General features: G+C 36.0%; 1 protein-coding gene across 1 annotated transcript; it reads right to left on the bottom strand.

Moving 5' to 3' along the window:
• Positions 1-24,640: 24,640 nt before the first annotated feature.
• LOC145665148 (uncharacterized) lies at positions 24,641-81,669 on the bottom strand. Its single transcript, XM_081732428.1, has 7 exons — positions 81,546-81,669; positions 78,425-78,607; positions 71,099-71,254; positions 67,755-67,969; positions 55,276-55,366; positions 38,288-38,524; positions 24,641-24,860 (listed from the first exon to the last, which is right to left on the bottom strand). The coding sequence occupies exons 1-7, from the start codon at positions 81,667-81,669 to the stop codon at positions 24,787-24,789; spliced, it is 1,080 nt and encodes a 359-aa protein (XP_081588554.1). The 3' UTR covers positions 24,641-24,786.
• Positions 81,670-111,259: the final 29,590 nt, after the last annotated feature.

The raw sequence follows: 111,259 nt of genomic DNA, 5'->3' as shown, positions 1-111,259 counted from the left end.
ATTTATTTTTTATTTCTTTCCTTCCATATCTAACGAATAATTAATACTTTTCTGACCAGAGTATACTGTAATTAAAATTAAAATAAGTCGAAACATTTTCAATAACTTTTGGTATTGAATGAGACTGAAGAATGTTATGAGAATATTTCTTCTAGTTAACGTCTGATGAAAACAACGTTAAGTTATTGAAACTGTTACGAGTTATTTTAATAAATAAGTATATACTCTGGTCAGAAAAGTATGGTACGTGACAATATTTTTCATTATTTCTTAAAGTAACATGTTTTCCGTACCCTCAGTGGGATTTCTGTGTTTCAACCTTATAAAAATCTTCATACATTGCTTATGTTAAACATGCTAGTATTTTCTTTTTCTCCAATTTTCTGAGGTTCCTTCATATTCAATCTTTTTTTTTTTTTTTTTTTTTTTTTTTTTTTTTTTTTCGCGTACCCCAAACGATACTTTTCCATTCAATCATATATTCCCAACTTTAAGTTATTGTCAATTCAATCTATAAAGCTATAAGTAACTATATCAAAAATGTATATATATACCTAGGTATGTAATTCATTACTTGTTAACTATATAACTCGGTTTTACTATAAGCAGAACAATCATGCTATAAATTTAATAAAGCTGTGTTATAGTTTGCATGAAATAAATATTACAATATAAACTAAAATGTTCGACCTGTTAATGAAGTGGCTGAGCTTATTTTCTGCACACCCACTAATATATATGATTGACCAGGCAAACCATTGACCACCCGCTGTCCTTTGAACAAGGTTGTTGGATTGATGTAAGAGGCACGGGGTACAGCACGTACACCCACTAGACGGTGTCAGGGATCTTTCTCGATCAGTCACCATGATGCTTTTGTGTAAAATGGGGAAGACTGGCGATATATCAGTTAAATAGGGGCCAGATTTTGATGACTAGACAGCTGAGAAAGAGCATCTGGGAAAACAGAGCGACTTGTCGAGAGTTTGCAAGCTGCTGTGGTTAGCATCTTCCAAAGTTGGTCAAAGGACAGTGGAACCAACACCTCACCACATGACATGGAACAACCACCCCCCTTATTAAAGAAGTCGGTCATCGTAGACTGTCGAATTTGGTACAATAAGGTACGGCGTAAACTGTGGCGCAATTAACAGCAGATTTTAACGGTGAAGAAAACACAAATGTCTGAGCACACAGTTCATCGCACAATGTTAGATATGGAACTCCGCAGCCAACGCCCCACACATGTATCAATGTAAACCACACGGTATCCACGGTATACTGGAATGGGCAGTACACATCGTCGTTGGACTGGAGAGCATTGGCACAAGTTGCATAGTCTGACGAATCACAATACTGCCTTCATAACATGGATGGCCGGGTCAGAATCCGTCGTCGTCCAGGGAAACAGCTGCTCGAGACATGCACAGTAAGATGATCATCATTTGAAATTCATAATAGACTTTTGTCTAGCTAAGTTACCGCATTGCTTAAAAGTAGGATGATTCAAAGCAACCTTATAGACACACTAATTGTAGAGCGATAAGGTTTGGGCGACACTTTCTTGTATGACATTACGTATTATTTCTACATAGACTTCGATGAATATGTTGTATTTGTTTATTGTACTTGGATGAATCTTTGATATAGATAAATTTCTTATAGACCTTAATGAAAAAAGGACACTCAATAAACTGGTATAGTTTTATAACACACATCGATTGTCTTGTTTGTGTGTGTGTCTTTATTCACGCTATGAGGGAAAAGGAGAAAAGCCAGTAAGCCAAAGCTATTTCAGCTTTTCAAAATAACCAGATTTTTATGTATTTAATCTTATTCTAATTTTCATTTTACATTGCCTTTTAACATTTAACAGAAACCTGGATTAGAGGCATTATCACTTGATTTTTTTTTTATTTTTTTTTAATGACTGAACTTCTTTAAGAAATGTTGATCTTTCATTAAGTCCGTACAAGAAGTATGTTTAGAATACTTTGTAATTATACCACGTAACCACGAGCCAAAAAACAGGCAGTTTTTTTAACTGGGACATTTTCGTTCCGTTTGCATTCTTCTTGAAATACAGGACAATTTTCTGTGAAGGGAGAGAGTCGCGTTGAAAACAGGACGTCCCCGTATTTTAGAGATATTTTAGAATAATTGTATTAAGTGTATGTAATTGAACTAAGGCTACTAATTTTATATATATATATCTTATGTCATTCTCAATAGAGATATGTTTTATTCCGTAACCAAATTAAATTAATTAAGATTTGTTTAGTTACAAATGAAAAGGTGTCATGAAACAAAAAATATGTCTGTAAATACTCCTTTAACTTTGGATATATCAACTTCATATAAATATATCATTAGGAAGATCATAGAACGTGTAATAATACTGCGAAAGCAGAAGCCATGAAATAGTGAAAGCAGAAGCCATTTAAAAAACAATTACGTGACTTTGAAGTCCATTTTTTTGTTCATTTGGTCCTGGTAATGGGTTTGAAAATCGTATATCAAAAACTAATTTACTTTACATAGTTGGAAACTATTGTAAACTTTAGGATTAAAATGTGCATCGCAAATTCTGTATATTTTACAGATAATTCTCTTGAAATTCTGTAAAACAAGATAATTGGATTAAGGTTGTCCTTAGTCAATGAGATTAGTTGCCAAGTCAATATAAAATATACGATTCTTTGAGAGCCAAGAAGATAATGATATGTTGGGTGAATTTTCTTTTGAAAAAGTAATATTGTACTGTTTCTGGAAATAATCACCTCTAAAACTTTGCAGTGAGAGACAGCGTTCGTTCTAGAGTAAAATAGAGAACCTGCTAGCCTTCTGTTTAAGAAGCCTTTCACCATTCGAAGAGGGGAAAGTCTCAGGCGGCAGCCCCCTTGAGTTGTATATTTCTGATAACTAAATGAATACAGGTTACTATTCTATTAGCAAATCAAAATTGTCATACCTTTCTTGTAATCACGATAAAGCAGGTAAAATTGAAGGTTAATAATAGTGCGGGCAGGTGTTGTGTATGTAAGGAAAAAAGTCGTAACAAATATATCCGAAGGTTGATTTTGAGATCCCAATTTCTTCTCACTGGTGTCTGCATTATTTAATGTTAAGTATTATTGTAATTTCCCCATTTCGATAAACAGAGATACTGGAGACAACGTAAGCAATATGCTTGTTTCTTGTTTGAATGAACAGTTTGATCTTCCAGTTTCAAACCTTAGATTTTTCTTTCTTTAAGCTGTAGTCTGCAGTCACGTTAATTATAAAACGATACCATAAGGCAAGATTATAAAACAGAAATATCGACAAATATAAGTTATAATCATTGATTTTAACCAAGGATAAGCATTAAAATATCATGTACAGATATACAAAAACAACAAACTCATTAATATCAATTTGTTATTGAGGTTTATATCACTAACTCTATTGCATAAGTTAGAATTACAGAGACAAATTGTTACACCGTGTTTATTTGTAAGGCAGCCAACACTGCGTTGTTTGTTTAATTGATCTTCCTTGCCCGTGCAGCCTCGCTCAGTCGATGTAGCCGAACCTACAGATGTCACTCTCTTCAAGCAAAAGTCCGACCTTGATTTTGGGCAGGAAGTCTGTAGTTGTTGCTTTTCCTTTTCGGTAAGTCCTTTCCAAAACTCATTGTCACATGTAGGATGTCTGTCGGTAGTCACTGACATACACTGATAACAGACTAAACGTTTTGCATAGCTGCTTGGGAAAATACAGTATATCACCAGCGCTATCATGATATAAGAAGGCAAGTATACTGTGTATATCAAGAATAGATACCAAAAAATCATTGTGTATCTTTATCCAAATTAATTTCTACAACTCCTACTAATTATAGTTGAACTCATTGGTTTATTATTATATCACAAAATACTTTCTTCTTCAGCACTCGTATGATGTTGAGAGAAGTATTTCCTACTTCAGTTTAGAGATAGCTATTTCTTACTGCAATAAAACAGAAAGAAAAAATGCAAGAAAGTTTAATTAGCCAAATATTCTGTACTAAGTGAAAATAAATCATCTTTATTATCTTGGAATGCCACATACAACTAGAAACAATGTGATATAAAGCAGTTTATGAAAAACGTTCCTGCACGTTTTTTCCATTGTCATTTTAAAATATATTTATTTAATCCTAATTTAATATGCTTTTCCGCACCATTTCTTATCAACCGTATTAATTGCAAGACATCGTCCGATCAACCAGTTACGATGATTACGCACAAGGAACATAACACTACCAGCATTTTAAAAATAATATAATGGGTTGATGCCTTTTTTTATCTCGATTCTTTAGAGTTTGATGGTGGACAAATACCGTGTCCGTGGGTTTTCGCGGAGTTTTCCCATTTCCTTCCACTTTATTTATTCCACCATTGCATTCATTTATCATCACCGTCTCCTTTAGCCTGGCCGGCATAACAGTGGGAAGAGTGTAAGGATCCGATTTAAATACAAGATGTATTAGATCCAATTTTTTCGCTGCTTTAATCGAGCAGTTCTCTGGCCTTTTACAGTCCTTAATTCAGCTTTGCCCCACGAATGAAAATTTTATTTCCGCTGTAAGGTCCATTCAATATTTATCTTACACAGTGGCATACGCAGAATTTCATCAAGGGGATTCGAGCACTCAATCTCGAATTCTTTCAGGTCAAGCTTGATTTTTGTGTGTATATCTTAATGTAGTAAATTGGCTGTTTAAACCTTAACTCCCTTAGTATGCCGCTGGTCTTGCAACATGGACCATGGCTTAATACAGAAGTCGATTAATTTTGAGTTAGATTATTACAGTGGTTTCGAATCAACAAATTAACCTTAAATGTTGATAAAACTAAGTGCATATTCTTTAGGAACAGACATAAAATGAAAATCATTATTGATTATCCTATTACAATAAGCTCTCAAAAAGTAACAGTTGCTGAAAACATAAAATACCTACTTGTTTGGTTTCATGAACATTTCACATGGGAAAAGCATTGGTCTGAAACCAGAAAAAAGTTTCGCTACACACTGCGTTAATGTTTATAATATCAAACATGTTTCTACAATTAATCAGAAGAATACATTACTATGATTCATCTACTCATACCTTTCATCCCCGCCAAGTGAACTTTGTGGTGGACAAACAGCGTGTTCGTGGGTTTCCTCGGGGTTCTCCCGTTTCCTCCTACTTTATTCATTCCACCATTTCATTCATTACTCATCATCACCGTCTCCTTTAGCCTAACCGGCATAACCGTGGGACGTAAAACTCAAAGATTTCATTTCATTTCATACCTTTCATATGGAATCGAAACCTGGTATGGAAACTTGTTCCTATTTCTTCAGAAGAATGTAATAAGAAAAATAAAAAAAATGAACATTTCCTTGCGCATACAGAACCGCTATTCCACGAATTGAACATACTAAAATTAGATAGACTGTATTTTTATAGGATAAATTGCCTAATGTACAGGATCTTCAAGAAAGATCCAGTTATATTTTCACCACAATTTGTTAAAGTAAGGCACTCAGTTACTACACGTGCAAAGACAAACAAACAAGTTGAAAGACCAAGATTACGATTAAATTATGGCATCAAAAATATCAGTTACCAATGTATTAAGGTCTGGAGTGCCATACCACTAAGTATTAGAGAATGCAAACTTCTAGCAAATTCGAAAAACAGCCGAAAGAGTGTTAGAAAATTGAGACACTACCATATTAGTGTGTCATTATTATTATTATTATTTATAACCTCATGTAATTTTGCCTTAGCTACATGTATTAAGCATTTACCCGCCATCCTATAATATATAAAAAAATCTGAAAGGGAGAACCACAAATAGCAGAAGCTCAGCCTCTCCCTGAATCGTTCATAAAGATTGTTAAATAATTGTTTTGGAATCATTATATACTAATAAATTCTATTCTATTCATGGAAAATCTAGGTCATTCGCCTCTGATGATCATTACCAGGAGTTGTCCACACTTACGACCATGTGAATTATTACCTTAGCTAATTTACAAACTAGTTAACTAATTCCATACGAGGAATTAGCAATAATCGATTAGGAAATCCAATATTATGTCATCAATTTATCCGTCAATAAAAAATTTTATACATATAAAATAACTATGTTATCTTATTGTACATGTATAAACGCTCCTTCAGTTTCAATATAGATTTCCAAACAGCGGAAATCGTAATAAATATAAATATAAATATATATATAAAAGAGAACTTGTTTCATCGATATTGAATTCTGCGTCCAAAGGATAAGTTAGTTGGTTGCTTGATTTGTAATTTAGCATCCCTTTTCATGTCACCTACTGTTTAACATGAGATCCGAACCACATGGGCTGCCACTGGAAATCGAACCTAGGTCTTCCGCACCAAAGGCTTGTATTCCCACGGACAAATTTCATTTCTGCCTTTATCCCTCTGTCGCCAGGTTTCTCAATCTGTGTGTCACGAGAGGAATACATGAGGATCGCGAAGAGAGGTGAAAAAGTAAGTGTACAAGTAATTAGAATCTGGCAGCGGAAAATATGTCTTTTAAGGGTTATTTTGAATCTCTTATTGTGATAAACATTTTTTTTTCATAAACCAACATTGGAGAAGTCATTTCGTTGACATTTAGCAAGCAATTGATTTCGTTTGGGATTCTTTGTTATTCCTTGCGGAGTTGTATATGTGTGTTAGGCTTACACACACATACAACTATAACCATGTATATGTATTACTATCCACAATATGTTTTCATTACTGCTGGAATGGTGAATCATTTCTACATTCAATAACTATACTGTGTAATTTATGTCGTTCTTTATTAAGCGTAATCAGATTAGGTTACTGATAACATTTAAACTGTAACTTCGAAAAAGCGTTGGATACCGTGCAGCAGTGGCATTCTCCTGTTCTACTCTGCTCGCTCAATAACTGAGGTAAACAACACTAGCATCCCCAGCCAAAATCAGCACTGCTATCCTAGTCAGGTAATAAAAGGGATTAGCATTTTAAGCTTCAATTTCGTCCGGTAAAACTCAGTTCCTAAAGGATGTTTGTTGTCATATAAGGACGAGAGTGTAACTAATAGTAGAAAATGGGATAGCTACCGTTACCCGTTAAGGTATTAACGGATTAACTCCATTAACGAACTCGGCCGAGATAAACGCTCTAGCTATCTATTGCAGTAAACAGAATTCGAAAGTGTGAAGTAACGGGCGTACTGATATAATGAGTCCCACTTGTGTGATTCTAATAGAAAATATTGGGTAACAAATTATTATTATCGAAATCACTAAAATTCAGAATATTTGTTGAGTACTTCGAAATGAGTTTTAAAAGACTATGTTTCGCATATGCTGAATTTTTAAAGATAAAATTTCCTTCCTGGTACCATTACAAATGAAGAAAACATCAAACAAATTACCACGCTTTTATTAAATATTTAAAAGTCTGTTTTATCCACTTTATTTTATTTATTTTTTTTTCATTCGTTTGTGGCTGCATCGATCGTTGATGTCTATACCAGCTCCTGTGATGTGGTATGTATGACATGTGGTGTTCGTAACCTAGACCCAATTCAACAACGTGGAAAAAGGGGATGAATGGTTCACATGTTCACGACGGTATAGAAAGCCTGGCGTTGCACAGTGGTTCAATTGCCACATCTAGCCGGACAAAATGTAAAAAAGTGAGTTCTGAGAAATAGTGAGAAAACGATGGGAATTCCTGGGGCAAGGTCCCAAGTGGTGGGAAAAGACCAGTAAGGTGCCCAATTACACATGGGGAAGTATGTCGGGTCCGACGAACAAGATGAATTGTATGCAATGTAGAATCAGCTGATCGACAGTTTCCGTGCTAGACCTTACGTCTGCAGCATATAACACAGACATCTGTTGATCAATGCCAGGAATATAGTATGGCAACTATAGATGAAGGAGTGACGTGCATGTGACATGAATGAGGAGTGCTGTGGATTTATGGGTGAGCTATGGCGGGATGGGAAACACTAGCGAATAAGAACGTACAATGTACTTAGGAGTAGATATAGTGAATTGACGCGTAGAAACAATTCTCCACCAGTCTCCAGCTTCTAATGACTATAGATGTGTAGAGTAATAATTGTAGTGTGTGCATAATTACTATGACGTGCATATGTTTGCATAATTGTTGCTTTTTGTACTTTCAAAAATGGAGGGTACGCTGACACAACGAGTCTTCTTCGACGCATTTAGATGTGAACCCAATAGCAGCAAGAGAACCAATACTGTTTACACCTGTGTAATAGACAAATTAAGGTTACAGAACTGTGATGAGGATGCAGCAGAGTGCGTCAGAAAGGTTTCCAGCTAGTTTTTGTATACATCTCAAAGAGAAATGGCAAAAATGTCGTTGTGCAATGAGTAGACACTAACTTTGTAACCAAATATGGTAAGTGGCTCGACAGTATAGTGGAGTTTCCTGCAAACATATGGAATGCTGCGGCATTACGACGATCAGGATTATTTTGTATAGGTGTGACACCGAGAACACCTATAGGGCGTCCAAGAAAACTGTTTGAAGAAGCAAGTGAGAAAACAAAGAGAAGACGGTTACAGTCGTTAGTACAACATCAACGGCTGCAGAGTTGGTGTATGCAGCACACATGGGTTTACGTGCAAAAGGAAAACGTGATGCTTCTTATATTGTGAAAGAGATTGATGTGTCACCCAGGAGGGGGTCGCGAATCAAAAAGGCGTAGAAGAGTCCAGAGACAAGAGTACCAATTAAGATTACAAACGATGAGGCATTAGCATCATATGTTGACGCGAATTTGACAAAGAAACAATACCAGTTATTTCATAACCAGGCAAAAGTTCACAATGCAAATATCTATCCGTCATACCATAAACTGTTAGAGGCAAACAAAGCGTGTTACCCAGCCGATATTATTACAGACGTATACGCGGAAGTGCAGGTGCAAGCGTTACTTGATCATACTATCGAGCGGTTGATCACCAGCAACAGTACTATACTGGGAGAGATCAATCAGGGAGTAGAAATGACCATGTTCTTCAAATGGGGTTTGTGATGGCACGTCAGGTCAGAGCGCATACAAACAATGGTATAGTTCAGATACAGAAGAAGATATACATGATGATACATATTTGTTTGTTATTTCGTTAGTGTGTCTAAAACTACAATATGGTTAAGAGACGCTCTGACGTAATCCACGGCCATTGCCAATACGCTATTGTCGGCCAATCTAGCTACTGTTCATGAAAGAAACAGCAGCATTAATACGTTCAGAATTTACAAAGATACAGCAGCAAATACAAGTTCTCTCACCAACAACTATCACTTATAATGATCAGCAAATAGTAGTGAAACACAGATTAATGCTGACAATGGTAGATAGGAAGGTCTGTAGTGATATCACAAAACAATCATATCGACAATGTTACATCTGTGGTGCATCTTCAAAGCAAATGAACGATCTAGACAAAACTACAGCTCTACCACCTGACACAACAACATTTGAATTCTGGTTGACAAGTTTGCATTCCTGGATAAGATGCTTTAAGTGTCTGTTGCACATTGCATATAGACTGGACATCAAAACCTGGCAAGTGAGAAAGAGGGATCATCCAAATGTTTATCAACGAAAGAAATTGTTTCAGAAGAGTTTTCGTGAGGTAATAGGTCTCCTGGTGGATGTGCCGAAACCAGGCTACGGAACAAGCAATGAGGTAATACTGCCCGCAAGTTTTTCTTGAATCCGTCATTATCAGCGTCCATTACTATCATCAATGAAGAGTTGATTAAACGATTTGAAGTTCTCTTACGTACCATTGCTAGTTGTTATGCAATTAACTATGACGCACTTGGTATGTATTCTCTGTAAACTGCACGATTATATGTGGACCTTTATAACTGGTATTACATGCCGTCATCTGGGCATATATTATTGAACGAAGGACATCGTAGAATCTGCGCTGGTTCCTATTGGACAGCTTTCCTAGGAGGCAGAAGAAGCTTGGAATAAAGATTGTCGTAGGTTCCGCGAACATCATGCCATGAAAAGTTCTCGTCACAACAACATAGAAGGTTTAAGGCACATGTTGTTAATCACGTCGGATCCCTGCATAACAAACCTTAGCAAATTGACACTCAAACACAGTGAACATCTTCCCGAAGAAATACGTCTATTGTTACAATTTCCTCCCACTTGTCAAGCATACATTTCAGCTGATCATACTACTGAACACAATAATAGTTCTTCCAGTGAGGATATGTGACTCCTTATCGCTTCTTGTCGCTCTGTGCATGGTTTTGTACGTGCTCGGCCGTGTTTTCTTTGGTTATGAATTTTGTCCAGCTAGATGTGGCAATTGAACCACTGTGCGCTGTAGATAAGCAATTAGGTGCAAATATAGGGAAAGGCCTTTAGGCCACACATCTATCTTCTTAAGCAAAACAAAACAACATGGTTATTCGCAAAAAGCGATAAGAAAGAGATTATTGGCAACCGGTTTTTTCAGTTAAAGTTGCTTTTTTCAGTGAAACTTGCGATCACTGAAAGGCCAGACGAAGGGAATGGACACAGCAGAATATAACACAATCTCAACCGTGTAGGATAGGGTGGCCAGATTTAGAATATAATAACAATAATAATAAAAAAACATTACATCGGCAACACTGACTGCTATTATATCCTTTTTGTCCATTAAACGGGTGATGGGTGGATTTTGAAATTTTGTAAAATAGTTTCATATTTTCGGACAGATGGCTCCGTAGTAATTTATCAAATTAAAGATGGTTGGGCAAAAAAAAAATCAGTGAAATATTTATAGTTTATAAAAACGTGCATTGCAGTGATAAAAGTTGTTTGAAAACATTAAATTATTAATCAGACACAAGGACATCGTTCAAATGAAGGTAATCATCCAATCAATTTTTTTTCCAACTATAACTTTCCGCCAACGATCTTAGACTACAAGTCGTGACTGCGAATTCTGAGGCTTGAAGTGTGAATTGTTTCATATTAAGTTAAAGGTACTACAGTCTTACTAATTACCAGTAAAACTACCAGGTTTCAGATTTAAAATGAATGATATTGTCAACATTTTTTACATGAATCGGGGTATCTGTACCACATTTAAATTCATAACAACATATAAGCTCTACTTTTGAAGACAAGAAATATGCAGATGTGGTGAATTCATATTTTTTCTTTTAAAATAATTGTTCCTATTAAACATTTAAATGAATGTTAAATCATTAATAAATTCAAATTTTACTAATTTGATTACTACATTTTCAGAAGCCTTACCTTAGTCATGGACCCAGACCATGATGAAGTTGATGTACATATTATAAAGCATCATCTAAGACGATTTCAACGTAGAAAAAAGTGTCTTCTAAATAATATCGAACAGATATACTTTCAAATTTTGGGAGAATATACACTTAATTTTCAGATACGCTTCTAAATTCAAACATTCATACAAGACGTTTAAGTTGTAGAAAAGTACTTTCAATTTCTTTCTTTCTACCAAATAAGATTCCAAAATTTTGAAAGGAAATCTTGGACCTGGTATGTGTGAATGACCAAAACATCAATGAATTTGATAGGTTTATTTACAAAACAACATTAATATGATTTTAATCACGAAAGGTGCCTTAATTTTTTTACACAATGGTAGAACACACTTGGTACAATCCGCGGCAAAAAACCTGCAACATGAGGATGTAAGTTTATTGTGAAACTACGCCTAACAGCACAGGGAATGAACATAACGTCTAAGTGGAACGAATCACGCCAGGATAAACCTCGGCCCCCTCCCGTGCACACTTACTTTGGAGCAAAAGACTTCGTCATTTCACAATAAACTTATATGCTCATGTTGCAGGTTTTTTTGCCGCGGATTGTACATATTGATGATGATATATATACAAGCTCCACAACTTTTGGTTCCTCTTCTTTTTAGAAGTTAAGCCTTATCGAGGTATATGTTGTACACTTTGAAATACACCTAAGGACCTATATATTAACATAATCAAAATCACATTTTTTTGTTACGCGTGGTTAAACGTACCATGTATGTACTATGGAAATGTTAAGTCGTAAGATGGTTTCAAAATCATCCTATTTCTAATATGGTTCTTAAATTTCAGGAGAGGTACCTTACGCCAATTGACACCTACTTTTCAAATATATTCTGGAACTTAACATTCAAGCTATGTCAACTTATTATTTTACGTTTAAATAAACCCCTAAAGTTATATCTCCTTAATTTGGTTCCGAAAATTTAGAAGGGATACCTTGTACCACGGGAATACTTTAATCTTTCAAACAAATCCAGAACCTATCTGTATCTTAACAATATTCAATGTATCATAAGCTATAGTATAATTCAGATTAATCATTACGTATCCCTTCCAAAATATTGTTTTTGGTAATTTTATAGATCCAGATGGACTACCCAAATTTACATCATAAACTATCTTCCAGGAACCTAGTATTCAATGTACTATAAGCTGTGATAAAATTCAAAATTAATGAATAAATCATAATATACATCTTCAAATGCAGTTCCCAAATTAAGAAATGAATTTATAACGCCTCCCTTTCAAGATATTTGGCAATTTTTAAGGCTATTCAAATATACCCCTAGTCCTATATTCCGGGAATCCAACATTCAATACTACTATAAGCTATAATGAAGTTCCAGATTAAAGAGTGAATCTTGTCACACCCCTAACAAAAATATTTTTGGCAATTCTGTACCTATCGAAGGGAACAAGAGGAACTACCCAAATTTACAGGGGTATGTACCCAGGTCCTATATAACATTTACCAATTTTTACTTTTCGCAGTTCCCAAATTTAAGAAGTGACCAATGTCCCTCTGCCTAAACTTTGAGAGGGGTGAATCATGCTACTTGTCTCATGAAAAAGAGTGAACCTTTGTAACCTCCATACAACCATATGATGTAATACAGCCTCACCTTAGAGGATAAATTGAGATTACCGACATGGTAAAATTGTTTAGGTATATTTTTGATCATTTCCTAATCATAGAAGAAGACAAAGTGGACCACCTAAATTTACAGAGGTATAGACTTTAGTTTTGTAGAACAATTATCGATTTTCCGTATTTAAAGGGTGATCCAATGTACGCCATCCTAAATTTTAAAGAATAAATAAGAACAAAAACCTCCAAAATTTGAATATATTTGCCATTTTTTTTCCTATAAAAGGGATCGAGATGGACCACTCGTACTTTTAAAGGTACACTCATGTTCAAAATTATTGTCGCATGTCTATAAATATGTTGTTGTAGGAATATAAATTTATAACGAATTCGCCCAGTATTTCTTATTATGCTAATATGTGTATAATCGACAGACATGTATGTGACAAATTTTATGTCAAAAGAGCAGTAAATAAGAACAATGAAACGAAAATAAAACTTTCTTGTCCATTTAGCAACATTTTGTTTTACTCATTCTAATTTTCGTATTTATAATTCTTTTCCAATGAAATTTACCACTAATATACATTTCCTGATTATACACATAGCATCAATATTAAAAGTACCCTGCAAAATCATTATCAAATTACAGTATATTGTTACAAGAAGACAGTTATAGATATGCGATAATAATTTTGGATATAAGTGTACATACGATGGTCCTATACTAGCCTATCACATTTTTTGTTTTGGCAATTTCCAAAATTTAAGAAATGGTTCTATGCACCCCTCCCCATGCCAAAATTTAAAGAGTGATTCTACGTACTCCAGGGATCCAGCGCAACAAAAGCGTTCTCAGGTGACGCCAACACTACTGTGTGGAATATATGGATAATTGGGGACTTGCTGATACTACTTTCCAGTTAGAGACGACGAGTACTGCATTTGGGATTCTTCACAACTGTCGTTGCAGTTCCTCATTCCTGCGGAAATCACCCTGAGAGACTAGTACCCACACGCACCTTGAAATAACGTTCATGTAGGACTTTTAAAAATGAATGTTGCCATGTGGTCACCAAGACACCATTCATATAGATCTTTTAGAGTTCAGTAACGCCAATTTGCGACAAGTGTTTTACAAATCCAAAAATAAAGCAATAAAGTGCTGACAATAGAAGAAATTTTCTTGAATCTAGTTTTTGAGGTTAGCAGATTGTTTGTAGTGGATCGAAAGGAGCGAAAGCCATACTGAACTTACCCAACAGAGAATTTGGTTCTACAGAAATGGCTTAACGAAAAGCTTGTTCAACGCTCAAAAAGATTACAAACACAGCTCGTAAGAACAAGGAATTTGCAATTCGTGGCTTTTTTTTCGCTTTTCTCTGGTTTGAAGATTGGAAGCACCAGTCTCATTCCGTCGAGGTAGAAACACTGCGATTAAACAGCTGCATGCTGTGAATCGATTGAGATATTGTACAACGTCTATCTTTCTAGCTGAAATCCCTGTTCATCACACCGAGAAGACAGATTTATGGGAATATTTTAACCCCTGTACCTTTAGGACATGCATTTCAATAAAAATGTAATGATAAAAATCCCTCATCACACTTTCTTCCCCATCCTTCACCACCACAACGATGGGAATGAATTTGGACGTAAACGGCATCGTGAGTGTCACTATTAATCTCAGCGATCCCGAAAACTTGATTGAACACTAATATCGCTCGTTTTCGATTATTTTTACATGTCGATCCCATTTTCACCCCTTCTCCCATGTCAGAAATGGAATAAAAACTTACGTTAGACCAGCTTAACACCAAAAATAATCAACATAGGTCTAGCAGTCTGGAGGGTGTATGCAGATTAACATCATTACCCTCATCTTTATTTATATAGATCGGTGTAGATAGAAAATGCCCCCATTCCTCCTTAAAATGGAAATTTTCAAAAACACTAGGGCATGTTTCCCCTTATTTTTAATCAATAGATTATATATCGAATTTCACCTTTCTAACTTGACGGGCTCGTGAGATGCTGAATATTTAGCGTAAATTTCGAACACCCTCTACTCTAGGGAGGATACGCCTTTTAGTTAAAATAACGTGATAAAAACTAAGCTAGGCCTGGGTCAATTCATGAACCAAGAATAATGAAACTCGATCCAGTGGTCTAGGAGGAGTTCGCGGATAAATATCATTATACTTATTGGTTCGTATATTTTTTTGTGTGTGCTCAGGAGAGTGAGACATACCTGAGAACAAATCAAACGTTTGTAATTGCACGTAAATACTGAGAAGTCTGACTAAAGACATTTATATCATGTAGGTCACCATCTGTTGGCCGTCACAAGTCTAGGTTTTTGTGGACAGGAGTTTTCAATACGAGGTGATTACCGTGAACAGCTAGCAGACTGCACAGTGTGTACTATTAATGATACCTTCAACCAGCGTCTGTGGTAAAACATCCCACTCTTGCACAAGCACCCTGCGCAGTTCAATAATTGACCGTGTTGAGGTCACAAGGGTGCAATCCGTCGGCAGTGGGCATCCCATACATGCTAAATGGAATTGAGTTCCGGTGACAGACAGTATGTAGCACGGAACAGTCGAACATACTGTGCAAGGTTGACGTTGCTGTAGATCTCAATTGTTTCCGCCTACTGCTAGAACTAGAGATGCAAAAAAGCCGGCTTTTTTGAATCGATAGTTTTTTTCACATAAAAAGCCGGCTTTTTTGGAAAAAAACCGAGAATTTTGGAAATTTTGGCTTTTTTCATTTTCATGATTTTTCTATCCAAATTGGTTGGGACATTGCCTAAGAAGAGATTGTATCATGAGGGACGTCCTAGAGGGTATGGTGGCGGGAAAGAGAGGGAGGGGGCGAAAGAGACTACAATTAATGGATGATATTAAAACAGAAAGATCATACGCGAAGACGAAAAGGTTAGCGGAGGATCGTGGAGCATGGAAGCTTCTTAGCTGCGGCAAGTGACCTGCCAATAAAGGCAGAATACCTATGATGATGATGATGACTATCCAAATAGCTTTCTTATAGTATATTCTATAGTTAGATAAGATTTCCACGACCTGAATGCCATATTTAGCTCTGTAATTCACCATCAAAATGGATGGAGCACATATTTTACGAATTAAAGCTAACATGTAGTATTTGAGGGCAATTTTACAGGCTATTTAACTTTATTTTAACTTTTGAGTCATCGACATTTTTTCCTTCTCTAGGTCATTTTAGTTTGTCATCTGTGTTTCATTTCTAAGAGCTTAGTACTCCAGCTTCTAGCACGAAAGTTAAACTTACGTTTTTCTATATATCCGTCAAAGCATACATTTTTCAATATGTCCGTCAAACCGTATTTCCACATTTCTGTTATACTGTAGTTGTGCAATGATTTAGCAATAATTTTTCAGATACAACCTTGAATACCAATTTATACAAATAATCAATAGCGGATTTAGAAAAGTACTTTGGGAGGGGTTTCTCTCATTGTTTCGTTTTCTAAAACGTCCTAATTTTATTTGGGAGGTGCTCGAAGTTTATGAGTACAGGCATAACTAATATTTCGTTTCGTTTATATGTTTAGCAATAATCTTCCGGATACAACCTTGAAGATCATTTTATACTGAGAATCAGTGGCGAATAAAAGTGTTTTGGGAGGGGTTTTCTTACTACTAATGTTTAGTTTTTCTAAAAATTCGTAATTTTTATTTGACGGGAGCTTAAAGTTTATGAGTAAAGGCATAACTAATAGATATTTCGTTCGTTTTAGACATTCCACAACTTTGGAGAACAGCCTTCAGTTCGAAAGACCGATCCTCTAACCTTCGCAAAACCGTCACTGCTGGTAATTAGTAATAATAACGATTTTAAAAAAATAAGAAAGGAAGTCGGCCAACTCCTACACTCCTTGTCGGCCAGTACACGCACTATTTCTACATTCTCAGATGGAATGAAGGAAGGCTTTGTCAGAATGGTCGAATGCTGGGTTGAATCCCGGACTTCCCGATAGAAGCGCAAAAGCCAACCACTCAGTCACGTTTGTTGTGCAGTTGTATTTAGCTTAACTTAAATATATTCCGTAGTCTTTTTTTTTTTGAAGTTCCGTAATGATATGTTGAATCCCTCTTGTTAAAAATCCAGAAAACTTGAGGACTGGGTAAACCGTGATGGTGGTCAAGGGCGCCCATGTTGTGGTTTCCAAGGAGGGGCAAGTATAAGCGACGTTTCAAAAATAGTTTCAAATTTTGCTGTAACTAATGTAAAAATCCTATTGGATTTTCAATATTCTGAAGTACATTTTCCTCTAGGGGGGGGGCAAGCGCCCTCTTAACCCCCCTGATGGGCGCCCTTGATGGTAGTTATAAAAAACTTGACTGTAGAATTTCAAGAATATACAGAACCAAAAGTTCCAGATGTGCAGCCTTTAATTGTATCATATAAATCTAAGTATTTCTCTTATGTTTAATTTTATTTTGTTTCAAAAAGAGGGTATGGAATATTTTGAAGTAAAAATACTACATACAATTTTGCTAGTTATTTGTTTATTTTTTAAGAAGTTTTTACTCTTAGGGTTGGCTTGTTTACACCAGCTGTTTTTTTTAATAACTGGTTTAAACTAAAAAAAATTAAAAGAACAAAAATGCGAATCGTGTGAACTTCATGGTGACGTTTCACATGTCAAACCATCTGCATTAGTCTTATTTCCTTTTCACCTTTTAATCAAGATGTCCCATGTTCAATTCTTGGTCGAACCACAACCCTTCTTTCATGTGTAAACCAAGTACTCTTTCGGATGTCACTTTAAGCGAAAGAATTCTCCTTGATAACCTCGGTATTACGTAAGGATGTTAAGCCTAAACATACGAAACGAAACCAAATTATATATTTCTGCATGCCTGTTGTTTTATAAAGAAGCGAAGATTGCTTAAATATATTGATTAAAATTGGTAAAATTTATCGATTGCCTACTTAGCTTCCAACATTAGCTTGGATTGGACTTTCAATGATATCTACTTACTAAATTTGTAATTTAATACCTCAGTTTTAGCGTACTGATTATAATACGTTGACCTTTAAATTTTACATGCAAATTAAATTTTACAGGATTTTCCCGGTATTGTTTTACATTTAAAAGAATGACGGGATTTTCCCGATGCCTAGGGCGGGAGTTTCTCAATTTAAGAAATTTACTGACCGGACTTCTTTAAGCTTATGGGACCTCTTCCAGCATAACCCCGTTGTTGAATAATAACACCAAGGCGAAACAAACTTATTTCTGTGAATATGTAATATAAATACATAATTCAAAATATCTAAATCAAAAAACCTGGTTTAAACCCCCAAAAAGCCTGGTTTAAACTGCCCCCCAAAAACGGGTTTTTGGCACTTTCAGAAACAACCATGGTTCTTGCCAACTCTGCTTACTTTTGTATATAGGAGGTTAAAATGTGTTTATTATATACATTGGTTAATCCTTTGGAATTCATAATGTAAAAATGTTGAAGTAAAATTGTTTAAAATATCTTTTCGAAATTCATGGTTTACTTTCGAGGTTTTATATTATTATCGGCATCAACCACTAATTAAATGACTTTCTGGGTTATAGAGAAACGAAACAAAGTCTGCTTTATCGATTTAAAGCAGAATTTTGAAAAAAGCCCAAAATTTCCCAAGCAAAAAAGCGAAGCAGAAAAAACCGAGTTTTTTTTTCAAAAAAGCCGTTTTTTTTCCGAGCCCTTGCATCTCTAGCTAGAACACATGAAGTGGTTTACGGACCTTTTAACATGATGCCGCCCTATACCATCTCTCCAAGACTTCCATATATGTCTCTTTCAACATTATTCTGGTAGTTTGCTCGGTGTCCTTCCAACAAATACTGTGAGAATTGCTCTTCAAACTGAATCGTGACACGTCACTGAGGAGTACACTACTTCGTTGTTCTGAGGTCCACTCACTGTAGGCCATACATCACTGTATGTGTGGCTGGCGCTGCTGTTGTATAAGGGGAATGCACCTGGACGGTCGGTGTACATTCGTGTAACCATCGGTATGCACTTTGATGCAATACTTGGGCACCACAGTGGGAGCTGTAAGACCTCGAGCTCGACATGCTGTGCTTGTTAGTCTTATTCGGATATTTAAGATCAGATAAGGATCCTCACGCCGAGTTTTTGTACGTTGACGACTTCCATATTACCTTTCAACGTTTTCACCAGCCAGGCAGCCAGGAACAGATGGCAGTCGTGTTATAACACTATGAGGAACATTCAAGCCCCTAACTACACCCTAACTTTGTTCCATTTCTATTCTATCCATAATCTGACTGTTTCCACGTGCTATCTGGCTCATCGTGCTCCTAGGATATCGTTCATTACGACCGATATCCACTGCACACTCCGAAAACTAACTCACTGATGATGTGTTTCTTCCGCTACGGACTTTCTTTGTATGATCGCAGTCACAGAAGTGGGCTAGATATACGTTATTTCAGTCAGACGTGCCAGTCCGATGTCTGGTATTCATAGGATCAATATGACATATGGGTTACATTCGAAATTCTCTTCCCTTCCCTTAAGTTGTGGACACGTATGATACATTTCTGGAACAGTGTTGGTACGAGTGCAAAAGCGATTAAACTCGTTCGAATAGTTTAAGAGTTAGAGATAGATGAAATTCAATATGTTGGTTATATCTGAAGGGTTAGTTTCCAGAACTCGTTTGCTGATAGAGCAGACGCACTAGAAGAACAGTGACTATTTCTGGAGCAAACCCATGCCTTTAAGGTTCGACCACTGAGAGACGTTACGTGATCTTTCGGAAAATTTTGTCAGGTATTTAGAACAAGCACGAAGTAACCCAGAATAGCTTCACGGATTTCCGCTAATCACTATGCAATTCGTCACTGTGAACCATTACATATAGAACTATACGCAGTGCCGATCACAGTCTAGTCAAATAGGTCTAAAGCAACACATACGGGCAAATCTTCAGGAGGATGAAACTAAGCTCCCGAAAGACTGGTCAATGAACACGCTTAGAATGGAAGCTTCGAAGGTCGTATGAATTAGACGGAACACCAGTGATCACTGTAAAAGAATCACTGCCGCATAGATCTGGATTCACTCTCCACGTAGAGGAAGTCGTTAAAACACTACGTAGGGAGATGTCAATGCTTGAATACGTTCAGGATCCAGTAGATTCGTCTTTTATTGCATCAGTAGCGGAAATCTTTTTCAGCTATTGTGAATTCTGGAACTTGTTTCTCTTTTTGAAAATCTGGACCTAGGAGATTGATAACTTACAATTAAAAGAATAGGATTTGGTAGCTACACAGGGCTCCGCACCATGACTTTTCTGGTTACAATTAGAGCAAATAACTAATTCTGCGTTCCACATCTTTACAATTACTTTTAGACTATTTACTGTGTATTTTTAAAATTAAACTTACTCTTAATGAAATACGCTATTTGCATGGTTTGGATATTTGTCTCTAAATCCACAACAATACGAACTGGATACGTAATATGAACTAGACATCATACTTGTTTTTCACGCCTACACTAGATAAAGTTTTATCTATTTTCATATGAATCAGAGATTATTTAACTTCGAATATGAAAATTATTGCGTAAGAATCAATTCAAGCACTTTCTTCTTTATTACTTTTATTGTCGTGTTAATTGATAGTAGAAACCTCTTATTTAGGAGGTGAATTGAACTGATTTGAGTTGAACACCCCTTTCATCACCGACATTTTAGGAGATGAAATAATAGCATTTGATTGGTGATAATTTGTTTAGTCTTGTTATTGCTGACATTGTTATTTTTATTTTATTAAAGAATGTATCTATTCAGCAAGAACAAACGCGTACTAGGGAAATACGACTTCAATTTACCTCTACGTATCACTCAGGCCTTTTCAGTGACTGATAAAATTTGTAACGAACAGTTATTCATCCTTTATAGTCATTTGTTTTATTGTTAATTTATGCCGTGTCATTCTTAAATATACTTACTCTTTTATATTGTTAATAGTTATTATAACTAATACTTACGAATTTTAGGAATTTATCTTAGGCCAAGTTATTCTTAACTTGTATTAATACCATAGTTTTATAAAATTGGGATAGGATGCCAGTAGGCTAATAACGACATTTTCTTTCCCTTCCTAAGAAGCAGTTTTATTTGTTAAATATTACACAATTACGTTTTAAAGAACATAATTAAGAATAGTTTGATATCTTGAATTTGTTCTACAAATTATAAAACAACAATTTATACTAGCAGAACAGGATAGCGTTCAATTTAGAACTTTCTTATGCTGTTTATAGACGGTAAAAGAAAGCTTGAACAAGACCATTCAATACCTCAAATTTATACGTTCAAAGGAGTATTGTTCCAGACACTTGAACAAGTCTCGAATGAACTTGAAACAACTTTTACATGATCATAGATGTATTGAATCATGTTTTATATACTTGTTGATAGGTAGCAGTCCAAAACAAGTGATTGAAACTATGAAAACAAATGAAAGCGAAACTGCGTACAGATTTAGTTCAGACCTGCGCATGAATAGCTATAATATTAGCAGATCTTTCCTAACTTTCAACTTTCATGTATGCAGATTAATTTTACGAGGCCGTCAGGCCATGTGATCTGTGATAAGAATTCAAAGCTTGCAATAGATCTTTCTTAGAAGAATTAACAAACGAGGTTCTACAAGGATGGAAAACATAAGACGTGGAACGAGAAATTATGCACTGAAAAACGTTCAAAAGGAGAATCAAGTATGTAATTAAAATTAGAGATAACTTTATATTCTAGGGGTCGTAAAGTAATTACCTTGAACATTATTAAAATTTAGTAGAAAAAATTGAAAGTAAAGCATTGTTAAATTCAAAGTTGTTCGTAAGCATAGATTTACTGGTTATAAGACCTGCAACTAAAACGCATAGAGTAATAAACAACAAGAGACAGTGAAATCTCCACAGTAAACCAGTCTATAGATAATACCATAGGATACGGTTAAAACTTTTCTCAGTGAATCATAATGCATGCATGAATATGAATTTTTGTTAAACCAGTAAAATATAATAGACACGAGAAATGAAAACGTTTCTCATAATCATGCCTAGTGTTAGTACCTCATAGTATTTTTATATATAATACATTATAAAATTTCCTGAAAATTCCATGTATTAAAATAACGTGTAGGTAACACATTTATTATTCTAACTGAACTGTACAGCATTATTATGTGTATAGTTTTATATAAATATCACATTGGTTACCAAGATCATACACTTTAAAATTATATTCGTAATAGTAAATGACAAAAAACATATTCTCTTGCACACCATTAATTATAACTTATATTTAATTAATATATATATCATTCTATATAAGAATTAATAAATCAATAACTAGATATGCAACTTTATTTTTTATTTCTTTTAGCCTTTTCTTAGAAACATAATTTGAACAAAAATTATACCGTTTAAAATATTGTTTTATCTACCTCATCGGTAAGATAATACTTAAACAAATATACGTATGAAAAAGATCATCTGCTAAGTCTGTATACTAATACATAGGCCTACAAATAACATTTCATAATTATCATATATGCAATAATATGTGGTCGTTATACGCAAAATAATTCTATAATTACGAAAGAACATACAAACACGATAATTCCGTTTATGAAGCGGTTAACTCGCGTACTTTCGATTTTGGATACCATCATCCTCAAAGATAAAATACTCCCCACCGTCGGAGAAGGTTTACTGTAAAAAGTAAGTTCCTTTTAGCTGTACATTGCTATGAAAGGTAATAAGTTAATAATTAGCATAATACCACAACTTTAAATCAAATGTAGAATACAATGAAATGTACCATATGGGTATTCATCGAACTTAATGACAATCTGCAAGTGAAATTAAATACGCGAAAATGTAGGTTAAATATGAGTAAGAAAATTGTATATCTTCAAGGATACATACGCCCAAAGGGCAATACAATGTGTACAGATAGTGAGACTAAGTACGGGTAATGGATGTAAGTACAAAAACTAAGTGCTTTTAATGTTACATACCCGCAAACGCGACATAGGAGTAATATGACTACGTACTTTCAATGTATGTTCATCACTACCACACGAAATGATGTAATTACATACATTAAAGATAGTAATCGTTCTGAAAGTACCAGTGAAATCCATAATCTTGTGTGAGTTCAATTACAAAGGGTCCTTGTACTTCAATTAAATCATTCGTTCCTTCAACGAGAATGGAATAGAAACATTCATTACATCTACAAGGGTATTTAGAGTACTTAAAATGTAAGTACTTAGGGTGTACGTACAAAAGTAATTACAAAAGGCGATACATTAATTGAAAGAGAATACAAATGCCGACTACTCTACTAATTTACAATTTGTTTCCTCTGTAAAAGAAAAAGTAAAAAAAAAAGGAAAGGGTCATAAACTTTGTTGACGGAAATGGTGCTTCACATTCAGCTTTGGGAAGTCTATCTTATGTTCCATTATTTTAAGTTCCATAAACTCTGACATTATGGCGATTCACTTTGCCAGGGATATGAAATATTGATTCAGTGCAAAAACTAGCCTTTCAGACAAAGTATCATCTTCCAAATCTTGCAAAATTGCAGCGCAAAATTCTATTATTTTAAGGTTCCAAAGGAGTTAGAATATGCTCAACATTTCCATCTGACTTGCGAGGACGACCAGTGCTTTTCCCTTTGCAGATGCAAAAATCTTCTAATTGTTTGTACTAATTGTAAATCTGTTTATTACGAGGTGACTGTTCAACTTAGAACGAAATTGCACACTGCACTACAATAATATATTCACTCTTTGCGTACTGCAGCACAAAAAACAACTGTTTTGGGATGTCGCCTTTTTCTCGTACAGCAACCATAGGACCTCTGTAGGCATTAAATGGAACTAATAGGTGGGGTTTAAAACTTCAAACTTTTCTCTGTCCCGTGATGTATAGTGTGTGTCTCTATCTATTGTCGTTCATTAAAAAAACATATTTTAATTCTTATTCTTTTTGAATAACCCGATACAGGTATACTGCAATAAGGTATACAGGTAACAGTTACAAGCAGTATAAGCAATACAGGTAACCACCCTTTTCTCTTGCCGTCCTAGTGACGGCCATGCACATAACGGGCGACTACTTTGGTTTACGGTCCGTTGAGTTCTGTCACGTGATATTCGTAATGTGAACGAGACTTGGAGATTAATGCGTATGGGGCCTATTTATGATTTTCCAGGTAGGTCTTCATGTGTTGCCTTTCTCTTTGGATTGTCAAAATCGGACAAAACGTTTTCGGGTACCTAGTTTAGGATATTGATAGCAACAAGTATGAAATTATTTAGTTCTAAAATTGCATGCAGTTGTCTGAAATCGGGACCGCATGATAACAGCGTGAAATAGTTGAAAGGAAGTGAGTGTGAAAAAGAAAATGACTTCACTTCACATTGGAATTATTTCGACCACTAGTTCACCCATTAACTCCATATGAGTTACTGTAAATAATTTCCACCCTGCTCGGAGCATTATTTTGACATATTGTTTGTAATGATTGCATAATGCAAGGAGGAAGCTTTATAATGGAAATATTAAAAACAATAATATTCCAATTAAATAATAAATAATTTATTTCAAAACACATGGAAAAATAGTGACATTTTCTTCTTATTTCACAAAATATTTCCAGTAATCATGTAGCTTCTTTCTTGATGTATGTACTCCTATCATCGGGTAAACAGCAACGTCATTGATATTAGGCAGCCACAGAGAAATAAGGAATAATATGTGACACCATTTCCTGTTAAGATAAAAATAAAAATTCCTTCAGTTTAGCATACCACGTTTATGCCCTTTAGATTAAGAGAGAAAGATAATTAAGGCAAATGGATAATGATATAATAATTGGTGGAATGAGAATGTGGAATGATAGAAGTGCACCTAGAAATCCCACAGACACGATATTGTCCACCATACACTTACTTGGCGGAAAAAAGAACAAAATAAACGTATTCTCATATCCTAAATAAATAGAAACAATTCTTAGCACTCACAAGCAGAAAAATAATACATATGTTCTTGCAGAACTTTAACTGCGAAGAAAATACGAAAAAGAAATCCATTAATGATAATCTATAGTGTTCCATCAGACTTTAAGGACGAAGAGTTATTGCAAGCTTTTATAGAACAAAACTTTGAAGATGAGGAAATCGACAAGGCAAAAAGAAGTAAGATAAGATTAGAGCAGGCAAAAAGCAATAAAGATGTCACTGGGTAATTGAAGTGGAACCTCGAATAAGGAAAATACTACTAGAAAAAGAAAAAATATATTGACTACGAAGCGCATCGAATTAAGGATTTTTAGCTGTTCCGCAATGTTATATATTTGTCAAGAGTTTGGTCATGTAACTAAACACTGCGACAACAAGGAGAAAGTAAGATATAGATATTGTGGTTCTTTATGACACAAGAGTTAAGAATGCGAGAACAAAGGAAATAAATATGCGTGCCATGCAAACTAAGGCATAAGATCTGCCAGAGCCCACAAACAGAAGAATGTGTTTCTTATAGGGTTGCACGCGAAAGGATAATTTCTAAGATCAATTATGGAGAGTAATTTAACGAAAATTAAGAATAAGAAAAAAGCCCAAGTAACAAACGAAGGGACCAACAAAGACTGAAAACCTTCCTTGAAAGGAAAAGAAAAGAACTGATAATTAAAATAGACATAAGAATACAAACAGAGAATGTAGATAAAAGACTATTAGAAGATTATATTGAAGAGAAAAAGTACAAACCGAAATAAAGACAGTAAGAGAAAACTTAGAAAATAGCTTAAGAGGAAAAGGAGAGTTGGCTATACTACTGGAAAGCAGAGAAGAGAATAGTAAAAAAGTCTTTAAAGAGGAAAATTAGAAGTGTATGGAAAAAATCCCTAATCTATATGAATCTTTCGCCAATGGTGAGGAAAAATACCTTTTTCCAATACAAGAAGAACAAGAATGACAAATTCAAGATACGCAAATAACAGGTACGACACAAAATTTCGAAAAGAAATCAGAGAAACAAAAAAGTAATAATATATAGAGAGACAACAATCAATCATATGAAAATATAAATCATAGTTATAGATTGGTAAAACTAGAAGAGAAACAGATATTAATGACAGCATTGAGACAAATAGTAAAGGATCTCCATGTCAATGGAAGAACAATAGCTTATTCAACGCTAGAAGAAGTGGACAGGATAGAATTAAAAATATATGATCTTCCGGCAAATGCCTTTGAATTACTCGATCTTGTTGATGTAATTTTCGAAAGGCGTGGAATGTATGGGAATTTGAACAATGTTTATAAACAATTAGTAAGAGCACGTGGCCGAGTATACTATGACCCTATGAAAACTGGTACGGATGCCTATGTGTATACGAGATATTGATGATAATCAGCCGAATTTGAAATTAATGCAAAATAATGCGTACGGAAAGAAGCTAGCGACAATGGAACTAAGGAGTTTAAGCCGAAATCTATAAAATTGATATAGTGTCAATACAAGAACCGTACCTACTAAAAGGAAAATTAACATTTCCAGTTGGAACTAGAATTATATATGGTGGTGACGAACCGAACGCAGCCACTGTCGTTATGAATAAAGAAATTGAAATACTTAAGTTGACACAGAACAGCGACAATTGGATAGTGGTGGTTGAAATTATATGGTCAAAAATATTAAATTCTGGCTAATTAATGCATATTTCCAATATAATTTGGAAACACGGGAATTTATAGAAAAAATTCAGCAAATAATCTGGCAAAAAATAATAACATCCTAATCCTAGCCGATACCAATGCTAAATCAACCTTATGGGGAGCCCCAGAAACTGACGATAGAGGAGAAATCGTAGAAGACTTCATTATGCAAAATGGCCTTCAAATTTTAAATATTGGAAAAAGGATAACCTTTGTAGGGAGTAGAGGTACATCACATATTTACATAATATGTAGAACACCAGAATTAGCTAATAAAATTCAAAATTGGCAATTAGGAGATAAGCTCACAATAAGTGACCATGAAACAATCTCATTTGTAATACAGATAAAAATGAGAGAAAAAGGGGCAAGAAACATAATATTATCAAAACAAATTGGACTACCTTTAAAAATAACTTAGTTACCTCAAATAGACGAAAATGGAAATTTAATAGAAACAATAGATGAAATCGAAAAGGCAACAAAAAATGCAGTGAAAGAAACCACCCCTGTAAATAAAGAAAAAGGAGTTTACGAGGACTTGGAATCCAAAATTACAAAGACTAAAAAGGATAGTGACTTCTATGAGGAAAAGTTACCAGGCAACCTTTCATCCAACACTAAAGGAAAGAAGACTAGAAAAATATAGAAATGTGAAACAAAAATATAAAGAACTCTTAGAAGCAAAAAAGAAAATCTGGGATTTATATCTTTAAAAATATAGAGTTAGATCTTTGAGGGGTACCCTACAATATTATAATGCAAAAAATTAACCCACTAATACTAAGTACCATGAAGAAACCTGACGGAACTTTCACTACTAATAGACAGGAAACATTATAAACTTTAGCAAACAATTTTTTTTCCCAAAGACGAACAAGATACTGATACAGTAGGACTTATAGAACTGAGCAACAGGATGGGTGAAGTGTATATAGGAACCGTACCAGAAACAGATAAAGTAACAAATGATGAAACAGAGCAGTTTATAGGAAAACTGAAGAATAAAGAAGCGCCCGGAATAGATGGCCCTAAAAATGAACTCTACAAAACAAACAGAAGATAGTTGGATTCCCTATTTAATAAAACTCTTTAACTGGCTTTTAAAAGAACAAAAATTCCCAGACTCTTGGAAAATATCGAGATTAAGCATATTGTCAAAAGGACCAGAGAGAGATTTATCTGAAGTTGGTTCCTACAGACCTATTTGTTTATTGAAGAATATATCAAAAATCTTTGAACGAATTATATTAAAAAGGATCCGAAAATGCAGAAATATGAGTGATGATGATTTGCAGTTTGGGTTTAGAGCGGGGAAATCAACAAAAGACGCGATTAATCATTTAGTGGATAGCATTAAAGAAAGAAGGTATGAAAAATGTGTTAGCATTATTTATAGATATTGAAGAACCATTTGACAACCTATGGTTCCCTTCGTTGATAAACGACATAAAGAAATTGGAATTACCTGAATACTTTATAAATATCGTAAAAATCTATCTAGAAAACAGGACAATTATTATTCCGAACTAAGAAGGCAACTTAGAGATATTAGCAGAAAGAGGATGTCCACAGGGATCAATCTTAGTGCCCACTTTATGGGATATAAAAATACAGCCCTGTTTAGAGAAATTAAATAACATGAAAGAGGTAGTCAAAACAGTAGCCTTCGCAGACGATATTGTAATAACAACTAGTGCAAATAGTCGTCGAGAACTAGAGGAGAAAACAAGTAAAATAACGGATTCATTAGAAAAATGCAGTAGAGAAAGCAAATAAGAATTTCATCTAAAAAGACAAAATATTTAATTTTCGGAACAAAACTACAACGAAATCCTATTATCAAATTGAATTGTATTGGCATAAAAAGAGAACAATATATCAAATATCTTAGGCTAATATTAGATGACAAATTAAATTTTGGTGAACATCTTAAGTACATAGTTAATAGAGGAAATAACGTTGCAAATTAATCACGATAGCAAGGAACAAATATAAGTTGCCGTTACAAATAATAAAGCTATATTAAGAAACCATTCTATCGGCAGCAATGGCATATACATCGAGTGTGTGGGTAGAAAGGACGCTGAGCAATAAAACTTTTAAAAATCAAATTTATTGAAATACACCTCAAAGAAACTTATTGATTAGGATGAGTGGTGCTTTTTCAACAATATCCCATAGTGCACTCTGTATAATTTTAGGGATCAAACCCATGAGTTACGCGATACTGCAACGGGCAGCCAACTACTGGCTACGGAAAGGAAATACAAGGAAGATAAGAGATATATTCAATAAAGATTTAAGGGATGAAACTAAAGTCAATAATAATATAATACAGATGTGGAATAATGATTGACAAGAATATAATGGTGCACAGAGAGTACATAGAATTTTTACTAATGTTGAAAACAGATTGAAGATAAAACATTTAAACCCAACATTTGGATTGATTCACTATTTGTCGGGTCACGGACATTATGATCAACATTTGTATAAAATAAAATAAAATCAAACACCAACTTCTGAATGCGGGGAATACTGGAACTCCTGAGCACCACATTATGTGGTGCCCGTTACTGGAAGAAAACTTGATTATAAGAGTACAATTACGTGGGAAAACCTTAGAAGGAATTCTAGGAGATAAAGCGGATTGTGAGAAACTAAAGAAATTCACTAATGACTATTCTGAATTAAGAAGACAAACTTTTAGAAGAAGAAATTAAGTGTTGAATGGAAGAACGAACAGGTAGTCCTCGAACCGGAGAAAGGCCTCCAGGAACGAGATGCACCGGAATAGCGTGCCGCTCGCCGAGGATAGGAATGAATGGTTGCACCCCAGCCTACGGGACTGGACTGGAATTTCGGTGCAAACGTGTGCAAATGTGTGTTGCGTGAATGCTTTTCTTTTGGGGTGTCTGGTTGACTGGTGGAAGGGAAGGAATTATGTAGTAAATAATTATAGTAATGTAGCGCAGTGCAAGGAAAAGGAACAATAGAATATACAGGGGAAAACATTAGTAGTAAAACTATAATTTGGAATAATTAGATGGTACAAAAGTGACTCTGCATCATGAGAGAAGTGAATGCACTAATACGCAGGGGTCCTTGGCACAAGGATTGTTTCAGTATTAGGTGCATGAAGGGCTGGTGATGATGGAATGGGATACAATGGACTGGGGTCCACACTAAGTGCTCCGAGTGGGCCCCGGACCCAAACCATCAGCACCACCACATAAAACACTCAAGGAACAAACCCTAGTAAGATTACAGGAAATTAATGGTGCATGGGATTAGTGGAGATTTAGGGATTTAAATTATATAGATAAAAACCAAGTGGATGAAATGAAATATGTAATAGAAATAATACACAGGAGAGAAACATGAAGTAGTGCTAGTGAATAAGTTACAATGTTATTAAATAAGTGTTAGGGTTAGTGACTACAGGTGAATAACCAAGTGAATTAAATGAGCAAATAAGTCTTAGGGTTAGAGACTACAGTTAAATAACCAAGTGAATTAAGTGAGTAAATAAGTGTTAAGATTAATGACTACAGGTAAATATCCAATTGAATGACGTGATTAAGTAAATGAGGTGAAACAATAAATAGAAAAACAAACGGAGAGAAATCTAATAGTCATACAGAGTGGAAAACGAAGGAAGAAGAAAAGAAGATGGCCGTAGTTAAACCACATAAACACACATATAATAACAAAATACAAAACACACATAATACAACATAGTACATAGTAACACCCTAAAACTAAAGTCAAGACATAATTATGTTTTAGTTGTTTTGTTTTTCTTCGTTTTTTGTTTTGTTTTGTTTGTTTGTTTGTTTGTCAATCCCTTGTGTTTGGTTGGCCAATACCTTCCTTTCCCTTTCCTTTTTCCTCTCCCTTTTCATTTATTTAAGAAATAAAAGACACGAAAAAATAAAGAAACATTCGCTATGATGATACCTCGCCGGATTTGAATGCTCAAGGCACCGGCTGAGAGTTACGCGGCTGAGCGAATGAAACAAACATATGTTCTCAAATTGGAAGGCCACCCAGTGGTCGAATTGGTTTTATGCAGAAATATTATTTAGCTGGTTTGTACCCGTTGTTAAAATTTCCCAGGTTCACAGAAGTGGTTAAATTTTTGGTGGTTTAACATCCGACAATTATATTCCGATGCTAATGAAGACAGTTATGGTAATGGAGACGAACGTAATTGGTTATGTCCTTCAGCCAGACAAGCCAGTCAACTATGCACTGACTGTGGTAGGTAATTTTTACTGTCCATTACTCTTGAAATAAACATAATCAGGTTAGCTTGCTCGAAGCGCCACTGAACTTGTGGCGCCATCCAAGACAAAGCGTTAGAAAAGAAAAGATCGCAACGAAAAGCGCTATTCAAATTCGCTGAAAACGAAAATTTTAGGCAATGAAATCTTTGGAAATCAAGGGAAGTAAAAATATAGGAGGAAGGTGTTGACTACATGAATTGCAAAGTCGAAAAGGTGTTTTGAATTGGTCAAGTTATGATGATTATAACCTGGACGGGGCAAAGTGGTTTGGACAAAAAAAAAAAAAAAAAAGACGGGGATAGGTGTGTTGGAATAAAATTCGTAATGTCAGAATTACCGTTACTCATGAAGTCTAGAGCAGTGAATGTAAAAAACATGACAGAGATTTGTATGCAAATTACTAATGTATTCCATCAACGCTATCCCAGACAGCACAATGCACGTACAGTACCCGTATAATACATGTACAATTGCACGGATGCAACATGTGCATCATCTGTATAAATGCAAGCCTGTACATGTGATGCACATATACATCACAAATCCTATTCAACATCTTCACGTGCACAGGACATGTGCAATGCACACTTACACGTCCTGCACAAGTGATTTACACCTACTGCGCAGGTGATTTACAAGTAGCACGTATTCGATTTACATGTAGTGCACAGGTGATTTACATTTAGGACAGCGCTGATTTACTCGTAGCACACAGGTGATTTACACGCAGTAACCAGGTGAGTTACATGTATGACAGAGATGATTTACACGCAGCACCCAGATGGTTTACATGTAGGACAGAGGTGATTTACACGTAGCACATAGGTGATTTACACGCAGTACCTAGATGATTTGCATGTACGACAGAGGTGATTTACACATAGCACACAGATGATTGACACGCAGTACCCAGGTGATTTACACGCAGTACCCAGATGACTTACATGTAGGACACAGATGATTTCCTCGTAGTGCAGAGGTGATATAAAAGCATATTCAAGATGCAACGAAAAACAGTTTATATATTTGGTGACTTACGCAGTAATACCATCTATAACACCAAAGACATCACCTTCAAGGTATATCACAAGTAACTAATATTCGTCAGTGAGACTTTTACTTTTGGACTTTATTACTTGCAACGAGCAAAGCTTTAAGTAGTATCTTTGACATATTTGCCAAGTAATAAATAACGCAACATATTCTGCTGTAATCGGTCACGAAAATAATTTTGTAAAGCTATGAACTGTCCGACAGTAGTTACAACAGTACAGTGCAGTCACCTGTTGATCTTGTATCCTAGCTCAGCGGAAGTTATGGAGTTTCTACAATCACTCAGCTGTCATTCGTCGAAAAGTTTCTGTAACACCGCCTGGAGGAAAAACGACACCTACCAAAATTGGAGGTTACTTTATATTATTGATGAAAATGAGAGTAAAAGAATGAAAGTAAAAGTATACACTTGTACGGTATTATGGATGTCTCATACACACGTGCAGTAGCCGTGCAATTGCACATGTGCACACAACGGCTTAAGCACCGGTAATTTAAATGTGCTTCATCTTCCCAAATACACATGTGCACATGTGCACATGCACAGCTCAAGAATGGGTTATGTACGTGCGCTGCATCCACGCAAATACACATGTGTACATAACGGCTTAAGCACGGGTTATATAAATGTGTGCTTCATCCATGCAAATGCACATGTGCACATAACGGCTTAAGCACGGGTTACGTGCGTGCGCTGTATCCATGCAAATACACATGTGTACATAACAGCTTAGGTACGGGTTATATAAATGTGTGCTTCATCCATGCAAATGCACATGTACACATAACGGCTTAAGCACGGGTTACATACGTGCGCTGCATCCATGCAAATACACATGTGTATATAACGGCTTAAGCACGGGTTATATAAATGTGTGCTTCATCCATGCAAATGCACATGTACATATAACGGCTTAAGCACGGGTTACATACATGCGCTGCATCCATGCAAATACACATGTGTACATAACGGCTTAAGCACGGGTTATATAAATGTGTGATTCATCCATGAAAATGCACATGTAGACATAACGGCTTAAGCACGAGTTCTGTACGTGAGCTTCATCCACGCAAATGCACATGTGCACGTAACGGCTTAGACACGGGTTATATAAATGTATGCTTTATCCGTGCAAATGCACATGTGCACATGCACGACTTAGTCACTGGTTATATACGTGTGCATAACCCACGCAAATGTACATGTGCACATACACGAGTTATGTATGTGTGCTTCATTCACGTAAATTCACATGTACGGCTTATGCACTGGTTATGTATGTGTTCATCATCCACACAAATGCACATGTGCACATGTACGGCTTATGCATGGATAGGGCACATGTGTCGTACACGTACGTGTTGTCTGGGATGTTTGTTCTCTTGTATCTTGTTTATTGCAAATACGACGGGTAAATCGTGAATTTCAGAGCATTCAGTTGATAATTAGTAGATGTGGAGGGTATAAGTATATCCATACCTTCATTCCTTATCATGCATCGTTTCGTTCTTTAAAAGGAAAAATGCGTTCAATACGAAATAAATGAATTGTAGCTTTATGATCTTCCAGAACTGAAGTTAAGAAATGAAGTGAAAATAAGTTGAATTTGTAAACGTGTTCAAGAAAAGCATTAAAAGGTGCTGACCAGCGCACTAAAATTTTCCGTTCCTATTCCTTACATTAAATCGTGTTATGCTCAGTTATTAACGAAGCATTTTTTTTATATAAAAAAGAAACTAAATCATAAGATGTTTTCGGGAAATTTTCGAAAGACAACTCTCCCTCAAAATTAAACTATATTTTAGATTTTTCATAAGAGATGATTTATGCCATTTTTAGCTTAAAATTTTGGTGCGGATTTGTTGAATGATGTTTGTAGGGTTATTAAGAAAATGTTTTCTGTAAACATAAGTCGGTTTCGAGAAAATTGTCAGAAAGACACTCACTTCAAGAGTAAATTAGCCATTGTAGATATTTACGTATGAAGTAATTTATTCACCATTATAGTTATTAATGAAATATTAATTTAAGAAATATGAACAAAATCACCTGAATTTTTCTGAGGAAATCATCCGAAAATATGTCACCATCAACAATAAAATATCCTTCGTGAACTTTTTTCTAGGACAAATAAATTATGTTGTATTCTTAGGGTGTTAATTAAAAATTTATTTGTGAAATGTGAACAAAATTTCCTGAGTGATTTTTGAAAAAAAAATATTCCGATCAAAACCACTACCCTCCTAAATTTGTTCAAAACAAATAAGTTATGCATTGTTATATTATTCATGAAATATACTGTATATTTATGATAAACAAAATCATTTGAGTCAGTTTTGAGAAATTCGTTCAAAAATACTCTCTGCCATGAATAAACTACCATTCGTAGATTTTTCCAGAGAAATGACTTGTACCACAGTATAGAGTTATTAATACAATATTGTTGTATGAAATATAAAGAAAACCATTAGAGCTGTTTTCGAGAAAAATCGTATTTTTTTTTTCCTATTTTCACCCTTCAGTAAGCCTCTCTTATTTTATGTTAGGAAGAAAATTCGAGAAACTCTTCAAGAGAACATTAAGTTCAAAATGTGGTGCAGATTCGCTGAACAATATGAATTATAGGAGAGTGAACACATTAGATTGGGACGGACGACTTGATATTCAAAATCACTTTATCGGTATATAGAGGCCATGTGAGGAATTGTGTAAATCGTTTGAAATTTGGAATTCGATTATTTTCACGATCATCATAGTTCCTTCTCTCCTGCTTCATACTAGGTTTTGTCAGTCAGACACAACTGAGTTTGCGGCGAATAATTGGAGGTTACAGCTCTTGCAACGTTTACATGTATTTCACACAAGCCATATTTTATTTTACATCACAAGCACTTATGTAAAGGAGAATCCGTGAACTGGTGAGGGTTTGGAATGATCGTTAATAATAATAATAATAATAATAATAATAATAATAATAATAATAATAATAATAATAATAATAATAATAATAATAATAATAATAATAATAATAGTAAAGCAGTAACAGAATTACAATGACAGTTACCTAAACATTAAAATATAGTGACGAAAGTTTGAGTCCCGTGGTGTAAACTCGGGACTCAAACTTTCGTCTTCTGCTTGATATTTTCGTACGATACCTCTCGCTGTAAGTCCTTTGTACAATCAAAGTGACAAATTAAAGTACATTTGCTAAGTATATTTAAATTTAACTCGAAATTTAACTAATATTCCTGTACATCTTGATGCCATTTACATAATTACAAAACAAAGTTTGAAATATTTTCTTCTTCCTAGGTTGCGGAACCAACATCAAAACATCAATCTTAACTTGAAGAATTTCAAGACATTTTCCTCCTTGAGAAAAGTCTATTTGTCCTGTTTCTGAGTTGAAGAAGGGCAACTTAACTAATCATTGTCTCTTCATACAGGTCTTAGTGTACGGACTAGTGTTACATGAAAGGTTTCCAACTAGCTAACAGTTTTTGTACAATACCAAGTAAACGGTCCGGGTAGGTAAGTGGTTACCGTACCGGTATCAATGCTTTTTAGGAAGTTAGCCTGAGTTCGAATCTCCACAGGTCCGAAATTTTTAATATGCTTCAATTTCAATCTACACTCTGTGTGATATGCAATGGAGAAAAATGTTTACAAACTTGTTTTCTTCAGTCCTACCAGATTTGATAAAATTTGAGTTAATTTAAACCATTTTCTAAGGCTAGTTTTAGACGAAAGCATTTATCGTAGCATTTCTCGTAGCAGATGTGCTGCCAAAAATCTCGTATAATATTCTATGGCATCAAAAGTATATTGTGCTTTTACACGGTAGCCTTTTGATAAGCATTTTGTCGTGACGTAGCATACAAATCACTGGAGAAGAGCACAATTATGGCTCCAAAACTAAAAATAGATATTTCAGTCACTATTTCTTCTAAAGCCCTTTTTCGCATATGCTTATTATGATAGAAAGGACTTTTAACGGTGCAGTTATACTATACAGGTCCATAGATTTTAAAATTTACAGAAGGAATTTCTAATATTTTAATAGAGTAGTGTATATAAATAATGGAAATATGGTGTGCACTTACATCTGAAATGCGTATTTACGTGGAAATATAGAAATTAAAGTCGAACCTGAAATGCACGTAATTTTCAATAAACTGTCATAAAATTTTGGCAATTCTGTAATTGCCCCATTTTGTATAGAGAACGGAACCCAACCAACCCCTTCGGGGCTTCTAACCCGTTTCCCCTACTACTACTACTACTACTATTCCAACTATTACTACTACCCGTTCCTACTTCTACTCCTATTCTAACTACTACCGGTACTACTACCCGTTCCTACTCCTACTCCTATTTCTACTACTACTCTTACTATTACTACACCTACTGCTACTGTTACTATTACTAAGTACTCCTACTCTTACTACTACTTACTCCTCCTACCCCTATTAGTACCACTTACTTCTACTACTATTACTCTTACTACTACTACTACTACTTCTACTGCTGCTACTACTACTACTATTACTTACTCCCCCTCCTCCTCCTCCTACTACTACTACTACTACTTATACTATGGATCCGTATAGTAAAACTACACGTTGTCACCTGTTAAAGTGAACCTGCACCGGAGAACGCAAGAGCACACCTCAGAAATGATTGCTGAAGGTACAATAAATGAAACGAGAACGTTTTTTTTTTTTAATGAATTTCTGTGTGAATTCGTATAGTGAAATTGCACGCTTGTAACTTTGTACACAAGGATGCTCCTCATATTTTTTAATCAACATAATAATAGTATCCCTACTCCAACTCATTTTTCTTTACTACAGTTCAATTTCCCAAACAAAACAAAGAGCATGGATATTTGACACAGAATCTTTCGCTTCCTTTTAATACACCACGGCGCTGCAATCTGAGCAGAAATGCTGGGGAAAATGCTACGAAATAGAGCAGGTTCTATCGACAAGAAATGCCATAGGATATGCCATGGCATGGGAAATGCTATAGCATTTGCTACTTTACACGGTAGGATATCGATGATACGACTTCTGCTACCAGAAATGCTACGATAAATGCTTCCGTCTAAAACTAGCCTTACTCACATACAGTATGATCAGTGTTTTTTTCTTTGTTGCAAATACAATAACGTACTCGTAGCGTGAAGTTTCGAAATAGGTATGCTGAAATCAGGCCCGCAGCCAGGGTGTGGCTAGCAGGGGCGGATCCAGGGGGGGGCGATCGGGGCGATCGCCCCCCCAGAAGAGGAAATATTTTTGTTTTTTATATATAAATTAAATCCATCCCAGAGTTTGGAGCCCTTAAAAGTAGCATTATGACAACCCACCGCCCCCCCAGAAGTCGGTCCTGGATCCGCCCCTGGTGGCTAGGAGGGTCCCAGTCTTCTTGCGATCACTGTCAGCCTCCTGAAACTTCCAGTTGTTTGTTGCATACATGTATGACTGCAAAGTGAACTGAAGTTAGCCCCTCCCCCCCTCATTTTTCTCTGCACTTACAGTTAACCATACTCTTGTACGGTATCACTTAGACTGGCTAGTAAGCAAGAAATGTCTTACTTGCTTTTCATCTTTTTCCGCAAGCAAGAGAAATAGAGCGGGTCGCTTATTCTTTCTTTCAGTTTTTTCCTGTAATGTGAGATGAATGACATTGTCTTGGTCTCAATGAGATCGTCCGCTAAGTTTCGCGATAATGCAGTAATAGATCGACATATGTCACTTTACTAACACACATATATCACACAAAACTGACAAAGTATACTGCATTACTACTTAAAAGAAACAAGTAAAAACGGATGTAGACCTATATTTAAATCATATAAACTGAACCACTTCACCCACAACGACACATATCAGCGTAGCCCTACTATTACAAAACAGTAGTGCAGCAACGCACAATCTATTGTACTATTGTATGCTTTTACGGAAGATGAAATAGACATGATTACTTTTTCAAATAATACATCATTTTAACATTATAACATTATTATTATTATTATTATTATTATTATTATTATTATTATTATTATTATTATTATTATTATTATTATTATTATTATTATTATTATATACAAGTTAGGAAACAATTATACCTGCGTGATTTAGTTCAAGTTCTTGCAAATAGCCGCATTCAGGCCAAGGAACCTGATCTATGGATTCCCACGAGCCATCTTCCTCACAACGAATATTTTTATACGATCTCCCTGAATTACAATAGACAACAGCAATGGATCCTTGTGTATAACCTCCTCTACATGATTCCTTAGCTGAACTTAGATCCAGTCGCAGGTCTTCTTCTACCTCAAGAGGTGGACATGTTCTTCCACTCACTGAAATATAAAATAATATAATTAGTATTTGACTTAGGTTCAGTATAACCCAAGATATTTTGTACCTATTATCGTTTGTTTTCAAAGATATCTTTGTTGAAAGAGATTTCCTTTAATTTTTTTTTCGGGGTAATTGGAACACGTTTTTCATTACCGTCTCCGTTAGGTAGACACTCTTCATGTTACCTTTATGTAGATTAGACTTTTATCATTTGTTTCTTTGTGTTGTATTAATTTATTCTTGTTTGGACGTCTGAAGTGACTATATGATACAAGTTGAATGAATCTTCTATTACCCTAACACAGAGTCACGTACTCCAAATGATCTTTGTTAGTTATTTCCCTAACAGCACAGATGGCCCAACTGTGAGAATTGATAGGCTAGCCAACTGCCAAAGCTGGCCCTACGTAGTCATTGATTGCAACTGAAAATTTTCTTAACAAACTCAATTTTCAATGTAAAAGAAGAGGAATTCCGATTTCAACTGCGAAATCAGAACCGCGATGACAAATTGTTGGTTGGCCAACTACACTTTAAACTATGCTGGGCCAACTTTATGTTTTCAATTACCAACTCCCAAGCGTGTCAACCACTAGCCCACGTAATGCCCACGAAGTGTATCGCCAGTTACAACATTTCTCCATTCAGTTGTTTGTTTAGATTATATATTTAGTAGATATAATAGTCGCGTTCAGATAAATCTATACTTATATATGAAATACTGTGTGTATGTGTGTGTGTGTGTGTGTGTGTGTATGTGTGTGTGTGTGTGTGTGCGTGCCGGTCACTAAATCGGGATTAAGTTTTCCGTAAACCATGTGTGTTGATAAGTGGAGCGGGATTAAGTTCTCCGTAAACCATGTGTGTGTGTGTGTTTGTGTTTGTGTTTGTGTATGTGTGTGTCTACGAATAGATTTTCATATAGAAATAGTTACCTAGGGACACAAAATTTTGTACACAGAAAGATGTTCACAAGACCTAAGTGCATTCGAAGCCTTTTTGATTTTCGACTCAGTTCAGGGGGACAAAATGAATGCATAAAAGGAGAGGATAAAGATACAGGACAACAAATTTTAGTGATTGCGAACTGGAATTTAGTGTCCCTTTCAGTAGCAAGGCTATATGAGGCATGAACCTCTACAGCTTAACGGGGGATCCGAACACCATGAGCTACGGCCGGGAATCTAACCCTTGTCTTCCACTTTAAAGGTAGCTACGTTAACCATTTAGCCACGAAGAAGCTGCCGATGGATATTAGTGTCAAATCCATAGTTTTTGGGTCACATCCAAGATGAACAATAACCCTCCTGGTGTCGTTAAAGTTCAAGGGGAGAGTAGGGGTGTTCGATAAGGCTGAAGACCTATCGAACTTCGGGAGTGAAAATTTATCGAGTTGTCATCGGTTACTCGAAACCGTTCGAGTATTTGAAATTATCGAAGTTTCGGGTATTATCGAAGTTTCGGGTATTATCGACATTTCGAGTATTATCAAAGTTTCGAGTATTGTCAACAATTCGAGTATTATCGAAGTTTCGGGTATTATCAAAAGTAGTGATGAACAGTTTGGTTCCTTCACCTCTCCAATGATTTCTTCTTGCAGCCCAACTATTCAAACAACTTTTTTCATCTGATAAGTTATTACAAAGTTGTATTTGTCGAAATCATATGTAAAATTATTTTTTTGCCTGCCCCGTTATTGGCGCAATCGCCAAAGTGACTCTCTTCTGACAGACTGCTTAAACCTTGTACAGATCTGTGGGGTAAAAACTTTTCCTCCACTACATTGCTAAGGAGAGAAGTTTTAAAATGAACACTCTGCATATACAGTATGTAATACATATTATATACAACTATGATAACCTCGAATACATCGTTTCTTTCGAACACTCTGATAATCCCGAACTTTTCTAAATATTCAAGCGACTCGACAAATGCGATCATATTGATATATTTCTGTATTTGCTGCTTTCAAACAATTCGAGTGTCTCGTAGTTGTCTAATGTTTCCTATATTTCGAGTGCCTCGAACACTTCGAGAGTCCCGAATATTTCGGGAGTCTCGATCATTTCGAGAGTCTTGAACATTTCGGGAGTCTCGATCATTTCGAGAGTCTTGAACATTTCGGGAGTCTCGAACATTTCGGGAGTCTCGATCATTTCTAGAGTCTCGAACATTTCGAGAGTCTCAAACATTTCGGGAGTCTCGAAAGTTCGATAATTCGATAAAATTAAAATGCTTTATCGATGAAACGGTTTTGAAATTTTATCGAATTGTTATCGATTACTCGATTATCGGAACAGCCCTAGGGGAGAGGTGAAAATTAGCATGCCAAAAACGACCGCATTAGTGCCGAATCCATAGTTTTCTGAATCACCAAGGTGATTGATGACAATCCTGATGACGTTTAAGCCCAAGTTTTGGGGGAAAAGGGGGTATGTCAGCTGGTCTGGGAATTGACAGGGACAACGCCGAAGGAGTTGCTTTTCTCTCATTATTTATTTATATAACTCATTTCTTTACTCTATTGCATAAAGTTTTTCCTCTCCGTGCGAGTAACAGATATTTAGCTAGTAGTTTATATATAAATAGAAAGCCTTAATGCTATCTAGGAGAAGCAATAATATTTGATAGATAGAAATTGTACTATATATATTAATACACGACCTACAATCTTGCTCTCTTGAAACTTACCGGTACAGTGCGTCACTGTTTTTATTCTTTGTCTCTCTCCCGCTGTTACCGGGAAACGAATCGATGCAATCTCGTCATAAGCAGTGCATAAATATGTATCCTATTCTCGCATAATAATAAATTTATCTACTGCATCACATTTGTTCTTAACTTCATTAAAAAAATATTTTCTCGGTTTTGTTTTGTTTTCCAAAACTACACGTAAGAGTTTACTCCCAAGCATGTCATTTTCTTCAGTTTGATTTGAACTATCGATTCATATATGTCTTATGTTTGTATAATTTTATAGCTTAAACCATAATTAAATCTTTCAGAGTTATAATTTTCAAGTATATTTCATTAACTGTAGTATTTTAAGTTTAATATCACCTTGCATATCAGAATGAAAAGCTAGATTAGTGTGTGCTTCTGTTTCAAGTTCACCTTAATTTGAAAAAATTCTCGAAAACTACACATGATGGTTTACAATATCTATATCTATATCTATATCTATATCTATATCTATATATATCTATTTATCTATCTATCTATCTATCTATCTATCTATCTATCTATCTATCTATCTATCTATATACACTACCCCCGAAAAGTTTCCGTACAAAGTAGGTTTATGTACACTTTACGTGTATTCGAGAAGAAACAAAGACATATCAATGGAATTTAATTTTATCTGGAACCTACAATACGTATTTGAGAGGAATATACAGAAATTTAACAGAAATGGACCATTGTTTTGTCAAAAATTTAAATCTTTGATTCATCAAAGTAGCCTCCATGTCCTGTGATAACAGCTTTACAGACTTTGGGCATTCGCCGTATCAGTTTCTGTAGAGTTTCAAGCGTGATTGCTATCCAGGCTTTCCGAAGACACTCAAATAAGTGTTTCTTGCTAGAGGGCGCATCTTTCGAACTGCCCTATTAAGCTCATCCCACAGTAACTCAAGTGGATTACAATCCGGTGATTGTGGAGGCCACACCATATTCTTGAGATCTCCCTGTTGCTCTTTTGCTGACAAATACCTTCTACAAAGTCGGGATGTGTGTTTTGGGTCATTGTCTTGCTGCATGATGAACCCATTACCAATGAGGCTCTTCCCAGATGGCACTGCGTGTCTGATATAAATCTGATGGTACTGTTCTTTCTGCATTGTACCCTGTATTTGCAATAAATCCCCCACTTGATTGTTACCAAAGAAACCCCACACCATCACAGAACCAACCCCGTGCTTTACCGTTGGCAAAATACACGACGGAAGCAGCCTTTCGCCCTTGGAGCGACGCACGAAAACCCTGCGTCTATGACTGAAGAGCTCAAACTTTGATTCGTCAGTAAATAAGCACTTGTTCCACTGCTCTGCCCCCAGCTTGCAAATTTCCTTGCCCACAGCCATCTCTTCTTTTTATTTTGAGGGCGCAAGAGCGGTTTGCTAGTTGCTACACGACCGTTTAGTCCCGCATTAACTAACCGCGTCCGGACAGTTTCATAGCTGATCGGGTTTTCGCGAGTTTCGTTCACTTCAGCTTGTATTTGGCGCACTGTTTTCAACCTGTCGCGTTTGCTTGTCACTATAATGTACTTGTGCTCCCTTGCAATAGAAGCTCTAGGCCTTCCAAATCTTGCTCGAGAGCGATTTTCCCCATTTTCCCCTGTTTCAGCAAATCGTTTTAATATATCATGCACTGTAGTATGGGGTATTTTCACTTTTGCGGCTATTTCCCGTATTGTATAGCCTTCTTCACGTAAAGTAACTATTTTTGCTCTCGTTTCAATGCCCAATTCCCTTTTCGTACGGGGCATTATGCTGACTAATAGGGAACACTTTACACCTCGCTTCAACACACACACACAACAACTAGCGTGCAGTAGACAACTCCCAACAGTGAGATCTGAGAGAGAAATATACAGAGCAGCTTAAGAGACACCTATGAGGCATTTATTGTGTGTTCGACCTTCGATTTGCAGTGTAATGGCCATTTTGTATCGCACGCGTACGTAATGCACCACCAGAGCGGCGCGATATTTAAGTTTATTTTTCTTAATTCATCAACGACAGGCCAAGACCTTTTTTCCCGTCGGATTCTAAAATGTTTCACCTTTTATTTGTGAGCAAATTATAATGCATTCTTATGTCACATTTTGAAAATTTCTTTATTTCGTGTTTGTTCGGAAACTTTTCGGGGGTAGTGTATATATATATATATATATATATATATATATATATATATATATATATATATATATATATATATATAGATAGATAGATAGATAGATAGATAGATAGATAGATAGATAGATGTGTTTATGTATGTCTATTTGTATGTGTCCCATCTTTGAATAATAATAATAATTTCAGTTTAACGTCTCATTATTATTGCCTTTTAGGTTAAGGGAGACGATGATTAAAGCAAGTGAATGATGATGGAAGAATTGGTGGAATGAGAAAGTGGGAGGAAAGGGAGTATCGAAAGGAAACCTACGGACATGATCTTGTTCATCACAAACTTACTAGGTGATAGAACCAGGAACCCTACACACCAGAGGTAAGTAGTCTACCACTAAGCTACCATGCCCCCCATGTCACACCTCTGAACAAAGTTTTCTTTTTCGTTAAATAATATTATAGAATTTAACTCTGTGTTAAAAACGCTTATAATAGTTTTACATGCTCTGAGCTAGTGTTGCTTATGATACGAGAAAAGTGCATTTTGAAATTCATGCCAAGACGAGAAACGTAATTCTTGTACCGTTGTCAAGACGAGTCGAGAAATTTTACAAGTGTCGTGGACAATACTAATTCACCCAAATTTTAGATTGCAAGCACTGTTTCACTGTTACATGATTCATACTATATAAAATTATCAATTGATAAAGTGGTTGTAAATGTAATAAAAGAGCATGTATCAACGTTTAAAGATAAGCAAATCATTACACAATATATATATCCTTCTTCAATTATAATTATGGTTTAAATGTAAATCCTGGAATTTAATACATTATATAGGCCTATTCGTATTTTGTTTCCTATATAATGTAACATCATCTGAATACCTGATGCATTCTGAATATTTAATTTCTTTTTGTAACTAGATTAGATAATAAATAATGACAATGTGTACTTAAACCCTCGTCTTGTGTCATTACATGATTTAATGGTTTAGTTTTAAACTATATATGAAATAATATTCAACTATTAAGCTACTTAAATTATTTATGAGGTATTCAGTTATTTTTCATTAAGAAAATTATCTCCGTGTTTTAAAAAAAGTAAGGCAGCTACTTTCTACACCATCTTTTTATTGGAATCCTTTTGTCTAATATTTGATTAGTTCTAGTACATTATTCCTGTTACTGTACTTAAATCTGTAAGAGGTCAAAAGTATCGTCAGCATCTTTGCATTTCTTATATACTTCTCCGAAAATTCCCCTTCTTCAAATTAGTTACTAGTAGTTCTGATATACTGTGGCGACATTTAAGTTCGTTTGGATAGGAGCATTGGTATATATATATTAGGGTGTACAAAAAGTTAGTACTTCACTTTCTGTATGCGCCAACGGTAGTTGCACATGCTTCACGTTATTTCTCGAAAAGTTTGCGACACTGATCTGCGTTTACCATCTCATTTTCCTTTATTTTTATTGTGGCTTCTAACGATGATATCCAATTTAGGTCATCTAATTTACAAAAAGATAACTTTCTCTTTAGTTGGCAACACTGTTCATCCGGTGATGTTCTTCAATACACGGATAATTGTGGTCCTGTTTATAGTTGTCTCTTGCAAAGTTTCGTTTCTCTGTCTCTTTTAGTTTCTCTGTTATCATGGTTGGTAATTCTAAATTATATTATAATGTGGAAACGTCATTTTAGAACTTCGTCGTCAAGTCGGCACGGGTTAACGTTCTCGTAGAGAGCTGCTATTTCACTAACACGTGTTTAGGGTCACATGGAATAAATTTGGGGGGTGTGCGCATCGCAACACGAAATTACCCAAAGTAAGGGAAACCTAATATATATATATATATATATATATATATACATATATATATATATATATATATATATATATATATATAACTTAACCAAGCTCGAATGTGGATATGACGGAAACTTGCTCTTGCTCAATGTAAAAAAAAATGCTGGTCCTAGCCAAGAAAATAGATTATACAAGTTACTTTTTTTTTTTTTTTTTTTGTATAATATGGAATCTATGCAACTCAGAAACGAAAAGCAAAAACTCTTCAAAAACTAACTGTGTAATATGGAAATATTTTAAGAATAATACAGGTACGAATACTGTTAATACTTCTAAAAGTCAAATATATAAACTTACAGAATGAGACGATAAAGTTTTGAGTCAAAACGAGACAAAACTCTTACAAAACTTACGAAACGAGATGCGTCTTGTCTCGTGGACAACTACTTGGTACATTGAGAAATTGGCAAGAATCTCCCTATTTACATATAAAATCTATGGAATTATCCATCTGAATTAACATTCTTATTAAGAAATATTTACAAATAACTGTATTTTTCTTTTTATTTATATTTTTTTTTGAATACATAGGTATTTGGTCGTGCATGAGATCTACAGAAGTTTCATTCCACTTGTTACTTCGAAATTCTACACAAGAAATATTAGAAACAACATATGGTATTAAAGACGTGCCTGAAGTTGGTCCCCACCACCTCTCCCAAATTACACCAAACGTTGCATACCGTTAGTGCATCCTTAGTGCACGTTAGAGTACTAAGAACTAACGGTAGTGCTGTTAGAGTTTACGAGTTACTGAAGATTTTTCGTGGAGGGGCTAACTTCACGTGTAGTTAGCCCCCCACTCATCTTTATACAGATTTTCATTAAACTTATCACATCGTTAGTGCAACGTTAATGCACTTAAAATCTCTAACCACTAATGGCCCTAACAACACAGGATGTGCTAGGCATGTGCCATTTAAGCATCCCACCTACTTTTTAGATACCCGACACTTGGTACATATGATATTCATGTGCTAAGTATGTACTTCAGCTACCTACAGTTTTAGGTATACTACTTGTTACACTTAATTGATATTTGCAACTATGTACTACAAATATAGCATTTATATACCTGGCTCAGTTTCGCACTCTAACAGTCATTTGTTTTTATGTCGTCACTTGGGACATATATCTGTCATGTTCTAGGTATGTCCTTTAGGTACATATTGTTTCAGATACCCTAACAGCACAAGATGTGCTAGGTATTCGCCATTTAGGTGTTCTAAATTCATCTCCCACATTTGATGCATTTGTTGCTTCTTTTTCTAAGCGATTGTGTACTAGAAGCAACAAACACATCAAATTCATTAGATGGTAACTGTCGCCGATCATTTGAAAGTGAATATAGAAGAACCATGAAATAAAGTAAATAGACACTCGTCATTTTGTTATAAAATTACATGGCGAGTAGATTTTATCTGATCCCAAACGGTTATCGTCGAATATATGCGATTAAAGGAGCACTCTGATTAGCCAAATTCAAAAAACCACAATAATTTATCCCTCTACAAGCGACATTATCTTCATTGCCTCCGTGGCCAATTCAGTAGAGCACACGGCTAGTAATCCAAAGGTTGGTGGTCACCGAAGACACCCACAGGAAGAAGGTGAAACGCAAAACAATGAACTAGGTGAATCATATGTAGTGTTCTTTGGTCACATACATATTTCTGTATCACAATGTGAATATTTATATTGTACATATATTTCTTTGTTTACTCGAGTTAACCAATATTTTCTCGCCTAGTAAACAGCAATCTCTATGACTCTTTTAATATAATGAATGTATTGGATGTGTGTTACTGAGCTTATGTATAAGTATCGCAAGTTTAAGTGTTGCAGACTTTTTTCAATTTCTCCAAATATTAAATTTTCCCTCCTTTTTAAATTACTTTCACATTGTTTTACTCCCATTGTGTTTGGGATATCTCTTTGAGTTTTTAATATAGCACACCTGAATGTATGAGATATCGGTTACTGAGCTTATGTTTGCGTAGCGTGACTGTCAGTGTTGCAAACGTCTCTAAATTTCTTCAAAAGACCAGTTTTTCCCAGTTTTTCCATTTTTCTTCTTCTTCTTCTACACATTGAGCGCGATGCGTAATAAATATTTACCGTTGGAATGTGTGTTCCATGCCCTTTCCAACGAGGTATCATTTGTTATTCTGGGATAGTTAGAAAAGGAGTAGAGAGGCTTCAAACCTGTCCTTCTGCGATTTCCTTAAAATTTTAACCAAAATCTGAGGGTGCAGGACCAAAATTAAGATCAGATTCGTTTTCAGCAGCTCAAAAACTATAAAGAACACCTGCTTTCATACAGAAAAATTTTTTGAAGTTGAATTTTGTCATAATTGTCATAATTGGCCATAATTACACTAATAGTGAAACACTAACGAAATAGTTAGTATTTATAGAAGCACTAAAATGGCACTATTTTTTCGTTAGTGCTTAAAGTGTGGGTGTGAAGTTCACGCTGACCCCGAAAGGTGTTTTTACTTGTAACACCTACACTAATGAAGCACTAACGTTAGGTGTTGGCACACTTAAGAAGCACTAGTGATGCGCTAACAAATGGCATCATTTTTTCATTAGTGCTTGAAGTGGCTGTGGTAGCGTGAACTTTTCCCCGAAAAAGTTTTTACTTGTAGCACATACACTAATGAAGCACTAACGACGTCCGTGAACTTGGCCCCCATATGACACACTAATGATAATTTTAGTGTCAATTGCTAGTACATCATTAGTGCTTCTTAGTGCATCAATGCCTAACGTTAGTGCTTCATTAGTATAGGTGCTACAAATAAAAACCTTTTGGGGGGCCAAATTCACGCTGCCACAGCCATTTCAAACACTAAGAAAAAATTAGTGTCATTCGTTTGTGCTTCCTACTGCACCAACACCTAACGTTAGAGCTTCATTAGTGTAGGTGCTACTAGTTGAACTTGGCTCCCGCTTCAAGCACTAACGAAAAATAAGTGCAATTCGTTAATGCATCGTTAGTGCTTCTAGAAAACACTCATAGTTTCGTTAATGCTTAACTATTGATGTAGATATGGCTAATTACATGTCAGGAAATTCCCATAAGAAATTCATGGGGAATTTTTTATTGTGTCAAATTTCCACCAAAGTCAAAAGCAATAATGGCCTCTTCTAAAGCGATTGTTAGTGCATCGTTAGTGTTTCTTAGTGCACCAACACATGTCGTCTTTACTAGGTTCTATTTGTATACAGTGAAACCTGTCAACTTGGCCACCTCTCTAAGTTGGCCACCTGCTTATCTTGGCCTAGTTCGTCTTGAACCTGCATTTCCCATAAGAAATTCGTTACTTACTACTCTATAAGTTGGCCACCTGTCTATCTTGGAAGTTGGCCACACTGAAGCAAGTTTACCCTATGATGATAATGATAAATTTACCTGTGTATCTTGGCCACGAAAAATACAGTTTTGTTATTATTCTTAACTCTTTCGAATTCCCATATGAGAGGCAGATGTTCTGTATTTGTGACAGGACACAAAGAAGCATAGATTCGCACGATTTGTTGTTGGAAGTCAATGGCCAGAACACTACCCTCATAGGGTGTTGAAGGAAGATGTGAATAAGAAAAAGCACGTACAGGAATTCAGAAAATGGTTGTACGTATTTGTTTACACTGTCTGTTTTGGTAAAACCATTAGCTATATCGGCTCCTTTCATCAGTGGGAAGCTTTAGTAATTCCGGAAAATTCTCAAGGTTAAAGCTCAATTGTTATTTATTGGCACCTGACTGCATGTCAAAAGGTAGCGGAGGTTTTGAGATATGAATTCCCTTAAGATTTTCTCAAAACATCTTTTGCTCCAAAGGAAACACTTCTATGTTATTAACAAGAGGTAGTTAACTACAATATTAGAATGTGCATATCTGCCAAAAAGAATAAAGCAAATGTGTCTAGAATGAACCACCATTCAGTAACAACTGAAAATAAGTCATATAAATTGCATATGAATTTCTCAATTTATAACTTAGCTTTTCTTGTTTTCAATCTGAATAACTCAGTGTGCTATAATATCAATTTCAATAAACTGCTTACATACACTTCTATTTCATGGTTGTTTGTGTTATTGTGTTTTCAATCCGAATAATCTGATGTACCAGACTAATTTTCAGGAAGAGAAAGGTATGCATATATAATAAACATACTATCACGAGCGCCGATCCTGGGGGGACCGAGGGGCCCCCCAAGCTCATGTGGCCCCTATTTTATTTATGAGTATACAATATTTGGTATAATTTGAGTGTAATTTGTCTTAAAATCTTCATATATATACCTTCTGCATCTGAATGGACCCCCCAAATTTACAGAGAAATCGGCGCTCTCGCATACTATAGTAATATTTTCTAGTACTTATATTGTTATGATTAGTATACTATATATACATTATTTATAAGTAGTTGTCGTGCCACTGCTTATTAAAATTTTACAATTAAGTAATACTAAAAAATACTATTCTAAAAATACACAAATCACACGTATTTTCTGTAAGTTGGCCACTTGTCTAAGTTGGCCACTTTTCGATGGAACCGATGGTGGCCAACATAGACAGGTTCCACTGTATTTGCATTTCTTATTGGAGGAATTAATACAAATATATCTCTTACTTGTGTTTTCTCATGTTCGTGATGTTAATTGCATGTTTATTTTATTTTTTCCTTTTGTTGTGTGTTTCAATATTTATAAAGCTTGTAATTATGTAAGCCTATTGTAAATGGGAATATTCTTTTCCTGTAATAGGTGTCCAATAAATAAATAAACGTTATTGCTTCATTAAAGTAGGTGCTACAAGTAAGAAACTTTTGGGGACCAGCGTGAAGTTGGCGCCCCCACTTTAGCGAAAAAATAGTGCTGTTCGTTAGTGCATCGTTAGTGCTTCTAGAAAACACTATCAATTTTGTTCGAATAGAGAAGAAACTTTGGGAATCCTAGCAAACAAATTCTTTCCTAAAGATCAACAAATGACTGATACAGCAAGCAACACAGAACTAAGAAATAAGAAGTTTTAAAGAAACATGGGTAACATACCAGAAGAAGACTGGGTAACGAATGAGGAAATAGAGAAGATTATTAAAAAATTAAAAAAATAAAAAGCACCAGGAATAGATGGCTTAACAAAATGAAATTATAAAAAGGCTAAAGATATATGGACACCATACAATGTTTTCCAGACTCCTGGAAGATATCAAAATTAAGTATTTTGTTCAAAGGATCAGACAGAGATGCATCGGAAGTTGGCTCCTATAGACCTATTTGCCTCTTTAAAAAAACATTTCAAAAATTTTTGAAAGAATCATTTTGAATAGAATACAAAAGTATAGAAATGTTAAAGAAGATCTACTACAATACGGTTTCAGATCTGGGAAGTCAACGGAAGATGCAATTAATCGATTAGTACACAATGTAAAAGAAAAAAGATATGCAAATAAATATGCACTAGTCCTTTTTATAGATATAGAAGGAGTTTTTGATAACCTTTGGTTTCCTTCCTTATTGAATAATATTAGAAAATTGGCACTACCTGACTATTTAACAAATATAATAAGGAGTTATTTGCTAAACAGAAAAATCATGATTCCAAATAAAGAAGGGGACTTAGAAATCACTGCAGAAAAAGGATGCCCACAAGGTTCGATTATGGGACCAACACTTTGGGATATTGAATTGCAGCCTTGCTTAGAGCAGTTAGATAAAATGAAAGAAGTAGATCTAGTAGTGGCATTCGCTGATGACGTTGCAATAACGACTACTGGTAACAGCCGTAGAGAATGAGAACAAAATACGAATAGCATAATAGAAATATTGGAAAAATGGAGTAAGGAAAGTAAACCAAAAATTTCTCCTACTAAAACTAAATATTTAATTTTTGGGACACAGTTGAATTAAATTGAATGGTAAAACAATAGGTAGAGAACAGAAAATTAGGTATATTGGATTATTATTAGTTGATAAATTAAATTTTGATGCACATATAAAATATATAGCAAAAATAAGAAATAATATTGGAAATAAGCTAATAACGATTGCAAAAAATAAATATAGATTACCTTTAAAAATAATCAAACTATATCAGGAAACAATACTAGCGGCCGCAATGGCATATGCTTCAAATGTATGGATCGAAAGAACCTTACAAAATAAAATCTACAAAAATAGAATAAATAGACCACAAAGGAACTTATTGATTAGGCTAAGTGGAGCATTTTCAACTACATCTCATAGTGCATTATGTATAATACAGGGCAGCAAATTATTGGTTAAGAAAAGGAAATAATGAGAAAATTAGAGAAATATTTGACAAAGAATTAAAAGACAAAAATGAAATAAATAGCCATATTATACAGACATGGAATAAAGAATGGCAAAAATACGACGGATCACACAGGGTGCATCAAATTTTTCCAAATGTAGATGATAGATTACAGATAGGACATTTAAACCCAACCTTCGGAATGATTCATTTCTTAACAGGGCACGGACCTTTCGATGAATTTCTTCACAAAATAAATGCAAGACAAACTCCAAATTGTGACTGCGGGGAAATTGGCACTCTGAGCACCACATAATGTGGTGCCCAATACTAAAAGATACTCTGAGATTAAAAGAAAATTTACGAGGGCAACCCCTACAGGAAATTTTAATGAATAAAGAAGGTTGTGAGGAACTAAGGAAACTTACAAATGAGTATTCTGAACTAAGGAAACAAACCTACATAAGGAGACGAGAGTGAGTGGAAAGTGTGAAAGAAAAAAGGAATGGATGAGGGGTTCCCGGACCGGGTAAAAGACTCCAGGATTGGAAACACTGAAAAAACGTGTATTCCACCGGAAACAGGAATGTGTGACTAGCACCTCCAGCCTAGGGACTGGACAGGAATTCCGGTGCGATGTGAAGTGTGAGACGTGGGTGAGTGAATGTTCTTGTGGTGGCGGGTCCTTGGAGGGGAAGTGAAGTGGAAATAGGGGGCTACCGCTCTGGCCTTGAGTAAAATTGGCGAAGATGGTTTTGGGATACAACGGACCGGGGTTCACACTAAGTGCTCCGAGTGGACCCTGGACCCAGACCATTAGGAACCGATGAGAACACTCAAAAACACTTTGCAAGCGGTAGAAAAAATTATGATAAGGCCAGTAATAAACAAAGAAAATATTAATTTAGTAAATAAAACAGGTGACAAATCAGTAAGCACAACACTAAAATACAGGAGAGAAAACCTGAGTGAAATTAAGTACAACATACAGGGAAAACCAAGAAATGAAAGTGGAATAAATTAGTGAATTTAGTGTTGAAGCATTAGTGACAATAACAGTACTAGTAGAAAGTATTGCTTCCAAAGTATTAGTGATAGTGAAAAGTGTAAGTTTAAGTGAAAATATTAGTGGAAATAATGTATTAGTGAAATTATAGTGTTAGTGAAAAAGTTTTTCAGGTGAAAAACCAAGTAGTGCAAAATACCGCACAGAAGAGAAACAAAAAAAAATACAGGGGAAAGCCATAAACATACAGGAAAAACCCATCACAAGAAGAAAGAAGAAAAGAAGATGATGCCGAAGAGACAATCACACACTGACATAGAAACAAAACAAACATAACACACACAGAAATATACACCAACCATAAGACATAATTTAGAGTTAAGCTTTTGTTGATTTTTGTTAGTTTATTTTTATTTCTCTATTTTCTGTTCAGTTTTGTTGTTAATTTCCCTTGCTAGTTTTTCAGCACCTTCCCCTCCAATTCCTTTTCCTTTCCCATTTTTTCCCTTTATTTTTTCATTTTTTCAAATAAAGAAAAATATACAATATGAACCATTCGCAATGATGATAACTCGTCGGTTTTTGACAGGGATGGCCAGAACCGGTTCCTGGTGGAACCGGTTTTCGGGTCTGAACGGATCCGATTCTAGAAGATCCGGTTCCGGAACCGGTTTTTCGGATCCATGTCTGGAACCGGTTCTTCGGATGCAGGTCTGGAACCGGTTCTCAAAACCAGATCTCCAAGAACCGGTTCCGCTGAAACCGAAACTTTCTGACCATCCCTACGCTAAACCCGAGCTGCTGGCAGGCTGTGAACAGTGTGCTAGATGAATTGGTGAAAGCGACAGGCAGGCGCCTAGGCGGTGGCCGCTTGTCTCATTTGGCTAAATAAACTGGGTAACTGGTAAACTCATTGGCTAAACAGGCAAACTGGCCAACTTATTTGGCTAAACATCCACTGGAGGACCAAATTTTTTTTCTGGGGAACACAAGCGGGTCTGGGTGGGGAGGGCACAAGCGCATGGTCCTTTTTGCAGTGTTTTGAAGGTGAACTTTGTGCCTCCTTTACGGGTCTTTGGGGGCTTTCAAATCCAGGTATGGAACCGGTTCTGAAAACCGGATCTCCGAGAACCGGTTCCTCGTGGAACCGGTTCCGCCGGAACCGGAACTTTGTGGCCATCCCTAGTTTTTGAATGCTCAAGGTAACCGACTGAGAATACACGCGGCTGAGCGAATGATAAAAAAAAAAAGTGCTTTACTATTAGCGTTGTTATGGGCAGTTACATGTCACGAAACTCACATAAGAAATAAGGAGGATTTTCATTGTGTTTCCGCCAAATTAAAAAGATCTCTTCTAGTGCATCGTTAGTGCTTCTTAGTGCACAAACCTCTAACGTTAGTGCTTCATTAATGTAGGTGGTACAAGTAAAATATTTTTGGTGGTCAGCGTGAACTCGCCCCCACTTCAAGCACTAACAAAATAATTAGTGCATTCATTAGTCCATCGTTAGGGCTTCTAGAAAACACTGACAGTTTGTATGAAATTTGATATTTTTGAAGTTTGCCCCACCAAAAATTTTGAATAAATCCCAAAATGTGGTAATAGGAACGTTAGTGCTTTAATGCCTTTAAGTGCACTAACGGTGCACTAACGATTGCCTTTAACTACAAGTTTCTACGTTAATTTGTATAGATTTTGATATTTCTGAAGTTGGTTACCACCACCAAAAGTCTTGAGTAAATTCCAAAATATGGTAGCACTAATGTTAGTGCTTAGTGCGTTTCAGTGGACTAACGATGCGCTAACGATTGCCGTTAACCCCATGTTTTTACGTCAATTTGTATGGAGTTTGATATTTCTGAAGTTAATCCCCACCAAAAATCTTGAATAAATCTCAAAATATGGTAGCATTACGGTTAGTGCTTAGTACGTTTCAGTGCATTAACGATGTACTAACGATTGCCATTAACCCCATTTTTCTACTTCAATTTGTATAGATTTTGTTGTTTCTGAAGTTGCCCCCCCCCACCAAAAATCTTGAATAAATCTCAAAATGTGGTAGCACTAATGTTAGTGCTTAGTGCGTTTATGTGCACTAATAATGTAGTAACGATTGCTGTTAATTCCATGTTTTTACGTCAATTTGTATGGAATTTGATATTTCTGAAGTTGGCCCCACACCAAAAATCTCCAATAACTCGTAAATTCTCACAGCACTAACGTTAGTTCTTAGTGCACTAACATGCACTAACGATGTGCGACGTTTGGTGTAATTTGGGAGAGGTGGGGGGCCAACTTGAGACACGTTCATTAAAGTATATAGTAAAGAGGATAAGAACGATCATGTCTAACTAGCCTTGGGTAGATTACATGTTGCTATTTTCTGAAATCAGAATTTTATGTTCTTCAAAATTTGTTGCCATTAATATTTCAGAAATTTGTTGTGGTCTTAGATGGTACCGCTTCTGATAAATCCCTTCTACATTCTGTCATTTTATCGAGTGTAGGCTTGTTGAAATCTGAAATGGTTTGATTATTCGGCGTCTTCGGCTTTTATTTTTCTTTTGTTTTAATAAAATACGAAACTTTAGGAAGAGGAAAGGGTAAAAGTGAGGAGGAATGCGGGGTATGTCATTTCCTAACTTCCATAAAATATCTATTAACTATATCAAAATTAGTTAATGAAACAAAGAAATTGTCTATACGTATTTTGAAACATTAGAGCTTTATACTTACGAGATGGAGATCCGAGAAGAAGTAATTTAAATCTGTAACCGTTGATAGTGTTCGTGCACACAAAGAATGCTTCAAGAGGTATTTCTTCAATCTAGGGTTAAAAAGAAAAATATACAGTATATTCTTATAGATTTTAAAATAGAAAATTAATCATAAAAGAATTTCTATCGAAATATTTGCAATAAGCAAAAAAGAGTTGAACACACTTGCTTTTCATCGTTATCAATTACAGAAATTGATGACGTTAAGAGTCTTCATCCCGGCGAAATTAAAATACTGCTAATTTTACATTAATTATGTGATATCTTCAAATAGATAAAAGATAAACGAAATGTGGAACAAGAGCGCCCTAGACAATATCATTGTACATGAGAAACCGTTATCACGACTCACTCATCTGCTTTCGATTTCGAGCCATTTTGAAAATCGGCATTTATTTTCGCGTTTCTAAACAGCTGAAAACATAAAGCCACTAAGTGACTTGTGATAACGGTACCTCACGCAAAATAATATTGTCTAGGGCGCTCTTGTTTCACATTTCAATTATCTTTTATCTATTTGAAGATATCACATAAATACTGTAAAATTAGCGGTATTTTAATTTCGCCGGAATGAAGATTCTTAAGCTATTGAGACGTGTTTTAAATTATTAAGTTAGCAATTATGATGTTACTTCTTTTCTTACAGCGCCAGATTCATCTAGACTACCCACGGCCGGATTAAGGGAGGGACTTAGGTGGGTCTTCAGATGGACAGGGACCTCCACTCTGATCAAAATTTCAACTGGCTGTCTAAAAAAGAATCATGAAGATACAATCATCATAATAAAATAAAATAAGACCAAAAATATGAAACATATCCCTACTATATGGATACGTTTCCTACTATTCCTATTTCCTACTATACTTTCAGAGAAAGGTATTAGATGAACTAGGTGAAGTCAGCAGGAGCCACATATTTTTTCTAGCTCCGGGCCTCCAGATAGGTTAATCTAGCCTTGTATCGTACATCACGTTTTAAGAACACATTTATTGCATTTTTTTTAAATTATCCTATGTGTAACAACAAGAGTGGGGTAGGTTTGTCTCTTCAAGGTGTGAGAAGAAAAGGGGATGTGATTACAGTTTTCAGTGTTCCACTTGCAGAACGAAAACAAAGTATCTACCATGTCATTTTTTTAAAAAATCTTTACTGTTGTCAAGGAATCCACAACTGGTTAACATCGAAAAACCTCATTGAATGACACTGCCTTTAGTGAACTGTCAACCGATGCGCCCCAGTATCAAATATGGTTGAGCCAAGTTGGCAAATGGTTGGCGAATTGAAGGAAATAATTCTCGAAAAACGTTGGCCCAATAATAACTTGCAAATGATAATATGCGAAATATCCTATGAAGAGTCAATAAACAAGATTCCCGTCTCATACAAATTAAGTACCGTAACATTTTAAAACGCAGCCAAATACTTGTCTTTCTGATTCAACGATTGGTAAGTTATCCAATGATTACGGTATCCTGTACATAGGTTCAATAGGTTTTGCTATTACGGTTTCTTCCACACAATACATCACTAAGAAATTATTCAATTAACATACAAATAGGGCTTATATATGTGTTGTAGCACTAAATGCTTATCAGACTGCTTGTCGAGAAGTAAAGTAAATTCGAGAAGTAAAGTAAATCTTGCGATCTGTAAGTAAAAGACAAGTGAGTTTCGCTTCACGGTTTGGAACTACAATAGACTTCCAAATTATACGAATTCAATATTTAAACTTGAAGTAGTACTCTATAATTAAGGTTACAAGAGAGTGATAAAATCAAAGATAGAACATGGTTCTTGGACACTGAATCTATCAAAAAGCCATTACTGTTCTTCTTCTAAGCGATAAAGGTTAAAACAATTTTCAACCTCTTCCGATTTGAATAGATGGTTAAGGGAGAAGATAGAACCTACATTTAGGAAACAGAATCTATTGAAAAAAAAAAAAAACTCGACATCGTTATTTTGAACCACTTCTGATTGGAATAGAGGATTCGTGGAGAATATAGAACCTATTCCTGGGAAGCTGATCGTTTGCAGAATACTACTAAGCACTAGCACAACAATTAGTTACATATAAAACATTTGTTAATTATATATGAATTCCTGTAATTAATTGGCAAACTTCTGACCACAATATCACTTTATTGATTCACACACACGTCCAGTAAGTTGTTAGTGGGATAAAATTTGCTTCCAAATTTATTAAATCATGGGGAGATTCCTTTCCCTCTTCCGTAAGATTTTGCATCCTTGGTCTGTAGTCAGTTAGCCAAGTTGATTATTTTATTAATGCGTATATTTCATGCTTGGCTTCGGGTTTCGACTCAGAATTTCTGTTTTCAGTCTACGACTTCATGTTGTGAAGTGTTTATAAAACAATGAATTTATCTCTTCCTGTTCTTGCACTTAATAAAAAACATTAGGTTGTCATGTACTGCACGAAGCAGGTTAAATATTTATTAATATAATTTAGTAAATATGTGATATTTTAATTGTGAAATTTATATTTTATACTCGTACAATGCTGCGATCATATCAGTAACGTGCAAGAGTAGCAAAACATAAATTCATTAACGCGTAAATACAGTCAATGATATAGTCAACATTGATTAATATATTGAGCTCATATTGGACATTTTTGTAACGATTCTGCTTTCTCAAGAGCTCCACCGTGGCTATATGAATAGCCAGGCCCGTATTTATATATTGTGCGCCCCTGTGCTCTAAATAATTTGCCACCCTTCCCACTCTCCCTGAAAATGACCAATATTAGATTTAATTTATAGTTTTTGGGGTCACTGAAATGAATAGTAACAGTTTTAATCAAATTCAACTTCAAGGTCATACTCCATTCCCCGGGGAGGGGGCGAGATTTTATAAGTAATCGAAAACGATAGATATTAGTGTTGAATTCATAGTTTTCCAGATCGATGAGTTCAATGGTATCAGTTTTCATGATGTCAAAGTTCATCCTCACCCGTTTGGGTCGGGGTGGGAGAGGATGGCTTTTTTAAAAATAATCAGTTAAGCTAGCTAATTAGTAACTACTGTAATTAGAGCGAATTGAACACATTAACATATTTTCTCGTGCTTGCGTGGGACTCTGAGGGTTGCTAGTTTTAAATATTACTTTATTGTGAATCTTAAAAAAAAATCCTGAGGGCCGCGGTGGCTTAATGGTAGAGCGTTCATCTCTGGTGCCAAGGGTCCTAGGTTCAATCCCAGCTCGCGCCAAATGAGCTTTGTGGTGGACAAACAACGTGTAAGTGGGTTTCCTAGGGTTTCTCGCGTTTACCCCCACTTTCTTCACTCCATCATTTCGTTCATCATCACCATCTCCTTTACCCCTTTTTAACCGTGGAACGTAAAACTTAAAGATTTCATTTCATTTAATTTTAAAAAATCCAAAAAATTCCCCCCTCCCCCCCGTTAATTCTCCACCCTGTGCTTGAGCACAGAATAGCACATACTATGAATAGCATACACGCTTTCTACGTTGAAATCCGGATTCAATTATCGAAAGTTCATAAGATTCGGATCTCAAGATATAGGTGTCTGTTTTATATACTCTTGCTGCTGAAAGCAGGGGTGCCCACAAGGGGGGTCTATGACGCAAACCGCGTCATTGAAATATTTGGGGGGTTAAAATCTATTTAAATATGTTTGAAGGGAATGTACAAATTAATCGAAAAGAATATTTTATTTTCATGGAAGAATACCTACGGATAACACAATGCATAATTTTTTTCTTCTGTCCTTTAACCACGATACTGACCATTTTGGTTAATGGTTGAAACGGTTTTAAGGTTTTCAGTTGCATTCCTTAGCTGAAAATCATCTTGTCTACGCCACTTCAATCTGCACTTTTTCTGAACTTTATTACATTAGGGGATATTTACGAATTTTTTAAAAATTAGCTGATAGTTTAATTTCGATGTCGAAAGCCCTGTTAATTAAGTAACTAATCATCCAACTTTAGCTTGAAGTTCACGTGTGTTTTGTCCAGAGTTTGGAATATGGAAAGTGGTATTTAGATAGCAGATCCTAGACCAGTCATTACTCGTGTCCATGTTTAACCAGTCATCAATCCTCTTTGATTAAAGCGTTGGTTTGATTTATATTCTATATGCGTTAAAATTCGTCGCATCAGACCAGGTTGATATTTGAATTAGTCGGTTATAGTGGCTTCTTTATGTAACAGCATTTTAAATGTTTTATAGTGACGACAACTTCCACGTATCAGTAGCCTCAGATAAGATATTTGTTATCCTGGCCCGCTATTTTGAAACTGTTTCAGGATTTATTTTTTACTTTTGGCATAATGTAGTTGAGCCTGAATTTTAGCCAGTGTTCTTTGGATTTTGCTTGCTGAGAACTGTTTGTGGGTCGCAGGAAGAATTTTGTATTTGAACTTAAAATTATGGATAGTAGAACAGACGATTTGGCAAGAGAAAGTGTTTGTATATACATAACATTTAAATTTGAATTGTCATAATTATACGATCAGGCTGGGAAGGGGGGGGGGGGTAAGTCAGACAGTTGGGGGGTGCGTCATGAACATAAGGGGCGGCACCACTGCTGAAAGGGGCGTAAAAACTTCAAACTAACTGAATCTATCTGCTCAAAAAACAGATGCGGTAATTGAGTCACAAATCCCAGAAAGGCCGATCTCTGAGATCTGTCCTTTCACGGACCTAGGCTACCAATATCACATTGACAATTCCCATGTTGTTTGATCCTGTTTTCCCACCTCTCAGGCTTGGTTCTATTGCTGTTGCTACGTACCTATGTAAAATAACTAAAATATTTTGGTTCAGTCCAGCAGTGCACCTAGAATTTCTTCGTCGCTATTTATGATTAGCGTACGCGCCTTTGCCGCGGGACATCCGGGTTCGATTCCCGGAGGGAGCACATGTGATTCGTATTCCACATTAAGTTGAAATCTATGTCTGGTATATAATCAGTGTTAAACAGAACGCTCAACTCCAAATCAACAACAACAGTAGCGAACTCAGAATTTCATCAAGAGGGTTCAAGCTCCCAATTACTATCGTTTCAGGATTTTGTATACATACTTTAATGTGATAAATTATTACTTGTATAATAATAATAATAATAATAATAATAATAATAATAATAATAATAATAATAATAATAATAATAATAATAATAATAATAATAATAATAATAATAATAATAATAATAATAATAATTATTATTATTATTATTATTATTATTATTATTATTATTATTATTATTATTATTATTATTATTATTATTATTATTTGGTCTAGGAATTAATTCGTGCGGGTGGACAAGAGATGGCGCAACGAACGGAGCGTCCCACAGTTCCGTGTATCCACACATGTGTTGCAAACCCCTGTCATCGCGTATCGTTCGTAGTATAGGGCAGTGGATTAAAGCGTCAACAACACCAGTTTGTAGTTAAGTGAACATGGCGCAATTTGTGCCTGATAAAGTGTTTTTGCGGGGTGTCCTGCTGCATTACTTTAACATGCAGAAAAGTGCGACTGAAAGTCATCGTATTTTGGTGGAAGTGTATGGTGACCATGCTCTAGCTGAGCGAACGTGTCAGAAGTGCTTTGCACGGTTTAGAAGTGGTGATTTCGGCTTGGCAGACCAAGAGCGAGCTGGACAGCCAAAAAAATTTCAAGACGAAGAATTGACAGCATTGCTCGAGCAGGATTCGTGTCAAACGCAGGAACAACTTGCAGCAGCATTAGGCGTTGATCAAACAACAGTCTCCAAACGCTTGAAAGCCATGGGAATGATTCAAAAGATGTCACATTGGGTTCCACATGAATTGAAAGACAGAGACGTTGAAAGACGAAAAACCATTTGCGAATTGCTGCTTCAACGACAGAGCAGAAAGGGGTTTCTGCATCAAATTATTACGGGTGATGAGAAGTGGATTCATTACGAGAACCCTAAACGAAAAAAAGGCCTGGGTGAAACCAGGTGAACCAGGTCCATCACAACCAAAACGAGATATTCACTGTGTAAAGGTTATGCTGTGCATATGGTGGGATATGAAAGGTGTGGTGTACTATGAGCTGCTGCAACCGGGTGAAACTATGAATGGAGAACGTTATCGACGACAATTAATGCGTTTGAAGCAAGCTCTGGCCAGAACACGACCAGAATGGGAGAACAGACATGATAAACTTATTGTTCAACATGATAACGCTCGCCCACATGTCGCAAAACCGGTCAAAACCTATTTAGAAAACGTCGGATGGGAAGTTTTACCCCACCCGCCGTATTCACCAGACGTTGCTCCTTCGGACTACTACTTGTTCGATTGCATCAACAACGATTTGATTGGACAGCGGTTTACTTCTTCAGAAGATATCGAAACATGGGTCTCTGACTGGATCGCTTCCAAGGATGAGGACTTCTTTCGCCACGGAATCCGTACATTGCCTGACAGATGGGCGAAAGTGGTGGCTAACGATGGACAATATTTTTCTTAAGGTATTTATGTATTTTGTGTTTGTACTACAGCTTCAATGTGTGCGTACCAACCGCACGAATTAATTCCTAGACCAAATATTATTATTATTATTATTATTATTATTATTATTATTATTATTATTATTATTATTATTATTATTATTATTATTATTATTATTATTATTATTATTATATCCTGTTTAGGGTGGGGGGTTAAACCCGAAAAAAGAATGTTTACGTGCACTACTAATTCATTGGCTCAACCCCTTCCTCGGTACGGACTGCTTTATTGCGTAAAAAAAATATCCCATGTTGTGTGTTTGAGCACGACAAGAACAAACAGAACGGTAAGCCCCTTAACGAGAACAAAAACATTTCAGTACACACACACACTTTAATAGTACATAAGATAATCAAGAACAAAAGCCGCCTATTTATTTATCAACAAAAGAGCCATGTACTCTATGATATCCTTGTATGAGTGTATGTATATATATATTTGCCCGTCTGTCAAGTTTTTGTCTTATCGTTTCGTTGACTTACGCACGCATTGTATAGTGTCTGTTAACTCCATACTATTCCTCATTACGTTATCCAAATATAACTCTGGTGAAGGTTGATCCTTGCGAATGTATGCATAATGGCTGTTTGCCAGGCAAAATGTAGCCGTCAACTCGAGATTTTTAAGGTGAATGTCATCATTACTTATAGGTAGCGAACATGAAGTAGTATCTTGATGTTGCAATCATTCCTTCTGCCTCATTTGTGTTTTTTCATTCCTTCTAATACGTGCCTAGAGGGCGTGTGCATACATACGGAAACGTAAGACGCGATTACGTAGCCTCGAGAAGTCGACATACAATATTTTCCTTTACAAGTTTCTCCTTTTTTATATATATAAAAGAACTTGTACTTTAAGTAAAGTACATCATAGATACTCTTGTAGTATTTCCCAATAGGTTGTGTTTCATCACACTGAACGTTTGTTTATCAACTTAATCACGCAGTGATCATTCCAACTTTGCTAGACAGAAACCACAGTTCATTTCCACATCAACTTGAAATATTAACAGTTCCTCTTCCGTCTCTTTATTTTACAAATAAGTTTTATTCTCTTTCTTTTTATCTCTTCCTTGTTTGAAATAAGAAGGCTTATTAAAGGTTTCTATGGCTTGTTAAAGACCCGAAGGATCATCGCGACTGAAACAAAACGCATCAGTGAGTTTTGTTCGTTGCCAAAGCAATTTAATCAGACTATTGGTGCTGATCTATTCTTAGATTGATTTGTTTTTGCCAAATATTTATCAATTAACATTCTATACATCGCGCTCTTTCGCCTATCTTACGCGTTTCGAATTAATTACCTGAAGCATTTTCGGTGGTGAGTGCAACTTGTAAGTGGAGTTCAGTTACGTTTGTTCGTTTTTTATATTTATTTCAAGACTTTACTCAAGATATTGTTTACAAAAATAGAAAAGAAAGGAAAGAAAATCAAACTTATAAGCCTCGGCGGGAAGAAAACATTTGGAGAGAGGGCAGGGACTATGCGCGCCGACTACGTGGGTGCTCTGGGGCTCCGACACCTACACAAATAATCTTGTGGGTAGCCGCATCCACAAGATTATTTAGTTGGACCAGGGTTAGAACCCGTTCCTGTTGCGTTTAAGTCAGCCGTGTTACCGACTGAGCTAGGGCAGCCCCAACTTATCCTTATAGTAACGGCATATTTTACTTTATCAGAGCACAGCCCTTTATATCAGTGCTCATAAAAGATTTTAACTAAAAATAAATCAATCACATATCGAGACTTCCCTGAAAACATAGAGACTAACACGTCCCGCCATTGATAAGCACTCACATAAATTTTGAAACGTCGGTGCCGTTGGCAGGGACTAGTTACTGTAAAGTCTTATTGCATAATAGTTTCTGCTAATTTCTTTAAATATAAATACTTTCAATATTTAATGGATAGTAGTCACAAAGTCAGTTAAAAAGAAACAATATAGAAATGAAAGCACGAAAACATTAGAAATATTGAGGATGTTTAAGTTCCTCAATGACAATATTAGGAGAGGGTAGGCCGCTAGGCTCATAATTATGATCAGACCTGTGAGTTGACAGCAAATTTAATTCATCCGTAGATGTCGCCATGGGCCGACAGAGGGCCGACAAATTTCTTTGGGTTGATTACAGCTATGAGGTTGACAATCAAATATCGAATATGTACTAGTTTACAGTTCCAGATTTATCACTTCTGGTACGTTATGAACTTTCTATTACACCTAGACATTAACCTTTTCGCTTCCCTGCTGCACATCCAGTGATACATTAATGGAATCTACGACTCAAAACAATACTATCACGAAAATTGAATAGTTTTCTGTTAAAAGGACGTATGTGCAATAAACAAATTTTTCGAGAAATTACAAAAACTGGTTTGGTTTATGAAAAAAAAGAAAGAAAAATGCCATATATTTATAACACGTTTCAAGAAACACACGTCTTTTTAACACAAATTGTCACACTGCCTCTAGAATATTAAGTTCTTTAAAAAAGTTAAAATTGTGAAAAATGTTACATACGCCTTTTTAACAGAAAGCGATTCAATTAGAAATAAGGGAGTATTTTTGGAAAAGGAGTAAAAGAGGTTGAAAATCAGGGTGGGAAAAAAATCATGATTTATTCTTAAAAATCATTTTTGTTGATTTTTTAAAATTTAAATCAAAACTTTCTCGTGTAATACAAGTCGCGAACTGAATTTAAAAAAAAAAAACATTAGGAGTTAGTATTAAATGTTAATTATGCAATTTAAGTGAACGTATTGGGGTTGAATTTTGAATTAATCCCCAATCGTTAGCCTATTTCAATCCCAAACAATGTTTCTTAAACAATAAGGAAAAAGTACAGCAACGTTTATCAACATGACACTTTTTTTCTCACAAAAGTTACTATTTGGCAGGGGCATATTTTTAAAAAAAATCGGAACTAGCTTGCGGCATGAAATACATATAAAATATATAAATTTCGCCTAAAGTTATAAAATCTTTAAAAAAAAAAGTTTCGTAGAAGAGATCGGACCCCTCTAAATATACCCCTATTATTTGGGAATAAACAAACAGATGCGCACACAAAAGAATTTTCATCTTAAATGTCGATGGTAATTTCCCCGTTGGAATAGTTAATTTTAAAATCCTGTGTTACGAAGAGAAGAAACCAGGATGACCCGGTTACTCGTTCAAAACGGGATTTTCCCTAATCATCTTTTGCATGGCAATCGTTTCCATCGAGCTCATTGTATTATGATTATGATCTTCCATAATAGAAATAACAGAACAGAAACCTGATTTTATTTATTTTCATTTTAAATTAATTTCTTTTGGAATTCGATTTAAATCAACGATCTTTATTTAAAAAATCAATTAATTTAATTAATCGTGATTTAGATCAGACTGATTTAAATCAATCCACCCTGTTGAAAATTTTCTCCAAATTAGCGTATCTCACATCTCTGGCATAACAAAGATGAAAAGTTGTCATATGAACACTTTGTTAAAATTAAGAGATCATGTGATTCATTGTTTTCGAAAATTCTGCAATAAAAGGGGTAAAGAGGTCATTTATAAAATGCTCAACATTCCCTTGGTTTAATCAGAAAGTTCTGATTGTGAAGATTCGCTAAAGCTGGAGATATAAAATTCGATATTCATGCTTTTAATTAAAAATAAGGAAACACTTTAGCGTTTCTGATAATTTCGCTGCAAAGAGGAGAGGGAAATTTGAATCATACGGAAAATTCCTCTTATTTATTCACAAAGTACCGAATGTGAAGATTCACTTAAATTGGATGTATAAAATAAAAATTAAGGGAGCATATGTTTCAGCGTTTTCGAAAATTCCTCTTCCAAGAGGGAAAAATTAAATAATTTCTCTATTATCCAAATTTCCCATTCTTTATTGAGAAAGTACTCAATTTAGGATTCATTTAAGTTGAAGATGTGGAATTCGGTTTATAAACTCTCGATTAAAAGTAAAAATGCTTCGTGTTTTAGCGTTTTCGAAGATTTAGCTCCTAAGCAGGAAAGGGGGACTTTTTTTTAATATTGAAAATTCCCTTTATTTATTCACAAGGTGTTAAATGTAGATATTCGCATAAGTTGAAAATGTGAAATTTGGTTAGTGAATTCTTAAATAAAAATAAGGAAATACGTGTTTCAGCGTTTTCAAGAATCCCACTTCTAATGATGGACAATTGAGTCGTTTCTGTAATATACAAATTTCCCTTCTTTTTTAATTGGGGAAGTGCCTAATGTGAGGGTTCACTAAGTTGACGACCATGAAAATCGGTGCATAAACTCGTAAATAAAAATAAGAGAATAGGTGTTTCAGCATTTTCAAAAATTCCACGTCTGAAAGGGGAAGGGGTAAGATTATGTGGAAAAGTGAGTGATTCGCTAAAATTCAGGCCATATTAATATACCTAGAAATGTGAGATTTTGATAGAAAACTCTTTTTTGTTACGAGAGGAATGAATAAGAAAGGATTATTTTTTAAATAAGTATACTAAGGGAGGTAAAAGAGATTCAAATGTTTTGCCCAGAATGGAGTACCACATAAATCCCTAAAGTTAGGAAGATGAAACTGGGCATATAAACTTCTCATTTAAAATAAGCAGAAACGTGCCCCACCCCATTATTTTTTTAAAATACGTTTTAAGAGGAAAGAGGCATTTTCTATTTCTTTCTTTTTTCTTTTCCTCTGCACTGAAAACAATGTTGTCTGTTGTTTGTAATCGCATCTCGGTAAAATGATTGAAAACTGAAATGAATTTTGGAACCTACTTAGTATATACCTCGAGCTAGGTTTCAATCACCACTTTGATTTAACGGCGTATCCTAAAGAAGTATAGAGTTCAAAATTAATGAAGCAAACATAGTATATCATAAGCCCCTCAAATTAGGAAGGTACTATCCTTGTATAAACTCTTCATTACAAATAAGTGAACACGTGAACCAGCGTTTTCCAAAATTCCGATTTTAAGTGTGTAGAAGTTTCACTATCTTTCTTTCTTTCTCTCTCTCTACTTTTTCTTCCTCTTCTTCTTCTTACTATTATTGAAATAAAATGAAATGAAATCTGAGTTTTACGTCCCATGGTTATGCCGGTGAGGTTAAAGGAGACGGTAATGATGAGTAATGAATGAAATGGTGGAATGAAGAAAGTGGGAGGAAACGGTAGAACCCCGAGGAAACCCACGCACACGGTGTTTGTCCACCACAAGGTTCACTTGACGGGGGCTGAAATCGAACCCGGGACCCCAAGTACCAGAGGTGAACGCTCTACCACTGAGCCACCGCGGCTCCTCCTCCTCCTCCTCCTCCTCCTCCTCCTTCTTCTTCTTCTTCTTCTTCTTCTTCTTCTTCTTCTTATTATTATTATTATTATTATTATTATTATTATTATTATTATTATTATTATTATTATTATTATTATTATGTCACACTGGTATAGACGTTGCCTATTGTTTGTGATCGCGCCACGAAAAATGACTTACACGTTTGAAATGAGTCTTGGAACATAGATACTGCCTCAAAATTGTTATCATATCACATTGATTAACAGGCGAATCCTAAGGGGGTAGAGGAGGTCAAAATTTATGCCAAAAATAGAATACTTTAAAAGTTTTTAAAATTAACTTTCATTGAAATGCATATCCTAAGGGGGAAGAGCAGCTCAAGTATTTTCTGCAAACCTGTTCTTCCCATACGAAGAACGGCATTTTAGCTAGAATATGTTTTCATGTTGGGAACGATTTTGCATTGTTGATTCTCGTTTCCAGAGAGATTTTGGAATATGAACTACCTAGTATACTTTTCGCTTTTCCGATATTCTCAGCATAAAAGGAACATAGGAAATAGGAGTCTTGTTACACAGTATCTTGCCTCATAATCACGATAGGAACTTACCAATGTTTCTGCAGTAAGATTAAATGTATATAGATTCTTTCCAATCTGTTCCACATGAGGATTTATGGATACGCTGAACCATCTATCTTCTCTTTCTAAATAGAATCCACACCAAATGTTTGGTCTCGGAGAGATTTTAGGAATATGAAAATTCCACTGAACAAGGCATGTGGGCCATGTTGGAGTGTTTACATTCAGAACGGAAGAGGGCGCATCTATGAAGAAAACAATAAAATTAATTAATATTGTCAGGTTATAGCAAAGTACTGAAGAAAATATCATTTTACCATAAAACTTTTTTATGTATTTTCACAAACATGCAACATTTATTTCTATTCTCAGTTCAATAAATGTGTAAATAATAATAATAATAATAATAATAATAATAATAATAATAATAATAATAATAATAATAATAATAATAATAATAATAATAATAATAATAATAATAATGGGCATTACAAAAGTCCACCTTACAGATAATTCAAAATCTTAATTAACTGATTTTTGAAAAATATAATGATAAAAAATTTTAAATTTCGAGATCAGTAATTCCCAAAATTGTATAGTCATTTCAGATTTTGGCAGGGGGGAGAGACAAGATGCTCCACACTGTCATAAAAGTTTCACGTTTTTATTAGGTATTAATACATCCTTGATCAAAAAGTATGGATTTCTCAACCTTCAGGAAGAGTACTGTTTCCCTCCCCTCTTCAAATGACACCCCTGGCTCAAAAGGAGAATTATGACAAAACAACAACAACAAAAAAATTACAATTCATTTTCTTTTTTCCAGAACGTTCAACTATCATACTGAATTGATTTTGATTTGATTTTAAGTTTAACGTCCCGTTCAGCAGCGAGGCTATATGAGACGTGGACCTACTGATTAACGTGAAATCCGAACCACATGAGCTCCCGCTGGGAATCGAACCTAGGTCTCCCACGCCATAGGCGCGTACGCTAACCGCTTAGCCACGAAGGAGCTCCTATCTGAATTGAGGATGGAATATAAGTCTATGATGGCTTCAAAGGGAAGTCAAACCAAGACACATGGGGCCTTACGCAGAGTCGTTCTAACGCGTGATTAATGCAATATTAAAGAGTTCGACTAATATATGTTTCCTGCAGTAGTCAGGCATTTAGTATGGCGCTAATCATACATCAAAACGTCTCTGCATAAGGCCCATTGATACTAGATTATTAAAGAGAGAGAGAGAGAGAGAGAAAGAAAGAAGAAAACTAGTACATAGTACGGCAATTAGGAAACGAGACTGACTTTTTGTTGCAAAGTTAGTCTTAGTACGGAAGATTTTTCATAGCAGTGAATCTTGTATATGACCTCAGGAACACATGTAGAAATTTCCAGGTCGGCTAGTCGCCAATGTGGCATGAGGCGGCTAAGTATAGACTGATGTTGTGGTAGCTTATCACTATTCCAACAAATGAACAGAGAGTACATATCAAGTCCGTGCACTCTTAAAAAAAAGTTCTAATGAAAACACTTGAGATGTTGAAAAAGGTTTATGGGAACAATACAATTTTTCTTTGCCGTGTTTTTGACTGGCAACAGGTTCAATGCTAGCAAGAGAGTTCAAGCAGGTCTGCTAGAATAATTCAAATGATTGACTAAGTTCGGCATATTTTAACTGACAGAGAAGCCAGTCTCAAAGTAATACCACACCTCTTGGTAATGAATAAGGAGCATGTTCGATAATTAATGAAGCTGCGAGCACTCGTCCTGCACAGATTCCTTGCTACAACTGAACCTCTTATGCCATTCACAAATACGGCAACGAGAACGGCAATTATCATTACGTTCACATCATTTAACATGTTTCCGTTGAGTCTTCCCTAAGCACGCACAGAACTTCGTATTCGCTCTTTGTTGTATTTGATATCAGTGACAAGGTATCACAACACTAGTTTATTAGGGATGGGCACGAGCGAGTTCGAGCGAGTTTTCATTGAAACTCGACTCGACTCGAAACAAACATCTTCGAGCTCGACCCAAGAACTTGGCTCGAAAAATTTCCTCCAACTCGACACGAAACTCGACTCGAATTTGACTCGAGTTTCGAGTCGAGTCGAGTCAAAACGAGCCAAATGGAGCCAAATGTTGTATGTAATTTCAAGTACTTCCTTCATTTATCCTACATAGATAATATAATTATTATCAATGATTCTTAATCCTATCACAACTTTATTATTATTATTATTATTATTATTATTATTATTATTATTATTATTATTATTATTATTATTATTATTATTATTATTATTATTATTATTATTATTAACATGAATGATAATCGGTTTGTATCTGAATACCAAAAAACTAGTTGACTGATGACCTCGGTAGTCGTGAAGGTCCGGAGGAGCAAGTATCCGGGCTCGAACCAAAAATCGTTAGAAGTTAGAAGGCGCCAGCCAAACATGTTCAAACCTGCTCGGCTCGGGCTTAGGGTTCTCAACGTCTTAAAGCGGCTCGGCTTACAGCTCATTCACTATCGACCCCAGCCAACAGCTCACCCAAGCGAGTCGGCTCGAGCCGAAACAAACCAAGCTAATGGCTCACTACAACCGAGCCGTCTCGAGCCGATGGCTCACCTGAGCTGAGTCGGTGCCTCATCTCAACCGAGACGGCTCGAGCTGCTTGCTCAGTTGAACCAAACTGAGTCAGTTAAAACATCACTACCTGGGTTGTGCTTCTGCTTCGGCTCAAAAGTTAGTTCGTGCAGGTCTCAGCCTTGGTGGTAAAAACTACAGTACATACGGTATTTACATTAGTGTTCACGACATTTGAGGCTGTCTCGTTATGAAAATCCATTGTCGTCTTGTTATTCGAGAGGAGACAAGATGCGAGCAGTGTCCCATTTCGTGAGTAACACTAAAAATATTCCACATTACTGCTTACATTTCTTATACATATCCCTTTCCAGTCTAATTAGGTCATGATTTTAAAACGAGTTGAAACGAACTAAACGAGCGAGGCGATTATCAAATTCGACTCGACTCGAAACTCGACCTCAAAACAGTGGCTCGGCTCGGAACTCGACTCGAGAAAATTACCTTTGATTCGACTCGAAAGTCGACTCGTATTCGCTTCGAGTTTCGAGTCGAGTCGAGTTTTAGCTCGACTCGTGCCCATCCCTATAGTTTATACTTAGCATCATCACACCCCAAACAGGTGACCAGCCGAGATGGAAATATTTGCAAGATGTCCCAAAGTCACACGCAAGATTCACCACTAAGAAAAACTAGAGTGCCAATAAATTTAACTTCCCAGCAAAATAATTCAATCTCGTTTTCTAATTGCCGCACTGTGTACTATACTTACTTACAGAAAACTACAAGATGAAACAATTCAAAATCTTCTCCTAGAGTTGAAGTGACCAAGCAGCTATAATTGCCATTGACTGCTAATATGCTTTCTCTTATTCTAAGGTGCCAGTCTTTTTCGCTAGGTTGCACCAACGAGGTGATTGACGAGGTTTTTACTTAAAAAAAAAAAAAAAAAAAAAAAGTCAACAAATTGACAACCAAATTCCCAAATCGTCTTAGTTTAACCTATATATCACTTCAATCATGTTACCATACTTGGTTGCTGAAAGCTGCATTTTCTCAATTAAAAGAAAAAAAGTAAGATTGTTTACTGTTGTAACTTTTCTTTTTAAATAAAATAATATGAACTTGTTTTTGAAACGTTATAACAAGCTTACTTATTAACAGCTCACTAAGATTATTGTGAAGGTACGTTCTATACAGCAGAATTGAAGATAAGCAAACTGGAAAAATGCAACTGTTTGCAATGTTTCGATTTCATTTGCGTAGCGTGACAATCAGACTATTTTCACTCAAGAGTTAAAAGATTCGCTGTTTCATAGCAAGTTCAGCTTTGCTTTTGTTTATGGTAATTTGTATCAAAGTGTTCACCTGAAACAATAACCAGAAGAGAATCTTTTAGACAAAGATCAAGATTAACAGTAATGAACTTAGAAGCAACACAAGATTATTGTAATATTACTCTGAAAAACTAAGAATAAAGTAATTTACGCCTTTCGTAATCATTTCGTTACACCATAATACACCCAAATACGATACCTAGATATAACAATTACGAGTGCAAACACTAGATAAGGCCTACTGACATAAGATTTTTACTTTGAGTTTACCGTCCCTTTCAGCAACGAGGGTATGTAAGACTTAAGGCTACAGCTTTGCGTGAGATCGAACCCAACTGTCCCACGCTAAAGGCGCGTACGCTTACCGCTAACCTAAGAAGGAGCTCAGTTACAGACATAAGAGTAATAAATAACTGTACTGGAGTCAGTAGAGTGAAAGGAGCTCCTGGGAAGAAGCGCGAAAGCCTTTTGCTGGAGCAGTGATGACACGAGTCACCGATTCACTTGAGTCACGACTTTCGTCTGGGTCCCGCTTCTCAGATCCGGTCTCACCCAGTGATGTAATGGGGCGTATACGGGAGTATCCGGCGTATACCCACCTAAATTTTTTATAGTCCAGCGTATACTCATCTTAAATTTACGAAAGAAAGAGCGTATATTGGGGTGCGTGTACGCCAAGTAGTCTTGCGTATAGTATACTTTTGAAAACGATCGAGTGTATACATACCAAAAATTCTAGCATTACACCACTGGTCTCACCCAATATGATGCGGCTCAAACCGGACTGACTCAGTGACCCACATAGACCGATATCCCAAATGCATCTGAAATATAAATTCTACAGCGTTACTGCAAAGTTTATAATAGATTAATGATTTCCACTATTCGAACCTAAATATTCACAGGTTTGACTTCCTGAAGGACATTTCGTAATCAAGATAGTACCATATTTTCACTATTTCAAACATAATTCACCTTCCCAGACTGAAAACTAATGCAGTAGTTTTAAATTCAAACTACACAAAAAGATTCCACATGACACTATTTGGACTCAGCGATGTCATATTCTACACGACAAGTTTTACAAGCTCGTTCGACTATATTTTGACAATCTCTCATAAGAAAACCATGTAATTTTTCATTTCAGTGATTCTCTAACAGACCCTGCAGTTATCTTTCAGTGCAATGCAATGGCGTACAAGAGAGAAATAAATTATCGATTTAATGAGAAAAGAAAGAGAGAGGGGTGAGAGAAGTACATTTGTTAGAAATACCTTATTAACCCCGTACATATTCTCTATCTATATGACGATGTTTGAAAATGAAAATGAAATGAAATCTTTGAGTTTTACGTCCCACGGATATGCCGGTTAGGCTAAAGGAGACGGTGATTATGAGTAATGAATGAAATGGTGGAATGAAGAAAGTGGGAGGAAACGGGAGAACCCCGAGAAAACCCACGCACACGGTGTTTCTCCACCACAAAGTTCACTTGGCGGGGGTTGGGATCGAACCCGGATGACGATGTTTGAGTCACGGGTCATCCCAAATCATACAGATCGGTAACCAGCGGCACAAATCTGTCTTCAACATTGGGGAAGGGCGGGAACGCGTAAGACCGTTCCCATAATCTTTTCCTTTAAAACCAATGCTGTGGAAGATCAGGTGAGCAGAGTTGTCTTCAACATTGAGAGGCGGTTAGATTTGAGGGTTATTCTGGGGGACAGCAATTTCATTTCACATACCTTTGTGTAAGTCGGACAAATATCATCATATTTCTCCTCAAAAAACACATTTCAAATAGGATTATTGGGGGAACATTCCCCCAGTTTCAAGATTGGAGGTATGTCCCCTCATCCTCCCGGGATTTGCGCCAGCACTAGTAACTGGTCTGTATGAGTCACTGGATCTGATTGCTTCCGGGTCACGGATCACAATTCGAGATCTGTTTCATCACTGCACTGTAAATGAAAAGATTTATAGCCTAGTGCAGTGTTTTTCCATCTGTGGTCCGCGGACCCTCGGAGAGCTGAGAGAGATTGGAAGGGGCTCCGTGGGAAAAAGAGGACGTAATCAGGAAATAAACGTCGTGATTTCCCCTACCGTAGTGTTCACTATGAAATAAGATTTGAGGCATCTCGTCTTCAATTATAATTTAGCACTTTATTTTTATAATAATAACATACTATATTTAAATATATATATCAGCGTTTCCCAACCTTTTTCAACTTGCGGCACACTACAGGTGTAACTTGAATTCTCGCGGCACACCCATATATATATATATATAATTACCGTGGTATTTTAATGTGATTACTAATTTCTTTCTTACAGAGAAGAAAGCTCGATCACTGATTTTCCCCCGTGCTAAATCATTATACTTATTTTTCATTCTAATTTTAAAATAGAAAACAATAGCAATGAAATATAGGACTCGGGTTTTTAAAAATCCACTTTCTCTTTCGAAAACTGTATCTAACCTCTAACTAAAAGGGAAGATTACTAAATAACGAACAAATAAACAAATCTTCTATACTTTTAAAACACAAATGTAGGTAATTTGTATGCATGCTTGCTTTGTTGAATTTATTGAATGATATGTTAAAATTTCAAGTTACGAAATAGTCTGCAACAATAAAGAAGTAATAATGGTCATGACAATGATAAATACGTTTTTCAACATTAAAAATGTACAGAAAAGTAACACAATATGAAATTTAAAATTGTAGATTTATAGTAGAGGTTCATAGTAATGTGAAATATAAATATACATTTTCCCCTGTCTTGCAATTTGGTTCGTATAGAATTAATAATTTGTTTCGATTTTTTCGCGGCACACCAGCGGCCCATTCGCGGCACACCAGTGTGCCGCGGCACACCGGTTGGGAAACGCTGATATATATCTTTTCGATTTTATGGGGGGAGCGGAGAATAAGAGTCGCTGCAAGGTATCCGTAACATCAGAAAACTCGCGAAACGATTGTGTAAATTTGCATTACCAACATATGTCTTTGAACAGTTGGGCATACTATTCACGTGGTTATTCGTATTACAACTATTAAGGTGTGAATGGGCTCTCCTTTTACTTACCGTGATCTTCAACTCTTGGACACTTTTAGGAATGGCTGACGTGTTCGATAGAACGTAAATCAGATACACGGGTACTGATGTTCTAGAAACTGCCCTCTGCAACTTTTTGTTTCTTTTTCGTATGCTTTATTTATAAAAGGACCCCGCACTTTTCTTACGGAAAGTGGCTTTCGGCTAATGTTGTTGAAACTTCTCTGGTTGATAGTTCTTAACATGTGGATCAAAAGTCTCAATGGGCACAAAGACCGAAATCCACTCCTTCCCCCCAAAAAACCGCCTCCAAGTAGCTGGGGGGGATTGAACTGATTTCAGCATGTAAAACAATTTGTTGTTTTAATCAACTCAACAAGAACCCCAAACAACCACATGTTAGACTATCAAACTACCCCGCTTGACACCGCCCTTTGCCCCCCACATATCTTCCCCCCCGCGAATTACCTTACGGATGTTCCATATTACTGTAGTTTATAGTTGCGCGTATGTGTTGAAATACCTACAGTTTTGGTCTCACCTTCGATATAATGGGTTTCACGTATCGCTGATTACAGTAGCGTAGCCAGGATGTGTGTTTGGGGGGGCCAAGTGCTGTTATAGGTACATATAGAAAAATTACAAACAAGAAAATATATAAACATAAAAATATATAAAAAGTTACAAACATCAAAGTACCAAAGTACATTGTCGGACCTCTTTGGGGGGGGCCCGGCCCCTCCGGGCACCCCCCTTCCCTACGCCACTGGCTGATTACGAATCTGAGGTGAGATTTCTAGAATTCAAGATGGATGATCAATATGGCGGATCAAAAACATGAAACTCCTGAATGTAGCCACAAATAGCTGTTTACTAGGGTATTTTGGGTCGTTGGTTACGAATCTGAGGTCAAAATCCTTGAATTCAAGATTGCAGATCCAATATGGTGGATAAAAACGTCGAAGCCACAAACCGTAGTAGACTAGAGTGTTTTTAGATCGATTTTTAAGTACGCAACATTCCTTGATACTTCAGCCACCATGTAGAATTATTTTGTTCCCTTGCCCTTTACCAAAACGCACCACAGATATCTTAATGCTGAACGGTGTTAAAATAATTCATCAATTATCTGTTCATTATTTTCATCATTTCGGTTTGCAGCATCTAATGTGGTACTTAGCAATGAGTCATCGGGATATCTAATATTCTGTAAATGTCATGCATGGCCTAAATACCACAAGACACTTGCAACGTGCGCACATGTACCTAATGTACGAGCACCGCTTTGACATGTACAGTAGTAACCTTGAATAACATTTTGATCATAATCCTGGTCATCTTCATCATTGGCTACATATGCTATGAAAACTTGAAGCTTAGTTGCATTGCGGAACCTTGAGTAGAGACGTATGCTCAGGAATCCCGGTTCAGTTACGTTTTCGTCAAGCTGGAATTGCTCATCCTTATCTCGTATTAGTTTATCTTCGACCTAAGAGGATGAGAGATCTACTTGATATGTGGCTACAGTCAAATCTCGTAAGTAGTTTAAGTTAAGTACAGAGAAATCAATTAGGCCTTGATCATTCAGCGGTACCCATTGACCGTTCCTTCTTATAAGATTATCTACCTCCACTCTTGCTTTAACAACGTTCGGCATGATTGACCTATTTCTCATTTTTCTAGCTAATTCAATGGTTGCATCTTGCATGAAAATAACGGGATGGTATCTGTTCAAAATAGCTCCAGCTATGCGATAGAAACTATTCAGTTTCTTTGCATGTTGAAGATTCAACGTTTGTGCTAGAAATTTAAAAACAGATCTTAGATGCCCGTTTCTTGCCTCGACTATCCATCGACTTTTAGTAACTAGTCGAGAAGTATTCTCATCTTCTGTTGATAGTTGTCTTTCACGTGGTAGTAGGAGTGCGGGCATTCTATGATCAATTCCTAAATATTCCAGTAAAGGAATTGCATCGTGGTATCCTCTGTCTACTAACACAATGACCAGGATTATGATCAAAATGTTATTCAAGGTTACTACTGTACATGTCAAAGTGGTGCTCGTACATTAGGTACATGTGCGCACGTTGCAAGTGTCTTGTGGTATTTAGGCCATGCATGACATTTACAGAATATTAGATATCCCGATGACTCATTGCTAAGTACCACATTAGATGCTGCAAACCGAAATGATGAAAATAATGAACAGATAATTGATGAGTTATTTTAACACCGTTCAGCATTAAGATATCTGTGGTGGGTTTTGGTAAAGGGCAAGGGTGAAGAATAATTCTACATGGTGGCTGAAGTATCAAGGAATGTTGCGTACTTAAACAACGATCTAAAAACACTCTAGTCTACTACGATTTGTGGCTTCGACGTTTTTATCCACCATATTGGATCTGCAATCTTGAATTCAAGGATTTTGACCTCAGATTCGTAACCAACGACCCAAAATACCCTAGTAAACAGCTATTTGTGGCTGCATTCAGGAGTTTCATGTTTTTGATCCGCCATATTGATCATCCATCTTGAATTCTAGAAATCTCACCTCAGATTCGTAATCAGCGATACGTGAAACCCATTATATCGAAGGTGAGACCAAAACTGTAGGTATTTCAACACATACGCGCAACTATAAACTACAGTAATATGGAACATCCGTAAGGTAATTCGCGGGGGGGGGGATATGTGGGGGGCAAAGGGCGGCGTCAAGTGGGGTAGTTTGATAGTCTAACATGTGGTTGTTTGGGGTCCTTGTTGAGTTGATTAAAACAACAAGTTGTTTTACATGCTGAAATCAGTTCAATCCCCCCAGCTACTTGGAGGCGTTTTTTGGGGGGAAGGAGTGGATTTCGATCTTTGTGCCCATTGAGACTTTTGATCCACATGTTAAGAACTATCAACCAGAGAAGTTTCAACAACATTAGCCGAAAGCCACTTTCCATAAGAAAAGTGCGGGGTCCTTTTACACAAAACACTCTGCCACGATTCTGTATTATTTTCTCTTTAAAAATTCTACATACTGAAAATTCTGTCTTGATTGATTTCAGAAAATCTCTTAAACTGTAAAAAAAAAAAAAAAAAAAAAAAAAAAAAAAAAAAAGAAACTGAACTAAATTCGTTTTCAAATTTAATTAACTACAATTTTTTTAAAACTACTTATTCAAATCGGATTATGATAAATCGAGAAATTACTTTTTATAATGTAGTTAGACGACAGTTCTCACTACTAACCGAGCTATGAAAGTTCGATAACTAGAATCGAGCTGAAATAATGACCTACAACGTTGAGCAATATAAACTTATTATGCGTTTTGTATGTAGTCTTGTTCAAAAGGTCTTGTTCATTCACCTTGCTTTAGAAAACTATATTCTAGCAAACGTAAATAGAAAATTCTAATACGAAGATTTCAATTGGTCAAAAAAAAAAAAAATTCACATTCGTTTAATTTAATGCCAACTGCACGTAAGACAAGAGGGCAGGGCCTCCGAAAGAGAGATGGGCGGACAATATTTTTTGAAGACTGCATTAAATATCTGCAACGATCAAAAGCGAAACATTGATACTTTTTTTTCCCAATGTCACGGGAGATAAGACATTTTAAGCAGAAACCTATGCTAGCTTTCAATTATAGTCTCATAGTATTACATTCTATTTCAAAATTAGAAAGACAAATAGTAAATTTCAGCAGTTGTACTTACCTAATGGTATTTTCCCAGGAAACCAGATATAGACAATCTCGTTCTCCTTCCTCCAAGTTACCTTTTTCAGTTCCTCGTTGTGTTCCAAAGAGAAATTGCATTGGATTTGTCCACTGGTTCCATGGGCAAGAAATGGCTTCGAGCCGGAGAGTCCTACACTATGTACTCTTACACAAAAACTTGCTGTAACAATAAAGAATTTACCTTTCAAGAACCAATAACTTTAAAATTTCGGTATTGACTAAATTTTTGGAAGAAAATTATGATTCAAAAAGTTCAGAATCATAATAACTAACTCTATTGTTTTAAATGCGTCAGAGAACCATGTTATATGTTATCATATCATTTTCGGTGGTGCTTGCAGTGGCAATGAACGGGGGGCGGTAGTATTTAGCGGTGGAAAGCCTTTCGATCTCACGTAAAGAGATGGTTTCGATATCTGCTTTTATGGCTGCTCTCAACGTGCTATTAATATGAATAGTGTTAACGGATGTTTTTGAACACTCTGAACATCATGTTTGGGATGTTCAACAGGGATCATGTTTGAATCAGTATCAAATCAATTGTCATCACCTTCTTCTTGTGTATCAATTTGGATCAATGAATTCTTACAGTTTGTATTCATCTTTCCTATCGCGTCTATAGAGTATGACGTGAAAATTCGAAAGTATAAACATTAACGTCAACAGAGAGAAAAAAAAATCCATATTCTTAACCTTCAAGGCCTCAAACATAAGACAAAACCTCAATCATAACCAAATCTCAGAAGACATCCTCAAACAAAAGTTCACACTACCATTGAAACAATTCTGTGAACAGGCTGTGCCATTATCTCTCTACTGCAGCTAGCAATTCACCTTACTTTTTTTTTTTTTTTAACCATACTTAGAAAAGACACACCTTGGAAAAATTGTGGAATAGATAACGTCCTTCTCTTCCTAAAGAGAGTGGGTAAATTATTGATTATTATTATGATAATGACGGCAGCTTTTAAAACTTTTTTTTTCTTTTTACAATCATATTGGCTCAAATAAATGCTGAGTTTAATTCCCTAAAAAAACAAACCCAAACCAAAAAGAGCGAACATGTACTTCTTAATCCACTGCCTCTTATTTTGTGACTGTTTTTCAGTGTTTTGTGCCCCAGAGAGGAAAGTAATCCGCCTTGTCAATTTACATACATGATCACGCTATGACATTTGCTTTGCTTCATGCTGAGATGTATACGCTGAAACGCTTCACAATTACGTGTGAGCGTGTGCGTGAGTAGGATGACTCATATCAGACAGACCATTCATCCACTCACCTCTAAATAAATTGGAAAACAATACATGTTGCTGGTGGAACTTCATACTAGCTTTTCTAGTGTAGCGCGAGTTCTTTTTCTCTCTTTACCATGATCTACAATGAAGCTCGCGGAAAACTCCGACTGCGCGTAACGTAAAAGTGTAAAATTCCACTCTTACGAATATTTTGTAACTAAAGTCTGCAATAAGGCCCTCATCTTTGGTGCAAAGAGTCATAGTTTCGATCTGCATATGTGATGTAGTCAACAACGATGTGTCCATGGGTGTTTACGAGAGTCCAGGGGTACCAAAAGGTAGTGATGGACACGAGAACGCGAGAAATCTCGTCTTGTCTCGCATTTTTTCAATAATAATAATAGAAGCTTTACGAATAAGTACGTAAAATTTTAAAATGAGATAGAATGAACATTACAAGTGATAATGATTTTATTATTATTATTATTATTATTATTATTATTATTATTATTATTATTATTATTATTATTATTATTATTATTATTATTATTATTATTATTATGAAAACAACCTGTGTAATGTGGGTTGCCTCGATACCCACCTCAACGCGAGCTCTGCAAGGGTGTAAGTTACTCCATTGGTAAAACCTTCATACAAGGGCAATTACAAGTAATTATTAATAAATAAACGCCTTTTTCTAACGGAATACCAATTCCGAATATTATAGAAAGCAAAGTGCATTATGAGGTTAAAATTGGCATAGATACCAGGGGCGGATCCAGGACCGACTTCTGGGGGGGGGGCGGTGGGTTGTCATACTGCTACTTTTAAGGGCTCCAAACTTTGGGATGGGTTTTATTTGTATATGTAAAATAAGAAAGATTCCTCTTCTGGGGGGGGGGGGTGATCGGGGCAATTGCCCCCCCCCTGGATTCGCCCCTGATAGATACAAGAAAGATATTTAATAATGGCTGAATACCGTATGATGATCATAGTTTAATATGAGTCTTAAAAAGGGAAGAAAAGAAAATATCTTCACAGGAATTCTATCTTAGATGTTAAACTACAATTGATTTGAAGACGTGTAAAACACGTTTCCTTTCCTATCATAAAAGTTTGCTAACATCAAACGAGCAATTAAGTTCATTTTGTATTGTTTGCTCTTAATGTGAATCAAATAAGATGATACGTGACCTTCGGAGCACTATTAAGGGTTACAAATGTTTCTTAAAAATCAGATTTGTCAAGTTTATTACTTAAAATGAGCAAAACATTAAAAATGCCGAAAAATGAAAACAAATAGTGCCACATTAATTTACTTTGTTTTTATAACTGGATTAAATGTGATATTTACAACCGGTCTAATCCATAATTTGTAACATCTTATAAAAAGAAGTGGTATTCTCACACCTTTTTCACTGAAATGTACTAACGGCTTTTTTTTTTTTTTTTTTAACTACATCATATTGAGCAGTTTATCAATGCATCCTTAAATGTACAGCTTGTCTGAAAAGTCTCGCATAGGCACACACACTATGACCGAGACAGAAACGAAACTCATCACTGCTAAACATCATAACGTGCATTCACTTGGCCACTGTGGTCTCATGACATCATTAAAAGTATTCTCGGCGATTAGGGAATGTTAGGATAAACGTACAAGAGCAACGTAGGAACGTAGATCTGCCTCCATCACTAAAAGTTTAGTATTCGTACGCTCAAATTATACGATTCTTCTGTTCAGTCGCTTCACGGAGAGACATCTGATGTGCAAACCCTCTGGCTTCAATCTTGTACACCACCAATGAACCACGGACACGTTACGACCCACGAAAGCGGCAATTCCGCGGAACTTCTAACGAGTTTCTTGCAACCTCGCTTTACTGATACTCTCGGAGTCATATAAGTTCACAATATGCATTCTCTGGCATCGTCTTGTCAGTCCAAAAACAAACCTTGATGCACACACAAATACACTAGTCATGTTGTCCAACGACCCTCAAAACAGTAGGAGCATGCTCTTTACAGACACTATGGTCACTCTATTCTCTAAAGTGGCCCATGCACTGAGAAGGAACCATTCTTTTTTTGACAATTCGATTTCTAAAAATGCTTGCTATCATCGGATGCAGCATCCAAAGAAACCGAGAAAAGCAAATTTTTAGCGACAGACCGCAAACAGGGCCGGAGATAAAGGGGTCCAAAGTTCGAATACAAGACACAGAAAGTGCATATAAACACCATGTAAATTTTAAAAACGAGTGGAGAAATTGCGATCAAATTTGAGGTGTGAGTATCAAGTGTGAAACTTTTCGGAATAGGTATATTGTACATCATGTCGGCCATCTTAAAAGTCGCCATATTAAACTTATCGAAAATAAAGAAACGGGAAGGAAATTATGTGGCATATCAATCATTCTTAAGATACACAACAGATGTAACTAAATGTGTCAATCCAAGATTATTCCTACTTACTTCTGAACTTCTGACACTTAAGGTTTTATATCGGTTGCTTCTATTCTCCTTTCAAGATTGCCTTAACGACATAATAGTTTCTTATCAACTGTAATAATTGTAGAACTGTTCTCAAGCACTATTTTGATCTTATTCTTGGTTTACGTTTAATCGACTGAAATGGCAGAAGACACTACCATTAATTTTGCCTGTTCAAAATTTCCAGAATCCGTAACTGCCCAACACATAAGGATTGGTAAAAACTAACTTCATATTTGAATTTCTGGGAGCAAGCTAGCCTAAATTGATATGCCACATGATTTCCTTTCCTTTTCTTTATTTTCAGTAACTCCAATACGGCGATTTTAAAGATGGCCGACATGATGCGCAATATACCTATCAGCTCATACCTCAAATTTTATCTCAATTTCTCCTCTCGTTTCAAAATTACATGATGTTTATAAGAACTGTCTGCGTCCTGTATTCGAACTTTGGACCCCTTTATTTCCGGCCCTGTTTACGGTCTGCCGTTAAAAACTTGTTTTTCTCGGTTTCTTTGGATGCTGCATCCGATGATAGCAAGCATTTTCAGAAATCGAATTGTCAAAAAAAGAATGGTACCTTGTGAGAACCAGCGAACTACAATCATGCCCTCTATACGTGCACATTCTTTGTTGTGAATAATGTTGGCCACAAACAGTGGTTTTTCAGGAAAACACACACACACACACAAAAAACAGGGTTTTCAAAACAGGTCCATTTTCTATCAAAAACCCGATCGACTTTCTATCAAAAATCGGTTTCGGTTTTCTATCAAACCGGTTTTGGAGAAAACAAATCTAGGTTTCGCTTGAAAGCGGTTTCTGGGCACAGCGGTAAACAGTTTTTGCTCATCCCTAGTTGAGAATAACGTTTGTAAACTGACAATGAATGCTCGGTATTCTTAATGTGTTCCCTCAGTGTATATAATAGTTTACCTAATCTTTAAATAACCAAACGTTCTAAAGGTAATAGAACGTTTTAATTCTGCTGTTTCGACTCTGAAGAAATTTTCTAAATGTTACGGTTTAGTCGATGTTAACAACGATTTGTGTAAATTGAATTTAGTATTGCCTAACTTATTACTGAAGTTACGAAAATTAATCTGCCTGAGATAAAATGCCATAAACTTTAATAGTACATAGATAATATATCCCTAATTACAGTAGAAGTAAGTAAATGAGTATCCATGGCTGTAATCAATGGTGTACGGCAGTATACACAGTACACGTTCTGCTGAATCTTAATTATTAGAGTATGCTTTCTGCTTCAAGATGTATAGTAATTTTGTCTCATTTTACATTTGTTTACTTATTTATTTAATCGTATCATGACTCCAATGATAAAGAAACTATACGAGGGTAACTACGAAAGTTCTGAGATGTGAAATAACTTACACACTTAAAATCAATTTGACACTTACACAGTGGTACCCCCCTTATGTCCATGACGCGCCCCCCGCAATTGTCTATCCATAGGTGTTCTTCCATGAAAAAAATCTTTTCGATTAATTTTTACACCCCTCAAAATATTTATATAGATTTTTACCCCCCCAAATATTTGAATAACGCAGTTTGCGTCATAGCCCCCCCTTGTGGGCACCCCTGACTTACATTTTCTCAAAGTATTCACCATTACAGTGTACATACTTTTGGTCGTAAGCCACTACAGCTTCTCCAGGGCTGCAAAATCTCTTCCCACGCATGCGATTTTTGATCCTGGGGAACAGAAAAAAATCACATGGGACCAGGTCAGGGGTATACGGCAGATGAGTAATAAGTTTGACCTCCGTGGATTCTAAAAACTGAATTGTGATGTTGGCCGTGTGTGTGGACGCGTTATCATGATGAAACAGGATTCCACGCAATCCAGTTCTTGGACGCCGTTCCCGAAGCTTCTGGAACACTTTTGTTAGGCAAACAGTGGTGTACCTCTGAGCAGTAACAGTCCTTTGTTCTTCAAGTGGAATAGTTGCAACATGGCCAGATTTCGAGAAGAAAGTTACGACCATCTTCTTCCCCACACTTCGCGGTCGCTTCACTTTCGTGGGTGGATTTTCGTCTGGAAAGATCCAAACTGTAGACTGGCGTTTATTTTCAGGGTCAAATTAATAGATCCAAGTCTCATCACCAGTAACAATGTCAGAGACGCGTCGAGAATTGCCCCCATCAAATCTTGCAAGCATTTCTTCACACCATTCCACACGCATGCGCTTCTGCTGTTCAGTCAAAGTGTGAGGCACCCAACGAGATGAAACCTTCCTGAGCCGAAGATGATCATGAAGAATTTTTGTTACTGCTGGCGATCCAATGTTCACTGTAGATTCAATGTCCTTGAAAGTTGTTAGAGGATTTTCTCGAATCATTTGTTCCACAGCGGCAATGTTTTCATCTGACACAGCTGTTGCCGGACGTCCAGCTCTCTCTTCATTTTTAAGCGATGTCCGGCCTCTTCTTGAATTCACCAAACCACCGAAAAATTATTGCACGGGAAGGAGCAAGGTCTTCAAGTGCCCCCTGCAAACGGTCAAGGCTTTGTGTCTCGTAAAGGATCACTTTTGAAATCGTAAAGGATCATTGCCCGAAAACGTTCCCTTTCTAGCTCCATTCTAGACAGCCGAATACTGCTCACATCAAGAAACAAGTGAAGGCGATACGGCCACGCCGATAAGCGAGGCGAGTTGAAAATTGCTTCGCTTCTTTGCTCTGGATACCACTACTGAACGCAATTGTTGTAATTCAAATACTGTGCAACAACAATGCGTGTCTCAAAACTTTCGTAGTGACCCTCGTATCACTTTCTTTTCTATTCTATTTTTAACCACTGTTCAGGCATATCGATCATGCGAAAAAATCAATTCTTTCTCACTACTCTTCAATCACAAAAGAGATTACCTAGATAGGATTAGAGTTCAGCGTCTGTTACAGCATCGAGGCTACACGGAACGTGCAAATACAACTCAACGTGGAATCCGAACCATATGAAGTTAACCATATATCCACGAGTGAAAACCACAAAAGACGGGGGGGGGGGGGGGGGAGAAAATTTAAAAAAAGTAAGCTCTGTCTGTTTAAATTTGTATAATTTTGAGCAGTGAATATAGCGCGAAAAGGTTGGTGTAAAGTAGGGTGACCAACCGTCCCGTAAAAACGGGATTGTCCCGTTTTTTTCACTACCATTCCCGGTGTCCCGTAAACTTCTCCCGGGACGCGAAAATGTCTCGTATTTACGTACATTGGGTACAAAAAACCTTTCGAATCACTAAAATTTCCTAATTTATATTATTTTCTAAACTATGTGATTACATTGGAATATGTCTAATTACTGAGCAACGTCATTACGACGTTTGCAATATTGGATGTGGTGGCTGCACTGTTTTCACTCCTAGGCCTCCCCACTCCGCAGATGGCAGTGCAAGGGACTGAAAGTCTTATAAAAAACAAATATAACCTGTTTTTACTCTCTGTTTCGGGCGGTGGAATATTGAGGCGCTGTCATCAGTACACTACAGTGTTTACGTGATTTGATTAAGATGTAACATACTTCCATTTACGAAAGTTGAACAGAAGTATAGAACTATAAAAGTGAAAGTAAAAAGGAAACTAGTTGTAAATGAAATAATGTTTAAAAGTAAGAAAATGCAAATAAAAGGAGTTGAAATCCGATGCTGAGAGTAATTATAAATCCTGTCGGTGATAGATTTGAGCGCTCATATATTTTCAGTAATGTTTTCAAATATTTCATTTTTTGTTAGCTGCTGATAGTTACTTATTATCTAATTAACTCCACAACCTTTTCGATAGGTTTTAAAAGGAAGGAAAAAGTGTGCCCTTTTTTGTGAGATACAAAGAGAGAGAGATAGAGAGAGGAGAGGCTAAAAAGTATATTTAGGGGAGCAGTCTATCCAGAAATAAAAGGTGTCCCGTTTTTTCTAGTTTACGATTTGGTCACCCTAGTGTAAAGGGACAAGTTTTGCCAACAAATGTCACTACAATCCGTATCTCTCTCATGTATTTTTTACCTTTCACGAAAATTTACAATTTCTCTTACAAATTTCAACCTAGAGATTTCAAATGTTTGGAGAACGAACTTCATAACCTATCGAATGCAACAATCCATGCCGATTTCTTATTTAGAATTATCTTCATTGTTGAAACAGTTATATTGTTAAAGGTTTGGATATCCCTTTCAACAAACAAACCATTTCAACAATGAAGAAAATTCTAAATAAAAATCGGCACAGATTGTTGTCTTCGATAGATTATGAAGTTCCTTCCCTAAAAATTTGAAATCTCTAGGTTGAAATTTGTAAGAGAAATCGTGAATTTTCGTGAAAGATAAAAAATACATGAAAGAGATACGAAGACTGTAGTGACATCTATCGGCAAAACTTGTCCCTTTAAACTAACCTTTCACCACAACTTTCTTAATTCCTTCTGGTACATTCGGCGCGATTTTCTCTGTTACATCTCGCAGAAATTTGGTTCTTGTGCCAACCTACATCCATTTACTGTGTTATTATAACGGATTTATTTATTTAAGGCGCACTATCAAGAAAGTAGTATAAAATAATAGACAATAAAATAGTATCGCAGATTTTATATTTCAATTGAATTATTAATAAGGCGTTTTACATTATTCAGTTTTAAAAAATGCCTTCCCTATTGTCGTATACGTCTTCTATGTCATCATAGATGTTCATGAAACAGCATATGGGCCTATAGTACTCGCACCGAGTTGTAAAGCTTGGGCTCTAAACCAATCATAGAAATAGTTTGCTTGAGCTCCAACACATCGGAAAACTTCGGAGCAATTCGTGAAGCCACTTCCCGAGCGCACACTTCGGGAAACGTCGAATAGCTGAAATTCACCAACAATGTTGCCAAACTTTAAAGACATAGCAAACGATTATATATATTTAAAAAAAGGCATTTAAAAACTACTAATAATAACACTGCACAACAACTATTCTAAAATGGTAACAATAGCATAAATAGTTACAACGAAAATATAACGCAACAAAAAAGAATTGGCAAAACGGAACTTGACGCCAATCCGACAACACTGTACTCTCGAGAGATGTTTTCCGTGTAGCGCGAGAGAAGACACTGACAAAATCTGATGGTTGGGGGTTGACGACCGGAACACACCCTCGCGTTCTATTGAGTGGTGAAATCGGTAGAACTAGGTCAAGCTTCACGACTCTGCGCGAGTACTATAGTTTGTGAAAATTCCAGGACTACAGCACTGTGAGTATCTTTTCAGGAAACGAATGTTTGCTACCTCTGCCAAGGGTATGAAAAAAAGGAATAAATGTCTTTAGTGATATACAAATTAAGAATGGAGAAAATGTTTTTTAGAAAAAAAAACAAAAAATTGATATTACGGTTTTCTCCAAAACATGTTTGGTTTATCACCGAAACCGGTTTCGTTTTTTTTTTTTTTTTTAAGAAATCGATTCAATCAATTTTCTATCAAAATCAATTTCGATTTTTAAAACTGTTCATTTTTTCACCGGAACAAGTTTCATAGCAAACTGAACCGATTTTGATAAACCGAAACTGGTTTTCAAAACCAGTTAAAACAGAGACATTTTTAACTTAAAAAAATGTTTTTGTACCCACTACTAAGCCAAATATGAACATGAAGCGGAGCTAGGAATTGTCTGCTAGGGGGTAGATCTTTTGGTCGGTCTCGGAGGTCTTGGTATGTGGCCATCTTATAGGTGGCATTTTTATTTTTGTCAAAAAGTTGGGGAGCAATACCCCCACCCCCATAATGCCGCCTATGAATATGAATCACGTTGATATCATAGAACTAATGAAAAGTGTGTGTTGTCACGATCCCGCCACCTATATTAGTAAGTATTCTTTAAGTGCAAGAAAATTACCCACAGATTGTTAACAAGGATTCTTGATAAATACCGCAGTCATGAGAAACATGTCTGGAAATACACTCTATAGCTAACCTCCTGCACACCCATTGCTCATTGATGAAACATGTAATTTTGAATTGCCGATGTGAGACTTACATTACGTTGATATGGACCGCTACTCTACGGTTTTTCGAATTCGAAATAACATGTGTTGAATCACCTGTTCAGTTTGCTGATATAGTTTATTAACACCCGTTTCATATAGCCTCGATGCCGAAAGGGACGTTAATCTGCCAATCAACTCAACTCAATATATATAAATATAAATAAATTGTTACAACTCTTGGGAGGTGACTCCTGCCACTGAGACAAGAAAAAAAGTTCTCTTCAACTTTCTGCTATCGGACATAGTTTCAGATCTACAAGGTGCCGACAGCGTGGGAAAATGACTTTCGGACGCCAATAGTTCGGAAACTATCCAACATAAAGAGGGCGGGTAAAAAATTCACTGAAGAAGTCATACCGACTCTATTTAATTTTGCATGTTTAATATTCCTTCAAACCGATGCAATATGATGTGCACGGTTGCATACCAATAAGGATGCAACAACTGAGGCCAAGTTCAAATTGTGCAATGGACTCACAAAGAAACTGGGTAAACTAAAGGAATGCCACTAGTGGGATCGCATGATTGATATTGAAATGTGGCCAATGTGTGTGTTGATATCAACATGTAGCTAATGAACAAATGTCAACATGCCCCACTACTGCCGGGACATCGTCCCACGTGCGAAAAATAGGAAAATAACTACTCGGGTCTTGAATCTGAGGCCGTGGGCTCCCAGTAGGATTGGAAACTGCGACCACGCGAGCAAAAGCGAGCGTTCTAGCCCTGAGGTTCGAAGGAACCTCACTTTCTGTGTATTCATTTCTTTGAGGAGTACCCACTTTGTTTGGCAAGCCCTTTTGTGCAGCCTCCCGACATACTTGTGTGTTTCATTTTGCTACTCCTACTGCACAGTTGTAAACAATCAGAGCTTTAAGACGTTTCTTCCTATTTCTCATGTCATTTTATTTTCCACATGTATGGTGTTCCAACTGTAGTGTTAAATATGCCAAATTGGTTCATTTCCGTCTTTGTCTTGGCATGTGCACTGTGTGTAAGATACGAATTTCTGGAGGTATTTTCCTATATTTCGAGTACGTCATATGTCTCAGAAGACGTGGGACATGATACAAGTTTGTTATTTTCACGCTCTATCAGAATTTGATTCATGCATTAAGAGATTTCTTTTCATATGTGTCGACTGTGGGACAATGTCTCAAACAAAGAGGGACATTAATACAATCGTGTTCTAGATACGTTCTACCAAAAGGTGCACCAGATGTAATAGTAGAATGTACAACGTTATTTTCCTAGTTTTCGCACGTGAGATGGTGTCCCAGCAGTAGTGCGACATGTTGACATTTGTCCATTAGCTACATGTTGAAATCAACACACACATCGGCCACATTTCAGTATCGATCATGCGATCCCACTAGTGACATTCCTTTAGTTTACCCAGTTTCTTTGTGAGTCCATTGCACAATTTGAACTTGGCCTCAGTTGTTGCATCCTTATTGGTATGCAACCGTGCACATCATATTGCATCGGTTTGAAGGAATATTATTGGTGAATTGGCAATGGATTTCATGTTCTTGACACTAATCCTTACATTTCCGACGGTTTGAACTCACGTTTACTGAGTATGAGTGCATTTCTGGGCATTTTTCGTTAAGTGTTTCCACATGTGAATCACCCTGCTTCATCTGTTATCTCTACCGACATTCCAGATGTATTTCTAGAGCATTTATAACGACTCTATAGAAAAGCGTCGTCAACCTGGTTCGTCTTGTAAAATATCAGTTACGAAGCGATAATAACTATTCTTTATGCAAAAATCAACTCAGATATTCAAAGATTATTAGTCTCACCTTTATTGCTTGATATGTCTTAAATATTCTTTTTAAGACCGTAAAATACATAAATTTACTTGACTAGGTCAACACATAACATGTACATAGCCACAACTATCCCATAATAATCTCTTACATATATTAAAAACATTCTTCTTTTCTGTTAATTTAAAATGAACATTCTACTAAGTATATTACATATTTATGAGCACTTTTTGCCCACGGTACAGGTAAATATTATACAAACTAAAGTATTTCGTTATAGAAAATGTCGCCCGACAAAGGGACTGAATATAAAAGTCATGAGTAGACTTGGCTTTTATATTCAAGAACCACTGGTCTGATTAGATTAATGTTCGTACATTACATATGTTCTTTATATTTTGATCACACCTCGTATATATCTTCATTATTTTTTGGTTAACCCTCATATATATATAAAATATTAGTTATTATCATTCACATAAATACATTTACAATAAATCTTTGATTTCATTAATATTTCTCTTTTATTACATTATTATTTATTCTTTATCATTAAAAACATCGTCGCTTAGAAATATAATTAACGAGGGTGAAACACAAATTATCAAGATTACTAGTTTCGATCATTATTACAAACGATGATGTGACAAATAATATTTATTCTTTTCGGGCGCATTGTATAACAAATAAGTTAGGTGTTGCAATTGTAATGTATACATAGTAGCACTAAGATGTCATAAATAATGAAGAATTTCATTCAAGGTAGTTATTGAATAATGGATTTTATAGAATGGATCTTATTCTTAACATAATCTTTGACAATTAAACACAAATCAATCTGATATAAAGTAATTTTTTTTTTTGCCTTTAACTAATTATAAATTGAATTATGATTCTTCACATTAATAAGAAAGAATAAAAATTAAACATAACCTACGTTTGAATAATCAAATGGAAGTAAATAAATTTATTTTACAGAAACAAAAGACACCTTTTTGTTATTAAATAAACACATTTTTCATTATTATTGTTATTTTTCATTCTTATTTATTTGATCAAGAATGTTGGGTGCTACTAACTCTTTAACTAGATGCATTTCAAATATTTATAACCATCGTTTTCATTATTAATATTAACACAAACTTTAAAACGAAAATTCACAAGAATCTATAACCAACATGGGTTTAACCTAATTTCGTTAACGGTAATCATGTTACATTCGCACTGGCATATGAATCTAATAAAGTGCATTGTACCGCACAATCGTGGTTAGGTTCTACATTAGGTTGTACATGTCTTTCATCGTGATTTGAATTTGGATACGAAGTACCATCTCGTGAACAATGATTATGTCTATACATAGGATTGATAGCATCTCTAGGATTTCGACATGTATTTCTATTACTTTTGTGTCTACTTCGGTTGATTAGGTTAGGCGGATTCCCTACATAACCTTGTCTACTTTGTTCATTTTGATTGCTAGAGTATACTCGTCTTAGGTTCGGTTCATTATTATTCATACTTCGGATATTCAAATTCCGAACAGGGACCAAATGATCTGTATTATTCTTATTTTTACCCATTCCTGATTGTGTTAGATTCATAGCATGGTATTGAGTTTCGTAGCATTGTACAAGCATTAATAAATGACTGAAACTCATACACTGTGTGGAAAATAAGATCTGCTGTAATTTAAATGGAAGCAAATTGTGAATCGATGCAATTATTCTTGATTCCGATTGCAAGGGATTAACAACCTTTAATTCATTATAGACATTTATAACAAACTCTACAATAGATTTGTGCAATCGAGGATTGAAATGTTGATTTCTAAGAGTGGCATCTCTGTTTGCCAGCAAAAAGTCATTTTCGTAATTCGCGATCAATGCCGCTTTAAATTCCTCATATGTACTAATGTGATCACGTATTGCCTTAAACCATAAGGAACAAGGTGGGAGTAATACATGGGGTATTAATTTCATGTACTGTGATCGGTCGATAGACATTATATTACATTCGTCTTGGAATTTCTCTAAGAAAGAACTAGCATTTTCATTGCACTTACCACTAAATTTACTCATGGCTTTGATTTCGCTCATCTTGACACTTAGCTTTACCTTTCTTTTCTCACTCCTTGTTCTTGTGGTGTGATTGTTCCGGTCCGTAGCGTGCTGTGTCATGATACCATTTATATTTCGTTCATCAGTGATCTTCGGACAATTTTCCTCTAATATAATATCCTCCTCAGATTCCGGCGAAGGCGTATTTATATCCGGTGATTGGGGAAACTCGAAGCGATCACTGCCCAGATTATTGCGATGAATGGTGTCTCTAGCCTGTAACGTTTTAATTTCTTCCTGCATAGTAGCCAACTGGATCTTATGATGTTTAACGGAAGATTCTATTAACGTTAAATCCTTTTTTACAGCACAGATTTCATGATTTTGATGATCGTGCTTTTCGTGACACTCATCGGCTAACCTTTTTAACTTCTCTTCAAACTGCGAGGATATGTCGTTCATCACCTGGACGATTGTTTGTTTCGTATCGTCTGATTTCAGTTCTATCCGTTCTATTCGTTTACTTAATTCTTCATACTGCTTGCTAGCTTCATTAAATTTCAGTTCTATCTTCTTTTCCATGGTCTGGTTAGCTTCATAGAACTTCAGTTCTATCTTCTGTTCCATGGTCTGGTTAGCTTCATAGAACTTCTGTTCCATGTTTGTGTTAGATTCATTGAGCTTCTGTTCCATGGTTTGTTTTATCTCAGTCGTCATTTGCATAATTTGTCGCTGCACAGCTAACAAAAGTCGATCCTCAGATGACAAACTTGGTGTTGCACTAATTTCACCTGGATTACTGGTATTAGATTCCTGTGGCACTATTTCACTATCCATTTTTCTTTTGATGACCTTACCGCTTCGTAATACGGTTAAGTTCGTATTCATAAATGGTAATATCCAAGTAAATTCAGCCCTACTTTCCTTCTTCGGGAACTGAATTTTCAAAAGATCCCGGGTTTGGTAAACCAAATTTTTATAACGACTCTATAGAAAAGCGTCGTCAACCTGGTTCGTCTTGTAAAATATCAGTTACGAAGCGATAATAACTATTCTTTATGCAAAAATCAACTCAGATATTCAAAGATTATTAGTCTCACCTTTATTGCTTGATATGTCTTAAATATTCTTTTTAAGACCGTAAAATACATAAATTTACTTGACTAGGTCAACACATAACATGTACATAGCCACAACTATCCCATAATAATCTCTTACATATATTAAAAACATTCTTCTTTTCTGTTAATTTAAAATGAACATTCTACTAAGTATATTACATATTTATGAGCACTTTTTGCCCACGGTACAGGTAAATATTATACAAACTAAAGTATTTCGTTATACATTTGAGTACAAATTCGCTACAATTAATACTCAGAACGTCACTGTTGGCCAGCATCCGTACCTGGCGATTATGCAACCACACACAACGGGCATAAAGGTGTCCACCATTTTGTATTTGTTCCAGATATCGACTTAAGACAAATGAATTATTGTTACCTGGTAGAAAGCCTATCAATTCATATCCATTTAGACCAAGTTTCATTTGGCAGATTATCCGGGACTCCCTACGTTCCTTTGGGGAATCCCTTGCGCGTGCACGGTAGGATTGTAAAACATGCAAAATTCAATAGAGCAGGTATGACTTCTTCAGTGAATTTTTTACCCGCCCTCTTTATGTTGGATAGTTTCCGAACTATTGGCGTCCGAAAGCCATTTTCCCACGGTTTCGGCACCTTGTAGGTCTGAAACTATGTCCGATAGCAGATAGTCTCAGTGGCAGTGGCAGGAGTCACCTCCCAAGAGTTGTAACACTTATTTTGCAACACCCGATATATATATATATATATATATATATATATATATATATATATATATATATATATATATATATATATATATATATATATATATATATATATATAACTATCTTTAATCTGTGTGTATCTGTCTATCATCTGTCTGTCCGGATCTGTGAATTTCGGAAATTTTACGTTCTTACCGACATACTTTCTTTTATTACTCTTAAGGGATGGTGGTGTGATATGATTGTTTTAAATATGCATGCCCCAACTGAAGATAAGGATGACGATATAAAAGACAGTTTTTACGAAGAAGTGGAACGGATATTTGACCAACTCCCGCGATACCATATGAAAATTCTGTTAGGGGATTTCAATGCGAAGGTAGGATGAGAGGATATTTTAAAACCGATTATAGGGAACGAAAGTTTGCATAAGGAAAGTAATGACAACGGTGTTAGACTCGTGAACTTTGCAACATCCAAAAACCTAATCGTGAAGAGTACAAAATTCCCACACCGCGACGTTCATAAATACACTTGGACATCACCAGACGGAAAAACGCATAATCAAATTGATCACGTTTTAGTAGAGAGAAGACAATCTAGCATAATTGATATCCAGTCGTTTAGAGGGGCTGATTGTGACACTGATCAATACCTGGTAGCAGCGATAATACGAGAGAGATTATCATTGAATAAAGGTAATATTCAATGTCCGAAAACGGAGAGATTTAATTTAAAGAAATTAGAAGAGAGCCAAGTAAGAGAGAAATATCAGATTGAAGCTTTGAATGGATTCTCGGCTTTAGAAGATTCGGAGTGCACTAGTGTTGAGGATACTTGGACTGAAATTAGAGATGGCGTTAAAATTTCAGCAAAAGAAAAATTGGGACACGCGGAAATACGCAGGAACAAACCATGCTTCGACCAGGAATGCATTAAACTAGCAGAGAAGAGAAAACAGGCAAAATTACGCTGGCTACAAAATACGAATGAAACAAGTACACAAAATTTCGCAGATATCAGGCGGGAAACTTCCAAAACTTTTAGAACAAAGAAAGCAATTTTTTGAAAGCTAAAATTAAGGAACTTGAAGATAATAGTAAAAATAAAAACATACGGGACATGTATAAGGGGATCAGCGAATTTAAGAAAGGCTATCAACCTCATGCTTATGTATTAAAGAAAGCTGACGGTACAGTTCTCACTGATACGGATAGCATCTTAAATAGATGGAAAGATTTCTTTGACGATTTGCTGAACACGCAGCCAAAAACTAATGTGCGTAGAGAAAAAAGAGATACACACCGCAGAACCGTATATTCCAGAACCCAACCGAATAGAAGTAGAAACCGCTATAAAGAAATTAAAGAAGCACAAATCTCCGGGTGTAGATGAAATTCCGGCTGAGTTAATTTTAGCTGGAGGCGAAAAATTGTGGAACAAAGATACACAAACTCATTCTCCTTATCTGGAACAAGGAAGGATTGCCACAAAAGTGGAAAGAATCAATCATTGTTCCAATTCTCAAGAAAGGCGATAAAACTGACTGTAATAATTATCGAGGCATTTCTCTTCTGTCAACATCCTATAAAATCCTTTCAAATATTCTATTAGCAAGACTGACCCCATACCCAGATGAAATTATTGGAGATTATCAGTGCGGATTTAGACGAAATCGATCAACTATCGACCAAATATTTACCATTCGCCAAATACTCGAAAGAAAGTGGGAATACAATACCCCGGTACATCAACTATTTATTGATTTCAGAAAGGCGTACGACTCGGTTAGGAGAGAAACATTATACATCGTTCTTACAGAACTTGGAATACCGAGAAAGTTAATTAGGTTAATTAAGATATGTTTAAATGCAGGGGCGTCATTTCAGACTTCGCTTGGGGGGGGGCAAGAGCACCACCGACATAAGACTTTCACGGTTTGTACTATTATATTAGTAGACAATCTATTAAAGTATATGTATTCCTCAAACTCTTGGGGGGGGGCAATTGCCCCCTCCTGCCCCCCCTAAATGACGCCCCTGTTTAAATGACTCCCAAAGTAAAGTCCGGGTAGGAAAAGTTTTGTTCACGAGCTTTCACGTCGAAAATGGTCTAAAACAAGGAGATGTGTTGTCGCCATTATTATTTAACTTTGTTCTGGAATACGCTATAAGGAAAATCAAAAATAACAACCAGGGCCTAGAGTTGAACGGTATTCACCAGGTTATAGCATATGCTGATGATGTAAATTTAATAGGGGATGATAGAAGAACAATAGAAAGAAATGCAGAGATCTTGTTAAACGCTTGCAGGGACATGGGTTTAAGAGTAAATGCAGAGAAAACTAAATACATGGAAGTGCGTCGGGACCGTAATACGGCAAATTGTGGATGCGTTAAAATATTAAATACTTTTGATAAAGTGGATACTTTCAAATATCTAGGATCAATATTAACAGACGAAAATCATATTCACGAAGAAATTAAATGTCGACTAAAAGCAGGGAATTCGTGTTACTATTCGATTCAGAATCTCTTGTCGTCGCGAATTCTGTCGAGAAATTTGAAGCTTAAAATATACAAAACGATAATCATGCCTGTTGTTCTGTATGGTTGCGAAACATGGTCGCTTACTCTGAGGGAAGAACATAGACTGAAAGTATTTGAGAACAAGATCCTGAGACGAATATTCGGACCCAAGAGGAACGGGAATGGGGAATGGCGGAAACTTCATAACGAGGAACTACATAATTTATACGGTTTACCCAACATTGTTAGGGTCGTCAAGTCTAGGCTTAGATGGGCAGGTCATGTAGCTAGAATGGAAGAAAGTAGAAACGCTTTCAAAGTCTTGACTGGAGGACCAATCGGAAAACGACTATTATGAAGACTTAGGCGCAGATAGGAGGACGATATTAAGATGGATCTCGCAGAGATAGGAATACAAAGTAGAAACTGGATGCAGTTAGCTAAGGATAGAAGTCAGTGGAGAGCTTTTGTGAACGCGGCATTGAACCTCCGGATTCCATAGGCCATAGAGTTAGTTAGTTAGTTAGTACAATATTTGTCTGTCATTCATCGACTTTTGCATAAAAGGAGTAACCTAGAGTCACCAAATTTTGTACACAGATTTTCATTACATGAGGCTTCGCGAAACATCAGTGTGTTCCGATACACCGGTTGGTAATCACTACCTTATTGAAATTAGTTTTGCAAGAGAACATACTCGAAACAGCTCATGCCATATTGGCAACCGAACAGTAAGTATTTGAGTTCGAGTAATGGAGACTATTGTTTAACCCACTGTGAAGTTTTACAATAAATCTAATGCTGTATGGTGCGTACGCAGAATTTCATCAAGGAAAGGGGAGTTCAAACACCTAATCTCATATCCTTTCAGGACAAGTGTAGTTTTTGTATATGTATTTTGATTTTAACAAAAGAGACACTGACCAAAGCTTAAAACCCACTTTACTTTAAATTATAATTTGTTATAACATTATTTATATATATGTCTGTATTTTCATTAATTTCGATAGTGTCTGAAGAAGGATTTGCTAGATATCCGAAACAGTTACAAATTATAATTTAAAATAAAGTGGGTTTTAAGCTTTGGTCAGTGTCTCTTTTGTTAAAACAATCAATCCAAAGCCATGAATAGTCTTACTATGTATTTTGATATAGTAATTTTTTATATTCGTGTTATGTCTTTCTCAGTAGGAGGGAGAGGTTAAACCCAACCCAGAAATGAAATAGGTCAGTGGGTCATGGGTCAAGATTTGAGACTGGGTCGTGGGTCAATAGGACGTGACACACTGCGACCTACCACTCATCACGACTCATTCTGACCTACGACCCACGCTGCTCAGTGCATTGTAGACAGCATTTTCTAAACACTGGTGAATTTTCCTACGATTTACTTTCAAGGCCTCCATTTTTCTCCCTTTTCCATTTGTTGGATCAAAAGATCCAATATATTTCAGGCAAAAATTTTCTTGTAGGCCTTATATCTGCAGAACTACATATAGTGTAGCCAAACCCAAACTATCACTTAAGTTAGTATGATGTGCTTATTCCGTAAAGAAAGAAAAAAACTCAATTTAGAGGCCGTTCAAAAGTTTTGTGGCTCCTGATCCAAAAGGTAATTATTGGTCAAGACCGCAATCCTTTGATGCATTTTTTGATCATTCCTAAAATTCTTGTTTCTATTTACTTACTTGAGATGAGTATATCTAAATGAAAAAGAACGTCAGACACTATTGAACATTGTTATTTGTAATTGTAATAATAGTAGTAGGACTAAGTTACTTGGCTTTCGAGACATAGTTGAATTTTATAGTTTGTTTTTCTTTACTTTAGGTTGGCCTTCTTTACCTTGATTTGAGACTTTCAAGTTTCATCCTATTTTCCACTGAAAAGTATCTGTAATTCAACAAGGAAATAATTATATATGATAATTAAATTGAAATTCATCGTAATATGGCCCATGGCAAACACTTTGCCAATTTATATCGTAAAAGTCAGATTATCCGATATTGTAACAGAGTGTTGCTTGAGCGATAGACCCAGGGACGGATTTCCCAATAGGCCCGGTAGGCCCGGGCCTATGGGCGCAAGCTCCCAGGGGGCGCACGGCCGAGAGAAAAAAATTAAAAATATCTAGAAATAAAAATAAATAGCCATAACTTAACATATTTTTTGAATTGATTAAAAAGATCAGACTAATAAAGCATTCTGATTTTGAAGTTCATTGGAACAAATAATTGTTGGTAAAATAAAACTATTTTTCAACATTATGCATCAACTTCGTTACAACATTGATCTCAAACACGGGAGAACTGGCTGTTTTTTTTTACTTATTTTTTTACTACAGAGTTTTTTAATTTATTTGCCCAAATGGCTAAATTGAACAAAACCAAAGTTATTCACCAATCTTTTGTTAATACATTAACGGTATTTTGTTAAGCCCAGAACCAAGTAAATTCCTCAAAACACTTGCAATGATAAAATTGCATCGTGGAGTGGTGTTTTAGCAATTAACATATAGGCCTGATATAATTTTTAAATAAAGGTTTTTAGGAATGTATCTCTAACCAGACTAGGGGGCGGAAAAATTATTGGGCCTAGGGGCGCCAAAATACTAAATCCGGCCCTGGATAGACCGTAGAAATTCATATTCCGATTAATGATAATTTCACAGCCTTGTTTTATAACAAGTGGAAGCTCTTTAGTCAGTGGAGAGGAGGGCGTGGATCGTGGATCAGTGTTGATGATGATGGGTTTTCGTGAGTGGTGGGTCAGAGTGGGTCATGGTGGATCGTGGGTCAATGTGTCATGGATCAAGTTTTCATTGACCCACGCCATCTCTGGTTAAATCCCGAAAGCTAGCTCACATACGCCACTGATATAGTAGACCTTATGCGATTTAGGCTGCTTTTGAGTCTGTCAGAGGGGGAAGGGTGCGCAGGACTATAGAAGCAAGGCCCCGAGTAACCCAGACAAAAACTGTGACTCGTAACGTCATTATACTGTTCATGATAGTAGATATTAGTGAATCTGAGTAAGACAATCCTTGAAATCTAACTTACATAGCAGCTCCATCGTCGCTATATTATTAACATTCGCCTTCGGCGTGGGAAACCAGGGTTGATTCCCGTTGGGAGTCCATAGATCCATGTTTCAAATAACCTCTGTGCTAATAGGGATGCTAACTCCAATCAAACTAACCAAACTTACTTAACAATAAACAAAATAACAAAATAAACATAAAATAAAATTCAAAAATCTTATACAGACTACTAAAATAAAAACACTAAGTAATAAAATATCAATGTAATTGTTAATTACGTTATGTATAAATACTTACGTACATGGAAAAACAGAGAAAAACAGCAGGACAATATGAAGATGCAGTCGGACCCAAGCCATTGTTAATAGTGACTCCACCTGTGACAGCTACCCGTATAATTTTTCTCTCTCTCTTCCGCCTATTTATTGCCCCCAATACGAAGAACAGTTTGTGTTAATTATGGTGTAAGAGATAGCACGCCCTTCAAACGCACAATACATTTGATTAATTATAATCTTCATTACAGTGTGTAATACTATTAACTTTTCTTTGAAGAAGGAAAGTTACCGGTATCCTACGTGAATACAAAATTGTTTCCCAGTTTCAAAATAGTTCTATGTTAAATTTTAATTTGGCAAGAAGATTTAGGCAAAAACTAGTACTGATCTGGTACTGATATGCTTTGAAATGAAATGAAACCTTTAAGTTTTACGTCCCACGGTTATGCCGGCTAGGCTAAAGGAGACGGTGATGATAATAAATGAATGGAATGGTGGAATTAATAAAGTGCGAGGTAACGAGAGAACCTCGCGAAAACCCATGAACACGGTGTTAGTACACCATAAAGTTCACTTGGTGTAAGCTGAGATCGAACCAGGAACCCCATGCACCAGAGGTGAGCGCTCTACCACTGATACTGATATGCTTTTATTTATATATAAAGAATGAGTGTGCCAATTGAGTTAATCTTGTTATTATGGTGTAACGAGCCTATCATTTACAGAAGTGAAGATTCAGAAAGATACATAACCATCACTCACTCGCTATACAATGATAATTTTAACCACCTATTTCTCCATTGTTATAAAAGAAGGCATGGGCTACTTTGGCTCTAAACACTTCATTTACAAATTAAGAGTAGCTGTTCATTAATAACTAGTAGAATCCAGTTCTTAGGATGGAAACAAGATTTATGGAAAACATTTGAAAGGCACAATAGTTTTAACCTTCTATTTCTCCATTGTTATAAATATGAGATAGTCCATTCTGGTTCTAAGCTCTTCATTTATAAATTAAGAACAGTTGTTTAATTTTAATTGGTGATGCTATTGAAGCGAGCGACCTTTCATCTCACTAATTTCAGCCTCAAACTATAATAGTAAGTCTTTAACCTGAAACAAACCACGCAATGTATAAAAATCTGAGTGTTTTTAATAAATATTTACTCAAAACTAGCAGCGTTCACCCCGCTTCGCTGCGGTCACCCCGGAACGCAATAAACTTTGTTACTTAGATAATTTTTACTTTTTCGCTTTCAAATTGCATCGCCTGTCATTTATGTTAACCCGCCGAGTCACGTGGTCATGCGGGTTGCATATACATACGTTTATTTTTACCTATGATGAACTATGGAGACTTGAATGGTCCATTATCTCAAGACACTGGTAATTAAAAATTAAAGTGATATGATAAAAACCATCTAGGGTCCAAATCCTAACAACCCCCCAAAAATGAAAGAAATCGGTTCAGCCGTATTAGCGTGATGAGTTCACAAAGGATTTGTACGTTCTCTTTTATATATATAGATATGTTATAAAATTGGAGAGAAGCCTCATTGTCGGCTCATTTCAACTCCACATAATTAACACGATTGGGACGATTGTTAATTCTCAGAAACAATATGCAATTTATTTTTTAATTAAAGTGAATCGCAGAATACTTTTAATCTTGTGTGAGATAGATTGAGTGGTCAAATTTTGATTAACTTCAACGCCAAGCAGTGGGGATTATACGATAACCTCAGTAAACCCAGACACAACATTTTATGTCAAAATTGAATTACATTTATGAGAGTCTTGGGAGAGTGTGTAAAGTAAGATAACTCCAAAAATTTGATTTGTAGGGACATATATCTCTTTGTTCACCAAAAACCACGAAAACTCGAGTTACATCGAGATACACAGTCATATTCCTTTGAAACGAGCGGGAGACAAATTCGCAATAGTCTTGCGTAGGTTCACAGTAGTCTTGCGTCACTTCAGAATACTTTTGTGCCCCTTACTCCCTAGTCCAGGATCAATGACCTAAAGGTACACAGGACCACACCTCTAAATTTTGGCAGGAGCACCTTTGCACACTCCAAAAATTTGGGAGGGGGTACATAGGATCACCCATTTCAATTTTAAAAGGAAAGCATCAATGTACCCATGACTGATTTAAAGAAGTTGACTACTATACTCATCCACATAAGCAGTGGCGGCGGTTGGACGTCAAAAGTGGGGGGGCAAGACATGATCTCACTATTTGTATATCAATGTTAGTTTTTTGGTTGCTTCTTACATTTTGTTTGACAAAAGGTTGTATAACTATTAGGATACTGTATTTTCCAGTTAAAATACCGTATATCGTGTTTTATATTTTACAAAGTAAATTGACTAGAGCAACGCAAGTAGATACTAGCTCTTTGTACTCTTAGACAACGAAAATGTAAGAAGAGATTTGATTCCTTGCTCATGAACATCTTAAAATTCTGTCTGGAAAATTGTGTGGTCAGATTAGGGGCTTAATTCGCAAAACAAACAGAAAGGATAATATTAATCGAACAGTAATGAAAAATAAGGCTTGTTTCGCAAAAGTTATACTGAAACTGGGAATATAGGAACAACTTACATTTTTAATTCCATGCATGTTATTACATGTTATTACTCTTAGAAAAACAGTAAATACTACAAGCATATGCTGCGACATTTAAAGAAATACTTTTGCAGCTTCCCGAAAAATGTTCGTTGCCATTAGGTACAGTTTTCACTTTCTTGGAATACATCAAAACTCAACAATACTTAGAATCACTCCACATTCCAGTTATGCAAAATAATCCTAAAACCTAGAATTATGTTGAATTCACTAAATTTAATTGTATATACAAAATTGAATACAGTATGTTTACCCCTAAATTCATATATTACACTGCAAAACAATGCCGCGCCTTTGACGTAGAAGACCCGGGTTCGATTCCTGGCGAGAGCTCATGTGGTTTGCATTCCACGTTAATCAGTAGGTCCATGTCTCATATAGCCTCACTGCTGAACGGGATGTTAAACTCAAAAAAAAAAAAAATCAAAATATTCTTTACCATTAGAAAGAAGAAAAGACATTTTAGGAACTGTCGATTTTTGTGAAATTAAACAATAATAATTTGGGAACAGTGTTTCTTCCAGACATGCTTTTGGGAAGCACTGCCCCCCGAAGCTCTGAGAGTATCCCACTCCCGAAGGACACCAAAATAATACGTCTATAATATAATAATAAATAGAATAGTACCTGCAGTGCTCCCCCCGGAATACTGTGTGCGCGCCCCGGAACATTGTTTCTGAAAAAACACTGCTTGTGAAGATTTTTTTTTTTTTTTTTTTTTTTGCGAATTATCTCAATTAGTTCTAAAGTGACTGGCTAACATATCGAGCCCTTGTAAGAAGAAATGAAAGTACACTCGAATTGTGGCACTCCAATAGGTTAATTTTGGGGCCATTTTTCGTGTCAATTAAAACGCAATTCATATAGCTTTGTTCACTGTATGGGAAGACAACCAATACGTACTCAGGGAATGGCAAATATTTTATGGCACCATTTTTATTCTATGAACCATTAATACATACAAAAACTTTATATTTCCAAATGAAATTATATACATTAATGGGTCATTTCAAAAAAGTGGGGGGCAACTGCCCCCCTTTGCCCCCCCTAATCGCCGCCCATGCACATAAGCATATAATACAATAAAGCCTCATCAAAGTTATAGTAGGTAAAAAAAAAAACTCTAAATTTTGAATATTTAACAATTTTTACCTATAGAAGCAGATAAGCTGGACCACTCAAATTTACGGAAATATACATTCGAGTCCTAGAGAACGTTTACCAAATTTTGTTTCTTCAAAATTCTTAAATTTAAAGCTGGGTCAATGTATCCCTAAGAAATAAGAGAAGTGCATCTACTTATGTGCTATAAAAGAGAGTAGATCACTGTACTCAAGCATGTAACGTATGTTGTAGTAAAGCCTCATCAAAGAATATAAACTAGGTCAATAACTGAACACGTGGCAATATACTTGGTATTTTTTTTAACACACAGATGGAGATATGAAGGACCACCCAAATTTATCGAGCTAAATATTCGTGTCATAGAGAACATTGCCAAATTTTATCGTTGACAATTCCTTCATTAAAGGATTGTCCTATATATCTCCTCCAAAATTTTGAAAGGGAGCATCAATGTACCCATGTCTTATGGAAGGGATAGGACCTCTATAATCAACTATATAATCATATAACACGATAAACTCTCAAGAAAGGGGAAAGATTAGATATAAAAAAAACTCCACATTTTGAATTTTTGGCAATTTATAGTCATAGAAAGAAGCAAAATGGACCACCCAAATTTACAGTGATATATATTGAGTCCTGGCGAACATTTACCAAATGTTATTTCTTTTAATAATTTACAAGTTTAAGCGGTGGTTCTATGTTCCCCATTCAAAATTTAAGAGTACATCAATATACCCATGTCTTATGAAAGGGAATGAACCTCTATACTCACCAATATAATCATATAACAAATCAAGCCTCACCAAAGAGAATCAAATAGATCAAAAAATCTCCGAAATTTACATTTTTGGCAAATTTTTTACCTATAATAAAAGGGAACAAGATAGACCACCTAAACTTACGGAGGTCCTATACTACAGTACCGAATTTTTAGTTTTCGCAATTTCCAAAATTTAAGGAAGGTGGTTCTATGTACTCCTCTCAAAATTTAAAGGGTGGGCAAAGGTAGACCTGCCAAAATTTAGATGGTGGTCCTACGTACCCCCAGGTCATTGAATCTAGACTAGGGAGCAGGACTATAAAAGTGTTCTCAAGTAACGCAAGCACTACATTTACTCTCACGTTCTCCGTTCATTTCAAACCAAGTAACGGGAGTGGTTGTGAAGCCTCAAAACCATACGTCAAACACCATGAAAATCTAATATTTTTGGGTGACAAGTCTTGGATCTTATTTTAATCGGGGGTGTGATCTGGTGGACGGAATAATCCATACCACATTAGGGGGTTAATTTCGGCTCTTATTCTTGTGATTTGAATTCCAAGCATTGGAAAGTAAAGAAAATATGCATAATATTCTATCAAAACCGAATCAAAAAGTCGGTAATGTAGCTCACGAGAGGATACAAGCAGAATTGTTGTGACGAAATACGAGACGAGACAGAGCTAATATACTTTATAGATGGGAAAGCACGTCCACTACATCTTTTTGAGACGAGACAGTCCCAAATCTAGTCTTGAGATCAAAACTACCTAGGGGGACATGAAGAAAATTTATTTAAAATTTCAAAGTCCTTCAGCAAGCAGAATCGTATACCTGTAGAACTGACGAACGGGAAGATTCAAACGCATCTTTTCTGCCTTAGAGATCCCATTTCGCAATGTCTCGTCTTATGTTTAGCAAAATCTCGTCTAGGGTTACGGGAAATATTTACTCGAAATTCAAAGTTCTACGCCTACTAGACTTTTAGATTTGGCGGTGGGTGAATGAGGGAGTGAATTAGTAGTAAGTCTGTCATGGTGGGAGTAGCTAAATAATTATATTCTCCCCCTTTAAAATAATAATAATAAAGCATTCAATTATCATTTTACTTTGTAGTTTTCTGGGTAGGTGAAAATGGTTTCTTATAGCATTTTCGGAGCTCTGGTAAACGACAAATACTACTACTACTACTACTACTACTACTACTACTACTAATAATAATAATAATAATAATAATAATAATAGTAATAAATCGAATTATTCTCTTTCCCCTTACAATTTGTATTTGGCAAAATCTTGTTTTGTTACACAATTCAAGTCCATATTACAAACAGTTTCTGATATCTGGTGAACGATGGAATAGTTTCAAGGTTCCCTTTTCCCCCTTAGGATTCTTATGTCGCAAAACTCCATATTATCGTCTATCTAAGGTTCAAGGACAGCATTTATGCAAAAATTTATAATTGTAGTTTAAAAAATTATTATAACAATAGTTTCTACCAACATTTTCGGAGATCTCGTGAACAATGAAACAATTTAGGATATAAGCCCTCTTTTTCGTTAAAATTTGCATTTTGTAAAATCCTGTCTTGAACAGCCTAGGGTTCGACGAAAACATTAGGGGAAAATTTCAAATTCATAATATTAACTATTTCGGAGATATAGTTAACGACGAAAATAGTTTCAAGCTCCTCTGTTCCCATTTTGGTATTCTCATTTCGCAAAATCTCATCTTATCTGGAACATATACTCAGTGTTCGAAGTGGAGAAAAATCAGAAGTGGTATGTTTTATTACGATTTTGACTCGACATATCGGCTATCTAAATATTGAAATACAGTGAGGGTATGCTGTCTAAAAGATCGCGTTTCAATTTCCATAATGACTGAAAATCATTGGAGCTTCGTTGTAGATAGGGGGTGAGGGGCATGGAGAGACTTTGATCCCCCACCAACAATTTTCTGAAGAAGAAAAATCCCCTTATTTTGTATTATAGAGAATTATACACGGAAACCTTCAAAAACCCAGGTTTTTATATTAACAATTTCCTGCGGGAAAACTCTCGGATGCCAACTCGACTGAGGGGTATTCCAAACTTCCAGAAGATCTGCCGCTACAGCAGACAATCTCTAAATCTGCTCATGCTCAAAATACTACAGTTATATGCATTAAGGCACGAAGACACAAATATACATAAGAAATAAGCAATTCAATATGGCACATCAAAATATAAACTAGATGAACTTCTTTGTAGGCACTTCATTTTTAAAAACAAAAAGTGGGAAAAAGATAAAGATGTCGGTGTTGTCAACTTAGAAATTATTTCTACATTAGAAATAAAATCTTTTTACGTGCAAAGCTATTCGTCAATTACTGTTTGTGAAAATGGATTTATTAAAGATTTTTATCATCTACTCTCCAGTGATGGTATGTCTTGATCATTGAAAAACCAGAGGCGGTATGCCCTCGTCAATGAAAAAACCAGAGGCGGTATGGCATACCGCCGCATACCGTCTCACTTCGACCACTGCCTATACTCAAGGAGGATATTGGGGTCGCAGTGGCTCAGTGGTATAGCGTTCACCTCTGGTGCATGGGGTCCCGGGTTCAAACCCTGCTCCCGCCAAGTGAACTTTCTGGTGGACAAAGACCATGTGCGTGGGTTTCTTCGGGGTTCTCCCGTTTCCTCCCACTTTCTACATTCCACCATTTCATTCATTAGCCGGCATAACCATGGGACGTAAACCTCAAAGATTCCATTTCATTTTTTCAAGGAGGATATTTGCACAGAATTTGAAGCTCCTTGGCCCAATGGTTTTTGGAGACCTCTTGATAGGTGAATCAGTGAATGAATCAATATGGATTAACTCTTTTTACATACAGGATGGACGATTAATCTTGAAATGCCCTTGATCAAGATCACTGGGATTTTATACCATGCAAATAATGTCAGGAGAACGTTGTTTGACATACTCTGCAGTACAATAGCGTACACGGCAATTTATTTCGGGTTCTCTAAACTCAATATGAGGGTATTTTGTATTAAAATTCCTAAAATTGCCCCTGAAATTAGGCTAAATTTACATAAAAATCGAAATTTCGGGCGGGTCCGGACCCCCAGGACCCACCCCCTGCGTACGTTCCTGATATGAGGGTATTTTACATTAAAATTCCTAAAATTGCCCCAAAATTAGGCTAAATTTACACAAAAGTCGAAATTTCTGAGGAGTCCGGACCCCCCTCTGCGTATGTCCCAGCTGCAATAGCACCAAACTGATAATGTTGCCAATCCACTACAAAGTAACACTTTTTTTTTTTTCTTCAAATAACACTGCGTCAGATTATTAAACACTTTACATTCACATGTAAAATGAAAACTACGAGACATGTCCGAAAGTACCGTTTTCAAAAAGAAAATACTAAAACAGGTTTGTTCAAGTCAAATTTTAGTTTTACATGAAGGATCACATTTTAAGCTATTTCTCGTTATAGTTTCCACCAATGTTCAAACACTTGTCATAGCGGGTAACCAACTAGTCCAAACCTTCCTCAAAGAAACATCCCGTCAGTGAAGACAACGCAACTCTACAGTGTTCTTTTCTTTTCTTTCTTTCTTTTCTTTTCTTTTTTCTTTTTGCGTCGTCGTCACTTTCAAAGTGCTTATCGCCGAGCTCACGCTTCAGGTGCAGGAAAAAATGGTAGTCAAACGGAGCCAAGTCGGAGCTCGGCGGGTAGTCAAACTGATGCCAACTGAACTGATGGATTAACGTTTGGGTGCCCCCAAATAGTAATGAGCGCAAGAGTCTTGGCCTTGCAGCTTTTGCAAGAGTCTTGCATGCAAGACCAAGACCAAGACCAAGACCAAGACCAGGAATCCCAATGCAAGACCAAGACCAAGACCAAGGTGTGCAAGACTAAGACCAAGACCAAGACACTTGCGCAAGAGTCTTGTACAAGTACCGGCTCAGTAGTAGTAGAGCGTTCACCTTTAGTGGTGGGGTCCGTGGTTCGATCCCAGCTTGCACCATGTGAGCTTTTTTGATGGATAGAGACCGTGTGTGTAGGTTTTCTCGGGGTTTTCCCCTTTTCTCCTACTTCCTTCATTCCACCATTTCATTCATTTCTCATCACCATCTCTCTTAGCCTCGGTGCATAATCGTGGCAGGTAAAACTAGATATTACATCATTTCAAAACATATTAGTGGTGTTCTAAAACTAAAGAGAAATGTAGTATTGAACATCGGTAATTCCGTACATCATAGGTGCCGGTACATTGGTATGGCCTTGGCTCCGAGGATCAAGCATCCGTTAGAAATTTTTAATGTGTTCTAAAAAAAATTAATATCGAAATAGCATTTTCATGACATTGACAAAAACTTGTGTATGTGACCGCAAGTTTGATTTCATCGGCGGGTGCTTATACGTTGAATAATTGTTTATCAATATAACTTTTAGCCTCCTCAGGTATATGGTACACGAGGATTGAGCGATATAATATTATACAACAATAAATAATCCATATTCACAAGTGAGAGTGATTTTGTACAGTTATTTCAAATAACTTGGAGTTTGATGCTGTGTTTTTGTATTTCTAATATAGGTCAAAAGTATTTGTAGAGTCTATATGTTGAGTTTACACAAAAGACATGGACAGTCGAGTCGTTTTAAGTTTTTACTCAAGTTATACTAAAATATTAAGAAGTTTGATTATAATCGTTATTATTTTAATATTTTTCTCTCTTTTTTTTGGCCAATATTGCTAACATATCATCATCATAGCTATTCTGCCATTATTGGCAGGTCACTTGTTGCAAATCAGAAAATTCGATATACGGTGGTCCTCAGCTAGTCTCTTCGTCTTGACGTAGCAATTTTCTGTTTTAATACATTCCTTCAATTACAGTCTCGTTTGTCCCCTAACTCTCTTTCCTTCCACCATATTCTCTAGCATGTCCCTCATAATAAAGTTCCTCCTCAGCCAATGTCCCAACCAGTTCCTTTTCCTCCTCTTAATTACATCTAAAATTCTTCTTTTCTTCCCTACTGCTACTATTTCTAACACCTTCTCATTCGTTTTCCGTTCAACCCAGCTAATTCTCTCCTTTTATCGAAAACTTTCAATATTTTTCATCGATTTTGCGTAATGTCCATGTTTCTGCTCCATAGATACATATTGGAATCAGTAAAATAAAATCTTAATATTTAATTGGAAGTTTGTTCAATACAATAGTGAACTAATCTTAGTTGAAAATATATATATATATATCTGACGCCTTTAAAGTGCAAAAATAATTTAGCAATTTATGATATTTCAGTAGTCTGGGCCGTTTTGATTTTCTTTCATGCGTCTCCCCAACCAGTAGACAGAGATGGAGTGGGTCGGTGGGTCAAGTTTTCTGAGTGGGTCAGTGGGTCGTGGGTCAACAGCATGTGACCCACTGTGACCCACCACCTACCGTGACCCTCTGCGACCCACCACCCACCATGACCCACTGCGACCCACCGACTCAGTATGATCTACCGACCCTCTCTGCTCACTGCATTGTAGACAGTATCTTCTGAAGACTGGTAAATTTGCGTTTTACTTTCAATACCTTCATTTCCCTTCCTTTTCCACTTGTTTCTGTCTACTTACCTGAGGTGAGTATATCTAACCAAGTGAAAAAAGAACTTCAGGACTTTTGGATATTGATATTTGTAATTGTAATAATAGCAATAGGACTTCTACTACTACTTGGCTTTCGAGATCTGTGAGTTTTTAGAGGAGCTAACTACTGGAAAAAATACATTTTTGAATCACTGTAATATACAAATTATTATATAAAGAATTGAATGTAACTATGTGTGCCTGATCATCAGGGTCAAATTGCAAAGTCAAATGAAATGACTTTTGGTATATAGTTAGGCCTTAATCCAAACTGGGATGTTATATTGCTTTCATTATAATGCATAATATCCTAAGGAGGTAGTGAGGATCCGAAATTTTTCGAAAAAAAATAAGTATCACGCACGCCGTTAAATTTACGGAGCTGAAATTCAGTGTATTAACTCTTTATTGAAAATAAACAATGTGTCCTAGCATTTTTTTAAATTCTCCTTTATGTGTGTGGGGGGGAGGGGACACTTTCTATATATGGAAAATTGGTAGTGAGTTGGTTTGTAAAAATGATCGAAAACGATCGATGTTATTTAAGAAAAAAAATCAGAGACAAAAATACAGTGCTTGGCTTCATATATCCATTGCTTTCTACTATAATAATTGCTGAAGCTTATGTTTATTATATGGAGCGCTTACAGCACAGGGCAATCAACCCAAAAACTTGTGACTAAAAGAGGCATAAAATTTGTACTGTAAGCTTAATTACACGGAAATTTGAAGTTTGGATTGTACGCATAATTATATGGAAAATTTTACACTTTTTTCCCTTTACGTTGATCTACTTACCTTGATTTGAAACTTTCAAATTTCATCCTTTTTTCCACTGAAAAGTATTGATAATTCAACAAGGAAATAATTATACTATGATAATTTAATTTAAATTCATCGTAATTTGGCACATGGCAAACAGCAGTGTGGTAATTGAAGGGGAAGGAGGAGGAAAATTTCCATTCACCTCTGAACACTTTCCAGGAACCTCGTTCCCTTTCGCTTTCTAGACGGGGGAGGGAACTTGGTAATGGCATCAAACCTTCATGTGTAATTACAAAAATTAAATTTATAAACAAATAAGAAATCATCAGTTTATTAGGCTTTAATTGATAATTTATTCACAAGATTCTCTATCGAAGGCGTGGTAGATGAAGTTTCTGTTCTGTGAGTCGACATTGCAAACTGACATGGTCGATATGGAAAAGATGTTGTATGGTGATAGAGAGATTATACTTTTTGCTGAGTATTTCAAAACTGACTAAGAAAAATTGTTATCAGACTTAAGTCTAACGAGCAGATTGTCGATGAGGAGTTGCAGAAATCGGGTAGAAGTATTATCAATTTCCACGACAGAGTGCGAACGGGGATTTCCCCTTA

This window comes from Thermobia domestica, chromosome 11 (genome assembly GCF_964235325.1).
Source record: "Thermobia domestica chromosome 11, izTheDome1.hap1.1, whole genome shotgun sequence".
Classification (NCBI taxonomy): Eukaryota; Metazoa; Arthropoda; class Insecta; order Zygentoma; family Lepismatidae; genus Thermobia; species Thermobia domestica.
The sequence above is the reverse complement of the archived record's forward strand: the minus strand, read 5'-3'. Positions and strand labels throughout refer to the sequence as shown.

Excerpts from the sequence above, each read along its gene's own strand:
- LOC145665148 (XM_081732428.1), bottom strand. The coding sequence starts at position 81,669 with ATGACTAGTGTATTTGTGTGTGCATCAAGGTTTGTTTTTGGACTGACA. Across the intron at positions 71,255-78,424 it reads TCCTGGGAAAATACCATTAG|TAAAAACCTCGTCAATCACC; the intron begins GTAAGTACAACT and ends TTTTTTTTTAAG. Across the intron at positions 38,525-55,275 it reads TCTTCTCGGATCTCCATCTC|TGAGTGGAAGAACATGTCCA; the intron begins GTAAGTATAAAG and ends TTTATATTTCAG.